The sequence below is a fragment of the Cynocephalus volans genome, chromosome 12 (assembly GCF_027409185.1).
Source record: "Cynocephalus volans isolate mCynVol1 chromosome 12, mCynVol1.pri, whole genome shotgun sequence".
Classification (NCBI taxonomy): Eukaryota; Metazoa; Chordata; class Mammalia; order Dermoptera; family Cynocephalidae; genus Cynocephalus; species Cynocephalus volans.
Window position 1 is genome coordinate 52,287,072 of NC_084471.1, and position 144,179 is coordinate 52,431,250.

The following is a 144,179-nucleotide window of genomic DNA, read 5'->3' on the forward strand; positions in this document are numbered from 1 at the left end:
AACTGAACTTTAAAACGGGCCAATTAAAAAAAAAAAAAAAAACAATAGGAGATTCACAGCAACCAATCAGAAGGGGCCCACTCTACCTGAGGCAGCAGATAAGGAAGTCCCATCTGTTTTAACCCTATAAAAAAAGTAACTTTGAAATGACCAATCTGCTTTTTGTTCCTTATTTTTGTTTCTTAAGCTCTTTTCTGCCTACAAAACCAACCTCCTTTGCTGAGCTCATCTGAGCTCCTTCTATTTTGTAGATGAGACAAAATAGCTGCCCAATTCATGAATCACTAATAAAATCCAATTAGATCTTTAAAACTTGTTTGTTGAAATTTTGTTCTTTGACATTACTAAAACAAGGACAAAACATTCTTCTATCTAGTCACAAGAAAATAAACACTCAGACTGATATTGACAAAATACTATAATTAACATATGCAAATTTCCCTGTGGTCCTAATAATGTCCATTATAACTGCCTATCCGACACGGGTTCAGATATAAGATTACACATTTAGTTGTCATGTCTTTTTGTTCTACTTTAATTTAGAATAGTCTCCCAGACTTTCTTTTAAGTCATTGATATTTTCAAGAGTTCAAACCGGTTTGCAGAATGTCCCTCAGTTTGGATTTATCTGATTGTTTCCTCATCATAAGCATTTTCAAATACATTGGTGGTAGGGCCGGCCTGTGGCTAACTCAGGAGAGTACGGTGCTGATAACACCAAGGCCACGGGTTTGGATCCTATATAGGGATGGCTGGTTCACTCACTGGCTGAGCGTGGTGCTGACAACACCAAGTCAAGGGTTAAGATCCCCGTACTGGTCATCTTTTATTTAAAAAAAAAAAAAATACATTGGAGGGCAGAGCACAAGAATAGTACATAGGTGTTGCTGAGTATTTTTATTTTTATTTTTTTTAAGATGATGGTAAGGGGATCTTAACCCTTGACTTGGTGTTGTCAGCACCAGGCTCTCCCAAGTGTACCACGGGCTGAGTATTTTTTCACTTAATCACATTAGATGTCACAGGAGGTCTCAGTTTCAAAATCTGCTGAACTGCCCTCCCTCCCCAAATCCCATCCAAAAGAAAGCATCCTTTTGCCTGGTGCTCCTTTGTAGCTGTTGTCTTTTCTATCTCCTTCCCTTCTCAGCCAAACTTCTGTTTTGCTAAATTGTAAATAGCTATTAGTGGTTTTCTTACCAATATAAGTGTCTCTTACAGAAAGTTAAGAAAATAGACATAAGCAAGGGGAGAAAATAAAAGAATTCACGTGATTCCGTTTACTATATCTGACTACAATCTCATGAGACATCTTCATCAAGAATCACCCAGCTAAGCCCAGTTAACCTGCAGAACCAAGAGAGTTAATGGCACAGTTTTATGTCACTACATTTTGTGGTGGCTTTTTACGTAACAATAGATAACTGGAAGAAGTGGGATTATACTATAACACTGTTGTATAATCTGTTTATTCACTTAATATGCATGTTTTCATATAAAAAAATTATTCATCTACATCATTTGTAATTTAGCCAAACATTTTGAAAGAGAAACATTCCTTTTACTTCATTTACATTTACAACGTGACCTAATGAGGTCTGATGTCAACCTTCACTGCTAAATGAAAAGTGCTCTAAACAAGGTCACCAATGATCTTTTTGCCAGTAAAAGTTTATTTTTCATTTCTCATTATCTCTGGAGTATTTAGCATCATTGAGCACTCTCTTCCTTGCTACTCTCCTGCCCCTAGGTGTCACGACTTTATTAGTGGGCTTCTCTTAGTCCTCACTGGCTTCTCCTGGCTAGTCCTCTGTGGGCTCTTGAAATCTGCTCTTCCCTTAAGTGTTAATTAATCTCTAACAGAGTTCTGCCCTAAGCCCTCTTTTCTTAACTCTGCACTATCCTCTGGCTTCAAACTACTGACTTTTGATCCCCAGTCTATAGTCTAGCCCATACCTCAATTTTGTATTCCATATTCATACATCTGGTTGCTTACTGAACAAATCCAATTTAAGAAATCTCAAATTTAAGGCATCTGAAATTTAACATGTTCTGACTCTAAACCTGAGCTCAACAGGTCTGCCCCCTCTCTCAGTCTCCATCAAAACAGCAACACAACAATGACTCTACCTCTCTACTCCTGTATATATATATTTTTTCATCTTGGCAAATGGCCATATCCAGTTACCTAAGCCAAAACTCTGGAATTTGATCTCAATAGAACTCAAGTTTTATGAGGGCAGAGGCATTTAACTGTTTTGTTTGGTGTTGTATCCCTCTAAGTATTTGTTGATTCAATGATTTCTTCTCTCATCCTCTGCATCTACTTTGTCATCATATTAGTTGGTGTTCTCCAGAGAGACAGAATCAATAGGGTATGTTATAAACATATGAGAGGGGATTTATTGGGGGAATTAGCTCACACAATTGTGAAGAGAAGTCCAACAACAGACTGTCTGCAAACTGGATGCACATGCGTGGCTCAGTCCAAGACCGAAGTGAAGGCCTGGAAACCAGGGAAGCCAACAGTGTCCTTGGTGTAAGTCCTGGAACCCAAAAGCTGAAGAGTCTTGTGCTCTGATGTCCATGGACAGGAGAGAAGAATGTATCCCAGCTCCAGGGGATAGAGAGAGAGTCACCTTTCTTTGTCTTTTGTTCTCTCCAGGCCCCAGTGGTTTGGATGTTCCCACCCACATTGAGGGCGGGTCATTCCCACCCAGTCCACTCAGGCTCTCATGCTAATCTCTGCTGGAAACACCCTCACGGACACACCCCAAAAGATAGCTTTATCAGGTTTCTCAGCATTCCTTAATCTAACCAAGTTGACACCTAGAATTAACCTTCCCAGTCACCAAATCTTAAATGTCTTCTCATTTCCATTGCTACCTTCTCAGTCCTTACTCATCATTGCTTTGCTGTACTAAGGTAGGTCCTCCAACTGAACTCCTTTTTTCACACTGCTAAGAGAATGATGTTCTAAAAAGGCAACTCTGATTGTCACTTGCCTTTCAGTTTCCTCCCCACCTCAATTTTAACTCCAAACTACTTGACTTGGCCATCAGGATCTGATTTACCTGTCTGGCATCATTTTGCCATTATCTCTACCTCAAATTCTATATCCCAGACATTTTCAACTATAGTTCCCCAAATACTCAGCGGCCATTTGGCATATTTTCTCCACTCCTACCAAGTAAAAGCAGAAGGGAAATAAACCAATGCCCATGTCATAGACTGCTATGCAGTCATTAAAATATTTAGAGAGAGTTTGCAATAGCTTGGAAATGTTTATGTTTTGCTTTAAGTGAGGAAAACAGATTGGCATATTGTATATGTTTGTATGCTCAGAAACAATGTAAAAATACATTTAAAAAATACTGAACCAAGATTATACCAACGTTCATAGTTGTCTTTGGTGAGAATTTGGATGGTTTTATTATTATTGTCTAGTTCACTATGCCTTGTTTTATTGAAAGCAATTTATTTTCATAGCAGGATCCAATTGAAATTCAGTTAAATACTTTAATAAATTCATTGAGAGTTCCGGTGAGACAGATGTGAGTCTAGTGAGTTAAGTTATGGCAGGTGCTTAAATATTTTTGTCATGCCCAAAAGATAGTTGGAAGGATTTTGAATACAGTTTTAGGACATGGAGCAGCTTATATAAAACAAAATGAAGTACTTAGAGTATTAACTGCTTGTGCAGATATAAGATGGTGTGGGTTTTTTTTTTTTTTTTCATTTTAATATTTGGGGAGTTTTCTTCTTTGAGTGGAAAACATTCCAAACATGCAATTATAACTTCATAATATTCTTTTTATATAAAGAAGTAGAATTGCTGAAAGATTAAGTAATTTACTCCAGATCATAGGCTTGAACTATTGAATCAGAAACCAAAAGTATAGTAAATAACAATGAATCATGCATTAAATACAAACACCGGTTTTTGGCTGTACTATGATACTATGAACCACAATGTGTAGTTTTTAAAACATGGCTTAGCTCAGGAGAGGCACAATTGCCTGGAGATTATGAGCACAATCTTGGAGATCAGGATTCCCGGGTTTGACTCAGTTCTGCAGTTCATCAGCTATTTAACTGTTCTAAACCCTATCCCTGTAAATGAGAATATTCTGTTAGGGTGGCTGAGGACTAAATCTAAAAATATCAATAAAGCAAAGTGGTTAAAAACTCAGACTTTAGAGCTGGATTGCCTGGGGTCACATCCCAGCTCTACCACTTTCTAGCTATGTGATCTTGGATATGAGGTGTGCCTCAGTTTCTACTTTTTGGACGTAATAATAATAATACTATATCATATCATTGCTATAAGGATTTAATGAGTTAATATGTGTAAAGGCTAAGAATAGTGCCAGGCACAATAATATGCACGGCATATTATATGTGTTCAAAAGTGATCTTAACACTTACTCATAATTATTATCAGTTCGTTTGGCAACACCACACTTGGGACATAGTAATAGAGGTATTAGTAAAATAGATTGAATTGGACCAATTTTAGCCCTTTTTTTCTGTGATGCTGCAACAATAGCAGAAGTATTTTTTTTCTGTCTGAGAAGCTCAAAATAATTAACACTTTATATTGATAAATGTAAATGTGATTGCAAAGTCTCCCTTTGTTCTCTATGAAAAGCAGTTCAGTGGACATTGTCTTAAATAATCTTTTATTCATCCATCCATAAATATTGTGTCTACTATGTGCCATGCACTGTGCTTGGATCTGGGAGATATAGTTTGGGGGAAAAAGAACATTCACTCATTAAAACAAAAATCAGGGAAATTTATCTGTTCAATCATACTTAACTGATTATAACATGGAATACATAAATATTTTAAATCGCTATTCAGACACCAAATAAAATTTGGTCGTTATTTTCTTAAAATATTCTTACTTAAAACCTATTATAAGGTAAAACTGTTACATCTTGCAAATTGATATTAGTGCTTGGTTGGCAATGTTTTATTCTCCCCTATTCCTTGATGTTGACCAGCTTATTTACTTACATTTAAAAATTGTGGTGGCTTACTCACCTGTCTGCACACCTCAGCTCAGGTGGAGACCCCTCTGTCCATAGCAACACACAGGTTAGAAGTGAAGATATTGCCTAAGAGGAAAAGGACACAGGAGCATGCTGTTCTCTCTGGGTCCTGCCAATCATCCAGGCCATGGGGTTTTCCTGGAGCACTAATTTTTGGAAGAATTTTAGAATGAAGAAAAGGACACTTTCAACTTCTATCAAGAATTCCTAAAAAAAAAAAAAAAAAAAAGAATTCCTGAAAGAACTTACTATGATAGAAAATATTTGTAATTCTTATATTTGATAAGAAAGCTGTTTGCATATTATATAAACTATTCCTACAACCCTATGATAAGAAGACAAAATGATTAAAAAATTACTCTAAAATGATAACCTCTCTCTGTTTAATGGATTGCAGTATTCACTAAAACAGTACCCTCCACCATCAGAATTTCATATGTGGACAACAGACAGGCAAGAAAGAACCCAGTGCAAACTTCTGGAGAAAGGATTGGTGATTACCTTGGTCTTCAGGATAAATGGCACACTGCCAGCACCACAGGGCCCACCCGGGATCCTGAGACAGGGAGCCAGGGACCGGACCCTCCTCCCACAGCCAGGTACACTGCCAGTGCCATGGGACCCACCCCGGGGTCCTGAGGTATGGAGTGGGGACTGGACCCTCCTCCCACAACCAGGCACACCACCAGCACCATGGGGCTCACCCAGGGTTTTGAGGCATCGAGTCAGGAGCCCCCAGCAAATAGGTAAGGAGCATGCCAAAAACATCACCTCCATGTGGGTGGCCCTCCACAGCCACCACAATAATCACGGCTGCCATGAAAGCAGCTAGATGCCACAACCACCATGCAGATAGTCCGCCAGCCACTGGCATGCATTGACACAAGGAGAGTCACCAGCAGAGACCAAAGAAAAGAGGACGATATCTCTCTCTACAAAGCCCATTCCAGAGAGACAGAAGTAGCATCTGTTCTATGATAATATTGGGGGACCTGAACACACCTCTCAGCATTGGACAGATCATCTAGGCAACAAATCAACAGAGTAACCATTACTCTTTCAGAAGGAGAGAAGAAATATAGGGTTATCAGGGACGGGAAGGGGGAGGATGAGGGGGATGGGGAGAGATTGGACAAGGGGCATATTTAAGAAGTATGATTTGTAACAGTATATATGCAAGTAATATTGATATGATCAACATATGTCAATGTTGAACCCCAGAAATATGTATAATCAGGGCCGGCCTGTGGCTCACTCGGGAGAGTGTGGTGCTGATAACACCAAGGCCACGGGTTCGGATCCCACATAGGGATGGCCGGTTGCTCACTGGGTGAGCGTGGTGCTGACAACACCAAGACAAGGGTTAAGATCCCCTTACCGGTCATCTTTTAAAAAAAAAAAAAAAAAAAAAGAAATATGTATAATCAATTATGATTCAATTAAAAAAATTGTGGTAATATATACACAAAAGTTATCATTTTAGTCATTTTTAAGTGTGCAGTTTATTGGCATTAAGTACATTCACATTGTTGCTATATATATATAGATATATATATATCTCCAAAACCATTTTTTATTTGATTTTCCTTCTTGGTTATGAGGCATCAGATCTTGGTAATCAGAATGAAATTCTGACAAACATTTTGTGCATAAGTAGCAGTGATACTGCAAAGTAGTTAAACATCAGTGATATGAAGCAAAACAAAGCTTTGAATGTATTTTAGGAGAAATCTGCAAAATACAAACAAGTTTTTAAAAAGAGTTTTTAAAAATATTAAATTTCAAGATAAAATAGTTCATGAGTCAGGGGAGAGAAAAATATTTGTGTTGAGTGTAAATAGTCTGTGCCCTCAAAAATGTGGGTGTGTTATTTGAATTTCACGTATAGGAGAGAAACTAATGGAAAGACTCAATGAAATACTGATATGATTCTAGGAAAGATTGGTTGTGGTTATCATAGCGGGAAGCTATTGATTGAGTACATTATGTCTTTTCAGATATGACTTTTGGTGGGGGGAGTTGTCTGGTATGAAGAAAAATGCTTTACTCTCAAGTCAAATGGGGTCAGAGTTTAAAAATGGAGCCTGGTTGACACTTGTTTAACAGTCTTCCCAGTTAAGCAGTGTAGTGTAGTGGGTAGTATTATTGTCAGTTTTTCTGTAAAATTGAGAGAGTAAGAGTATTGTCCTAAAAAGTTTGCACTGGGAATTAAAAAACATTTATGTAGTGGTTGAGAGGTGGTACAGAAAAGAAAGACATCTTGGGTTGAATCCTATGTCCCCCACTTACAGAACCTTGGACAAATTACCTCTCTCTGCCTCTGTGTAACAGAAATAGCAGTACCTACCTCATAGATTTATTGTGAGGATTAAATGAGTTAACATATTTAAATCACTTAGAATAGTGTTGGCATATAATAACCACTCAATAAAGATTGACTAATATAATAATGCACAACATATAGTAAATATTCAATAAGTGTTTGCTATTTTATTCAGATCTAAGAAGAGGAGACCATATCTATTTTATTCACTTCTACATATTGACACTTAGTAGATGCTCAATACATGAGTGGGTCATTTTCAATAAACACAATTGCATTCAATTCCTCAAACAATATCTATACCTACATATACATAGCAAGAGTATGTACATGATTCATATTATCTTTTAATTCTTTTTCCATGAACTTTTTGAAGTACCCTCATATGTAACCAGATTGTAACTTTTTTTTTTTTTTAAAGATGACCGGTAAGGGGATCTTAATGCTTGACTTGGTGTTGTCAGCACCACGCTCTCCCAAGTGAGCAAACCGGCCCAGATTGTAACTTATTTGCATTTTTATTATATTGTACCATATGTAGATACTTCACAGTACTCTCTACCACTTCAAATGATGTTTTTATCATCTTAATCTTGTGAAGCTTAGAAAACAGGAAGAACCTCGAATAATTTATGTTTCATAGCTCTTTCCAACTGTGGTCAATTTGAAGAGGAAAATAGAATGGTAAAATGTAAAACTTTTTGAACACGTGGCCTTGGTATTATTGGCACCACATTCTCCCAAGTGAGCCACGGGCCAGCCCAAAATGTAAAACTTTCTAATTTCAAGTTACTCTTTTATTACTGAATTTGTTTTACCACTTTTTTTTTTTTTTTTGGTGGCTGGCTGGTATGGAGATCCAAACCCTCAACCTGAATGTTATAACACCGTGCTCTAACCAACTGAGCTAACCAGCCAGCCCTTATTACTGAATTGTGATGTAAACATTGATATCTGGGAGATCTTAAACATGAAATCATAAATATATTATTGCCTCTTAGATATCTAACAGTAAGGGTTAGCTCAGGATAGGTTTTCATTGTGGCTTTTGCTTCTGGTGTTGTAAGCATAGAGTACTCAGTGACAGTTTTGAGGTAGTAGTGAATTTTGGTAACAAAATTTTGCCAGACAAATAAATCAATTGCAATGACTCTCCTTGACAGACATCTCAGGCCTCATCAATAGTGGAAATGATCTTGGAAGCAACTGAAAAACTAAAATCACTATCCCCTGCTGATAGAGAACATTCTCCAGCTAAACCACAAAATTATTACTGCAACTTATGCATTTTGCTTTCCTGTCTTCATTTACTACTCTGTTTGGCATATAAATACTGTAAATCCAACACACATTCATGTTTCTGAAGAATGATTTATTAGGGCCCTTGGGAGAGCATTGTTCTGCTGTTTTCTCTAAATAGCAAAATTTATATTCTGTTTTGATTTTATTATGCAAAGAAGGTAGCTAGCATGAACCTTACCACACAAATTTAACTGGGCAAGAAAATTCGCATTAACTTTTTTTCTTATATGGTTTTAGTTCTGAATGAGCCATCAGCTGGCCTGGTTTGATGGGTTGAGGGCAGGAAATTCTACCTCACACATCACAGAGGTTGTCTCCTCTGGGGTTTGTACAAGAATTGGGGGAGTGGATTCTGTGCTGCTGAGAACACAGGTAAAAGGCTTTAGCCTTCCATAGATCTGCCTGATGCAGGTCGTGGTCCAGGCCTCCATGTTTGTCTGAAGATGGTTAGCTCCTGCTGTTTACATACTGAATGAGGTGGAAGGGGATGTGTGAAAATACAGGGAAAGCAAACACACATCCGTATCTGAATACTGCATAAGTTATAACTTTCTGAGAAACAATGTAATAATTAAAAATTTTAATGGATAATCACCACATATGTTCAGTTATTTTTGTGTATAAGCAAATATCTTCTGATGGAATTTGGATGTGTAGTCCCCTCCAAAACTCATGTGGAAATTTGATCCCCAATGTGGCAGTGTTGGAAACTGATTGAGTCATGTGGGCGGATCCCTCATGAATGTATTAATGCTCTCCCTGGGGGAGGGGGCATTAATGAGTGAGTTCTCGCTCTATTAGTTTCTGCAAGAGCTGGTTGTTTAAAAAGACCCTGGCACCTTCTCTCTCTCTCTTGCTTCCTTTTGCCATGTGATCTGCTTGTACCCGCTGGCTGCCTGCTGCTTTTCCGCGATGAGTAGAAGCAGCCTGATGCCTGTGCCAGACACAGCTGTCCTAGAATCATAAGCCTAATAAACCTCTGTTCCTTATAAATTCCCAGTCTCAGGTATTCTGTTATAGCAACACAAAATGGACTAATACATCTACGAAAATGTATCCTTGAGAAGATGCATCATGCATCCATGATGCTATGAAACTATTCATTAAAAACAAAATTTTCAAGGTGTTATTTTAATGATTGAAAAGGTAGCATATTTAGTTCATAAATCAAGAGCAGGAATTGATTTCTAAGATACTTTGAGTATATTTTGAGCTACAAAAATATTGACATATAAGAGCAAACTATGTAGCTTCTATAAATAGAAGTGCATTTAAAAGTATAAAATGATGAGGGTGGGAGGGGGGAGCGGGAGGAGGGAGGGGGGTTTCGGTAATGGGCCACAATAATCAACCACATTGTATATCGACAAAATAAAATTAAGAAAAAAAAAAAAGAAAATGATGAAACAAGTATTAGCAATGAAATATAAATGCTAAGAAAAAGCTGTCTGTCATAGACATTGCCCTTGAAACTTGTTTGGAAGCTTGAATCTGTGCTGCAAAAGGGCATTAGGTAAATCTGTGCTTCAAAATCCATCCTGGCTTCCTATTTGCAATTTTTTTTTTTTTGTCTTTTTCGTGACCGGCACTCAGCCAGTGAGTGCACTCTCCTGAGTGCACCACGGGCTCGGCCCCCTATTTGCAATTTTAAATGATTGAGTTTAATCTTTAAAAAACGCTTACCATCCTAGGGGAGTCCTTCTGCTTCTCTGTCCTTCACAAGATCAATTGAAATTCTTTACCTGTGTAATATGGCTGAATTGCAGGTAATTAAGGAAAGTTAAATTCCTTTGGCTTTTTGAATAATTTTTTTTTTCTGATTTAAGTATGATGATGACTTTATTTTTAAAAACTTTATTTTTACTTAAAGACAGCAGAACATTAAGGAAAACAAAATAATTCAAAGTCATCCATGGTACTTTTTATTATTGCACATTATCCCCTCACATATTTACATCCATATTTTACATAATAATGTTCATATAGCTTTTAAAACATATTCCAGAAACTGTTTTTTACTTACCATTGACAATAATGACTGTCTATACCTCTTTGTGCTTCTGTTTTGTTTTTTTTCCCACCAGTGTACCTTTACTTTTCTTCTCCCATCTACTCAGATCCCCTTTGCTTTCTTGCCCCTTCTCTCCTATATCACCATGCCAGGTAACCCCTGTTAACAACCTGGTATGTATCCTTCATTACCTTTTCCAGGCTCATGTAGTACATACAACATGAACACACAGACACACAAACACATGCCACATCTTTCTCTGTATTTTGCTTTATTCACTTCTGATATCTCATAGGAATCCCTCTAACTCAACCTTTAAACATCAAACTCATTTTTTAATGACTGTGTAATGTTCTGTTATGCATAAATGTTGTTATGATGAATCATAATTTATTCAATTATTCTATTGATGGGCATTCACTCTGTTTTTTCTTCTACAATGTGACAATAAATAATCTTGTGTCTATATCCTTTTATTTCTCTGGTGTAAATATCAGGATTGCTGGGTCAAATATGCATATTTTGAATTTTAATAGATATTAGCGGATAGCATATTAAAATTTTGGTTTACCCAAAGGCTCTACAATTTACATTTCCATTAGCAATAAAGGACTCCTTTCTTGCTCTCTAATCTCTCTTCTGAGACTGTAGTGTCCTTGCAGTGGATTGAATTATGTCCCCCCAAAGTTTAATGTGTTGGAGGCTTGGTCCCCACTGTAACAATGTTAAGAGGGTGGGAAATCACATTATAGTAATTGAAAGGTGGGGCCTTGAAGAGGTGATTAGACTGTGAAGGCCTTGCTACAGTGAATGGACTTATCCACTTGATGGTTGATGGAGTTTGGATGTGTTGTCCCCATGTCCAAAACTCATGTGGAATTTTTATCCCCAATGTGGCAGTGTTGGAAAGTGATTGGGTCATGGGGGCGGATCCCTCATGAATGGATTAATGCTCTCCCTGGGGGAGGGGGAATAAATGAATGAGTTCTCACTGTATTAGTTCCCCTGAGAGCTGGTTGTTTAAAAGACTCTGGCACCTCCTCTCTCTCTCTACCTTCCTCTCTCGCCATGTGATCTGCTTGTACCCGCTGGCTGCCTGTCACTTTCCACCATGAGTAGAAGTGGCCTGAGGCCTGTGCCAGATGCAGCTGTCCCAGAATCATAAGCCAAATAAACCTCTGTTCTTTATAAATTACCCAGTCTCAGGTATTCTGTTATAGCAACACAAAATGGACTAAAACAATGGTGTCATGGCGGTCGTGAGTGTGGTTCTAGGGCTTTAACCGAAGAGCACATAAGAAGCTCTCTCTCTCTGCTCTGCCATTTTCTGCCATATGAGACCCCCCACATTGCTGTAAAGCCAGCACCAAAGAAGATCCTCACCAGATGTGTTCCCTGGAGTTTGGACTTCCCAGCCTCCCTCTGAAACTGTAAGCAATAAATTTTGTTTTCTTAGAAAGTACCCAGTTCCAAGTATTTTGTCATAAGCAACAGAATCAGACTAATCTTTGCAAAACTTTTACCCATGTTGGGTTCTTTGGTATTTTGATTTGCATTTTTTTTTGGCTACTAGTTACAGCATCTTTTTTTATGTTTCTGGCCATTTGGATTTGCTCTTCTGAACTGTTTAGTCATATCTTTCACCCATTTTTCTTTTGAATTGTTTCTTTTCAACTTTTATGAACCCTTTATATTTTATGAATATTAATGCTTTATCTTTCATGTGTCTTATATTTTCCCAAATCTGACTTTGTAATATATTTTGCCAGACAAGTTTTAAATATATATAAAATCTTCAATTTTATTATTTTAATTTAAATATATAAATTATTTTAATTTTAAAAATAGCATGTTTTCCTTCTTTTATTTTTTATTAGCACATTCATTATTGCAAATCATACTTATTCTTTATACCCTTTATCCAATCTCTCCCCATCCCATTCCCCCTACCCCCCATAATAACCATAGAATTTGTTTTCTCCTTCTGATAATCAGATTAACTGTTTCTTTGTTGATTTGTTGCCTATATGATCTGTCCAGTATGGAGAGAGGTGTGTTCACATCTCACACTATTGTGGTATAGCAGATGCTTCTTCTATTACTCTGGAGTGTGCCTTGTGGTGAGAGAGGACCTCTTCTCTCTCTCTTTTTTTTTCAGTCTCTGCTGCTGACTCTCCCTGTGTCAATGCAGTTGAGTATCTGGAATACCATCTGCACGGTGGCTGTGACTACTGCTATAGTGACTGCCGCTTCTGTGGCAGCTGTGGCAATTGCACTGGCTATGGTGGGCTACCCGCATGGAAATGGTGTTTTTGGTGTGCTCTTTACCTGGTTGTGGCTGGATTCAGCTTACCCCACTCCATACCTCAGGATCCAGGTGGGTCCCTAGGGTGGCGGTAGTAGCAGCAGCATGCCTCTGAATTTTCTGAATTGGCTGAGAAGATCTCCCCTACACTTCCAATCACTTAGAGTTCCTTGTCATATTTTTATTATTTTACTTTATAGCTTGAACAATTTAAATATATCTGGAAAGTACTTTTTGCATGATATAGGGATTGAACTTTTATTTTCTTTAGATGGATAGATAGTTGTGCCAGAATTTTACTAAATAACATTCTTTCCTATTGAAATATATTTTGGTCATATATTGTTATATACTGGAATCTACTTCTACATTCAGTTCTACTCTACTGATTAATAATTGTCATTTCTTTTTTCTCTTGAACTTTAAGATCATTTAATTTCAATTTCAAAACCTCACCCAATTGAAATTCAAACTGGAACCATATTAACATGTTAATTTAGGGGAACTGATATATTTGTGATGTCTTTCCATTTAAGAATATAGTATTTGTTACAATCTTGATTTATGTCCTTCAGCAATATTTTATAATCACTTTCTTGTTAGCTTTATACCTTAAAACATTTAGTTTTCATCTGTCATATTTACCCTCATATCAACTTCTAAGTGCTTATTGTGAATATAGAAGAAAACTATTGATTTTGGACATATTTATCTTGTACCCGGCCACCTTATCAAGTTACTGAATAATTCTAATAGATTTTTTGAGCTTTCAAGGCACACTTATGAGCAAAAATAATTTTATTTTCTGGTATTTATAATTAGCATTTTATTCTATTGATTTAATGCATTCATTAGAATTAGAGGAGTATTAGAGGACACTGATAGCCCATATTTCATAGAATTGTTGTGAGGGTTAAATGTAACATGCTTAGAGCAGTGTGTAGCACATATTAGGGCATCCAAGAAATGATAATTAATATTATTGTTATTGTTTCTCAACTATCAGAGCTTATCAGTTCTATCTTGAAATGTTTTTCACAGAAACATCAATCCAAAAAACAAGAATTAAGCTATCATTTGATGGTTTTTCTTATTCTTTTATCATTCCCCATTTTAATAGGTTTTGGGGATCCTAGGTGACAGCTTTCTTAAACTTCTATTTGTGATTCTCTCACCTACATAGGATGGCAGAAAAGGAGAGCAGGGGAAGTCTATGTATGGAGATGATTTCAGATTTTTTTTTTATGGTTATCTCCTTTGGAAAATAGAAATTAAGAGTCAAACTAGGCTGAAGGCTAGATGTTAAATACATTTTGGTTTAACTCATGTAGTGTTTATTTTGTGCAGGTCACAAAAATCTTTTGCTTCCTAGAATTTGTTACTTTTCTTTTCAAAGTGAGATAAAGCAGTTGAGTCAATTGTGACTAATTCCACTGCTCCTCTGAGTTTTAGCAGTAACTGAGCTAAGAAACAAGCCCTTCCTTATGCTATAATAGCCTTGAGGAAATGAACTGTGTGCAACTGACTCTCTTCTGACAGTGGTGGAGGAGGCAGCACTGTAAAATGTCTTAACTTTCCAGGGCTGTCATGGTTGGCATTCTGTATCCATCCTGTTTGGATGACATCCTGAGACCTGTCCTCTTTACCCTCCCTTGAACAAGAGCCTTGGCAGGGGGCCTAGGCAACCAAGTCATTAATTCTGCATCCGTCACTAGCCACATCCTGCCAAGGGGAGAATACCCTGACTATGAGAATATCCTGTACTGGTTCAGAGTGGAAGGATGGGGGATGGGGTAGTGAGTGCCACTTCCTTCTTTGGTGACATCTTCTATGAAAGCAATGGTAGAATGAAATCAGTGGTATAGTAGTGGCTAGTAACGTTCTTTGTTTCTGAAAAATTAAGAGCTAGCTGTTAGGTGTTTGCTAAATAGTAATTACCAGATGGATCAGTTTCTGCAAGGAGCCCAAGATGTATTTCAGGAAGCATTGCCTTTTAGTCTAATAAAATAGACTATAAGTCTACAGTTAAAATCCTGTATGATTCAAGTTATGCTTTATTGAAGTCAGAAAATTCAAAGGAATGAATAAGTGAAGTGGGAACTTTTTCCACAATAGCTCTGATAAAGAGTAAATGGATCAACTTCTGGGAACTATAAGTTTGTATCTTAAACGTGTGAACCACACAGATGGTTGTTATATCCTTATACCATATTACTTGAAATAATTAAAGGATAAATGCGCTAGCTGGAGAAGGTCCAAATTCATTTTTGAGAATTATACAGACAGAAACTCCACCCCTAATGCTGCATGTGCTAACAAACACAAAAACTCCAAAAACCCATTGGTTTGAATTAATCCCTAACTTGTTCAAATATTCAGTGTTCTTCATTTCATCCAGATGAGTTTTCGTCATTTAATTCTATCTCTGTCCATTCCTCCCATTTCTTAAAAAACAAAAACAAGCCACCCAAGTAGTAAATAAAACATTCAATTCAGAGCAGAAGTAAAATCTCATAAATAAATGACACCATTTGGCCTCAGAAGCACTCATTTTCTTCTAATGTGAATCACATAAGTCCAACTAAAAGTGGAGGGTGAGGTGAAGAGGAAACCCTCTGGACATATTTGAATATGAAAAGCAAAGAAAGAGAATAAAGTTTATTATTTACATCACTCCTAATCTAAGACAGTGGAAGGGTGAAGTCTGTGTCATCACTGAAAAATATAAAATATACAGGGTAGACAGGATGTATGCTAACACAAGTTTAAGGTAATTCTGTGTGATGACAATGGCTAACATCCCATGGCCACTATGTTGGTTCTTGAATTGTGGAACTAGTCCAGATTGTACCTCTTACTGACTCACAAAAATTTCACCTGATCCTAGGCTTCCCTCAAAAGAATACCTATACAGTAGTTTAATCTGGGGGCTTTCCTAGGTGCTCAGGATCTCTCTAAGGAAATGCTAGGGCCTGCTAATTCAGTTCAGAATGTTTTGGGTTATCCTGGCATGGATCCATGATGGTCTTTTTTACTGAAAAAGTAGTAAAACACTGTGTGGTAGGCTGATAATGGCTCCCAAAGATATAACATACCAATCCCCAAATTCATGAATGTTACCTTTATTTGAAAAAAGGTCTTTGCAGATGTAATTAAGGATCTTCAGATGATACTATCCCAGATTAGGTGGGCCCTAAATACCATCACAAATGTCTTCATAGGAGATATGAAGAGGGACACAGAGATTGGAGTGATGTGGCATAATGCCAAGGAATGGGCTCTCTCCTAGAGCTTCTAGGAGTGCATAGACTTGGCAACACTTGAATTTTGGACTTTTGGCCTCCAGAACTGTGAGAAAGTACAAGGGGTATTCAAAAAGTTCATGGAAAGATTTAAGATTTGTATTTTTTTTTTAAATAACTTACACATATTTACTTGATTGAGAGCTTTCTTATTGTACACAGAATGCTTTATCTGGTTGGTCTCAGCTTTGTTTACACTGACTTTAGGGAGTTGTATTTTGGTTTTCTGTGCTCAAAATTGCTGAATTCCTGCCGTTGCCATTGGTTTGAGAATCAAGGTGGGTGCTTTCGTACCTTATTTTTATTTTATTTTATTTTATTTTATTTTTTTTATTTTTTATTTTTATTATTTTTTTTTTTTAAAAGATGACCGGTAAGGGGATCTTAACCCTTGACTTGGTGTTGTCAGCACCACACTCACCCAGTGAGCAAACCGGCCATCCCTATATGGGATCCGAACCCGCGGCCTCGGCACTCCCAGCGCCACACTCTCCCGAGTGAGCCACGGGCTCAGCCCTCGTACCTTATTTTTAATTCCTTCCCTAGCGATTCTTTCCTGTGAATAATTATACCTACAGCGGAACCAGCATCCTAAAGTCACCAAGATAAATCCTCCTATTCCAAAATCACATGATCTTCTAATTCTACTAGTTAACAAGAAGTGTCCAAGGCCAGCCACAACAGATCCTAATGAACTATACAGTATTGAATCTCGTGCACAGGGAATATTTTCAACATCTAAAATTCCTAGGAGATTAAAGGGCTTCCCCTTCCCCAGCTTGCTGGGTGGCCATGGGACGAGTTGGTGCCCCTAACCCCGCCTCAACCCCCTGTATTATCTTTCAATACCATTTCCTGCAAACTTCTTGAAGTGTCCTTGTGGCAACTTGTTACAGCAGCCCTAGGAAACTAATACATACTGTTTAACTAGGACACTAACATTTTTAGTAGAAAGTAATAGAAATAGGTCAACATATTATGAGAATCCAGTTAATAAGAAATAAGAATTTATCTAACATTCTGGGTAAAGCACCAAATTTTTTTTTTACATTACTGGAAGGTATGTTGAGAAATACTGCAAAGGCATGTATTTGAAAGGTGACTTGAACACAACTTTGCCAATATTGGCTCTGAAACAGACTTTATAATTGCTGCAGATATACACAGATCTGGTACTCACTAGAGGATGGCATTTCCAAAACGATCTTATCGTCTCCTTAGATTAGTAGCCAATTGCCCAGCAAGATATAGTGTCTGGAGAATGAAATTACTACTGGCCTATAGCATAAGACAAATCAGAAAGAACTAATTACCTTGCTTCTTGCATCAGGATGGATCCTGTATTCTGAACTGCTGCAGATTCTCTGCCCTTGTCTTTGTAATAGTCGTCCTTTGTACTTGAACTCTTCTCCCCAACCCAAGACCCCCTAGGCTAGGCTTTGCTATTTTTTTCTCCATGCTTAATTCTCATGAAAATAATTTCATTCACACTCTTAGTTTCAGTTGCCCCTGTATGTCAATATCTCCAAGGCTCAACTGTTCAAAGATGGCACTTATTAAAATATTTCACTTAACATAAACTTTAACCTACCAAAAAGCTCTTTTGCTTATGTACCAAAAAGCATGATTCCCTGCCAGCTTCTCTATTTTATTATTTGTGTTCAATACACCTCTGGTTCTGTAATATAACCATTTTACGCTTTCCTTTAGCCCCTACTTCTAAGCCATTAACCAATTCTCCAGTTATATCTCTTTGCAAAATTTCTTGGGTTTCCCTCCTAACCACAGCTAAAATCCTGAATTACTTCATGTTTACTGACCAAAGGCAGCCTACAAGCTGGCTGGGTTAATTCTAGCTCTGCCATTACCCCTCTCTGGGCTACTTTTCACACAGCTGACAAATGTTGCTTTAGTCATATTACTCCCATTTAGAAAAGTAGAGGGCTCCCCAGTAATTTACCCACTCCATGCCATACCCACCTGACTGTATTTCACTTCTAGTATGGAAAGACACTTATTTTCTTCTGCAGGCCATAGAGTTCTCCATCACTGCTTGATTTGCTCAGGGAATCTAATTTATTAACATCAACTGTTAATAGACAACTAAATCTAATAGTTGGAAATATAAGTCAAATAGTCCATGTATTGTGAAGCAAAATATAATTTTTACTACTAGTCATTTGCTTTTGTATGGATAATGAAGCATCAGCTGTCTATGGTTGGATGAGTTGTTAGATTTGATAGTTAGATTGGTCTCCATCACTGTTTTGTTAAATACCTTGCCAACAGGGACTGGACTTACTATACCATCTACTTCTTCCTACTTCCCTCTGCCCCAATCCTGGTGCATTGCACATTAAAAAGTTTGACAGTAATAGTTTCCTATTCTGAAATTACTGCTCATAGGGGACATCAACTACCACAGTATAAACAGAAAAATGAATGGGTAATAATGGTAGATAACAAAAACATTCAAAGCTTTTGATCTCTGCTTACTTAAAAACTGCTATAACTTTTTGACTTGATATATTATTCACATAAAAATCCTGTAAGATCTACCTGTGCTGTTTAGTTTTTCAGGAAAAAACCCTGCATTTTGACCCAAATGCTGAATTTGGATAATTTATCTCACTTATGTCACTCTGTAAGGAAAATCAGGTTAAACTAGGTTCATAATAAAACATGACAGTAAAATTTTTCTCCATACCCCTTTAGAATTATTGACCACCTACAAATGATAAAACATCTTTATACACATAAAAACTGATAGCACTCTTTTCTAAAATCATTAATATGTCCCAAATGGAAAGCTCTGAGAAAGTTTGACTGTTATCAAAAGAGCTTTGTTCATCTGCTGTTTTCTCCGTGTAGGCACAACATCCCTGCTGTACCCCTAGCATTGTAAACAGTGCCTGGAATATGGTAGACATCCAATACTGGATAAATTTGATTCTTAAGACATAAAAATCAGGTAGCTATCCCTAATGCTGGACTAATCCTTTAATTCCTAAGGTCAGTAACCTAAAGGCCACTAACAGGAATGTTTTAAGGAAGCAAGTTCAAAGTAAGTGTAATGTGGAAAGCTTAAAAAACAAAACTGCAACATATAGAAAACCAACCTATTTAGCAATAAGTATTTTATTTCTACTTTTCAAATAACTTTGCTCAGTTAATAGGTTTCATAGCCATTTTTGGTAAGTATCATCATCACCATCGAATGTCCCAACACAGACTCATGCATTTTTTTTCTCTGAAGTCAGTTAAGGAAACATACGTTCAGTTCTATTCTCAACCTACACTTCTCATGTGCATTCATAAATACTAGATGTACTGATGCATTGTAACAAATTATAGAACAGATTTGTTTAAAAAAATTGAGTCCTATAAATCACAATGTTAAGGTTCACTGACAGTTTAAGAGAGACGAGCCTGCAAATTACTTCAGGATTTCTAAGATAATGTAGTAGGAGTATTAGTTATAAAATAATATACTGTAACACCTTTTTTTCATTTCCAAGATTGAAAAGAAAGGAGACAGACTAATTAATAGAGATTAAATTCAGTGAAGACACAGACTAAGATAAACTAAAATAAAAAATGCTGCAGTGATTAGTTTTAATTCTAAGTTTGATGTCCCACATCTAAAGATGAGATGATTAAAAAAAAACCCCTAACATTAACTTCATAAATGGAATTTTAAAATCTTTCTATTCATAATGTCGACATGTGGTAAACATTATATATTTACATTTAAGAAAAAAATTGAAACATGAAAGTCAAAACAAGGCTTTTACACTTTTCAGAAAAATATAAGTATAATATCACTCTGGTTTTCTCCTAAAATTCATGTTACCAAGTACTCTTGGGGACATGAAAAATTCATGCCTTTTCTTACTGAATTATATTAGGATTTTTCCATCTAAACACCAGAAAAGTCCATCTACAAATGATTTGCATTACTAGGCTGCAGTTACTATTTTGTATAGGAGAAAATGCTTTTTGTCAAACCATAGCTCTATTTCTATTAGTGTTAAAAAAAAAAAAAAAATACTGACCTAGAGGATAACACTGGCATTCACTTCACTTTCCTTACCTCCTATGAAGTAGGTGCTATTATCATTCTCATTTTATAGATGGGAAAAGCAAAGCACCTAGGAAGTGGCAGAGCTGGGATTACAAACCCAGGAAATCTGGTTCCAGAGTCCATATTATTATTCACTACTAAATTGTCCATTCTGTAACCCTAACAGTCATCTAACTTATGTGCTGTTTCCCATCAGATCAGTAGTTTTCAACTGGGGTGACTTTGCCCTTCAGGCTCCCCTGCTCCCTTCAATCCAACAGGAGGACATTTGGCAATGTATTAAGACATTTTTGGTTGTCACAACTTGCGGGTGGGGGTGATTACTGGAATCCGGTTGGCAGAGACCAGGGATGCTACTAAAAATCCTATACTGTACAGGACAGCCCCCACGATACATTATCCAGCACAAAAATGTCAACAGTATTGAGGCTGAGAAAACTTGTAATAGAGTATAAATTCTAGGAGGGCAAGGTTTTAGTTGATCTTGGTTGCTGCTGTATCCTCAGGCCTAGAACAATTCTTGATAACTTATGTAAGTTTATCTGCTGGATGAATATTTAGCTATTCTTAAGAGCCTAAAACTGCTTGGTAGGCAACAAACACTGATTAAAGGTAACTAAACTAATGGTGGTGCCTTCAATGGATGTAAAAGGACATAGTAAATTGAAGTGCTTTTAGTGTTCTGTAGTCCCACTTTTGGGGGGCTTAATTTTCTCCCAAATGACTATAAATAAAACCAGTTCTGCCAAAACAAGTCTCTTAGTTAAGTGGGGCTTCTGGAAGAAATTTTTTCCCTTAGGCCTCCCTCTCAGTACTTGGTGAGTTAAGGAATAAGACCTTTTTTCTTCTTAAAATGAAAGCTTTTAAATGTCCCATTCAAATAGCATACATTTAGGAGATTACCACACACACCTAAATTAGATGGTAACACCAATTAATTGCTTCAGTGACTGGCAAATACTTGGAGAAAGTTTGAGTGAAGAGTTTCTTTACAAATTTCAAGTAATTGAATTAAAACACACATAAGACAAAGATCTATTCTCTAAAAACATAGTAGTACTTTAGTCCACATCATTCAGATTTTTATAACCATAGTATTTAAAAAAAATACTATATAAAAAAATCCAGTTCCAGTCAAGATGGCGGGATAGACGGTCCCCAGCATCATTCTCTCCCAGAAATCAACCAATTTACAACTATATAAAAAAGCAACAACAGCCAAGCTGGGGCCACTAGAGCTCAGGGGAGGAGGAGGAGAGAACTACATACAGAGTGCATGAAGGCAGGAGAAGCCACAATGAAAGAAAAACCTGCTCTGACCATTTTGTGCTGTGGCTACTTTAAGGCTGGAACTGCTGAGGACATGAAGCAGGAGCCAGCAAATGCAGCAGCTGTGCCCCTTGGATGGAGTTGCTTGGAGGCGGTAGGGGAAAAGAGTGCCTTGGTGGCCCCCAGGCCAGCAAGACCACTAATGGGGTTCCCATGGACCCGCAAAGGAGCAAGGAGCCACAGCTAAAGGAATGGAGACACTCAGAGGCCGGTGTCATCACAAGGGACTGGTGCACAGCCTGTCTTACGGGAAGTGTTTGCAGCATGTGCAGTGGGAGAGATGGGCCCACCGGGGGAACACTGGGGCACAGCAAGGACAGCTGATCTGCACCCCATTCAGCGTAGGACCACTCAGAGGAGACTGGTCAGGAATATAGAATTGCATGGGGTGCAGTTTGATGAAAAGACTCAGGCCCAGATCAGAGTTACTATACAACCCAGGTGTGCACTGAGTCTGTGTAGAGCTGGAAGTACCTATCAAGTCAACCATTATAACTTGTGCTGCACAAAAAGCCTTCCCTAGGGAAGCAGCAGCAAAGCAGCAATTTAGCTAAACCACAGAGCTCAAGTACTGGTCCCAGCAGGAAGTTCCCCCACTTCAAAAGTAAGAAAGGACAAAAATATTAGTTCTGGTTCAGACATACCACCAGTGCCTCGGGTCTGCCCGGGGATGTGAGGCATGGAGTTGGGGACTGTAGCCCCCTCCCACAACCAGGCACACTACCAGTGCCTTAGAGGCCCGGACCACCCTCCCCTCAACCATGCACACCATGCTAGCACCTCGGGGCCTGCCTGGGGACCCGAGGACCAGACTCCCCCCCAACAACCAGGCACATCGCCAGCACCAAGGAGCATGCCAAGAACATCACCTCTATGTGGGTGGCCCACCACAGCCACCATAATAACCATCACTGCCACAAAAGCGGCTAGATGCTACAACCACCACACAGATGGTCTGCCAGCCACTGGAGTGCACTGACACAAGGAGAGTCACCAGCAGAGATAAAGAAAAGTGTATGTTTCTTTCCACAAAGCCCATTCCAGAGTGACAGAAGAAGCATCTACTCTATAATAATATTGGGGGGCGTGATCACACCTCTCAGCATTGGACAAATCATCTAAGAAACAAATCAACAGAGTAACCATTATTCTTTCAGGAGAGAAGAAATCTAGGTTAATTAGTGGGGGGAGGGGGATGAGGTGAGATTGGACAAGGGGCATAAAGAATAAGTATGATTTGTAACAATATATATGCTAGTAATATTGATTTGATCAACATATCTCAACTTTGAACCCCCGAAATATGTAAAATCAAATGTAACTCAATTAAAAAAAAAACCAAAAAACCTCCACCTCAAAGAGCTACTGAACATTAGCCAAAGGCATCTGTTCATAAGTAATATTGCTTGATTTACAAAATTCTTTCTTAAAGAAAATGCCAAACAGTGGTCATGAAGATATTCAAACAATACTAGAAAAAAAACCCTGATATCTTTCACCCATCATTCCTGCAATTAATGAATGACTCTGGCTTCCCCATATGTTAAATTATGAGACCAGTGTGTAAAATGCACCTATTACTTTAAAAAAGAAGATAAATCCATATTTATTAACTAGCACTATTAAAAACATTACACAAAACACATTCAAGTGGCAAGTAATTATAATGCAAGCCCTTGCATGGCAATCCAAATTTATTGAACTACTGATGCTAAAGTTATACAAAATTGCACCACTTTAATTAAGGCTTTTAGTTTACATTTGGCCACCTCAAAGTAGTTGTAACATCAGGTTGGTCAATTTAAATACTGTGGCTCCCTGTTGGATAGACATACGATCTTTACACCCAAACGTTAATGCATACAAAGCAACAAGGCATTGTTAAATAAAACAGCAATAGTTACTGCAAATTAGGCCTTGTGACCAATTACACATGATTAAAATTACTTCCCACATTCACATCCACAGTACTCTCCACCATTTAACATCTCAACCAAAACGTTACACATGTGAAACAATCACTAACAGGCAAAAATACTAAACCTGTATATTTGGTATTGCAAATACACTTATGCATGAGCAAGCAAGGGATTCACAGTGAGAATCTACAGCTGCAGAAGCCTGAAAATGATTTACAAAAATTGTTAAATCATTAAAAAATTGTTTGAAAATATACACTTCTTGTTGTAGACCCCCACTGTACACACAACTATAAACATTGTTCCCTATGTAAACAAAAAGGAAACATAAAAAGAGATTTGAAAAGTCTGGACATTTCCTTCCCAATAGATATTAAAGGCAATGTCTTTAATCTAAGACATTATACTGAAAGGACTATTGTATTTTAAAGACATGATCACTGTCTCCACAGGTTTTTTAAAAATTAAAAAAACTATATAGCTGTGTTAATCAAAGCGCTTATTTTGTACAATACAATGATAATGACCTTGAATTTCTTAAAAAAAAAAAATTACAAGCTACAAGTATCAAAGAAGCAAAGTTATCTGGAGTAGTCTATATAGGAGCTCTTTGGACTTTCTTTTATTATGCTAAAATAGTGGTGCTTTTAGGATTTACATTATTGTACTCTCCAATACAAAGTATGGGGCATGTTAAAGTATACAGTACACCATTTTCATACATGTACAACATTGGTGGATGAAGAATGTCTCTTAGCAGTAATACTGGATGTAGCCTCTGGTTTTACCAGGGGCATACTCTAGGACTATTATATAAGTAAAAATCTCTCTTGTGATACTGGAAAGTGATTAGAATGTGCAAACTGATATAGTAGCTTTCATCCGCCTCTTAAAGGGTACCACCACAGGAAAGTCCATTTAAGATGTTGGTAGGTTTAACAAAGTTGGAATGCTGGCACTGTTGAATTGGGCAACAGTTCTTCAGACCTGTTAAAAGAAAAAAGTTAACTGAAAATTTGGGTTGAAAACAGTACACTAAAGATCCAAAGGAAAGAGGACAACAGTCTTAAAGTGTTAGAAATAAATATAATACAGGCTCTTGTTCTAGTCATTACATTAATGACAAAGAACCACAATGCATAGTAAAGACATTTTTGTCTTTTCATTTCAAAAAGATGAAGTCTATTCTGCTGCTCTCTTGAAAGTCAGTCAAATAAAAATTTTAGATACTGCTCTCCCCTCCTCCAAAAACACCTTTATACAGACTTCTCTGTATTACCGTCAAAGATTAAAAAGAAAAAAAAAAAAAAATCACATTAAAATTTTAGTTCAAGTCAATCTTATTAGAATTAGGATTAAAGGACAGCAATACTAACAAAATGGGTGATCCTGTGTTTACGATCCTAGAATTACATCATAAGTATATTCCAGTACTAGAAAATCAAGACATTTCTTTCTTTTCCAATAAAAGTAGCTATAAAGCTGGTTCAGAGAAGTAGACAAACAAATTTCATGATGGCTCCTTACAGATGACAGTTATACTTGATTCTACTGATTTTAAGATGATGTCAGAAAAAGCTGATATTACACTAAAACCACATGTATTTAAGTTTCTAAACAAATTTGTGAGTGATGTAAAAGAAATAAAAACCACAACTCACTGTCTGTTAAATATTTATTTATTATGGATGATTTTCTGCATATATACCTGGGCTAAAAACAGTTTCCTTTTTTACTTTGTTTTTCTGGGGATCAAATTTGTTACAAGCTCGAGAGGGTTGTTAATATAGATGTGGCTGCTGAAATAATTTTCACAGATACCTAGAACCTTAGGTCCTCATTCTGAGACTGAATGAAGTTTGTAATCTAGTTTTCTAAGTCTTAGCAGACTGAATCTAGCAAATTGGAAACGAGACATAGGAGTGTGTGAACTCAGGCACATGTATGCTGTGAAGAATGGGCATGTGGTTAGGAATGACAGGATTATCAGAACGAATTAAACAGAGAACTGCAAATGGAGGGTAGGGATAAAAGATACATAAAGTACTGTTAGCATGGGACTATTTGACATAGAAGGAAGCAGTTCTCAAGGATAAAGGTATAGTAAAATGGTTTAATAATAACTGAACAGGAAACCATTATCACTGGCAAACAGCAGCAGCTAGTAGTTGAGTGTTTACTATGTGCTAGACACTGATCTAATTGCTTGATAAGAATTAACCTCATTTAATATGATCGTTTTCAAAATCTATATAAAAATATTGTATGCCCAGTCTTCCTTTGCTGTCTCATTTCTGGGTTGTATTTGTGGTTCTTTTCTGCCTGGGAACCCTTCATTCCTGACATGGCTAACTTCTACTTGTCTTTCAGATCTCAGCTTGGATGTCTCTTATCCTGACACTTTCCCTGAATCTTTAGTCCACATCTGACAGGTTCGGTGGTGCCCCAGTTATATTATTATGTAGCCATACTAGCATAGTGGCTAAGTATGGACTTAAGAGCCAGCCTGCCTATTCAAAATCTGGCTCTAACTGCAGGGTTTGAGCAAGTAACAATCTTTTTGTGCCTCAGTTCCCTCATCTGTAATACAGGAATAATAACAGTTCTTGCCTCATAGGGTTGTTGTGAGAATTGAATTAACAGACGGTACCTAAGAGTGCCTGGCACATGGTAAATGTGTCAAGGGTTATTATTATTACTACTACACTGGATTTATTCTATCACGGCATTTATCACATTTTGCAATTGTTTGTCTCTCTCTTCTACTACACCTTAATCAGCTTAAGGCAAGTAAGAGGCAAGAGGAGAAGGTTGGCCTTGTTCACCATCACACTGCCAGCACCAGTGTCCCATCAAGGCATAAGTATATATTGAATGAACTTATTTAGAATACCACTTACGTGGGATATCTTACTTCTGATGATAAGTAAATGAAATAATTATTTTAGCTAATAGGATATCATAATAATTCATGAGTATCTTAAAAAGGAAGTAACCATTTATTTTTTAGAACAAAAAAAATTCTATACTTGCTTTCATGAAAGAATACCCTTAATGAAGTTGAGCAATTAAAAGTTAGAGGAAAGATAAATTAACATACCTGGCTCAGAGCTACAATGCATTTAGTATATTAAAGCAGCTGACATGTTGACTTTTTGCGGGCCTTCCCAGGCACTGGAGTTTTTCTGTTAATTTGCCGCACTAGGTCATAAAAGATCTGAAACATATTAATTTTTTTTAATTTACAGAAGGAAAAAATCCACAATTGAAGAAAAAAAAATTTTTTTTATGGATATAAATGAATCCCCAGAAAGCAAATATTTTGTTCAGTTAAGGAATGAGAGTAAAACCAGTTGTTGTTATAAAACTGCCAAGTTTTTTGTTTGTTTATTTTTTTGGCGAGTTAAAATTGTTCTTCTTAAAATAAGTACTTAAAACGAAGGAGCTGCAGAGATCTTATCTGAGTTCAATAAGAACATTACCATTAAACAAAGAAAAAATCCTTTGCTGTTCTTCAAAGTTTTTTATGTCTGTGCTCTACAGCATGACTTTAAGACCCTTCAAGAACCATGCATGTGTTTTTGAATTTTAGTCTCTTTTACATGATATCTTCATATACCTGAATACTTAATCTATTTTCCCCATCCCTATCTTGTCTGTCCAGTCTTCTTTTTTCATGGTAAATTTCACTGTACCAGCCTTTAATTAAGAGACTGAAATATTGCTGCATGCTAGAGGTCACAGGTTCAGATCCTGATACTGGCCAGACACCAAAAAAAAAAAAAAAAAACAGAGAGAGAGACTGAAATAGTACTATTGCTTCTTTACATGCATATAAAGGGTCTTTAAAAAGTTCACGGAAAGATTTGTATTATTTTTTAATTCCATTTTTCCAAACTTTTTAAAGCACCCTCATATATAGATATATATGACTTTTTTGGCCTATAAGATCAACAACCCCACAGATATGTACAATCAGTTACATTTCTAAAAAAAAAAAAAAAAAAAAAAAAGTAGAGGGGTGGGAGGAAATCAATATATCATCCTGACTATATATTAACTTGAGGTTGTGTTAATATACACATTTTTTAACATTAATTTTGAAAGCTGCATTCCAAATGAAGAGCTATCTTAAATATATTTGACCATACCTCATTAACATTTATTTTTGATTTTGCAGAAGATTCTAAGAATGCACAGTTGTTCCATTGTCTTGCTAGATTTTGACCTTGTTCCTTTCCTACAACTCTTTCATCTTCCAAGTCACACTTATTACCAACCAGAATCATTGGAACCTAAAAATACATTTGTGAGGGTAAAAATAAATAAGTAAATATGCCATTCAAATCAAAAGAATTCTAAGATTCACCCCAAAGGATCCCTTTTCATATGATGTCAGAGAAAAATACTAAATTAATAACGTGTAAATATGAAACCTTAATAATGTTAATTAAATTGTAAGACTTAAACAATAAGTATTGACTTTCAGGTCAATTACACTGTCAATTATCTTCACTGACTTCTCTTTTCATGAAGATGTCAAATGCTAACTCCAAAGGGAAGAAAAGAGAAAAAGACAAAAAATTCTTATGCAGGTTAAATAAAATGAACATGACCCAAGTCAATGTAGATATAAATAAGAATCTTCCACGTGAAATCTTCAGAAAATCAGCTATGACCTACTTATTATAAAAGAAGGGGGAAAACCCTTAAAGTTACATCCCAATCCACTTTAATTATAGTAAGCAAAAAAATATAACCATTTAAAAAGGAAGTACAAAAGGGTGTTACTGTGAAAAGCCAATATATTTCAACACTTGAAAATATTTCTCTAAAGAGTGTGAATCAACTTCAAGTTTTCTGGTTTCCTGACATGCATTTATCAAATAAGCATTCTCAATTGCACAACACAAAAAGGAGAAATTTGGAAGGCCCCTAAAGAAGAATTTTTAGTTTCTCACATAGTCTTATATTAAAAAGTAAAGTTAAATCAATTTAATTTACTAAAAATCAAGACCACTTATGGCATCTTGCATCTGGAGATATGTGGTATCTGTAATTTTAAAAGAAAATTATAGGGAAAAATAAACAGAACCACTATTAACAGTTTAGAAACTGGCTTTCTAAAGCATTTTTGGAAGAAATCCAAACAAGGAAAATAAGAATTTTGGCTTTTAGGAACAAGTATAGAGTTTATTATTAGGCATTTAATAAATACTGATAGAAGAAAACTATAATGCAACTGATAAAAGAAAACTATAGTAGTCAGTAGAGACACTAGAAAACAGATTTATAGTACTAATTGAAAAATGCTCACTGAGGTTGCTGTAAATATGCAGGGTCTTCCAAAATTCCCTTGTTTCAGAAGTCCAGAACATAGCAACATTTACCATGGTGTCTTCTAGTTCTCACTATATTTGCTATAATTAAACTATATATTCAGCAATTCTTAAAGTGTGGTACTCTGATCAGCAGTATCAATACCACCTGGAGACTTGGGCCCTATTCCAGCCCTACTGTATCAGAAACTTTGGAGGTTGTGCCCAGCAATCTATGTCTTAACCAGTCCTTACAGGTGATTCTGATACAAGATCAATTCTGGGAATCACTGATATATACAGTATGATCAGGAATTAAAATAATCTTTTTCAAGTTACCTACAAGCTTAAACTCCATTATGGTATACTATGAAGGGGCACCAAAATCAATTTCAGAATGTAATGTATTTGTTGCCTTCCTTTTAAAATTATTATTATGCTCCTTCTCTGTCATAGTTGCTTGAGATATGTTCATATGTATGTCTGATTCTTGTTAAATAGGCTCTTATATGTACCAGAAATGTGGCCAGAACATCATTTGCTCTACTGGTAACATCTGCCTCCCACATCCCTCCCTCCTTCCCAAATGCATGATTTAAAAATAGGAAAAAGTATAACATTTAATTTTCACAAGATAAGGGGAAAGGAGGAAATTTCTCACTTACCACATGATATGTATTTGAAAACATATTAACGATATATTTTAAAGTATGTTTTGCCTTGCAAAGAAAAAGCTTCTGAAAAACAGTCTCCTCCCCCCAAAATACATAAATTTGAAATTGGGTTTGAATTTAAACTTTATTTGGGGGGGGGGAAGGAGAAGGGAGGGAGGTTTTGGTGATGGGGAGCAATAATCAGCCACAATGTATATCGACAAAATAAAATTAAAAAAAAAATAAATAAAAAATAAAATAAAATAAAATAAAATAAAATTAAAAAAAATAAATAAACTTTATTTGGTAATATTATAATAAAGGTTTTGAAACAAAATATATTTATTAGGAAGTCAGCTTACATCATCAGTATCTTTAACTCGAAGAATCTGTTCTCTCAGATCTTGTAAATCATTAAATGTGGACTGTGCTGTGATGGAATAAACTAATGCAAAGCCTTGTCCATTTTTCATGTACAAATCCCTCATTGCTGTAAATTGTTCCTACAGTAGAAAAAAAGAAACATTAAAAAACAAGAATGTTTTGACGATTAATCTGACAATTTTCAAAGTCTGTAATTATAGATCAATGAAGATTACAGTATTATATAACATTTCTTAAAATTATAGTCCATGGCAAGATACTATTTGTAAAACTCGTATTTCAAGAAATAGACTTTTTATTTAAAAATAACACACCAAAGTAGATTTATATACAATAAATATACTCAAGTGGAACAGAAATATCCTGTCCCCAAAAGCTACTTAAAAGCAGCTTTTTAATATATCATAATGTGTGCAGCACCCTAATTGTATCCCCAAGGTACTCACAGCTAGCTCAGAAAGCTCTAGTAACGTGGGGTACCTCAGCATGCTTACCTATATTTTGCAATCCTCACACACTACTTCTCCTTCACTAGAGTGTGAGCATTTGAAGATAAAAACACAGTGCCTGGCACATATCAGGTACTCAATTTAGGTGAATGACTACCAGGTACTCAATTTAGGTGAATGACTACCATACACCCAGAATAAATCTTCCCTTTCACTTTCAGATCTAACAAATCTAACTGGTCCATAAATACTTTGAAGGAGGAAAGATACCAATCAAAATGCTGCACACAGCCTCTGAGGAATGAATGTGCCTAAGTATTTTTTCACATTATTTGAAATATGGTAATATATCAAAATGTTTTTTAAAGTCAATATTGTACAAACTGTGCATATTCTTTGGCACTTCGTTTTACATACCGTTCCTGCAGTATCCAAGATTTCAAGCATACACTGTTGTGCATCTACTTCAACTTGCTGGGGGAAAAGTTAAAATACATCTTCATTTTTTTATGTATGTACGATTACCTTAATACACACAAAAGCTAATATATCGAAAACAGAGATACAGATTATATCAATTTTACAAGTTAATATTGAACAATACTTTAACAAAACAGGAGAAAAAATAGCTACGTAATCAAGGTTGACAGATCCCCAAATTGTTAACAGGTACAAAAACCATACGTTCTCGAATAAATACAAGGATACCTATAAGATCCAGTCTTAATACAAATCATTCAGCACTTGATTCTGGAGAAAAAATGATTTCAAAATAGCTCAAGTGCATAAATAAAACTAGCAACAGTTCCAACAATATCAGAAATGATTTTATCTCAACTTTTCTATAATACTTTAGATATACCTTCATTTCTCTAGATAATTATATTGCCTCACCATATTGGAACAAGATTTCTGGTAGCAAGGAAGCAGTGCCACAGCTATAAAATAAATTATATATCCCTGTTACCCTTTTTCACCCAATATTTCCTAGGAAAAAAGTTATTTAAAATTAGATGAGAAAAGAAAAGAGTGATACTGCCTCACATTTGGGGTGCAGGAAAGAGTTTCCAGTTTTTTGGTAGACTGTGGACATGGAGGCCAGGCTGGCTACTACATACAGGTGGGGAGACAACTCTCTCCCTATTAAGTTAAAAATGTCTGTGTATCATTTTATTGTCACATGCTGTGTCAGTGGACATAAGAATTTGCCTTTCTATCATGAGCAGTGGCACTTTCTCAAGGAGTTTTAATAAGTAGGAAGGTTAGGGAGACTTCTATACACCTAACTCTAGGTTAAAAAAGAAGGGACACTGAGAGTAATCAGTCTTTCTAGGGGAACAAGAGGTTACCACATTAAACGGGTGATCCAGCTTTAAAGTTTGCATGTCAAATTACAATTTTGGGGTCATATGAGTGTTTATGGTTCTCCTAAACAAGCAAACATGCAACATCAGGAAAAATCAGGTGTGAACTTCTCCCACTAATTTTATAAATTAACTCTGCCTCTTTATCCTACTTTATATACAGCATTCAATAATTATAAAGCTAAAAACATATATTTATAGCTATATTAAAATCAAAAGCAAAAGGCCTTCTAAAGTAACATATACCTTTCTGTAAGAATCTTCTATCGTAGGATCATATTTTTCAACAAAAATTCCTTGAACAAACTGTACAGTCTGGAAAAAAAATATTAACGTACCATTATACTTCTAAAGAAAAGAACAAATCCAAATCTCAAATTTTAAACTACTGATTTCACATAGGTAGTTACAGCAATGATGAAAAGAAAACAATCAATACTACATTTGAATTTACACATGTGGGGAGAAAATTACTTCAGAAAGTTTTTCTTAAAAACAAACAACCACTATGCTCCTTATCAGGTAATTCTAAGTTTAGAGATCATATATTTAAAATTTTTTAAATGTCTCATGTTTCAGTCTTAAGGATTTAAATTTGGATTTTAATTAGAAATTGGCTAATTGTGTATACACATACACATTCACACTCAACCCCACCCAACTTTAGATAAAAATGAAAAAGCAGCTCATACCACATTGTATACACTTCTCAGTTTACCTAAGCATGTTAAATTCTGTGCTAGGTGGCCACTCTAAGTGGCCAAGTAAGACGGTTTATCTCACTAGGGAGAAAGAGGTCAGTCTTCTTGTGGAGCTCTGCTAAACTCTGAACTATTCATCGAGTTGTTTTCCCTTAAGTTTCTCCCCTTCCCCAACCCTCAGCACCAAGTTGTGTCTTCATTCTTGCTATACCATTCCTGGTGCAGAAAACTTGGCCATTAAAATAATGTAAAACTAGAGAGTCAAAGATAATGTTTGAAAAATACTTTTTATAAATGTTGACATGTTCTACCATAAAATACATAGTATAAACCTACTCACAAGGAGAAAGACCAAAATTTCTTCCTATTTAGTTCTGAAATGCAGACAGACACATACTGAATGTATGAGCTCTCATGCTCTAAACTAAGATATGCATTCTGTCATACCTCATGTCAGTCTGGAACCAGTGTTCCAGAGAGAATATGATCCACCCAGATATAACTAAAAGTTGACTTAAATTACCAGAAAAATATTACATTGCTTCTAAAGTCATTATGGGATTTCGCCTTAACAAATAAAGACAAATAATCGAAACCTAAAACTTAAGAGAAAAAGAACATGTTGGAGTGAAAATATTACGTACAGTGAGAATGACTTACCAGAGCAGACTTTCCAACGCCTCCTGAGCCAAGAACGACTAGCTTATACTCACGCATGATGCAAAGTTGTCAAAACCTAGTACCTTATTAAAGGAAAACAAAAAATTCTTAAGTAATTTCGTATTCATGTGATTCTTATATAAATAAGACATCCAGGCAAGTAGATTTATTTAAAATGATTACTATACTATTGAGCACTCTATAAAGAGACTTGCTAAAGGATGCTCAGAGGCAGAAGGAAACTACAGAATTACAGGCATGACCTTTCAGCCCCATCCTACTAACTTCAATTAGAAAAAAATATTAAGGAAAAAAAGCAGAGCTAAAAAACATCACAAAGTGTATTTATTCTATTAGGTAAGAAGACAGTGACAGACATGTCTACTGCCTCTTCTCAGAAACCATCCCAAAACAAGAACAGCAAACACACACAAACATCCTATGAACTACCTGGAATCATGAACTACAAATAGCTGAGTGCCTAAGTACAGGGGTATACCCAATGAATAAAACAGATAAATATCCCTGCCCTCACTGTGCTAATGTTCTAAAAGATAATGGGATAGGGCAGAGGTCTGCAAACAAACATGGCCTATCGCCTGTTTTTTTACATAAAGTTTTACTGAAACACAGCCACACCCATTCATTTGTGCACAGTGGTTTTCTGCTGCAACAGTAAAGTAGTTACAACAGATGTCATCTGGTCCCCGAAGCCTAAAATATTTATTATCTGGGCTACCCGTGGGATAGATGCATGGTAAATGCAGAGGAAGGAGAAGAGCACATATCTATTCCTGAAGTTAGGGGGAGGTACAGACAAGGAGGTTGGAAATGTTCTGGAATCAGAGGCAGAGCAGAAGATATGAGTTCCCAGACTAAAAAAGTCCACTGAGTGCTCAGTATGATGAAATAGTAGAAATCAAAACAAAATAAAACCAAAAAGAAACAACCCATACTAAGGCTTGTTATGAAATTTCAGTATACTAATGATAGACAGAGATCCTAAAAGTTTCCAGGGTGGAGGATTAGATGAGAATAAAAAGTTCCCACATTCCTGGAAAAAACTAAATGGTCAATAGCCATGGTACAAAAATAGTTACCAGAACAGGTTGCAAACATTTTAATCAAGAAATGATAGTTCTTTAGTCACAGTAATAAGTAACCACCAAAACTGGTGTAAATGAATTTAATTAACCAATAACCATTTGTTTCAATGAGTATGCTTCTGCAAACTAACCAATCAGTGATGGCCCCTTACTTCTGCCAGTCAGCCAATCAAGAATGGACTTACATGTCAGAATGCCAACCAATCAACAAACTCTCTTACTTGACCTTCTACTTGTGGTTCTACAGTTTACATTTACTCACTCTTGCCTTTGAAAATTTGATTATCTTTGAACTTGGTAATCCCATAAACCCAATAAGACTTGTAGTCTGCTCTGCTCAGGGGAGGCAGCATCTGACCAGGAGAGCCTCTTCCTTAAGTAATAACTTCAGCCTTATGTTTTTTGTTATTGAATATTTTCTCTCATCCTTTCATAGTCAATTTAAGACCCTCATTGGGCACTCACTGTTCCAAGAAACCTTTAGATGAACAGGTATACCAAATAGCTCCTTGTATCCAACTTGTCTGTTCTTTGTTTTTGTTTTTTTAAGATGACCAGTAAGGGGATCTCAACCCTTGGCTTGGTGTTGTCGGCACCACGCTCAGCCAGTGAGCCAACTGGCTATCCCTATATAGGATCCAAACCCGTGGCCTTGGTGTTATCAGCACCACACTCTCCCGAGTGAGCCACAGGCTGGCCCTTTTCTGTTTGTTCTTTGAATTTGCTATTAGATGAGTCAGTCTCAACAATAATGGGAGCTACAATGTGGCTCCTTGATCTCACACTGATGTTATCCTAGGATTTGTAACCAAGTAGGTCTTTGTATAAGGCAATTAGGCCTTTTGGTTGACTTGGAGTTGTACTATTTGGTAAATATTTTTGCTGTTAGTTTAATTCTTCAGCTACTTGCTTAGCTTTGGTTCATCTACTTGTGAAAAGTTTTGTCTTCTGTGTTTTGTTTTGTCCTGGGCTGTCTTGTTTTCATTTATTCAACAAAGGAGTGCTCCATAAGGAATGAATGAAGGCACAGGCCCAATAATCCTCCAATCCAATTCAAGCTGGCCCTGAGCATTCAAGGTTGAAGATGAGTAAAACCAGTGACCAATTCAGACAAAGATGAGTAACCAATCAAACTTCACCTAAGCTGGCCAGTTATCTCAGTTGGTTAGAGTGCAGCCTTATATCACCAAGGTCACGGATTTGGATCCCCTTACCAGCCACCCAAAAAAACCCCACAAAAAACCAAAAAACTTCACCTAAGGTCACCTACAAAACCTTCATCATGGCAATCACTGTCTTATTGGTTTATAAAAATAATCATTTTGTTTAGTCCATATTATAAGGTTAATAACTGTAGGGCAGGCAGTTGATAACAGGGACCCTTCCTAACCTCTGCTTGGTCAGGGAACCTGAGAATCTGTAAGAATATACTAGTTTAAAAAAGATTTTTTAAGCACTCAAATTATTTTTATTTAGAAATACTTTATGTCCAGTGAAACAAGCAGATTTTAAGCATTACAGTTAAATAAGTTTTGATATATGCCAACATTCACACAACCCACAAACACCCCTCTCATGAAGATTTAAAACACTTCTATCACCCAAAAGTTCCAACATGCCTTTTTTCACTTAATTACCCCAACACCCTTTTTCTTGACTGTAATCTCTTTCTTATTTGTCATGGGTTTACACTGTCAAAACCATAATCTCCCTCAGAAGAGCTCCTATATCTTCTATAAACTCCCAATATAACCATAACTCTTGTACTTACATTGGGAAATGAAAAAATCTGTGACTTAATTGAATTTATGGCCAACTTTTGAAATGTCCTAATTAATATTTTAAGAGGAACTATAACTATAGAAGAAATTATGTAGACAAAATACCATCCAACAATCAACTTGTTTAACTGGTGTTCTGGGCCTCAAAATAAAAAGACTAAGAGTCTCTTCTCTTGTTAGTTTTCCTCTGCTCAAACCTTTAGAAACCTATCCTCCCTGAATCATTCTGTCTCATTTACACTATCCAGTCGAGTATATAACCCTGCTATTTCTTCTGCTCCTTCCGCTTACCCATGAAATGAACTACCTTTCTGGAGGGTTTCTTAGGAAAGGAACAATTATATCATACAATGGCCTCCCTGAATTGTGAGAAACAGAAGGCAGATCTATCGAAACTCAATTTTAATCCTGGTCTAGAATTTAGTTGAAGTTTATACTTGTATTTAAGCATTTTCCTAAATCTCAAGAAGAGTGACAGAAATTTGCTACAGAATTCTGGAATTTGTGAGATACATACTGTTCTGGAATACAAGATCTATATAACTTAATTACTAGGCCCTCAATATAAGAAAATGGTTAAAAGCAGAATGATAGGAAAGACCAGGAGATTTAAATAACCCAACATATTTTAAAAGTTGACCTTTGGAGAATAAGAACCTATTTAGGAAATATACTACTTCAGAAGTCTTTCTTAGGGGTAGATTGGTCAAGATTCAAAATTGTAAACAAAATAAAAATTGACTTCAGGAAACTTTCAAAAGTATTCTGACACAGACCCAATAGCTGAGAAAAAGGGTGACATACCCTTTCTTTTTATAAACGGGCTCAGATCTGAAATAGAAAACTATTTATAATAGAAATAGACCTAAGATAGAAAACTATATATAAGTGGAAAACTGGTAATTTAGAAAATGTACAATGGGTAAGATTTTCAGAGAGCCTTATAAAGTAAATAAACTATGGGGAAAAAAAGACAAAACCCAAAACTAAAGGGCTTTGTTTTCTAAGAAATGGAAGCCTGTGGATGAGGATACTTGCACAAACTGCAAACAAAATGACAGGAAAAACTAATGTTTCATGTTTACTAAGAAATGAAAGTACAACGATCCAAAGCCTTGCCAATAACACTACTCCAAAGGAAACAAGAGCACCCAACACTTCCTCCACTGGAGGGTGGGAATGGGACTGACTACATATAATCACAGGTTATCTTTTGGGGGTAACGGAAGTGTTCTAAAACTGGTTGTAATGATGGCTGCATAACTGTATAAATTCACTAAAACCCCAAAACATAATACAACTTACTGAATCAACATAAAAATGATCATTTAAAATACTGAATATAAACAGTGAACATTTATGGGAATTGCCTTTCTTTTTTTAAAAGAAGCAAGCCTTTACGGTGTTTCACAAAGGTGGCTGAGTTGATTGTGGGAACTGCATATCTTAATGAGATGGTTGGGATTCTTTTTCCCAGTTGCTTTATTTATCCACAAATAGATATTATTAACTGTTATTAGAATGAGTCAGGTTCACCCATATCATTGCGTCTACCAGTAATTTGTTCCTTTTATTTCTCATTATTGATTAAAAATATATCCATTGTATGGATATATGACATTTTCTTTATCCATTCACACCAGCAGTTGGACATCTGGATGGTTCCCAGTTTGGGAGTATTATAAATAATGCTTATCAATTAATGTTTTAATTTTAATACCAAGAATTTTTACTTAGGTCAAAGTAAACCTCATTTCAAATTTCAAAGAGAGAAATATAATAAGGACACGAAGACTTTCAAACCTAAAAATACAGTGGTAAAACACATCTAATTTACCAATAAGAAGCTTTCTAACATGAAACACTGGTTAAGAGGGCAATACAACTCAGTCATTATCTTTCATTAATCTTTTGCCAACATTCCGTTACAGGAACCAAACCACCAAAATGTGTAAGTTCAGATAAATACCAATGCAAGGTGGTATTTCTGTTTCCTTAAAAAAAAAAAAAAAAAAAAACCCCCACCCCAACAATATAATAGTCAAGAATTCAACCAATGTCCATTTTTCAAATCTGTGCTTTTGACTACACCAGCCTTGAAAAATTATTTAAAGATTCTAAGAGTAGGATAACAAATAGATTTTACTGCGAATGCCAAATGTGACTGACTGGTAATGGCCACTGTATTCTGTTTTTAGGACTGTGTGGCTGCTTCTAGTTTTAGCAGAAAAGACAACTCTGCTCAATAAGCAATGTTTCTCATTGGCTTAGGGGATGGGGAAGAGTGGTGGTACCTGCGTATTTATGAGCTGTGGGCATGAGCTTTTGTTCAAGCCCCTGGTTCAGGTTAAGAATAAGCACTTTGAAATCTGTGAATTCCCTTAAATTACATGCACAATTTTAAGATGGGGAGAGTTATATCAGATTATCAAAGGGATGTGTGATAACTACTATTTGAGACATCAAGACTAATTATTCACTTTCACAGAACCCCAAAGGAGAACAAATTTGACAGCACAGTGTAGTGGTTAGTGGGACCAAAGTTTCAGATTCTGGTTTTGTACAATCTGGGGCAAGTTATAAAACTTTTCAGACACTCACTCCTCTTACAGGTAAAAATGGAGATAGCAATAACTACATGATAAGGTTGTGAGATGGATTACAAAGAATGTAAACTCCACAGGGACAAAAATTTTGGTCTGTTTTATTCATCGCTATATCCCCAGGACCTGAAACAGTGCATGGAATACATAATGTGCTCAATAAATTAAGGAAAGAAATGTAATAACTTTTCTTAAGAGTCATTGGCATGGTACCTTGCACATATATCTTGCACATAAGCGCTGTTTCCCCAGATGAGAATCACAGCTCTACCCTTTTATCTACTAGCTCAATAAAACATAAGAATGCAAATGAGAGACCATCTAGCTTTTGATTGATTCAGAAGGTTTTCTTCTAGGTGGGAAAAGAGGTGCAATGCATAGGCTACAATGATTTTCTAAATATATGTGGGTTACCCTTCTTATCAATACAAAAAGTAAAAAGCTGAGAACATGTCAGTATTTTAGTATATATCCTGCCGAAGTAAGCACAACATGTCAGTATTTTGAATCATTGCAAAATGTGGTTCAGAGAGAAACACTGGGAAATAACCCTTTTGCAAGTCTTAAAAAACACAAGATTACACAAAAATCCTATAATACTGATGTTATCTCTGGCCCTTACTACTAATCACACAAATCATAATAAACTCTAATTATCTCAAATTATGCAGATTGTAATTCTGACAGCCTATGGGGAATGTCAATATTATACTTCAAGGATATGGAAAATCTTGAGATTGTAATATAAAATGAATTTAAATTCCCTGGAATTAAAAAATATATATATACATATATATGTAAAGGACAAGGTGGTGGGATAGGTGATTGTTTTTCTTCTCCTTTTGCTTATTTTTTTTCTGACAGTTCTATTTTTAGTGAACAGAAAACATTTACAATACACACAAATGAAAATTAAAACAAAAACTGAGAGTAAAAGAAGAGTTGCAAAGTTGTCTTATAATTACCTCCATGTTATTATGATTTAAGAATGTTGATAATCATTAGCACTTTTTAAAAGTGGCCATTAGGAAAAATGAAAATACCAAGTTTAGCCACTCAACTCACAATGAATAATTATAAAATACTGATGCTGGCAGAGAAAAGTGTTTTTCAGATAAATAATATACTGGAGGTGATAGCACATGTTTAAAGAAACAGGCAAGCAGAAAAGAAGTTCCTTTAATCCCACTTTTTAAACCTTAATTACTAGTATGCTTCTTCTCAAAAATGGCTGAGATATTCAACTACTGAATTTTCAACTGATTTACAGAAAAAGAAATACTTTAAAACAATGTAAATACTGACTTTCTAACATGTTTCTCTCTTACACAAAAGCAATATCTACCTTTATACTAATTTGCAAGTTTACCTAGAAAGAAAAGATGAACCAGTGGCAAAGGACTTAAGTTCTAAGTACTAACTGGCATGCTACAAGTAAACGATTGTATTTCTGAGAAGACTGCTGGCTTCTCTCTACTCAAACATCAGTACAAAATAAGGATCAAGACAAAAAGGATACAGAGTAAAATTAGGGTACCTGATATTAGAAATTATTAACAGAGTTCTGTGAGGAGGTATTATTGCCATGAACTACCATTTAAACAGAAGAGGTCAGAAGAATAAAAACTACTTTATAATCAACTGAAAAATCAACTCTGAAAGAAATTGTAGAACAACCTTCAAGAAGTTAAAGGCAATACCATCAGAAAAAGTTAAATGAAGCTGTGTCAGCAATGAAGGGTACTGGGCAAACATTGTGCCTAAAATTATGGTGCTACTGATCTACTATAAAACATTCTAGTTTGAATTTTCAATACAGGTGATGGGATTTTGTTGGTTTACATATGCTCTCTTTATGGTATTCCTCGTACACAACAGCATTTATTAAAACTGGATGCAAACTGGAAGTTATTTGTATAGTTAAGAATTGCTAATTAACGATAACATGCCTATATATGAATTAATCTGCAAATACAGTAAGTATATTTGCAATAAGCTTTAATCTATGAATTAACCAATTGTATTAACTAATGAAGTACTCCCAGATCCTCATTTTCCTTGGTTGGTTAAACAGAAAACAACGTAGCATATATGCAAAATGAATTTATAAGTGTTATCAATAATGCCCCTGTAAGACATTTATACTTCCTCATCAGCAAAAAAAGTACAAATTCCACAGCAAGCAGGCACTTACACAATTATAAATATGAAGCATGATTCACATCGCCTCTCCAACATCTAAGTTCACAGGTGAGAAAAATCAAATTTCTACAGAAAACTATCTAAACATGAAAAATTCCACTACTGTTAAAACTAATTTGAGTGACTTACCTAATATAAATCACTTAAAATGTGTGTGACTACAACCAACCTGATCAATAAAAGTAACTGATAGCTCTTATACTTTGCCATTATTTCTTTCAAAATACTTGGGTACTCTACTCATTCATTTGTTTAAAATCTGTTTACTTATTACTTCTGTAACTTTCTCCATTTACTTTACAAATTTGTGGCTTTGCTTGCATTAGTTCTTTTTATCAATTTAAGAGGTTAATTCTAGTCTCAAAGCAAACCACAGCAAAGACATGGGAAGACAAGAAAACAAAACCTGCTAGAGATCATTCCAAAGTCAGGTTTTAGCAGCTGTTTCATAACCGCTTGACATGAAAGTGAAGGAAAACAGACACAATCATATTCTACATTAAGTTCAGTAATGTATCTAAGATAGTATTTCATCAACCAGAAACTATTAACTGGCATTTTCACAAAAATACAAAACAATAATGGATGTTACAATGATTCTGAGATAGCAGAAAATGCTGGAGATTTATGAGTCAAAGAAAAGAAAAATTTAGTAAAGTTTTAGTCTTAATATACTCACTATACAAGAGTACATATCACAAAGCAAATAACTGATTTAATTATCCACCAATCTGAATTACCTATGACATTCTTCATTAATAAGACCTAAGTAAGATCCAACTGCAGATATTACTGATTCAAATTATGAACTCTAAGTTATTCTAAAAATCATTGAGGAAATTAAAAGATAAAAAATAATAAATCTTTGTATTTAAAAAAAACAACTATTGGTTACATATTTAACCTCAGTGTTGACATTTACTGAGGACATACTCTGTTCCAAGAACTGTGCTAGAACATAAAGAACAGAAAAGGAAATCTAACAAATAACAATTTCCATCAAAACGACTGTAATGTAGCATTCAAAATTCAACATCAATAAAAACGACTATATACTGAATGCCTATCCTAGGCACTGTTCTAGGCAATGGGAATAAAGCAGAGAACAAAAGACTCTATCCTCAGAAATTACAATCTAGAGGGAGGAGAACAAAGTTAATATAAAATATGTCAGATGTGATAAGCAGTATGAAAAAAAATTAAAGTTAAAGAAGATAAAGAGTGTGGGAATGGATACACTGTTTTATACAAGATGGTTAGGAAAGACAGAAGTGAAAGTACTATATAACTATATATAATTATACTATATATAATTAAGGTGAAAGTACTATATAACTCAGTAACCAGAATCCTGTCAATGGACTGATATCAATCCGATTTTCAACGGAAGGCTCTACCATTATGCTTTTTCCTGCTTAGCATTTTAAAATCATCTTTGGTGGGGTGACATGCCGATTAATTTGTGGCTGAAGGTAAATTTGGATTTGGGAGTCAGAGATTCGCAGGATCCACTGGAGAGCTCATGGCTTTGATGCCCCTTCTTCCTCTGCAAATAGCAGCATATATGGGATTTCTGGAGGAATCAAAATGTAGTTGGTCTTATGAGACAATGTTTTTCAATACATATGTATAAAATGGCCTTCAGTGATTTCCTTTACCAGCTCTTTACAGGAGGTTATGCATGGCTTTCCTCTCTCTGTGTAGCAAGAACACATAGATCAGGATATGGAGTTCCTGACTAGCATGTATATACTTAGGATGCAGTTCTAAGGAGGACAGTGTCAAGGAAATGTCTCTGAAGTATTCTTGCACTATCTTAGCCAACAGTGATCGTTCCCCTGACAGGTATACCAAACACTTTAGAACTTGAGTATATACAATCTTGTATTGTTTTCTAAGAGGAGAAAACAAGCTGTAAAAAGTAACATTATCTTGGGACTTAAGAAACTTGGCTCTATTTTTAAAAGTTGTATATCTTGAGGTAAATCACTTAATTCCCAGTTTCTAGGTTCCTGTCTGTAAAATGAGAGAATGAGGGAAGGGGTAAATACTGAACACTTGGATGCCTTACATCAGCCAGGTAAGCACGTAAGTGCCTGAAGCAGCAAGGTGTTATTAGGCAATAGTGTAGATCATGGTCAAGAAGAGAGTGAGTGCTTATACAGGTAAAGTCATTATAATTCTAAAAATTGTAAAAACCAACAGTCTATTTGAGAGATGAAGATTTGGACTCTGGGCCAGTAGTTCAACCTCTGAACTGGATGATCCCAAATGTCCCTTTCAATTCTAAAATGTATTGTTACAGTATTGTTACATGTACCAGGTTTCAAAGAGTTAAATATGCATGGAACTTTAAAAGTATCTTAATATTATATTCATTGCTTCTTGGCCTTTTGGCTAAGTTCAAGTGTAATATTATATTCCATCTCCTTAATTATTGTTAAAAAAAAATATATAGGGCTGAGCCCGTGGCTCACTCGGGAGAGTGTGGCGCTGGGAGCGCCGAGGCCGCGGGTTCGGATCCCATATAGGGATGGCCGGTTTGCTCACTGGGTGAGCGTGGTGCTGACAACACCAAGTCAAGGGTTAAGATCCCCTTACCGGTCATCTTTTTAAAAAAAAAAAAAAAAAAATATATATATATATAAAAAGATATAAATCTCTGCTTTGGTAATAAAATTTCATGATAAGCTAAATATTCTTTCCCTAACTTCAAAATGGTGGTTTGATATTACAGACATTTTAGAATCATTAGTTTTAAAATATAATACAAATAATTTTTAAAAGGGCTGAAAATAATATAAGACAATCTCCCTATTCATAGCCTGTTCACAACTGGAAAAATCCATTAACACTACTGGGCACTCAAATAAGGCAAGATGCAAAAGCCCTTCCACATTTTCTTCTTCCTTCTGGCGTGCTAGTCCAAGATGCTTCCAGCAGTGACAGCCTTTTCTCTAACTAATTTAAGATTAGGGCACAGGCATGAGGTCCTTTCTCAGAAAATACACTTCTCTTCAACTATCACCCCTAATGAAGCGACCGATTGTACAAGAGTTTATACATACTGGTTAATGGGATTAAGACGGGGAAGTAAAATATAAAGAAGTAAAAAGTGTCAACAAAGGAGAAGTCTATATACCAAATATACAAAAAATGTGAACTAGGAAACCAAATGCCACCATACTATACTATAAAATATTAAAGCAAATGATAGATCAAAGACTGCTTTAATTCTATCTAGGCTAAAATACAATACAGCAGACTTAAGGAATTAAGAAAACTTTAGATTGATATTAACCCAGTAACAAAATTTGTATCCAAGGTTACTTTGAAAAATTCTGAATTTAACATTATCTTGAAAAGCAAACAGACATCTGCTCTTAACCTCATAATTTAATTCATTCTTTAAATCTCATTAATAAATGTAAAAAGTGGGTTATGATAAAAATCAAATCCTTAAAAAGTGATAAGCAACATTTAAAAAGCATAATTCCGTTCTGTTAAAATATTATGTCAAAGGGTCTCTCTACCTGGCTGTAATCAAAATAACATTTTTCCAAAACCTTGGCAACAAGCAATGCTCCTATCTTCAAAATGTTAGCTATAAGACCCCTTACTCCCCCCACTCACCAGTTTAACATTCTGTGATCTTAAATTATAAAGAAACGGCTAAGTAAAAATACTTAACTACTGGTTCCTCAAATCAAGTGACATTACTTCTCCCACTGAACACTTTCTGGAAGAGAAGACTTCATTTCTCCTTTCCGCCTCCAACTCCCAAAGTAGTATTTTAACAGCTAAAGAGGATTACTGTGTTCTCTTCTCACTCCCAAATAAAATTAACTAATCAAAAGTGAGAAGGACCTGGTACTAATCTGTTGGAAAAATGATGGAATTCAAAACTTCTGAGATTTAAAAATTATTTTTGGAGGAAAAAAATAAGAAGCCCAAGCACTACCTCTCCCATATCTTCTTTTAAAAATAAAACTTCTGAGGGGGAACAGAAAGCTATTAAAATGAATACTGTTTGTCATATTTACTTTTATAATGAGGACAAATGGAAAATGTTTCCAATCTTACTAACTCATATTCTGCCAAGAAAGGTCTTCTCTGTGAACCAGATTTCTAAATCTAATCAGTGTAGAATTTGTACACTATTAAACTGTTTATAGCATTTTCTCTATTCTGACCATATCAAGTAGGGAAAAATTCTTTCCCTGACCTGTTCATGGATTAATATTGCCAGTAAATAAAGCTTATTCCAATTAATCACACCAACTCTTTCACTGAAATATTCAATAACATAATTTGACATGCAATTTAAGGTCATGTTTTCCCGTTTTATTACTGTAGTTCCCTTTCAGTTCAGTACCTGATCACTTCTGAGAGAATATATTTACTAGAGTACAATTTATCAGTAATCTGACAAATGCTGAAGAACCAGTTTCTTAATAGATTTCTCAGGTGAGTCAACAGATGAGCAAGGTAGCTAAGAGACAAAAAATGGAGTCCAACAGTGTTTCAAAAGCAGGCAAAAAGAAATAATGTGGGCTCAAGATCATGTTGTTAGTTTCTATCAGATCCTTCCAAATACGCTGGATTTGTGTCAAACTCTCCACTGCTTCCAAGAATTCTCTGGACATGACCTAAAAAATAACCTGTCAGTTTATTCCCTCTCATCAGATCTAGCTGTAAATTCTACAGGTGTGCATATGGACTTAAAGATCCGCTGTGTCTTATAAACATAGTTTAGAAAACTCAAGTATGAACATTAGCTTTATTATTTGCTATATATCTTAGAATCTGATATAAAAAAGGTCTTATATTTTAAATTGAGAAGATGATAAAATAGGAAAATATAATAAGTTAAGAGTATAGGCTTTGGATCTGATTATCTGGGTTGGAATCCCAGTTCTAATACATATTAACTGAGTGATCTTGGTTAAGTTATTTTAACCTCTCTGTACCCCATTTCCTAATCTAAAAATGGAAGTAACAACATCTACTTAGAGTTTTTAAGGTTAAAATGAAATAACTTACCCTGTGCAAAATGTCTACCCCAATGAGTAACACATAGTAAGTAGTCAGAAAGTGTTAACTTGGTATTTCTAAAAATCATATCTATTTAGCTGTTTACAGAGTGCTCAAAACTTGAATCACCTAAAGGACTTCAAAAGCATAATAGGAAACTGTATACCTGGGAGTTATCATTGATTCTCTTCACCCCCATTTCCAAGTGTGATCCATTCTACCTTAGTATCTCTGGAATCAACTGCATTCTCTCAACTTCACTACCTTATAAAGACCCTCATTATTTCTTACACAGAAGGGAAACATTATCTTGCTATACACTTGAATTCCAATGACCAGATTAAAGATGTTAGTTTTAATTGTGAGAGAGGGAGGAGTCCCAGAAATTTGAGTTAAAACAAATATGACAACTATAATTTAGTGGCCTTTATAGGCCAGAAGACACTTTGCTAGTTTTATACATTAAAATGTTTATAGTGTTTGCACTGTGTTAGCACACAATCAAGCAGGGTCTACTGAACAAAGTGCTTGCTGTGGGTATGCAGAAGAGAACAACTGTCGGCCTATAAAGATATGTCACGAAAGGCTTTATAGGTGGATATGTAAACTAGACCAGTAAATATATAAACCACTAAGTGGATATTTTAAGGGAATAGGGGAGTTCACTGGGAGAGGAGGCTATTCTGGGGGAAAGGATGAGCATGAATGAAGTCATCAAGTCATGAGTGCACGGGAAGGGACGAAGGAAGGGAAGTGGAAGTATGGGGGAAGAAAACTTCATTTTACTTAGTGATTATAAATCTCAATGTAGTTTTCAGGTTTTTACAGTTTTAGTTATAAGCTGTTATCAAATGAACTTTGATCGGGTTACTCCCAGTTTATGAGAAATAAAAATAAGAACAGAAAAACAATATTGCACAAAATCAAAAACCTTTTTAGCTTAATGAATTTCTCAGTATAACAGTGACTAGCTTGTACTGTATAATAAACCATAGCATATAAAAATCATTTGCCCATACACTGACCCACTGACCATAATCTTTGGATTCGCTCCTTTTCCTCTGTCTGAAACCTTTTGTTTAAAAAAAAAAAAAAAAGAGTAAGCATCTTGTATCCTACTTCTAATTACTCTAGGAAGAAATACAAACTCTGCTATGATCACGCCACTGCCAGCGTTGATTCCACATTCTTTTAGGGTGTACTCTAAAACAACTGTGTCAAGTAAAAAGCAACCAAAAGTACCACAAGCAAAGAAAGTGAAGAGTCCTCCTGTGAAAAGGACAACATTCTTTTTCAACTATAATCTAAATTTTCCCATTTTTTTGGTCTTTTCAAGTCTTTTCATCACCTGAATCTAATTTTTACATTTCTATACAGGAACATAATGTTAGATACATGTGCTTTAAAGGCACAAGTAACTTTTCTACAACAATGTGGTCCAGGATTTCACTGAAGAATTGAAGTACACATTGCATAAACTGGCAAGTCTCATAAACTGGTAAAAAGAACCATAAAGAGCTAAAATACCATCAAAAGTACTCTATTCACATTCTTACAAGAATTCAAGGATAACAGCCAAGCAAACCACCCCAGAAGAGCTTACTTTAGCCAACATAAGGCCACACAGCATCATGAGGTATTTAAACATTTAATCACCACAAAATGAGAGGAACTGGGTCTTTAATGCCCTTTTTGGTATAAAGTATCAATATTTTCAATAACTGATTCCGTTTCCAACAATATCACTAGGTATGAGTGTATGTCCCAGAAGAGTTTATGTTCCACTATGGCTTATCTGCTGATAAAATGTGCAGGAGTATTTAGCAGCCACTTTATTCTAAGTTATACACCTGGTATTAAAGAGAGACCTCAGCACTGGGGCTCTCTGATTTATATAAAATGAATACATACATAAGCTAATTCTAGCAAAGGAATGACTAGGCACAGACTATCCTAGACATTCCTCTGTAAACCTATAACCAAAGCCTAAACCACCCTAAAGGGAACTAAGAAAATTTTCAGGCTGCTTCAGACTTCACTATATCTAATAAAGTACATTTATATAAAGCATTAATTATCTGACAGATTATGCAATTTCTAATTAGAAATTTTGAGAAGCACCACCTTATGATAGGCCACCAAGATATGTCACACACAAATATATTCCTAAATAGATGAATGAATTGAACAAATGCACTTCTGTATTTTCATTTGAACGTTAAAGGAAGTCTATCCAAAATAAGTATACCAGAACTTAATAAATAAACCCAAGTGCTCCCAACATCCCCCTCCCACCAAAAAACCACCTAGTTACTCAGTATTTATTACACTTCCTTGAAACTGTATTAACGCAGTGATAAGCAAAGAAGATGGCTACATTATAAAGTAGAAGCAGGATGACCAATGATCTCAGTTTAAGCACTGAAAGTTTCGTGTCCCAAGAAACCCTCAGTCCTGGGCAAATTAGTAAGGTTGGCCATCTTAGGTGGAATATATCTCGATAGGAATGTGCTTCCTCTCAACGTTTCATAACATTAAAGATGAACAAAACATACATGCTCTCAAGAAGCTTACAATTACGTTGGAAAAGATGACACATAAAAATACAGAAAATACCATGAGAATCACAAAACACAATGGGGGAGGAGATTAGGAACAGATTTATAAAGAAGGTGGCGAATCAAGTTACAGTATTTCAAGAGCTTCGACTCATTTAGTAAGCAACAATACTGGACATTTTGAAGAGAAACATAACAAGGACGAAAAAAGTAAAGGGACTTTTCAAGTAACAAAAGTTCTAACAGTAGAAGCGTGGATAATACATCTAGGAAAGTTAAGCATTTTATTAAAATATGATTAATATGCAGCCTACTTTAAAAATGCACAAGTCAGTTTGAAATAAAAATCTATATTAAGATGGTAAAAACCAAAATTAGAGGTCAGAAACAATATACCACATGGAAGAAAGAAACTGCGAGAAACTGACATAAGGATAGTTAAAACAACTGGTAATTTCAGCTTTATTTAACAACACTGTATGGATATTAAGTGCCCATGGTGTGCAGCCAGTGGAGATATCACATGCACACATCTCAGGCTCCCTATCTTTTCATAACAGGATGTTGACTTTGATGCCACAGCATCTAACATCTAAAGTATATTGAGCTTACTTTTAGTTATACTATCACCACCACAGAAGAGGGCACTTAAGAGTATTTGCCTAAGATCTCACACGTATTGACAGATACGGCAGATGTCTGGAGCAGGCATATTTTTCTTTCAAAAAACCGCTTTGCATCTGTCCACGTGCATTACAAAAAATACTGTTAAGTCTTTAGTAACCCATGGCCTGGGATTTACGTGTAATGTCCATTGCTGCATAACCAACACTTAATACAGTGCCTGGAACATAGAAGACACTTGTAGGGGTTGGCAAACTACAGCCCCCAGGCCAAATCCCCTCTGCTGCCTGTTTTTTGTAAATAAGGTTTTGTTGTAACAGACACGCTCAAAGGGAAAGAGTATGGTTCTCAATTACCAATGTCTACTGTGGTTTAGGAGAAGGAGAAATAGGGCTGTAATTCTAAAAACATTTGAAAACGTCTGCTGTAGAATACTTTACATTTAAATACCTAGCACTATTGTCTGACAGTTTTACAAAGAAGAATTAATTAGCTGTAAAAATATATGCCAAAAAAACCAAACCAACACACCTGAAAGGAATTACTGAGAATGGTGCACCTAATTGCTGAAGACTATCAAAAACAATGTTTTGGTTCTGACATAGTTGATAGCACTCATTTTTACAACTCATTCTTTCAAATCTCTATGTATAGTACAGAATGTAAAGTATATTTTACATTTAAAATGGAAATCTAATTGGTAAATCTGCCCACTCTGACTCTAGAAGTGGTTAATATACACAGTGTTACCAACATTAAAGCATTCATACCACTGAAGATCTGAAGTTTCTCTTCAGATTATTTTAGAAAAACCCTTTGTTAGCCAGTAAAAAATATTCCTAATCTGAAACATTTTAAAGATGTTCCTTTATCTTAGGGACGTTAACTAACGTATCTGTCTGGTACTTTTAAAGTTTGCACAGTCCTTTCATATATTAGATCTCATTCAATCTTCAGAGCAACACTGCAAAGATAAGGTATTGTCTTTAGATAAGGATTTGAGGTTCAGGTTAGTTACCTAAGGTTGCAGAACCACAATATTGTAGAATTAGGTCTAGAATCCAGACTGTGATATCCAGCAGAACTTTCTGTGATGATTATATTCTATATCTGCACTGCCCAAGATAGTAGCCACTACCATACATGACTATCAAACACTTGAAATGTAGTTAGTGTAACAGAAACTAAATTTTTAAGTTCATTTAATTTCAATTAAAGTTTTTTACCCCACTGAATTTTGCCTATGAAACCACAGAACAGGCATCCAGAGCTTCAAAACTCATGAAAAGCTTGGATCTATCAAAAGTACATCAGGGTATCTTTACCTTGGAAAAGCAGTTTGCCTTTGATATCTCCTTCTTGTACTTTTTCTCTCACATGAGGGTACGACCCTTCTTTTTTCTCACATAAATACACCTCTGATGAGAAAGTTTTGCTAAATTTGCTAAGGACATGTATGAAAGTTTTCTGTTAGAAGTGACAGAAATCAAATTTATATAGAAAAAGGAGTCCTTAAAGATATCAAGCAACTCACAAAACTATCGTGAGAAACAGAGAAATCAAGTTGAGAGCTTTCATAGCCACAAATACCCCAAACCATATTGCAAAACTGTCCAGGTGAGGAAACTGCTGTCAGCAGTATTAACACTAGATGCTTCCGTTTTTATCAGTTGTTTCTGTGGCGGGAAACATTGTGCATTTTCTATCAACTAGGGAGAGAGAAATCCATCAGAAATCTATCATCCCTTCCTCTTCCACCCAAAGTTAAAGAACATAAAATTTTACAGGGCCTGGGTAAAGTACTTGTGCCCTAGCTGCAAGGGAGGCTGGGAAAGCTAGCACCTGCCATTTTCATTTTCTGTGAAAGCAAGGCTGTTCACCAAATCTCATTCAGGTCTATAATTTCAGTATACTGGAGAGTCTCTAAAGACAGAAGAACACACAGATCCATATATCCATATAATAAAAGACATTTTTAGTCAGATACTATGTTTCTATTAGTTACAGTCTGTCTGTTATAGGCCACATCCTGGCATGACAGGAAGTAAGGAGCCACACATGGGGTATTTGAAGAGGTGGTAAAATAGTCACTGCTAGGAATGGTGGGAGGAGAGGTCACAAGGTCAGATCAAATTCATATGGCAAGGCTCAGAAGCCTGGGAGAGCTAAGTGATTTTACAGTAGTGGTTGGCCACCAAACCATTCACACTTCCAACCAACACTAATATCAGTGACATCTCTCATTATAGTAGAGACCAAGTTTATGTGTACAAGTTTTAAAACACACTCCTGGAAAATTCTGATAATACCTTCCTTACCCCTTGAAACCCTAAAACTTATACTCCCAGCAAAGAAAGATCAGGGCCTATCTACCAGAGACACCTTATTCATTTTTGCCTGCAAACAGGTTTTCCCCAATTTAGTACAAAAAAGGAGGGTCTTTATTGTTCCTGAGACATCCAGAAATCACATGCTTCAGTAATTTAAATAAACTGTTCATAATGTCTTGACTTCTACAAGTCACAAAGCAAAACAAAAAAACACCTCCAAAGAGAAAGACAGCTATCAAAGATGGTTCTCCATGTCCAGAATTTAACACTATCCCCAAGGTGCTCAATAATGTTTGCTAAACAGGTTGGAGAATGAGATAACTACATCAAACACAGAGATATCCCCCTTAGTTGGGGAAAATATCTGCTTTCATATATATCAAGCAAATACTATACTAAACATAGTTTATGAGCTGTTGGGGCAGAGGTATAAGAAATCATACGGCACTTTAGTACTAGTATAAAAATTAGAATTCAAGTGAAGGGTAAGTAGTCCAGAACAAACACACCCATTTTCATGAATGGAAAAATGTCACAAATATTTCTCTTAAATATAAATACCTGGCTTTTACAATACATCTCCACCCAAAGATGAGTGAACATTTTTTAAAACATAATTTTACATTCTGTTTCAACATAAGGTTGAATTCAGAAATAAAGAGAATTAGTGTCTTCCAGGAGAGGAGAAACAAATGGCTACAAAAAATATCTTACTTCATTTTATTGTTAACCTCACAACTAGGATTAAGTGACAAACTTAATATGACTGCCCAGAAATGCATTTGAAACCATAATAAGAATGCCTTGATTTTAGATTTTGGGTCCATAATTTCCATGAGTATATTACACATCTTAAATGAAGCTTCAGGACCAAGATATTCCTAATGGAAAATTCCCTAGTAAACCTGCCAAAAGTTCAGAGGAGAAAAATTAACCAAGCAACACAAAAGTGGAAGCACAGGTACTTTCCATCATTTTCTCTAAGAATTTTAATATCTCCACGTTTATGCTACCTGCTTAGTGACCACACTAGCTTGTGCAGCTAAGTGTGTTATGAAGTTGCTTTGATTTAACAGTTCTTTCTCCTATACTCTACTCTCCTCAGTTTATTCAAAGATGTGTTTAGTATCCAGTAAAATAAAGAGCACTTAGGGAAAAAAACGCATGCCGCACTTCACTGGAAGCCATAAATAATGCTTACATTTGGCTTTCACATACGAATAATGCATTAATTACTACTTACATAATTACTAGTTCAGTAAGCACTCTAGCTTCTTCAGATATTTACTTTTTTCTGTATGACTACTAAGTGTTTACATCAAGGATTTTAAAATAAGGATTATGTTAGTCTTATTCTATGAAATTCCTATTTTAGTTGTCTATATTATTCTCTACAATTAAATGTATTGTATAATTTTTAGAAACTTTATCAATTGGGAAAAAAACTGCATGGTATCTTATAAGACTTTAAAGGTTTATTAAGAAGAAACTGTGGTTAAGATATGAGCTTTCAATATTTGAACATTTTTTAAAAACCCTATTTGCCAGGCACAGATGAATGTTCACTATTTCCAAAGATTTACCTGAACTCTATAACTGGAATTAGGTGGTTCTCCTACACCCCTAAAGACTCATCACACTCAGTAATGCATTCCAGCTTGAGTCAGGGCCAATAGAATTCCTTGGCAGAGACTGTTTCTAAGCTAATTGCTTGAAAGTTAACATTTTCAGACCCTGATGTCTTCCCCAAAGATACAAGTAATGAGTTAAACTTTCCAACCCATTTCAGATCCATTTCTTATAGAAACTTTGAAATCCTAAAATCTCTGAAAACTGAAAGTTTTATAACTAATTTGGTGGCAAAATCAGACCTGATATAAATTTTTTAAACAGCAAAATTTCATCTGAGCACTAACATGAGGCTGTTCATACTTTTTCTTTATCCCATTTAGTAACTATCTATGTTTCACATTAATATTAACAGTGTTTAATTACTATTACTAAAATCCAAAACAAATCGTTCTCTAAAATTCTAAGTTCCAAAATCCCTGGCACCAAGGATTATGGGTAAGGAATTGCGGCCCTATAATCCATTTACAAACATCTACTAGAGCAAAACATTCTCTTGAATTTACTTTGATTTCTGTGCTCCTTTAACATCACACAGATTCCACCTCATTTTTACTATCTTCCCTAATGGCTAGAGCCTGAAGAGTTTTCACTTCTTCCTCTGACTATAAACCCTCATCTATGCCACTCATTTGGGTATTTTGAACTGCTATATATATTTCATATTGATTAACGATTTTCATGTGTTTGCTAAAAACCTTTTGTGCACAACTATTCAATTTAATCCAACATGCAATCAGATGAACTAGTCGTTGAGACAGATGCCTTAAATAAAAGATTAGGAATTATAAAGTTGGACACAGATATAACACTTATAAAAATCAGTTAAGAAGTAGCTTATGATGGGAATTGGTAAGAACCATTGCACACTTTATGTATTTTTTCAATTAAAATAAATTATTTTGAGAATGTGTCAATTACTAGTCTAACCATTTGAGATAAGGGAGGAAAAGTAACATGGTATTCCTGTCCTCCTGAAACAGTATAGAGGAAAAGAGGTAAACAAATGAATAAATATAATTACAGATTAAAAGATCATTTTGTCTTCTGGGTAGAGACTGACATGGGGGAAAATGAAAATGAAAACAAGTTAGAAACCTCCTTTAGGAGTCTACACAGGGATGACTGTGGTTTAAACAAAGGTGGTATTACAGAAACACAGGATTTGAACGCAAAAAAACCTTAACAGCCATTTAGTCAAACTTTCTCTACATAAAGACACATCCTAAGGTAAGAGTTAACGTGTTCAAAGTTTCATGGCAAGTGTAGCAGACAGAACTAAAACCTAATCACCCAGGTCAATGTTATCACCACTAAATTACACTACTCAAGACAAAGTAGAATCAAAGTTCTAGCAACTACTTAAGTACATAATTTTTCATATTTATCTTCATGTCCAAAGCAATCAGCTAAAACTTATGAGGACAATGAGAAAATAAATGACTAATTTGAGTACTTGAAGGTTCAGAGAAAAGTGCATAAGGGTCTGTTGGGAAGCAGATACAGCAGAAGTACTGTCAAGTTGCCTAGTGATGAAACTTTAAGACCATATCTTTAACTAATAGATAATGCCAATCTTTCTTGTACATAGGACTCTCTGGTGGATAAGATTTCTCAATCACTAAAACATCACAAGTGCTTTTCAAAGTGGGTTTATCATTCCTGTTCAACCAGAACTGTGAAGTGAATAGTGGCAACAGTAGCCCTGCTCATTAGAAAGTGAGCCTCTCAATCACCATCCTCACTCTCCTCTCTGCTCTACTTCCTGCCCTTCCACTTCTTCGTTGCCTATTATCACCATCATCACTTTCATCTAAACAACAGAGAAATGCTATGAATGCTTTTCTGGCCTTGAAAGCTTGCAAACATTGTCTTTCTTCTCTTTGTTGAAGGATGATGAAGGAAAGTGACAGGGCTCTTGGGAGGGGAAAAAAAGTATAAAAAAGATAAACTAGAAGGAATTTCACCCAATTTTTGCAGCTAGCAGCTAATAAAACTGCATAAACAATAGCCAGAGGCAATCTTATGACTAATTTGGATATCCTGGATATGAAATATGATCTCAGTATGTTCCCTAATGCAGAACTGCTGTAACAGCCAACCAGTTAATATAGGGAGCACTAAAGCTTCCTATTAAATTCCCTCTGTCACTGTGGGATTAGCTCATGTAGGCAGGACTTCTATAGTGCTTAATCCCTGAAGCTACCCTTATGTTAGCATTTTCACACTTACTGCTTCTCTAAACCACTGCACGTCCCTTCCTCTTGTGTCAATCCTGTTCTTTCAAACAGTAGTTTTCAGACTCAATACTCTCTTCACAGAACATACACATTTTACTAACTCTAGAGAAATAAAATGGCACTAAATTTCCAAGAAACTGAGCACAGTATAAACTATCTTTACCAATCTTTCTTACTGCTCTCATAATATGAAACTGATTATTCAATCCAAACACAAGTTAGCTTAAAAACCCTCTAAAATTTGGAGCTGGCCCATGACATGAGGTTTATAAAAATAGTTGTTTAACAAGGACTGCTACAATTGTTTTTAAATAAACCTGAAAAAGAAACAACATTCTCCCAAAAGGTAAAAACATGATCATTTTGGAGGTGTTTTTGAAAACTACCTGCTTAAAGTAGATAACATACCAAATTCTCAGGTCAAAGAGACATTAAACTTGAAACAGGAAAAAGTCAATAACTTTACTACAGGAAAGCTATAAAGTATCTTAAAATTGAGAAAGGCAACTATTAAAAATCTGCTTATTTAAGGTTTATGTTAGAACTTGGGACACACAAGCATTCTGTCTATAGATGAACGATCAGGTAAATAAAACAATTATTAAAACCAAAAATAAGCTTAAAAATAATAATTACCTAACCTATTACCATGTCCAAAATTTGAATGGACTGTTCAGAGAAGACTGCAAAGAAATTAAACCTAAATGATTAAATATTAATAACAGATTGATTTCAAAATAAAGTACATGAAAACACTGTCTCACTTTTATCTATGGTTCTCATTCCTCTTTCCTCCCTTCAATAAAAACATAAACAAAATAAAGAAGACATTAAACACTGAGAGCAAAGCATGGAAAAATAAGTAACACAAAAAGAAAAAAAAAAAAATGCATTAGACAGTTGGGAACATTTTAATAGCCTTTCCAGATAAATGTAGATATTCTTCTTTGATGCCTCACCAAAACCCGGCAACTGGCTGCAACATGGAATGGAAGGAAAATCTTATCAATAAACTTTATGATCTCTATAACATTAAAATCCATTGGTCTAGCTAGCACTTTGGAAGGACTTCTTACCCATGCATGATTTTATAATATCATGCATTGGCCATTTGGAAAATACAGGCCCACAGTTATGCAGATGATCAAATAATGACACATTTCATTATACATTATTTTTAAAAAATGCTAATATCACCAATATCATCAGAAAAATCTTATAAATATTGGAAAGCTGTCAAAAGCACAGTGGCTGATACAAGCTGTCCAAAATTCTCATTTTTGCTTAAAAGTTAGAACTTTATCATTGACCATAAATACTGTCACTATTTTCCTTAAAGCAACAGGCTCACCATTTTCAAGAACACATCGGCCTAATACCCAAGTCTGAATAACCATAGTTTGTTAGGCATTCTTTCAAGTAAAAATGATGTTCTGTGAAAAAACTGGCTGGTCCAGCTTGAGACTCAATTACACAAATGCTTTTCCAAGACACAACCCATAAACTTCGGTATGCAGCCAAAGTGTTTTAAGCATACTTCCCACTTTGTCAAAATATACTGAAAAGATCTGTACAAGGGTAGAGATTAATTTAAAAATTCTGTACTTTTTCATCACGGACATTAAGGCAACCCCCAACCCCTTTTTTAAATTGTGAGTTCATGGCAGAGGAATACAATGTCTGTGATGCTCTAATCTGATTTATTCTGAGGTGCCAGAGTATTACCCACCACGCTGCTGAACCACAAGTACAAATGTTAATATAGTGAAAAAGGTAAAGAACATCTTAGTATTTTTATAAAAATAATTTTGCATTTGCAGACTCCCTGAAAGTGTCTAGGAGATCTCCAAGATTCCTTGGGCCATACTTTGAAAATCACTGAGCTAGACAATTCAATTATTAAGTTGTTCAAAATCACAATTATTATCTTAGTCCTTATTCACACCTTAATGGGAACCTTAAGCAATGCTAGAGGGAAATAAAAGCTACAGAACAAGAACTAATACTACATTAGTATACTCTTATGGTTTCTAAAACATTTATAAATAATACTCAATTTAACACTCAACAACTCCAAGAAATATATGTCATCATTCCCACTGAGGAAGAAAGGAGATAGGAAAGCTTCAGAAAGGGAAATACACATTTTGCTTTAAAAAAAGAGGAAAATCCTTGGTGGGATTATAGATGACATTAATTTTCTTCTTTACACTTTTCTACATTCTAAACACATTAATAAGAAAATTAAAAAGACAAACATATTTGACTTATCAATACAAATATGGTACAATATTTCAAGTTCAATAGTTTCAAGAGCAGTAGAATAATAAACACATTATATAACTCATCCTTATCCCTCTTTATCATCTGTACAGTACAGAATTCAAGATTCCAGAGGAAACCCCAAGTTTGCTATTGTTACTGAGAAGATTATTGGTAACTTATAAATCTTAGAAGCCACACCTAAAATGTAAGCATAATGTAGTTATTGGAGTTTACATTATCACAGCAACTTTAAAATGTAAAAACAGTTGGATGAAACATCCATACCATTTGACACCTAGAAACTATTAATTAAATGAAAATACTTTATATTTATAGTCCTTATTTTATTGATACTTAGTTCCATTAATTGAGAACTTAGAAAGTCCCCTAATTTAGTATAAAGGAACTTTGAAAAATATATTCTAATGTGAGAAGAATAAATTTATTTTACCTAACATTTTCCATTTCCTCTCCAGAAGCCTCTGCCAAAAACTGGTATTAAAAGGACAAAACATTGTTTTCTTTCATCTTTTTTCCCTTCCCACAAGGCAAAGAACAGGAAAACAGGTAGAAGTAATCAAAAGGGGCAACTGGTTAACTGTATATTTAAAAAATAATGTTACTTATGAAATGCTGAAAAAGTTTTAAGGAGAAAAATATACTAAAAGTACACATTTACTGAAATAAATTTCAGAGCCACTACTGAAAATTTCTCCAGAAGCTCTGTGATATAATAAAAGTAGTTATTTCATGAGTCAACAATTAAAGTGATACAACTGCTTTTAACAGATGCTCTCTTCCTTTAACATCTTTATTCAGCCTATTTGTACAACAGTTAAACACATTCAATCCCCACCACTGAAAAAGATCACCTAGCAAGTTATCTCATTAGATTCGAATCCAGTTTTGATTTAAAATGTAGCATAGCTATAAGAGTAAAAGCACAAAACAGCATAACTACAAGAGTAAATAAGGTTTAGGAACCAGTTTAATGTAAAATTCATACTCAGAATACTAGATAATTACTGTCTATGAATAGAGAGACTAAGATTCTTAATTTAAAAGCAAACATATTTCTAACATTCGGGCACCTCACATACAGACAATTTTAAGCTTAGTGATATTCCTGAATAATGTCCTGTTGTATAATAAAAATTAGATGGAAATTCCACAATTCATGTTGCAAATATTTTTACTTTAGAGAAGTAATTTAAATGTTATTTCAAAACCTGGTACATTTCCCCTAAATTTTAATTTCTTTCTTTTATAAGTTTTAAGGCTCGTTGGAAACAGTTTTTAAAATTTTGATCCTCTACTGATGCAAAAAAAGAAAAAAAAAAAAATTCTAAATTGCTATTGGAATAATTAGTTGCTGTGTACCCTGAATTTGACCAGAAATAGGAATAAAGACACCAATGTTAGGAAGTATGGAAAATAAATGATACCTTTCGTTGGTGGTGAATTGTAAAAAGTGATTTTTTTAAAGGCAGCACAAAAGTTCCTGTTAACTTTTCTTGTTTAAAGTAGAAACTCTATGACTAAAGGGACTGGTCTTGGAATCCAGTGCTCAACTGAGTTCACACAAAGTACAACAGATTATACAGCAAGTCAGTTTTTACTGCAAATGAATAAATTCATTCAATTCTTTATAATCACTGCTTCCATTGCATTCATGAGCTTTCTAAAGAACTAATAAATTAAAAGACTTAAGTCCTCAAATGGTAATTAGTACCTTTCAATACCACTGCAAAATATCTACTTGCAAAGCCTAACAGTAAAAACTTCATCCTAACCTCTTAGACCATGAAGTCCTCAAAAATAATAGGACCAAAAAAACCCCCAAACAAACAAACAAAAAAACAAACCAGGGATACATTTAGTCACAATTTTATAAGGTCTTAGAAAGTTTAAGAAAGATCAATCTTAATGAAATTTTTCTGTAGAGCAAATACTGTCATCATTGCTATAAAAGACTTCTGAATACTTAATTCATAAATACTAAACTATTCCTACTGCCAGTCAAATCTAGACACTACAGATCAATACTCACCTTCATCAATACAGGCATATGCAGGAACACATTATTTTATATCTTTAGGGAAATGACACATGCAAATCAATAAGATCTCCTGACAACCAAGAATAAAATTGCCAACTTTAACTACACTTTTGGGGGAAAAAATGACACCTTTGTAAAATCAGCAAAATTCTGTTATCAGACCCAATTTCACAGATCAATTTCTCTCCCTCAACAAATATTTAAGTGTCTACAACAAAAGGCAAAGAAAGCTGAACATGAACTTTCCATCCAAATCTTAGATTTTATGTTTAAAACAATATGTATAATTAGTTAACACCTTATCAATCTCTGCATAGAACTTCCACCAATCTTGAATTTCATAGGAAGATACACTTGAAAAGATCCTTATGTATACGGATCAAGCTTTTTTTGTTTTTTTTTTTAAAACAATTAATTCTTTATTACACCTTGCTAGCCATGGTAGCTTTCTACTATGGTGGCTCACTTTCCGCGTACGTCTCTACTATGGGGGCTCACTTTCCGCGTACGTAGCTAAAAGAAAATATTATAATTCTATTGCAAAGGATTGTTTTGAGGGTAAAATGAAAATCAGTTAAGTAAAAGATTCCAAAGCCAATGTGGAAATGTTTCTTTTTGAAGTATTACATTGTCCTCTTCAAATACCTTCTCTTTGAATGTTCATTACTATTAATCCCTAAATTCAAATGCTAAACACTACTATGTAACCAGTAAGGTGCTAGGAACTAAGAATACATTGCAAGAATGAAATGGATCAAGTCCCTATCCGCATGGTGTTTAAATTTAACTGGTGTTAAGTGTCTATGTGCAAGGCACCATGCAAATGTTTTGGGGCATACAAAAGAACAAACACATATCTTTTCCTTGGAATTTACAATTCAGTGGAATACATAACAAAAGTACATAATAGTAAAAGAAGGTAGGAAGTGATATGTCTCATAGAAAGGAAGAGATGACTTTCATGGGGTTGGGTGGAAGGCAAAAGATGACAGCAGTCATTTTCATGCCCCACACCACATTTTAAAATTAAGCCGGTTGTATTTTGACACATGGCACATTAAAACCAAACTAACTACATATGTTTCAATGATTTACTTTGGGGTGTCCTCAGATAAGGCAGCTTCACTATTTATTGTAAATGTCAAAACAAGAAAATTCAAGCTAAAGCACTCAATGTAATGCAGAGATTGAAAGCATCGATGGGCTCAAATAAGGCTATCATTCAGGGCTCAGTGTTCTTAAAGTTACTTAATCTCCTCAGAAATAGTTTCCTTTTTCTAAAACTTGGGGATGAAAATACTCTAGTGGTTCTTCCACACTATTTGACCCACCTTTCCCGGGTATAATAGGAATAATATTCTCTGTAAGATTTAATTCATATCATATAAAAATGTCGTATTTCTTCCTCCAGGTTGTCTACTATGTATAGACAAGTATCGTAGAAGTCAGGAGACCCATTAATTGGTTATCTTATCTATTCTAGGCCTCAGTTTCCTCTTCCATAAAATGACAAAATGGGACTGGATGATCTAAATAGTCTCTTCCGGCCTTTAAAAAGTCCCATGACTACATTTATGACTCGATAAATACTATTTCAAGAGTCAGCTTTAAAGAGCGATATCAGCTTAAAGTTAAATGAACATCTCCCTTTCCTATAAGTTATTACTTTTCGCTAAGGTCTTGCTGAGCAAGTCCAAACAGTATTGTAATTACAAGAAAAGAGGGCTGAAAAATATATTTACGAGTCAGAAGTTTTAAGTTATAAGCACTCGATCCATATATTAGATGCTGTCAGCAAAACAAAAATCCAATTAGACGGAATTATTTTTAAAATACTAATATCATAATCTTCATTTAGAGTCAACTTTCTACCCCGCAAAAATGTGATTTCCCGCTACTGTAATACAGAGCTGCTTCTATTCATACCCATCAGGAGTTACGGGGCCAAAATATTTTTTTCCAATTATTAAAGAGGGTGCGGGGCGGGGGGGACACAAGCGAATGGAAAGCAAACTATCTGCTCACACTCGCAAGGATGATCTTTTCTCCAAATGGCATGAGATTTTTAACAAGCAAAAGCCGGGGGCCCCGGTTCACTGGGGATAGTTTTCAATAAAATTCATGGCGCTGATAGTTTTAGGGCAAGACACATCGAGATGGCGAAAAAGAGAAGATGACAAACTTCCTGGATTTTCTCTCCCTCTGTAAGAAAAAGAGCTTTCCTCTTGCTGACGAAGGGAAAGGCCCCTTTAACAGTTTTTCTCTACACGGTGGTTGCTGCCAGACTAGGTGGGGCTCCCTCCGCTGCCTTCCTCCTGCCACTTCCCGCAACAAATGGAGCAAGCCAGCCCCGTTGCAGCAAACTTTTTCCCTGTCAGGCTCGAGCCCGCAGGGCGCCGGGGAGTGGTTTCCCCCGAACGCTCCTCGCCCTGGCTCGGGGCTGGGGGAAGCTAGGTCCTCGCACAGGACAACTTTCTGGTTTCCGTTCTAACTTCCACCCACACCAGGGAGGGAACCGAGGCGGCCAGCGAGGGGGCTCGGGGCGGGGTGCGATCTTCGGGGGAGCCGGCGAGGGAAAGCGGGCAGCGAGAGAGGCTGCGGCGGCCGCGAGCAGGAGCGAGAGGGCGGGTGGGGGGGGTCCTCAGGCTCTCACTTCCTCCGCCATATTTCAGACATTTGACCCCTTCCGCAGAGCGCGCTGTTCCCCCGTGGCGGCGGCGGCTCGTCCTCGCCGGCCTGGCGCCGGGCCCTCGCGCCACCTGCCGCGCGCCGAGGAGCCGCCGTCCCCGCCGCCGGGGCCCCTGACCGCCCCGCCCGGCCCCCGCCGCACCCCATCCACTCCCCTCCGCCGGTGCCCGGCGCCCGGCCCCCGCCCCGCGCGGCAGCAGCCGCCGCTCCCCTCAGCGGCCACGCACGCACTCTGCCCACCTCTCACGCTGTCACCGGGTCCCCGCAGCCGGCGTCGTCCCGCGCTCTCTCCGGGTCGCTGCTCCCGGCGCCACGGCGGTCCTGCCGCTGCCGCCGCCGCCGCTCCGGCTGGTTTACACGCCTGACTCTGGGCGAGGTTTGGCGGTGTCGCCTTGACGTCAGGCGTTCAGCCTCGCTCTCGCTTCCGCCCGCGGGCGGGGCGCGCGGGTGCGCGGCCCGGGAAGGGGCGGGGCGAGGAGAGCGGCCCGGGAGGGGCGGGGCCGCGGGGGCGGGGCCGCCGTGCGCCGGGGCGTCGCTGTGGGCCTCGCGCGGCCTTCCCTCCGTGGTGTTTCTCTCTGTCGGTCGCCGCCGCCCCTTCAGCCTTTCCTCCGCAGGCTGTCTGGTGCGCGGAACTGCGCGTCGGCTTTCCCGAGAGCGTGCCCTTCCCGACCACAGCGGGTTACGGTGGAGCGCAGGACTTAGAAACCCTCCGAAACCCAAAAGGTGCCTTTCAGTGGAAACTCAAATTGAGTCACCACCGCCTCTAAACCTCTGGTGTTCGCGTTGTCCTTTGTGCCCGGCAGGGTAGCTGAGAAGTCCGGGAGAGCGTTGGGTTTCTACACCTAGAGCTCCCATGAAGGAGCCTAGGCTAGGGCAGCCTTTTTATTCTTAAGTGGCCTTTCTCTTGATTTGACATGTATTTCATCCACTGCTGTCTTAACCCGGGTCAGTTCTTTCCAAACTATCCTGTCAAATGCAGGTAACAAATCGTTGATCCCCAAACAAGTTTGTCGCCTCTAAGTAAATCAACACTATTATTGAGTATAATAAATTGCGTATTTGAATGTATGACTCGGGCGCTTTAGTGACTGTACAGGATTACCAATAGGTAGGTTTATGATGTGACTTCAGGACACCAAAAAACACTTTATGTTACAAAAACGCCTTGTTCCAAAAAGGGTGGGAACTTAAGGAAATTTACCATCATTCGAAAAAAGATGATATACGACTAACCTTTGTACCAAGAACTTAAAAAGAGTTTTTTTGGAAGACGTTTTGATGAGTGAAGAGATTCTGAGAGAGAACAAATTGTAGGAAAAGTACAGGTTGAGTGTCATTGAAGACTAACTTTTGCTTAGTTCATAGTTTAACTGGGCCCTGTACAAATTGTTCTTGAAATAAATTTTTATAAACTTCGAAAAGTTTGGAAGATAAAAGTGTGATTAATTTTACTCCTTTTAAGAATATGTAGTAATTGAAAACTAAGGGAACCTAAGTTAAATGAATAAATAAGAATGAATTATAATTATCTTAACAGTTTTCTGTATGTAAGCGCTTTCTAGGTGTTTTACAATTTAATTGAATGTTACCTATTTTGATAATTTCCATTTCCTTAGAAAACCCTTTTTTAATGGAAGTTTCAAAAGCAAATTTCAGAGCAGTCTTTTGGAATTATTTTAAGTTGTTAATGAATGAATGAATTACAAATAAATTTTATTTTACTAATTTTTCAATTATTGCATGGAAATCTGAGAAGTCTGAAGCCCGATACCTGGGTGTATTGTGGGTTTTTTTTTTTTTCTTTTTCTTTCTTTCTTTTTAAAAAACACTCTTTGGCCTTTGGGCAATTTATTTTTTATTTTTTTTCCAGGAAAATCAAAAATCGGGGCTGGCTGGTTAGTTAAAGTTGGTTAGAGCGGTGTAACTCCAAGGTCAAGTGTTTGGATCTCCGCACCTGCCAGCCGCCAAAAAAAAAAAAAGGAAAAGAAAAAAAGTCGGTTTTAGAAGATTGAACCCAGAAGTTTTAGAGTTTGAATGTGTAAAATAGTTTATTTTAATTAAAAATACATACATTTTATCCTTTTGAACTAGAAATCATTGCACTCGTATTAAACTTATCACTATGCAAAGAATACCAGAATATGCATCTCTTCGTACTAAACTCACTTTTGAGTTTGAGCCCCTTGTTTCTATTTCTTTGACATCTTCACCAGGATATTCCACTGGCAATTTGAACTGGTCGTGTGTGCAAACTGAGCTCATTATCTTTGTCACCAAACCACTTTCTTCCTTTCCTTTGTTAATAGTATCACCGTCTTTTAAATGACCCAGTCTTCAAGCCTGACACTCCTGTCTCTGACTCTTCATGAATAATCCATCAATTGGCACATCTACTAGATGGCAATTTGACAAGGTCTTTCACTGTATTTCCTCTTTTCCATTTCAACTAAGACCACACTTGTTTAGGTTGGCACAACTTCTCAACTCTTGGATCTTTGCAACCCAGTGGCCTCTTGTGTGTTCCTGCATTGATCCATTCTACCATTGTTGCCAGATGAATTATCTTAAAGCATACCAAGCAAGTCATTCCTTTCCTCAAAGAGCCTTCAATTACTCCCTTGATCTACCAAAATAAAGTTAAAATCCTTGGTGTCTCACTTTCCCCTTTCACTTAAAACTGCCTTATACTCAGAGTGGACTTTTCATCTTGCCCAAATAAATAGCTTCTCCACATCTCTATGATGGATATGTGATTTTCTCTGCCTGGAATGCCCCTTCCCACCCCATCTCATTCTGTAAATACCTTGCCCATTATTCAAGGTCCATCTACTTTCTCAAAGAAAGAGCGTCTTTTCTGATACTTCCAACCTAATGTGGTCTCTTCTCTTTTGTATCTCCATGACACTTTATTGCTCCTTTCTTTGGTCACTTGTGTTTGACCTTCCTACTAGAACAATGGTTTGCAAACTTTTTCTGTCAAGGGACAGATTGTTAATATTTAAGGCTTTATGGGCCAGATATTTTCTGTGACATCTACTCAGCTCTTCAAGACTCAACTTTGCAATTGTTGCACAAAAGCAGCCGTAGACAAAACGTAAAGAACGGACATGGCTGTATTCTAATAAAACTTTATTTATTGACACTAAAACTTGAATTTCATGTGTCAAGAAATAAGTATATTTTTAACCATTTAAAAATGCAAAAACCATTCTTAGCTCATGGCTGCACAAAAACATGAGACTGGAGTTGGCCAATGGGCCATATTTTGCTGAGTCTCATACTCAGAGCCAGCTTCATGGGCATGTGACCCATTCAGTCACACAGGGCCCTATACTTAGAAGGGTCCCATGATTAAATTAATGCTCTAACGTCACTATCTTGACATTTTTCATGATTTTTGAACAAGAAGCCTACATTTTCATTTTGCACTGTGTGCCACTGATTACGTAGCTGATCCTGTTTGTACTAGAAGATAAAATCCAGATCAGGATGTATATTTCTTATCTTTATCTGTTAGCATCTGGCATGGTGCTTTTCACGTAACAGGCATTCAAGATGTATTTGTTGAATTTTCTACCCTAAGGTAGTATGGAATAGTGGAGAACATGAGAGTCAGAGTTCAGCTCTACCACTTATTAGATGAGTGGTCTTTCGCAAATTCTGTAAACATGTTAAGTATTATTTTTCTCATCTATAACACAGAGGTAATAACATCTGCCCTACAGAACTGATGTAAGATAATGTATAGGAAAAAAGCTATGTCTCAATCCCTGGTACAAGCAGCACCTCAAAGTTAGTTTTTTCCCTTTTAAAGAAAGGTGTGTGTGTGTGTATGTATGCATGTATGTATATGAATATATGTATATGTATATAGTATATGGTATATAAATATGGTTCTGTACCTTTGCAACATCCTGCATTGCTGGGGTTGGAAGCTGAGAAGGATAATAGCTCACCCATAATTATTGCTGTATTTAACCTGATACAGTATTTCTAATTTTTCATGTTATTTGCTTTCGTAAAAGTTTTACTTCAAATAACATATATAGTTCATTAGTTTCATTTCAAAAGTCCACAAAAGTAGAGGTATTATTGCAAGTATAAAATTAGATTTAAAAAACACCCAAATTTGTAATTTTTAAAATTAACAATTAAAGATAATCATCATAAACAAGAGTCATACTATTTCCAAGTAAGCATAGTTAGCAGTAGCATTAATGTTTACTAACCTTACATATTATTATATTATTTCATTCACAAATGAAATTTGTAAATATTGAAATTTGATCCTTTCAAGGCACTTTCTTACTGGTTTTTCCCTCTGGTGTGTGTGTGTGCATGTATGTATAAGAATATACATATATGTATATAGTATGTGGCATATAAATGCAGTTTTGTACTTTTGCAACATCCTGCCTTGCTGGGGTTGGAGGTTGAGAAGGATAAGAAGGCCCCTTGTTGAATGCAAAAAAGGAAAAATCATGGCTTAATTCCTCAGTAAGTTTCATTCTGTTTTCTTGGTCAAAGATTTTGTTCCAAATTCTATGCAGTTACTTTATAAATTCCACCACTAAATCACACAGGAAACCAGGTAAGAGCATATTAGACCATTGCTATTATGGGAAAACAACTCAGAACTCATATTTTTACTAGGGTAGTTCAACTTCCTCTAAGATTTCTGTTTTGGAGAAACCATGTTCTTATATATAAGAAAAATGAAGCTGCTCGGCATGTTTTCTTTTCTGTGTAATAACTGTATAACTGCTTATTTGTCTCAATTCTGTCTGTACTCTATTTCAGCAGTTGTGGGCTTGACCACTAAACCTGCCTAAACCACATTAAATAAGGCTAATAGTTATCTAATTTTGTCATTGCTAATGCTGTGATATAAGGAACAGATTATACTTAAAAATTCCCCTTCTCAAGCCCTACCTGAGAAAAACCATAAAAATGAAAGTGACATTCCCAGAGCCATCTGTAAATGAGTGTTAAAAGAAGAAAACCATTGGAAAAACCAACTTCACAAAATACCCCCATCATGAAATTTTGAAAAGAGATTTAAATTAAGAAAAATTTGAAAAACCACATGTAAGTACTTTCAGAGTCTGGGCTGTTCCCCAGATCAAATGGCTAATGTGCCAGAGATGGTCAAGAGTCAGGCATCCCTGGGACTTTATCATTAGGATAGTATTTAGCTTCTAGTCCCAGTTATTCCCAAATCCTGTGTATGAATCACATGCCTCAATAATAACTACCACATTCCAAGAGGTAGGTTTTAATGACCCATTGTACAGATGAGAAAGCTAAGGCTTAGAAAGACTAAGTGCCCAAGACCATTTATAAATATGTGAGCAGAGTTGAAATTTCTATCCTAGTCTGTCTGCCTCCTTTTGACATCGTGCTGCTCCATTTATTCCTTTATTGCTAGTTTATTTTAGCTGAAAAATCTCTCCTGTCTATTTTGTATTTATCTAAATCTTAGTCATTCTCCAAGACCCAGTGTTCTCTCCCTTCTCTGAAGTTCCCTAATATCTGTTGTTTGTGCCACTCATTTGGTACTTTTCATACATTGCCTTACTTACTTAAATTGTTTTTGTCTTCTTTCCATACTGAGATCCTTAAGAACTGAAACCATATCTTATACTTTTTTGTACCTGCCATAATGCCTGGCATCATGTATTAGAAATAAATTGTAGTTTGGGGGTCTTGCTAATCTTGATTACATTCTCCAAACTGATCACAATGGATTTGTGACCTCTGGCAGTTAGTTAACCTTTCCAAGTTTCTTTTTATTAATCTTTAAAATGCACATAACAATATCTATAATGTAGGGCTTTAAAAAGGTTTAAAATAGGGGTCGAGGTATAAAAATGGAAGTAATACAGAGTAGTGGTTAGGTGGACTGGCTCTGGTGTCAGACTGCAAGTGTTCAAATATAGGCTCCACTCATCCTGAGGAATTTACTTCTGGTGCCTCAGTTTCCTCATTTGTAAAATGAGTAGAATAATAGAACCTATGTTATGGGGTATTGTGAAGATTAAATGCATTCACAACACAAACAGAATAGTACCCACCACAAAGCAAGCACTCTATAACTTAGCTATCATCATCTAACAGATTTTCAATAAGTGTTAGATCCTGCTACATCCTCTGGCACTGTATTACTTTCTGCAAACATAGTAAAAATTAAAAAATGTTTATTAAACTTTCACTTTGCTTTGCTTATGATAATCCTCAGTTAAGGATTGGTTGTGTTCTAAAGTTTATGTCAGTAGTTTGTAACTTGAAAATATTTATGCAATGAAAACAATGCTATAAAGTTTATGAATGAATATAGTAAAATAGGACTTGATTATTGGGAAACTCAAAAATAGCCTATTTTAATTCATAGATACTAAAAACATAGTTCTAAAAGTACTATTTCAGTTAGTGCTAATAGGCATTTGTAACACTGGTCCCTTAGTTTTCACAGCACTTCATTCTCATGGTTTTCCTCCTTTCTCTCTGGCTGTTCCTTCACAATTTCTTTTTGGGCTATACCATTCTCCTCCTGACCTTTAAGGGTTAGAATCCCTCAGAGCTTGATGCTAGGCCCTTTCCTTGTATACATACTTTCTTCTGGACAATTTTATAGTCTTTTCTATGACTTTACATGCCACGTAAATGTCAGTGACTCATAGATCCATGTCTTCAGTTTAGACTTCTCTGCTGAACTGCAGATGCATAGAGCCAATTGTCTCCTGGAAAGCTTTCCTTGGTTGACCTCCCCCAAACCTGCTCTTCCTCCAGGAATCCTCAGATCAATAAATGGCACCAGCTCCCTAAAACAGAAATCTGACACTTCCTTCTACCTTACCCCACATATCAAAATTTTCACCAAGTTCCATTTATTTTACCCCCAAAGTCACTCAAATCTGATCACTTTTCTCCATTTCCATTGTCTGGTTGGTTTATGTACTTTCACTTTTGTCCCCCCCTCCACCCATTATCTAAATAGTAATCTTAATTTTTAAAAAACTTTTTATTATGGAAAATTTCAAGCAAACATAAATAGCAAAGTTTAATGAACCCCCCATGTCCACATTCCACATCACTCCATTTCAACATTTAACCTCATTTTGCTAATCTTGTTTCATCGTCCCCCCCCGCCTTTTTTCCCCCTGGCTGGAGTAGTTTAAAGGAAATCCAAGACATTATTTCATTTCACCTGCAAATAATTCATTATGTATCTCCCATAGATAAGAACATTTAAAAAATATAACGACAGTGCCATTATCACATCTAACAAAATTAAAAATGATTGCTTAAGACAATCTAATAGTCAATCCATATTTAAAATTTCCTGATTGTATCAAAGCTGGCTTTTTACTGTTGTTGTGTTCAGTTCATGATACAAACAAGTTCAAACATTACATTTAATTCTTATGCCTCTTAAACCTCTTTTAATCTGTAACAGTGCCTATTCCCTTTGTTGAGTAAATGGCTGTATTTTTTCTTTCGGAATGTGTCTTTCCTTATTTTTCTGCTTCTGTATAAATGGTACCACTTCAGGTCAATATGTTCATAAGCATTATATGGCAAAAATTCTATGGCTTTTATATTACACATCTTTATTTATAAATATAAGACTGAGGAAGTAAAGACCTCCCTCATATACACACATATTTGTATTATGTGAAGAAAATATAAAAGATGAATTGAAAACTATTCTCCATTTATCCCAATATCCAGATAAGTGCAGTTAGTTATGAGGCCTTTGCTATGTAGCAGAAACTCATCTCATTTGAGTTTAAGAAACAGATTGAAGGAGGCTAAGTTAGAAATATGTGGCTTCAGCATCAGCCTGAGGTAGAAGTACAGATCTCCCTTTCTGGGAGGATGGTGCTTTTCATCTGGCTGTGCTGCTGTAGTTATGAAGAATGTAATGAAGTAGGGAAGGATGGGTTAAACAGGGAAAAAAAAACCACCCAAGGACAAAGCTTACCTACCAGATTAAAAAAAAAAAAAAAGGGTCCTACCTGGATGTGTGTCAGAGGAGTAGACTATTTTGGATTAAGATAATTCTATTTGAGAAAACAGTGACTCAGGGGATTCTGATAAATGTTTAACAAAGTTCAACAGCAGTAAAATCAGCTTTCTAAGTGCATATATCTTTCAGTGCCCTGCTCTAGCTGATTCTGTCCATTTCTTTTTTCTTTTTAAAATTATATCCTTTTGCCTTTTAATGACTGACTTTAAAATCTCTAATGTGTTTATACATTTCCTTCCTACTTCTCAGCAGACCTCAGAACCACAACTCTTTTTTTCCTCTGGGATCTCTTTCCCCTTCTGTCTCTATCTAAATTCTTCAGAGGCTTGTCATGTCCTCAGTGTCTAAAAAAAGCATGTCAAGAGGCCATGTTAGCCAAGGGAGGGAAATTATGTTTAAAATTTATTTGGCCTGAAAAATTCTGTGTAGTTCACCAGTCTGCTTGCACATACCTACATTTACCCGAGCTGTGAGCCACCCCAGCCTTTTCCTGCAGTTCTCCACAGTACTGGCTTAAGTTGACACAAGAATCTCCCTAGATGTTGCACATTCATAATTGCTTCTTAAATGAAGATGACCACAAAAAACAAACAAAGACAAAGAGTTAACTGGCCAATAGCAAAGAGAAGAAAGGTATTTAAAATATGTTAGTTAATGGGTATATACCCAAAATAATTGAAAGCAGAGACTGGAACAAATATTTGTACTCCCATGTTCGTAGCAGCACACTATTCATAATAGCTAAAATATGGAAGCATCCCAAGTGCTCGTCAATAGATGAATGGATAAACATAATGTGGTATATGTACAATGTAATGTTATTCAGCCTTAAAACAGAAAGAGATTCTGACACATTCTACAACATGGATGAAGCTGGAAGATGTTATGCTAAATGAAATAAGCCAGCAAAGAAAGGACAAATATTATACGATTCCGCTTATACAAGATACTTAGCGTAGTCAAATTCATAGTGATATAAAGTAGAATGGTGGTGGCCAAGGGCCAGGGGTAATGGGGAGTTTGTGTTTAATGGGTATAGAGTAAGTTTGGGAGGATGAAAAAGTTCTCAAGATGAGTGGTGGTGATGGTTGCAGAACAGCATGAATGTACTTAATGCCATAGAACTGTATATTTAAAAATGATTAAATTGGCAAATTTTATGTTATATATATATTTTACCTCAATTAAAAAAAAGTCTTGGTTAAGAACTTAGGCTCTGAGTCAGAAAGCCTGGGTCCATAACTTATTAGATGTGAAAACCCATGCTATTTCTATATCTTAAGTTTGAGTTTCTTTACCTAAAAAGTGGGGATAAAAATATTATGTACTTTATAGGCTTGTGAAGATTAAATGAAACAATCCATTTGAAATTCTTTGCACACTGCCTTGCCAATAGTCAGCACTCAATAAATGTTAGCCTGCCCTTGCTAAGGGAAAGAAGCTGCTGCTTAGAGAAAGTGAATCGTAAGGGGCATAATAAGTCCCCTGTTGCCCAGAAATATTTCTTCTCCTGTCTTATATAACCTAAAATGGCCACTATTAAAGCCATTCTTCGTTTAGAAAACAAAAATGCCATTGTCTTCAGAAATCCTCACTTACAGGTACACATACTACCTGAGAATAGGAAGAAGGGACAGAGAGTTTCTTCTAGCTCTCTCATAGGAACAGTTTAGTTTGTCAGATAAGCTCATAGTTTCCTGGAAGGCCTAGAAAGACATCCCAGGGAAGACACATTTCACAAGCAAGTGTCACCAGTGCTCGGCGAGGGCTCAGTGAGGCCAGCAGATCTGGGCACAGTCCTGAAACCTGAGTAGGAATGAAGCAGACTGTGGATTCTGGACAGGAACAAGGTGAACCTCTGCCACGGCTGCCTTTGGTATTGACGGTTTGTTGATTGCAGTAAGAGACACCAACCTGAGCTATCTTACACAGAATGGGAATGTATTGGAAGGATACAGAGGTATCTCAGGGAACCACGGATTACTGAACAGCCAGGCCTCAGGAAGGAAGGAACCAAGGAAAATCCTGGGACTGCAGCAGCAGCTGATGGAGGCCCCAGCCTCTGGCCATCTGTAACCTGGCTTGACTCCCAATTCCAGTGTTTCTCAAGCCTCGAGTGAGAGTGAGAATACCATATGCTCAGCTTTTACTATTGTTCACTGCTGTCTTACTCTGCAATGGCTCTGGTGGGGGGGTGGGGGGGGAAGAAGGGGCAGGGAGAGGTCCACTGGGAAGTTCACACAACAGAAACAGGAACCCTCCCTGTGGGCAGATCAGGCAGTTTCAGAGAAGAGAGGCTGGGATGACACTACGTTAGCCACCTGCCACATACCCCTACAGAAACAGATCTTATTTGGGGAGTCATTCTGTAGGGAAAATTGCTTAGAGACAGCATAGCATAGTGGTTAGGAGTACACACTTTGGGGCTAGATTGCCTAAGCTCAGATCCCAGCTCTACCACTTCCTGGGCTACTTACTTAAGTACTTTGTGTATCTGTTTGCTGACCACTAGAGTGGTGGTAATAATAGAACCTACTACACGAGAGCATTAGCGTTAATGCTGGCAGAGAGCTTAAGACAGTGCTTGGTACACAGTATGCCCTTGATAAATAATTATTATTATCTGGCCCATGGGGCATTATAATGTTTACCGAAATCATCAAACAGGTCCACCTCACTTGAAAAATACCCAATGGGGCTCTTGTAACATGTAATTTTATGAAAGAGAAAGAAGAGCAATCAGATAAACATTTTGTTGTGAAATATCTATTTAGTTTAACTTGGGCATAAATATAGATGCAACAAATTTAAAAAAATCAATGCAAAACCATTAAGAAAAGAAGTAAAGCAAAGAGAACAAAAAGAAAAAAATATATTGATATAATACCAAAAGCATAATTCATAAAGGAAAAACTGGTAAATTTTGACTTCATCAAAATAAAAAACTTTTGCTCTTCAAAATGTGCAAATAGTGAAACAAGTCAGGCACAGAAAGAGAAATACCACATGTTCTCACTTATTGGTGCGAGCTAAAAATTAATATATAAATTCACACACACACACACACACACACACACACACACACAAACCGGGGGGGGGGGGGAAGAAGATATAACAACCACAATTACTTGAAGTTGATACGACAAGCTAACAGAAAGGACATTGTTGGGGGCGAGGGGGGGAGGGAGAAGGGAGGGAGGTTTTGGTAATGGGGAGCAATAATCAGCCACAATGTATATCGACAAAATAAAATTTAAAAAAAAATGTGCAAATATTTTTCTTCTTTTAAGAGCATAAAAAGACAAGCCACAGACTAGGAGAAAATATTTGCAGATCATGTATCTGATGAAACCTTGTATCCAGAAAAAAAGAATACTTGCAATTCAATAATAATACGACAATTTAATTAAAGAATAGGTACGAAATTTGAAAGACATTTCACCAAAGAAATTATATGAATAATATAACTAATAAACACATGGAAAGATGCTAACATCCTTGTTTTGGGATATGCAAATTAAAAATCACAAAGAAATACTGCTATAAACTCACTACAATGATTGTGATCCAAAGGATTGACTATAGAAGCAAGTAGGATGTGGAGAAAGTGGAATGCAAACACATTATTGGTGAAAATGTAAGATGGTGTAGGCACTTTGGTAGTAGTTTGGCAATATTTTAAGAAGGAAAACATAAATTTAGCATATGGCCCAACAATTCATTTCCTACTCATGGCCCAACTCATTTCATCTGAGAGAAATAAAACACATATGCTCACACAAAGACTTTTATAAAAATATTCATAGAAGCATTATTCATAACAGTTAAATTGACATAATCCAAATGCCCATTGGCTGGTTAAACAAAATGTGGTATTATACAAGGGAATACTATTTAGCAATAAAAAGAAACAAACTACTGATATATATACAACGCAGATGAACCTCTTAAGCAGTCTGCAAAATGAATGACGAACACAAAAGACTATGTCTTGCATGATCCTACTTATACGAAATTTCTAGAAAAGGCAAAGCTCTGGGGACAGAAAGCAGAACAGTAATTGTGTGGGGCTACGGATGGGAGTGGGGATTGACTGACGGATCCAAGAGAAATTTTGGGGGTGATAGAAATGTTTGAAAACTGGATTGTAGTGATGATTGCACAACTGCATAAATCTATTATGCATAAATCATTGTTAGGTAAATTTTATGGTGTGTAAATTATATCTCAATAAAGCTACTTCTGTCCTATATTTCAGTCATTTTGACTGAGTTACCAGCAAAAAGTATAGCTAAAAATAAATAAAGAAAAAATCTTTCTTAGTTTAACACTATTTGCTGAACTTTGTTTTTGTTTCATAACATTTTATGCCTGGTTCCTCCCCATCTTCCCTACTGATCCACCTGGAGTAGAAACTTTCTTTATTTTTTAATTTTTATTTATTTATTTTTTTAAAGATGACTGGTAAGGGGATCTTAACCCTTGATTTGGTGTTGTTAGCACCACGCTCACCCAGTGAGCTAACCGGCCATCCCTATATGGGATCCGAACCTGGGGCCTTGGTGTTATCAGCACCACACTCTCCCGAGTGAGCCACGGGCCGGCCCAAAACTTTCTTTATGAGGGTTGATAAGTCACATGTAGACAATGGAGTCTGCTGTGGATTGATTGAATTATGTCCCCCAAAGTTCATATATTAGAAGTTTAATTCCCACTGTAACTGTCGAGGATACGGAATCCTATTACAGTAATTGAAATGTAGGGCCTTGAAGAAATGATCAGATTGTAGGGCCATGCTGTAATGAATGGATTAATAATGTTGGTCAGGGGCTTGGTTCTGAGGGCTTTAAAAGGAGAGCACGCGAGAGTCTCTATCTCTGCTCTGCCATTTTCTGCCATGTGAGACTCTGCATTGCTGTAAAGCCACCACCAAAGATGACCCTCAACAGATGTGTTCCTTGGACTTTGGACTTCCCAGACTCTGAAACTGAAGCAATAAATTTCATTTTCTTACAAATTATCCAGTTCCAGATATTTTGCTATAAGAAACAGAAGCAGACTAATACAGAGTCCAAGAGTATCCCTCATTGAGACTTTAGGTAGAGAGTCTTTATGAACTGTACTTATGTAGCTCTAGCTATTCCCATTCCTTTTTGATGTTGGACAGATCCAGGTATTACTGGAGTGTGAGAAACCATTCTTAAACGAAAATTCTCTAGCGTTGATTTCCACAGCTGCCTAATGCCCAGGAATTTCTTTTATCCGTCTTAAAGGTGTCACGCTGCCCTAACCTTGCCAGGAAGAAAACAACTTTCAGGTTGAGTGCCACATCAAAAAGTCTTCTGTTAATTAAAAAAAAAAAAAAAAAAATTTGGTAGTTACTTCCTGTGTCAAACTATTCATCTGTTCCCCTTGACTGCAGCCATCTGGGGGGTTGTTGTTTCTTTCATGATATGCGAACGTAAAACACCTGGAGGGAATAATATTCATTCGTTTACATACTCATTTGTCCATCCATCATCTACACATTCAACAGTGATTTCTTGAGTACCGGCTATGTACCATACACCATGCTAAGTATTAAGGATGTAACAATTAGTAAGAAAGACATGATATCCACTATCACAGAACTCAAAGTCTTTTTCAGATAACAGAAAAAGGTCAGCAGTAAAGACACATTTTCTACTTTCCAGGTTTTCTTGTGCTGGCCTTGGCTGCACTAGTGGCTGCACTGGTGACATCTCAGATGACTTGGTGGCCATGTGGTAGCTCTAATAGTGGAAACAAGGAGCTCCCAGGTACAGGTAATGGTTTTGATTAATTGGCAGTGGTCACTTTGTCAAGCTCCAGAGGAACAGGCTTTGAAGGTGCTTCCTCTTTAATAAGTGCAGAAGTCTCAGCATTGGCCACATAAAGTCTGGTGGTGGTAGCAGCAGATCTGGCACTATTGGGGGCGCCTCCAGTATCTCTGCAAATTAAATCAAAGCCAAATGCAAATTTAGTCTTTTTATGAAAATGTACCTCCTGTACCTGTTTGGAAACATGTCCATTCTATAAAGTGGACCACTTACGTACCATAATTTTCCCAAGAAATGAGAGTTCATTTGTTTCTCAATTATTTCATATTTCTCTGACTACATAGTAAATCAAGACTGCTCTTCAACTCTTGCAGTATTTTCAGCTTGATGATATGTGGTAGCTAGGCAATAACATTAAATAATATTGTTTTTAGAAAGGGAAATTTAAAATAATGTGTCCAGTTAGAACTGTACGGAGAAAAGAAGACAGTAAGTAATTAGATAATTTATTACTAGGACCAAAGGATACAGCTTCAACCTGTACTTTTGAACAAAAAATTTAAAAAATATAAAATTGGAACAGTTCTTTAGGTAATATAAGTGAATTAAAACCTCATGAGAACATTGTATTTGCTGTATATCCTTTCTGGCCTAAACTGACTCTGCATCCGGTGGAGTCCAAAGATTTTTGAGTTATATAATTTACAGAATGCCACATCATCTGATCTCCTTACCTGCATCAGTCATAAAGGACTGCTATGCTAGTACCTTTGCTCCTGCATGTCTGGAGATTCCTATTGTTGAAAGCACTTCCTGTGAAGTCGGGGATGATAAATGGCAGACATGCCCATGCCCAGAGCACCACATTTATCCTTCACCACTGAGCCCATGTATGGTTCAGCATACTTAGCTCAGCAGTCCAGGCCCCACTACCAATCAGTTGGAATTAACATGAGAGGAAACCTGTTTGGCATCCTTGGATTAAAGAGTTAAAATAAGGGCATTAACTCTAAAGACTATAGGGAAATGAAAATATGTTACCTACCAAAAAAAAAAAAAAAAAAAAATATATATATATATATATATATCATATAAATGTCTGGTCCTGAAGAATCAGGAGAAAGTGTAAGTAAGAGGAGGACAAGAATGGTAGTGACCAGGTTTGCTGCCCAAGGGGCAGGGCCAGGGAGGCTGCACAAAAGAGTGGTAGATGAGAGAAAAACCTAAACTCATTCTTGCAATTCCCTGGGGTCATGATGCTCCAGCTGGTCTTTTTCTCAGTGCTATCCTGAGGAGTTTGGTAGAGAATGACTCAGAATATAGGCTACTAACAGTGAGTCACCTGCTGCTTCCTGCATTACCTGGACTTTTTTGGAAGTCTTCCACCAAATACTGGTTAGGGCAGCACAGCTCCGTCCACCATGTAACAACTGGCAACATCATGCTTGAAGCAAATCTGAGTAAACAGTCAATCCCTGTGCTGGTCATTTCCAGTGAAAACGGAAATAAAACTTTTAGTGACCTCAGAGGCTGTGAGGTTTGTGGCTTTACAATGAATGGCCTGAAGTTATATGAGTAGCCAGCCAAATCTGCGAACTTCCACTTACAGTTCTCTGATAAAGTAACTTAATGATGGGGATAATTTTATTGGCCCATTTAATAGAATGGCAAAGACCATAAGGCAACCTTGCAAATTGCCACTTTGTCTTTTACTAACTGTGTGACCTTGGGTAAGTCTTGTTATTTTTCTATTTCCTTATCTGTAAGGTAGGATGATCCCTTTTTTTTTAAAAAGATGACCGGTAAGGGGATCTTAACCCTTGGCTTGATGTTGTCAGCACCACACTCAACCAGTGAGCTAACCGGCCATCCCTATATAGGATCCGAACCCTTTTTTTTTTTTTTTTTTTAAATTTTATTTTATTTTATTTTATTTTATTTATTTTTTTTAAATTTTATTTTGTCGATATACATTGTAGCTGATTATTGCTCCCCATCACCAAAACTTCCCTCCCTTCTCCCTCCCCCCCTCCCCCCCAACAATGTCCTTTCTGTTTGCTTGTTGTATCAACTTCAAATAATTGTGGTTGTTATATCTTCTTCCCCCCCCCCCGGTTTGTGTGTGTGTGTGTGTGTGTGTGAATTTATATATTAATTTTTAGCTCCCACCAATAAGTGAGAACATGTGGTATTTCTCTTTCTGTGCCTGACTTGTTTCACTTAATATAATTCTCTCAAGGTCCATCCATGTTGTTGCAAATGGCAGTGTTTCATTCGTTTTTATAGCTGAGTAGTATTCCATTGTGTAGATGTACCACATTTTCCGTATCCACTCATCTGATGATGGGCATTTGGGCTGGTTCCAACTCTTGGCTATTGTAAAGAGTGCTGCGATGAACATTGGGGAACAGGTATACCTTCGACTTGATGATTTCCATTCCTCTGGGTATATTCCCAACAGTGGGATGGCTGGGTCGTATGGTAGATCTATTTGCAATTGTTTAAGGAACCTCCATACCATTTTCCATAGAGGCTGCACCATTTTGCAGTCCCACCAACAATGTATGAGAGTTCCTTTTTCTCCGCAGCCTCGCCAGCATTTATCGTTCATAGTCTTTTGGATTTTAGCCATCCTAACTGGGGTTAGATGGTATCTCAATGTGGTTTTGATTTGCATTTCCCGGATGCTGAGTGATGTTGAGCATTTTTTCATATGTCTGTTGGCCATTTGGATATCTTCCTTAGAGAAATGCCTACTTAGCTCTTTTGCCCATTTTTTAATTGGGTTGCTTGTTTTCTTCTTGTAAAGTTGTTTGAGTTCCTTATATATTCTGGATATTAATCCTTTGTCAGATGTATATTTTGCAAATATTTTCTCCCACTCTGTTGGTTGTCTTTTAACTCTGTTAATTGTTTCTTTTGCTGTGCAGAAGCTTTTTAGTTTGATATAATCCCATTTGTTTATTTTTCCTTTGGTTGCCCGTGCTTTTGGGGTCGTATTCATGAAGTCTGTGCCCAGTCCTATTTCCTGAAGTGTTTCTCCTATGTTTTCTTTAAGAAGTTTTATTGTCTCAGGGTGTATATTTAAATCCTTAATCCATTTTGAGTTGATTTTAGTATACGGTGAGAGGGATGGATCTAGTTTCATTCTCCTGCATATCGATATCCAGTTATCCCAGCACCACTTGCTGAAGAGGCAGTCCCTTCCCCAGTGAATAGGCTCGGTGCCTTTGTCAAAGATCAGATGGCAGTAAGTGTGTGGGTTGATTTCTGGATTCTCTATTCTATTCCATTGGTCAGTGTGTCTGTTTTTATGCCAGTACCATACTGTTTTGGTTATTATAGCTTTGTAGTATAGCTTAAAGTCAGGTAGTGTTATGCCTCCAGCTTTATTTTTTTTGCTGAGCATTGCTTTGGCTATTCGTGGTCTTTTATTGTTCCATATAAATGTCTGAATAGTTTTTTCCATTTCTGAGAAAAATGTCTTTGGAATTTTGATGGGGATTGCGTTGAATTTGTATATCACTTTGGGTAGTATGGACATTTTCACTATGTTGATTCTTCCAATCCAAGAGCATGGGATATCTTTCCATCTTCTTGTATCCTCTCTAATTTCTCTCAGCAGTGGTTTGTAGTTCTCATTATAGAGATTTTTCACCTCCTTGGTTAACTCAATTCCTAAGTATTTTATTTTTTTGGTGGCTATTGTAAATGGGCAGGCTTTCTTGATTTCTCCTTCTGCATGTTCACTATTGGAGAAAAGAAATGCTACTGATTTTTGTGTGTTGATTTTGTATCCTGCTACTGTGCTGAAATCATTTATCAATTCCAAGAGTTTTTTTGTAGAGGTTTTAGGCTGTTCGATATATAGGATCATGTCATCTGCAAACAGGGACAGTTTGACTTCATCTTTTCCAATCTGGATGCCCTTTATTTCCTTCTCTTCTCTGATTGCTCTGGCTAGTACTTCCAACACTATGTTGAATAGGAGTGGTGAGAGTGGGCATCCTTGTCTAGTTCCTGTTCTTAAAGGAAAAGCTTTCAGCTTTTCCCCATTCAGGATGATATTGGCAGTGGGTTTGGCATATATGGCTTTAATTATGTTGAGATACTTTCCCTCTATACCTAACTTATAGAGGGTCTTTGTCATGAATGAGTGCTGAACTTTATCAAATGCTTTTTCAGCATCTATAGAGATGATCATATGGTCCTTGTGTTTGAGTTTATTAATATGGTGTATCACATTTATTGATTTGCGTATGTTGAACCAACCTTGCATCCCTGGGATGAATCCCACTTGATCGTGATGAATAATTTTTCGTATGTGTTGCTGTATTCTGTTTGCTAGTATTTTAGTGAGGATTTTTGCATCTATATTCATCAAGGATATCGGCCTGTAGTTTTCTTTTTTGGTTATATCTTTACCTGGTTTTGGTATCAGGATGATGTTTGCTTCATAGAATGAGTTTGGGAGATTTGCGTCCATTTCAATCTTTTGGAATAGTTTGTAAAGAATCGGTGTCAATTCCTGTTTGAATGTTTGGTAAAATTCTGCTGTGAATCCATCTGGTCCTGGGCTTTTCTTTGTTGGGAGCCTTCTGATAACAGCTTCAATCTCCTTTATTGTTATTGGTCTGTTCAAATTTTCTACGTCTTCACGGTTCAGTTTTGGGAGCTTGTGTGTGTCCAGAAATTTATCCATTTCCTCCAGATTTTCAAATTTGTTGGCGTATAGTTGTTTATAGTAGTCTCGAATGATTCCTTGTATTTCAGATGAATCAGTTGTAATATCGCCTTTTTCATTTCTAATTTTTGTTATTTGAGTCGTCTCTCTTCTTTTTTTTGTTAGCCATGCTAATGGTTTGTCTATTTTATTTATCTTTTCAAAAAACCAACTTTTTGATTTGTTGATCTTTTGAATTGTTTTTTGGTTTTCAATTTCATTCAGTTCTGCTCTGATCTTAATGATTTCTTTCCGTCTGCTAACTTTAGGTTTGGATTGTTCTTGTTTTTCTAGTTCTTTAAGGTGAAGTGTTAGGTTGTTCACTTGCCATCTTTCCATTCTTCTGAAGTGAGCATTTAATGCAATAAATTTTCCCCTCAATACTGCTTTTGCAGTATCCCACAGGTTTTGGTATGATGTATCATTGTTTTCATTAGTTTCAATAAACTTTTTGATTTCCTGCTTGATTTCTTCTTGGACCCATATGTCATTAAGTAGAATGCTGTTTAATTTCCATGTGTTTGTATAGTTTCCAGAGTTTTGTTTGTTATTAATTTCTAGTTTTAATCCATTGTGGTCTGAGAAGATACATGGGATAATTGCAATTTTTTTGAATTTATTGAGACTTGCTTTGTGACCTAATATGTGATCTATCCTGGAGAATGATCCATGTGCTGCTGAGAAGAATGAATATTCTGAGGTTGTTGGGTGGAATGTTCTGTAGATATCTGCCAATTCCAATTGGTCTAGAGTCTTGTTTAGATCTTGTGTTTCTCTACTGATTCTTTGCCTAGATGATCTGTCTAATATTGACAGTGGAGTGTTCAGGTCCCCTGCTATCATGGTATTAGTGTCTATTTCCTTCTTTAGGTCTAATAGAGTTTGTTTTATAAATCTGGCTGCTCCAACATTGGGTGCGTACATATTTATGATTGTTATGTCTTCTTGATGGATCAGTCCTTTTATCATTAAGTAGTGTCCCTCATTGTCTCTTTTTATGGTTTTTAGTTTAAAGTCTATTTTGTTAGATATAAGAATAGCTATTCCAGCTCGTTTTTCTTTTCTGTTTGCATGGTAAATCTTTTTCCATCCTTTCACTCTTAGTCTGTGTGAATCTTTATGGGTGAGGTGGGTCTCTTGTAGGCAGCATATAGTTGGGTCCTGCTTTTTGATCCAGTCAGCCAGTCTGTGTCTTTTAATTGGGGAATTTAAGCCTTTAACATTAAGAGTTGTTATTGAAAGGTGTTGATTTATTCCTAGCATTTTATTGGTTGTTTGGTTGTCTTAGGTGTCTTTTGTTCCTTGCTTTCTGATTTACTGTTTGGTTTCTTTGTTTGTTGGTTCCTTGGGTTGTAGATAGTGTTTTTGTTAGCTTGTTTTCTCTTCATGAATGCCATTTTTATTGTACTAGCGGGTTTAGATTTTTCTTAGGTTTTTATGGCAGTGGTAGTTATTTTTCAGGAACCAAACCCAGTACTCCCTTGAGGATTTCTTGTAAGGGTGGTCGTGTGGTAGTGAACTCCCGCAGTTTTTGTTTGTCTGAGAAATATACTATTTGCCCCTCATTTCGGAAGGATAGCCTTGCAGGGTAGAGTTTTCTTGGCTGGCAATCTTTGTCTTTTAGTATTTTGAAAATATCATCCCATTCCTTTCTAGCTTTTAGGGTTTGTGATGAAAAGTCTGATGTTAACCTGATTGGGGCTCCCTTATAGGTGATTTGACGCTTCTCTCTTGCAGCTTTTAAGATTCTCTCTTTGTCTCTGAGTTTTGCCAATTTGACTATGACATGTCTTGGAGAAGGCCTTTTTGGGTTGAATACGTTTGGAGATCGTTGAGCTTCCTGGATCTGAAGATCTGTGATTTTTCCTATACCTGGGAAGTTTTCTGCCACTATTTTGTTGAATATGTTTTCAATGGAATCTCCATTTTCCTCCCCTTCTGGAATACCCATGACTCGGATATTTGAGCGCTTGAGGTTGTCTGATATCTCTCTCAGATTTTCTTCCATGTCCTTGATTCTTTTTTCTTTCTTTTTGTCTGCTTGTATTATTTCAAACAGCCCATCTTCAAGTTCAGAGGTTCTCTCTTCAACTTCGACAAGCCTGCTGGTTAAACTCTCCTGTTGTGTTTTTTATTTCGCTGAATAACTTCTTCAGTTCAGCAAGTTCTGCTACATTTTTTTTCAGGACATTGATTTCCTTGTATATTTCCTCTTTCAGATCCTGTATACTTTTCCTCATTTCATCATGATGTCTAGCTGAGTTTTCTTGTATCTCATTCAGTTTCCTTAGAATTATCACTCGAAATTCCTTGTCAGTTATTTCAAGGGCTTCTTGTTCTATAGGATCTAGAGTATGAGATTTATTAACTTTTGGTGGTGTACTTTCTTGATTTTTTTGTATTTCTGGTGTCTTTTTTTTGGTGTTTATTCATTGTGGCAGGGGGTTTCACAGTCCACCGGTTTGAGACTAATGACTAACTAGGATGTTGCTGTGGTTGCCAATTTGGTATGGCTCCCGCCGTGACTGCTCAGTTGGCCTCTAGTGTCTTGTGTGTGTGGTTGCCTCGGGTCTTGGGCTTCTCCAGGGATCCACCTTTCTGGTCAGCTTGGACTCTGCTGGGCTGGTGGATCACGTACCACAGGGTGTGTGATCTCTGTTGAGCTTTCACTTCCTGTACAGGACTTCTTCCCGTTCCGTGTGCTCTGGCCCAGGCTGTTAGATCGTGCAGTGGCGACCCCACCGGGTGTGTGGTTTCTATCGAGTCTCCGCCTCCCTGGCCGCACGTCTCCCCCCTCTGTGCACACTGTGCTGGGCTGGGGTGTGTCTTCTGCACCCCTCGTCTATCAGCTGGGCCTTCAAGACCCTGCTCAGCACCGCCTCGCCCAGGAAGTCTACCAGGTTTCTGCTAAGCACAGACGACCGGTCTCTCTGGGTGCCTTTGTAGCACTGTGTAGATCTTTCTCGGGTCTTGTTCACCTTTGTATCCCCCCGGTATAAACCGAGTCTAGTGCCCGCCTGCAGCCTGCTCTCCGGCAGGTTCAAGCGGACCTGGGAACTCTCCTACCAAACTATTCCCAACCAGAAATTCGTTAGGCTTTTTTCCAAACTGGTGGTCGCAGAGATGGTATCTGCCTCCCAGTAAAAGGAAGTTTACCGGGGCCAGAGTCCAGGGTGTGGTGGAGTGACAGTCGGCCCGCCCGTACTTCCTTGCCCTCCCAACACTGGTCGGGATGCCCCACGCCCCCAGCCCCGCCAGAGAACCGTGGAGGGAGTGGGAGAGGAGGCCGGCCCGCAGGCTCCGGAAAGCCCTGCGCCAGGCCAAGCAAATGGGCTCAGTGATGGCCGAGCAGGGCGGAGCTGCCCGCACCTGGGAAAATGGAGGCAGCACCGGGCGGTGAGTGGCCTGGTGGTGCAGGCGGGAGCCGTGTGGGCATCCACCCCCCGAACAGAGCTGTGCCAGGGATCACTCACAGTGCTGTGCCAGGTCGGGCGCTTGCTCTGTCTCTGGTTTGTCGCCTTCCGTGTTCTCGGCGCTGCCGCCTCAGGCTGTTCAGTCGCGGCGCGGCTCGGGCGCTCCCAGGAATCTTCTTTAATGCTGGCCTGAAACCTCGAATCCTGAATAGGGCAGCTGGCCGCCTTCAGTGCGGCCCCAGCCTCCGGGATCCTGGCTGCATCCACAGCAGCCCTGGCGCCGTGTTCCCTGTTTCAAGACTCGCTTTTGCAGCTAAGAATCAGTTCTTTTCCTGCTCCACACTTCAAAGCTGTTGCCTGTAAATGAGGCAGCCTCTCCTGCTGGGGGCAAAGTGGCGTTGAGCCCCCACGACCGGCCAGCAGCAGCAGTCCTCCCTTAAGAGATGGCCAGAGGAAGGTCCGCAAGTTTCCCGGCTGCCTGAGGCCCAGTGGCCACCTTTTCCACCTCAGCTACTCCGCGCCAGCCGCCGCAGCCGCCGCCATCTTGAAACTCCAGGATCCGAACCCTTGGCCTTGGTGTTATCAGCACCACGCTCTCCCGAATGAGCCACGGGCCGGCCCAATGATCCTTTTTTTAAAAAGAAAAATGACATCAAAATTTACTGAATGTATACTGAGTGCAAGACATTGAAGATTGGTCCTGGGGAGTAATCAAAGATGGAATAAGCATAGACAGTGCCCTCAAGGAACTTTTAACGTAACAAGGGAGAATAGAGACATGGCGATCAATAACAACTATATAAGGCAGACAAGGAGATGGGTCTTAAGAGAAATGCAAGAATTGAAGTCTTGGAGGACAGATCACTGACCACTTAAGGTGTGCAGTAAGGACTGGTACAGGTGTTTTCATTTTTGTTAATGGAGAAATAAAAGGCTGTTCCACTTATTTTACTTCCTTATTCATTATTCATAGAAGAAACAAAACAAAACAAAACCTAGTAAGCTGATACATAGTTTGAAATTAATATATCTGAGACTGGTGGTATGTTTTAAAATTATAAAGTACTCAGCCACAACACATTAACAGTGGGAAAGGTAAAACTTCTCTGATATAAGCGAGAGGCTTTGGAGCTAATTATGATGTAGAGCAAGGAATAAAACATAAGTCAGATGTCTTCTAATCAAACTCTGTTCATTAGAACAAAGATGCCAATGTGCAACTTTAACCCTTTGTTACTTTTGAAAACATTTACTCTTTTTTTGACTCCAAGCTAAAAGAAGCACTGGAAAATTTTATACCAACAAGCTAAAAATAAACAAATCTTCTACTGTCTTCCTCCTTTTAGCAGTTGAATTCTAACCCAATTAACAAACTGATTCAAATGAAAATAAAATTGTGATCAGTTTTGGTTGCTTTCTCCTCCTCCCTGCTGTTGAATTCCACTGTAATTAGCATTTTTATTTTTTAATATCTAACTTTAATCAAGAAAACAAAATTGAGGCTGTAGGCTGTATAATTTGCCAGAACTTGTATTTACTTCTTTACTAATACACCCTACATCCAATGAACTTCGTATTTCCACAATTTCGCACTTTTTTTCTAGAACATGAAGAATAACTCCAAGAGAAAAGACCAGTTAGCAAGGAATTCTACATCTACGTCTCTACTTATTCACCTCAAACATGGAGCAAACTACCATATTTGAAATACGTGTGTTTAGCCTCACCTTACCTTAAAAATACACTGAAAATAAAGTCAAATAGAAATGGAAAGAAATCATGTCACTGATATTTCATTCAAATTGCTTCTCTAAATTAAGAATTTTAAATGCACAACATAGTCTAATTATGGTTGCATCATAATTTCTATAGCATTAAAAGAGTTTAAACAATTTACCCTAAACACCATAGTAGCTTAAATTTCAGTGCTGATCCAAAAACTTAGGTACTCACATAGCAAGGCCCAGAACTGGTAATCTCTAACTAGTAGGGACACCCTTTGCCCTACTACATACATCATCATGTCACATTGCTTATCTGATTTTCCACATACACAGCTTGCACATTCCCTTCCCAATTTCTATTTAAGTCATGCATTCTATTTCCAATAAAACCACTTGCTTTCAATTCTCATTAGCAGGGCTAGATTGGTTTGTTCTTTCATCCTCAGGGCTACAGAATATATATCTGAATTTTAGTTTGTATGGTGAATAATGAACAGTGTTCTTGTCTCAGTAAGGTATTTCATTTCTTTTTATCTTTAACGTATTTGATGGACATCTTTAGTAGACATATTCTTCTTATTGACTTGGACATTTGTGCCCACATCATTTTGCCTCAGCTTGAAGCTTTTCCCCTCCCTCCCCTCCCCTTCCAAACCCTTCTCTCCCCTTCCTCCCTCCTTTCTTTCTCCCCTCCTTCCTCCCTTTCCTTCCCTTCCCATTCTTTTCCTTTCCTTTCCTATGTTTCTTTTCTTTTCTTTGTGGGATTGATAAAAATCAAATGACAAAAAATTACTAATCTAACAAGGGTCCCAGATGCTTAAATATTTTCCCCACAAATGTAACTAACCCTGATTCATATTGCTTTCAAGCTCCTGAGTCAAGTTCAGAATAAATTATTTGGTATCAAAGATTAAGGAAATAGAAATAGTCTATCTACTAAGTGTCAGAAGAACAAATCAGTGGGTGAAATGCCCTGTCTTTTTCTCTCTCTGTCTGTCTGTCTCTCTCTCTTTGTCTCTCTCTCTCTCTCTTTGTCTCTCTCTCTCTCTCTCTCACACACACACACACACACACACACACACACTTATTTATCATAGCTTGATAAATGATCAGCAATTTTTTTGTGGTGAATACCCTAGGGCATGCTATTTAAAACAGGTCTTATTTAAAGCTTCTTTGCTCGAAGTGGGTCATTCTATACTTTCCAACATTCAGATACAATATTCTCTACAAAACTTATGACTTTTAAGGTTGGGAATTAAGTCTGCCTCAGCAAATAATGTGTTGACCAGTTTCTTATTACAAATCTCTTGAAACATTTATAGGAGTGAAGAAAATATATCTTTATTGAGTTTCTCTTCCGTGCCAGCTGCCTTTCTTTGAGTCTAGGACCTGAAGATAAACTGCCTGGATTGAAATCTGGGCGCTGCATTCTCCACTTGCTTGACCTGGGCAAGTTACTTAATCCTGTTGTATCTTAATTTTATCATCTGCAAAATGGGAATAATGACAAGAACTCAGTTCATATGTACTTGTGAGGATTAATTAAATAATACGATAAAATTTTTAGCACACTGCCCGATCCAAATCACCATTCAATAAATGTCAGCTCTTATTGTCATAGCTATCTTCACTTGCCTTCAGCCCTTATTAGTTTACCAGTGAGGCAGGCATTATTGCATCTATTTAACCAATAAGTAAACTCAAAATCAGTGAAGTTTAGTAACTGACCCAAGTAAATGCCCCAAGTCACAGAGCTTTTCACCAGCAGAGTTGGTATTTGGATTTTATTTGTCTAGCTCTAAAGCCCATGCACTGTACTACATTGAGTTCTGTCTCTGCATATAGATTATAAATCGTTATAGGATATTTATGTATGATTGTTGACTTTTAGGATAAATCAGAACATTTAAATTTATCAGATATTCCAACTACCAATTAATTCCAGTAACAGAATATTTGTAGCCATTCTAAATTTTTATTTTATAAGAAAGAAAAAGATGATTAAAAAAATCAATTGATACAGACTTTTAGCCAAAGAAGGAGGAGAAAAAGGAGGAAAAGAAAGAGGAGGAGAAAAAGAATGAAAAATACTCACACACGCACTAATTCCAAGGTGTATTTCAAACTTGGAGCATATTAGTGTAATCAAAACATCGTGAATTTCAGAGATGAATGCTAAATTAGAGAGCTTTCTAGTTCAATTACTTACTTATGGATGAGGAAACTGACTCTCGAAGAGACTAAGGGAAATGCCCCAAATCACACAGCTAACTTTAATCAGAGCTGCGATTAGAACCTGGGTTCTTGGTTAATGATTCCCCTAATTTTTAAAAAAGTTGAGAGTGAATGATCATACTACTTTAGCAATAAATTATGAAATATGAGTATCTGTAAACAGTGTTTCCAATCAAATAACACTTCTAATAAAGATAGACATATATTTAATGATAGCCATAATTATTATTGTGCTGCATGATAACAGGGCATAAATGGTAAGTAGTTTATACTAACAAGTGTCATCATAACTATTTTGTACAACCAAGCCAAGAAAATAAAGTGAAAGCAGAGCAGGAACCTGCTCTGAGGACCTCTTTGAAGGATATTGAATCTGTTACCGAGGGGGCCCAGGTAGCTGTGTTTTTCTGGCAAAAGATAGGAGGGTGAGAAGTGGTTTTGGAGGGAGGATGGGCAAGAAGTTGTTACTGCTCACCTCCTCCCCAACTAGTGGAGGAATCAGCCCTTAATCTTTATCTCTTTCTCCATCAACTTTTTGCTTGGATCTGGAAGTTTCAGCTACAAGCATCCAATCCTTAGCAGAGAATGCCAGAGGCAACACCCAGAACAGAGTGATGAGTAGTTTTGCCTTTAGCCAAACTGACTCCTGTTTTTCATTATTAATGATTCTCAGTACTTTGTGGTCATTGTACTGATGTCTTCCAATCAAACTCTGATGACCTTAAAGAACACCTGGGTCATGGAACACCTCCTACCCCAGTCAAGTAGGGACACTTGGCTGCATAATTATTTCTGTGGTCTTTGGAGAAAACCCCTCATTTTTCAATTCCTTCTTCTCTTGCTCCCAAAAAGAGAAGGTGAGAGCTCCCCTTTTCTACAGTCTGTAAGGACTATCTCAAAGATGTGACTGAAGGAAAGACTATTGGCTCAAAGATATCTATTCCACAGTACACGGTTCCTAACAGATATTCATCTGGAGGTTTCCCTGAGGTAGGATATCTTTCATTTGAACTTGGTTCAGACTAGTTTAATCATATTGCTTTACTAATACTGAAGGAAAGGTACTTTTAACGGAGGGAGTGAGTGAGGGAGAAGTATAAAAAGATACATTTTAAGTAGTAGGAGTTATAGGAGCCCCCTTTATTGGGGTCCCTAGTGGGGAATTTTGGTCAGGCAGATAGTAGGGATGAGAAAGAAAATGTTCCAAGAGAAGGGGAGGTCCACATACATGCACAGAGAAGGAAGTAAGATTCTAAAGACAGAGGAGTGATGTCACCATGATGGCAGAATGGATTATCCTGGTGTCACACCCCTACAAAAGAGATCAATTTACAACTATTGAAACACAAAAACTGCCATCTTGTAATCAGTAGAACTTGGGGGAAGAGGCAGAGACACCTATAAAGTCTATGAAGGCCTGGAAAACTGCCATGAGTAGGAGGAAGGACATCCTGATCAGACCCAGCCCCAGCCATTCCCTGGGCCAGCATTACACAGCATATGGAGCAGCTGCATGGATACAGCAAAGCTGCAGCAGTGCCGTTTGTGTGAAGCTATTTCGAGTCTGCAGGGGAGTAGGGTGCCATGACAGCTGGAAAAAAAAGAGACCACTTCAGAGAGCACCATTCCATTTCCCAGGCCAGCAGGCCTGCTTGCAAGCTTATCTGGCATTTGCACAGCAGGAATAATTCACCCAGAAGACAGCAAACCTTTGAGGGGGACTTGTGTGGGCTCACCCCAAAGGAAACGTATGCAATGCTTGTGGGTAGGGAGGGAACTGACCCACCAGGGGTGCATCAGGGGGCAGTGTAGGTAGCTGATCTGCCTTCTGATCAGCACTAATGGCACACAGTGAAGACTGGTCAGTGCAGTAGTACTGCAGGGGGGGACAGTTTATGGAAAAGACTCAGTCCTGGGCCAAAATTTCCACACAGCCCAGTTGCATCTGTGGTGATACCGCATGATCAGGAAGTGACTAAAAGGTCAACAATTAAAATCTGATCTACACAAAAAGTTTCTTCCATTCTGAGAAACAACAGTATAGCAGCAATTTAGCTCAGGCACAGAGTTCAAGTTATGGTCCCAGAAGGAAGTTTCCCCCAACTTGGAAATTAACCACAGGATAGCAAATTAGTTCCAGAGCAGTCCTTAAGTGGCAGTAGTTGCTATTAATGCATCACAGAATGGGGGAAAAATCACAGAAAAAAGACAAAGTACTGATATTGAGCAATAAAGGTCTACCACCACCAAGAGCATCTATAAAACCTGGAAGAGTTAGCTATCTCCTTAAGCATGCAGACATCAATGTAAAGACACAAAGATTGAGAAAGAACAGAGAAATATGACACCACCAAAGGAAACCAACAAACAGCCAGCAGTGGACCCAGAAGAACGGTGAACTTATGAAATGTCTTACAGAGAACCCAGTACAATCCTCTTAAAGATGTTTAGGGAGTTGCAAGAAACTACAGACAGAAAAATTAAATGATATTTGGAAAACAATCCAGGAGAAGAACAAGAAACTTTACAAAGAGAATCAATTTTAAAAAGTCAAATAGAAATTCTAGAAATAAAGAACATGTTATCTGAACTGAAAAGTTCTCTAGAAAGCTTCAACAGCAGACTTGATCAAACAGAAAAAAGAATCAGTGAGCCTGAAGACAGAAAATATGAAATTATGTAATCAGAGGAGGGAAAAAAAAGAGAATAAGAAAAAACGAAAGAGAATTACAGCAATTATGGGACCACTGCATAATTAGTGTACCTGAAGGAGACAAAAAAAGGAAGAAACCTAGAAAGCATATTTAAGGAAATAAGGGCTGAAAATTTCCAAAGTATGGAGAAAGATGACAGCATCCAGGTACAGGAAACTCAGAGATTATCAGTCAAATTCATTCCAAAGAGGAACACCCAAAGGCACATCATAAGCAAATTATTGAAAACCAAAGACAAAGAATTAATACTGAAAGTAGCAAGAGAAAAGAAACACATAACATTCAATGGTCTACAGGCCAAAAGAGACTTGGATGATATATTCAAAGTGCTGAAAGAAAAAGACTGTCAACTGAGAATTCTGTATGCAACAAAACTAACTTTCAACTATGAAGGAGAAATAAAGTTTTTCCCAAGCAAATAAAAGCTAAGGGAATTCATCAATATTAGACCTGCCTTACAAGAAATGCTAACAGGAGCTCTTCAAACCAAAAGAGGATGATGCTAAAGTGTAACAAGAAAACATCCAAAGGTACAAAACTCCCTAGAAAAGTAAATGCATAGACATTCTAAGAATACTCCAACATTGTAAGGATGGTGAATAAATCACTTACATCCTTACTATGAAAACTAAAGGGCAAACCCAACAAGATAATAACAAATCCAACAACCACATAAAAGATAGGCAATATTAAAAGTTATAACCCAAAACAACAAAATGCCAAAATGTTGGTGGGGAATGATGTCAAAGCACAGAATTGGATTTTTGTTTTTTCCTTTTTCTTAGCAATCAAAGCTAAGTTGCTATTATTTTTAAATAATCTGTTATAACTATGACATGTTTTTTATAAGTCTCATGGTAACCATAACACAAAAACCTATAACAGACACACTAAAAATAAATAGCAAGAAATCAAAATATACTACTAGAGAAAACCACTTAATCACAAAGGAAGACAATAAGACCAGCAAAAAGAAAAAAGAATCTACAAAGCAACCAGAAAAAAGTAACAAAATGGCAATAATAAGTCTCTATATATCACTAATAACTCTAAATGTAAATGGATGAAATTCCCTAATTAAAAGACACAGAATGGGGCCAGCCATGGCTCACTCGGGAGAGTGTGGTGCTAATAACACCAAGGCCATGGGTTCGGATCCCATATAGGGATGGCCAGTTAGCTTACTGGGTGAGCATGGCGCTGACAACACCAAGTCAAGGGTTAAGATCCCCTTACCAGTCATCTTTTTAAAAAATAAAATTAAATAAAATAAAAAATTAAAATTAAATAAAATTAAAATAAAATAATAAAATAAATAAAATAAAATAAGAGACAGAGTGGCTGAATGGATTATAAAACAAGAACTAACAATATGCTGCCTATAAGAAACTCACTTCACCTATAAGCACACACATTGACTGAAAGTGAAGGGATGGAAAAAGATATTTCAGGCATGCAGAAATCATATAAAAGCAGTAGTAGTACTTGTATCAGATAAAATAGTTTTCAAGCCATGGAAAGTAAAAAGAAGGATGAAGTTGGTCATTAAGTAATGATAAAGGGATCAATTCAACAAGAGGATATAACAATTCTAAATATATGTGCACCCAACTCTGGAGCACCCAGATATATAGAGGAAATACTGCTATTTTCTCTTATGGGAGAAAGAGAGTCCAACACAATAATAGTTGGAGGCTTTAATATCCCTCTTTCAGCAAAGAGCAGTTGATCCAGACAGAAAATTAACCAAGACACATCAGAGTTAATCTCCACTCTGGACTGATTAGACCTAACAAACATTTATAGAATATTTCATTTAATGGCTGCAGAGCACACATTTTCCTCAGCAGCATATGGAATATCCTCTAGAACAGGCCATATGCTAGGTTGCAAAACACATCTCAACAAATTTTTAAAAATTCAACTCATACCAACTATTTTGTCTGACCACATGGAATAAAACTAGAAATCAATAACAGAAGGGACATTAGAAATTGTACAAATACATGGAAATTAAACAATATGCTCTCAAATAATGAATGGGTTAAAAAGAAATTAAAAATTCCCAGAAACAAATGAAAATAAAAACACAGTATACCAGAATCTATGGGATACAGCAAGAGCAGTTCTAAGAGGGAAGTTTATAGCAATAAATGCCTACATCAAAAAAGAAGAAATACTTCAAATTAACAACCTAACATTATACCTCAAGGAACTAGAAAACCAAGAACAAACCAAACTCAAAATAGTAGGAGAGAAATAACAAAGATCAGAGCAGAAATAACTGAATCAGAGATTAAACAAATATAAAAGATCAATAAAACAGAGTTAGCTTTTCAAAAAGATAAACAAAATCAATAAATCTTTAGTTAGACTAACAAATAAAAAAGAGATGACTCAAAAAAATAAAATCAGAAATGAAAAAAGAGACATTACAACTGATACCATAGAAGTACAAAGGATTATAAGAGACTATTATGAACAATTATATGCTAACAAACTGGGGAACCTAGAAGAAGTGGATAGATTCTGGACACATTACAACCTCTCAAGGTTGAATCATGAAGAATTAGAAAACCTAAACAGACCAATAATGAGTAGCAAGATTGAAGCAGTAATAAAAAGTCTCCCAACAAAGAAAACCCCAGGATGACTTCACTGCCAAACTCTATCCAACATTTAAAGAAGAACTAATACCAATTCTTCTCAAAGTTTTCCAAAAACTGAAGAGGAGGGAATACTTCCAAACTCATCCTATTAGGACAGCATTAACCTTATACCCAAACCAGAAAAAGACACAACAAAAAAAGAAAAGTACAGACTGATATCTCTAATAACATAGATGTGAAAATCCTCAATGACATACTAGAAAACTGAATCCAACAACACAGTAAAAAGATTATTTGCCAGGATCAAGTGGGATTCATCCCAGTGATGCAAGAATGGTTCAACATACACAAATCAATAAATGTAATACATTACATCAACAGAACGAAGGAAAAAGATATGATCAATAGATGCAGAAAAACATTTGATAAAATTCAAAACTCTTTCGTGATAAAAACACTCAACAAATTAGGTATGGAAAGAATGTGCCTCAACACAATGAAGGTCATATGCAACAAACCTGTAGCTAATATCATACTGAATGGACAAAAATTGAAGGCGTTTCCTCTAAGATCTGGAACAAGACAAGAATGTCCACTTTTCTCATTCTTATTCAGCATTGTATGGGAAGTTCTAGCTAGTGTAATAAGGCAAGAGAAAGAAATAAAGGGCATCCTAAAAAGAAAGGATGAAGTCAAACTGTCCCTATTTGTAGATGACATGATCATATACATGAAAACCCCAAAGACTCCACCAAAAAATTATTAGAACTAATAAATGAACTCAATAAAGTGGTAGGATGCAAAATCAACAGCATTCCTACACTAGTAACAGTATATCTGAAGAAAAAATAAAGAAAATAATCCCATTCACAGTAGCTACCAAAAAGAAATACCTCAGAGTAAATTTAACCTTTACTTTCAAAGAGGTGAAAGACCAATGAAAACTATTGAACACTGGTGAAAGAAATTGAAGAAGACACAAATAAATGAAAAGATATCCCCTGTTCATGTGTTAGAAAAATTAATATCATCAAAATGTCCATATTGCCCAAAGCAATCTACACATTGTGGGGAAAATAGGATAATTTAGTCAGGCTCCCTCTGCTCAGGTCTGGCTGGGGGCGAGCAGCACATTCTTAATTCTTTGTAAACAAGTTGTGTGGGTGGAGTTAGTGAGCATGTGTGCCAACGTATCTTTTTAGTTTTGTTGCTATTGTGTGTTCTTGAGTTTGTGAAACAGAGCTGGCCAGCAGAGCTCACGTCTAAAAATAGAGCATGTTTACTCTGCTGGCAGCTGCTCAGTTTTTCTTTGGACTTTATGGGTAGCAATTGAGTTTCTGACTTTCTTTTGGTACTGCCTAGCTCCTAGACCTGTGTGTGCTGGATAAAGACCATTCCTTCTTCAACCAGGGCTCCAGGGTTTTTTTTTGCTGGTTACCTAGCTCATAGACCTGCATGTGAAGGGTTTGTGAGCGGGCTCAACGGGTCTGTGAGCACCAGACCCTAGCTCTAGCTCTACAAACATTCAGTGCAATCCCTAGTAGAATACCAATGACATTCTTCACAGAAATAGAAAAAAGATCTTAAAATTTATATGGAAGCACAAAAGACCCCATACGACTAAAGCAATCATGAACAAAACAAACGAATTTGGAGGTATCACACCACTTGCCTTGGAAATATACTCTAAACTATAGTAAACAAATCAGCACTGTACTGGCATAGAAACAGGCAAATTGACCAATAGAACAGAATAGAGAGCCCAGAAGTAAACTCACACACTTATAGCCAACTGATTTTCAACAAAAGTGTTAAGAATGTACAGTGGGGAAACAACAGCCTTTTCAGTAAGTGGCGCTGGGAAAACTTGATATCCATGTGCGGAAGACTGAAGCTAGACCCCTATCTCTCACTGTACACAAAAATCAACTCAAAATGGATTAAAGACCTAAGTTTAAGACCCCAAACTGTGAAGCTACTAGAAAAAAACATAGAAGAAACACTACACGAAATGGGAGTGGGCAGTGCTTTTTTGAGTGACTACAAATGCACAGACTACTGAAGCAAAAATATACAAATGAGGATACATCAAACTAAAAAGCTTCTGCACAGCAAGGAACACAATCAGCAAAATGAAGAGACACCTACAGAATGGGAGAAGATACTTGCAAACTACATATCAGACAAGGGGTTAATATCCAGAATATATAAGGAACTCAAACAACTCAACAGCAAGAAAACAAGTAACCCAATTAACAAAATGGGCAAAAAACCTGAACAGGTATTTTTCAAAAGAAGACATAAAAATGGTCAATATGCACATGAAAAATGCTCAACATCACTAATCATCAAGGAAATATAAATTAAAACCACAATGAGATATCATCTTACTCCAATTAGAATGGTTATTATCAGAGACAGAAAATAACAAATGCTAAGAAGAATGCAGAGAAAGGGAACTTTCCTACATTGGTGATGGGAAAGTAAATTGGTATAGTCATTGTGGAAACAGTATGAAGGCTCCTCAGCGAACTAAAAATTGAACTACCTTATAACCCAGCAGTCCCACTACTGTGTATATACCAAAGGAAAGTCAATATATTGAATAGACACCACACTCCCATGTTCATTGCAACACTATTCACAATAGCCAAAAGATGGAATCAACCTAAATGTCCAACAGATGAATGGATCAAACAAACAAACAAACAAAACTGTGGTATAAATACACAATGGAATTTTCAGCTATTAAAAAAATGAAATTCTGTCATTTGCAACAACACGGATGAAACTGGAGACCATCGTATTAAGTGAAGTAAACCATTGAAAGACAAATACCACGTGATGTCACTTGTATATGCAATCTAAAAAAAAAAAATGTTTTTCATAGAAGTAGAGAGTAGAATAATGGATACCAGAGGCTGGGAGGGGAGGAGGTTGAGGGGGAAAGGATATGGTCGATTAACTGGTATAAAGCTATGCTATCTATTCTAAGTGAATCAATGTACAGTATATGCATGGATTGAAACAACACACTTTACCCCACAAATATGTACAAATAAATGTTAAAAAAAATTTTTTTTAAAGGATTCTAAAGACAAACTCATGTGCATCACAAAATCTTTTTTGGACCTCCCTGTTCCTTACTCTGTCTCTCTCCCTACTTTACCTAAAGAAAATCTTATATGTAAATCTGATCGAGTCCTGGACACACCTTACTCCTGCAGGAGCAAGACTGCACAAATTGCTCACTCAGCGATGATCTGTACAGATATCTTTGCAGAGACAGGCCCAGAACTACCTTTGGGCAGTGGGTGAATATTTTTCTTATAATGCGGATGAGGATATTTTCTGCCTGTGTCTGGGTTCATCTGAGCTGGAACTCTGTGACCTAGTGACGATTCCCCTGCCCCTTGCTACTTGGGACTAACTGGCACTTATGCTCATTGATAGGTGTACCTTCTTTATACAGTCAGTGTCACCCAGTCAGTGTGTTTGTATCTAAGTGGGGGGGTGAGAAAGGCCAAAGCTGGCATTCAATTAGCTCTGCACTCTGGGCCTCCTCTGAGGTGCATTACTTGGGCTTGGTGGCAAGTGTAGCTTTCCCACAGCTGTTGTTTCTCTCCCAGCTACTACCTTGTTGCTCCTGTCACGTAGGCTGCCATTTTTATTCTTCTTGTTTGTGCTCCCTTTTCCTGCCACCACCAGCAATGTTGTCAGCTGTAATGCTCCAGCTCACCCTTCCTGCTCCTGTTCAGCTGACCCTGGAGTTGGAAGAGAAATTTGCCCCAGGATGATGATGGATCATTCTGTCAGCCTTGGCTAGTCTAATTTTTAAGTGGGGGTTGGAGTACATTTTGGAGCTAGGAAGACTTGGGTTTGAATCCTAGCTTTTCCACTTAGTAACTCTTTGACCTTGGGCAAATTACTTATGATTTGGGACTTGGCTTCTTTACTCATAAATTGGAGACAATAATGTTTCCTTTCCAGGACTGTTAAGAGAAATAGAGGCATTTTATGAAAGATACATGGCATATGATAAGCACTTAGTTAACGGTGGCTGAGATTATTATTTAAATGGCCACAGTTCTTTTGGCCAACATGAGACAGGTAGCTCAGAGTTCCTTAGGAGGGTGTGAAAACTAGGACACTTCTGACCTTGTTATAGTTGATTGGTGATTTATGGTTGGTTTCTAAGGTAACCTCTGTTCCCAGGATATGTGGTTAAGTTCGAGATCTTATTTCTAGATGTTACAGATAATGGAATTTTATGGAAAAGTTTTTTTCACCATTAAAAAATTAACAAATCATTGGACCATTAAATATTTTCTAATGAACCCAACTTGAGCACAGAAATAGCTGGTCTGGTGGCCATAAAACTCAAAGGCAGTTTGTCTCAGGTGAAACTCAATCCTTGCCAATGGGCAAAGGCCTGTTTATTACTGAGAGATGGCTGTACTATTAGTATTGCATGGCCCTATTGCCTGAACCCAAAGACAATGGCACGAGGTCTCTGGCTGTGACTACACATAACCATGGAATTGTTCGTTTGAGGTCCATTTCTAAAATTGCTATATGCTCAAGGAAATATGATCAGTCCTAGCCTTCACCTTCAAGACATGACAGAAAAGGAATTGCTCAGAGCAACAGAATCTTGAGGACGGACTCCTCATACTGGCAAGCGTCCAGGATAACATCACACTATACTGATTCCAATATTGATATCCAAACCAATACCAATGCCAATACTAATAGCAATAGTATATTAATGCTAATATCAACACCAATTCTAATATTATTAAATACTGATACTAATAATCTACTGTTTCTGATATTAACTACCATTTATTGAATATTAAGTATATACCAGACACTATGCCAAGAACTTTGTAGGTAATATCACATTTAATCTTCAAAAGAATTTTTTACTGATGAAATAGGAAGTGCTTAATATATGTCAGGCACTCTTCTACATGCTTTACAGCTATTTACTTACTTACTTCTCATTACAACTGTAAGAGATAGGTACCATTATTCCCGTGAGTGAGGAAATTGAGGACCAGAGAGGCTAAGTAACTTGCCCAAGCTCACACAGTTAAACATGTGGCAGAGTAAAGATTTAAAAGAGGTTTCTCTGACTCTAAATCTGGCATTATGTGGTGCATTTGTGTGTTTAGAATTGCCAGGATACATTTATAAATTTTTTGTATAATTTCTACATCTGCGAATAAAATTTCTGATAATAAACTGTCTCAATAGAATGTGTCTTTTTTTTTATTAATGTTTTTTTAAAAGGTGACCGGTAAGGGGATCTTAACCCTTGACTTGGTGTTGTCAGCACCACGCTCTCCCAAGTGAGCCATGGGCTGGCCCTAGAATGTATCTTTTTGTTAAAAGGTAATTGTACCCTTGATTTTTGCTCCACTTAAAAGTATCTTTTAAAATCAGAAATACTTTCTCTTGATTTTCCTTAATTTCATTGAGTTGATTTGGGGATAGGTTTCAATAATGACTCCAAGACTGTGTTATAGTCCGCTGTTATCAATAATACTGAGGCTGTCCTTTCAAATCTCTTATGGCTTTGAAAACAATTCAAAACATATTCTTTGTGATAAGTATTTCATCATATTTTATTTGTGTACGTCTCTTTAATAGAAGGCAAAGATATCAGAACCATTTCTTTAAATTGTTTTTGTCAAGCACCACTTTTAGAAGTCTTTCACTAAACTGGATTTTGGGGAGAGCTTAGAGCTGAATGTTTATGGGGAAATTTTCAAAGGAATTTGACTTCTTTTATTTTTCATAGTTTCATATTTGATTTTAGTGTTCAGGGGATGTGCCAAATAAGGCCTTTGAGATTGAAGTCTTTTATCTGCAGATCGGCCAAAACATAATATGTACAGAGTAAATGCATAGCTATTTTCCTCAGTCTTAATCCTCTCCTTAGGAGATGCTCAAAGGATAGTTGTTAGTTTATTTTTCCTTTAATCCATGCATAGGCTTATAACTGCAATTCAGTATCATTTGTCATTTGCAGTGGAGATAACGTTTTACAACATAGGCCTTTCTGGATGACAATGAATGGAATCAGACATCCATACATTACAGCTTTCGTCAGGTTCCTGAACTCTGAAAGCTACTAAAATTGAGGACCAATCCTGCTAAGCATCTAATCATCTCACAAACCAGAATGCAGGAATCATGTAGACTCTTATGACTTAACGTAGGGTTACTAACCTGGGATCCATAGACTCTCAAGGCAACTGTAATTAGAATTGAGGGGTCCATGAACTTGATGGGAAAAAAACCCCCACATATTTATTTTCATAATTTCTACCTGCAATTTAGTATTTCCTTCCACTATGAATGTAGGCCACAAACCACAAATATATTTAACTTTACCTGTGATTCTGTTTCTAATCCAAATTAAAGTGTTTTCTTTTTACATTGCAGCTGTCACTGATGTCTTAAAATATCACTTATCCTCCTTTCTACTTTATGATCTTGATAATTGTTAGACCTACTGTGACATCTTGAAATTTACTGTCTTCATAAAGAAGCAGATATTGTGTAATATCAAATTTAAAAAATATTTGGATAACTGTATTTCAACATAATTAGCTTGCAATCTCATGTGTCTTATAGATATAAAAAAATATTTTTCTGAAACGGGTCCACCAGACTGCCAAAGAGGTACATGACACAAAATAGGTTAAGAGTTGGTACAAAGGTTTGTGGAATGAGGGAACTCTGGTCAAAGCAGCCTCCCAGCCAAGCTCTGTGTGATATCCAGAGAATCTTATGAAAGAGAGAGCCTCATTTACCTTTCCAGCTTTCAGCAAGGATGACTGTTTCTCAGTTTAACAGATCTGAGTCAGAAGTCTTGGACCATAAAGAAAACCAGCCAGCCCATAGCCAGGAATGTGAATAGGTCCTAGGGGCCAACGGCCAACAGTGCTTCTCTCCACAGTGTATCAGGCATGAGCCCAGATGGACTGTGGTGTTTGTATGGATCATGCCACATAACTACCCATACGATTTCTACACAAGGTTACCTATGTGAAAAGGTACTTCAGTACCCAATTTTAGGGGGATACATAATATGTACAATATGTGGACTCAACTTAAGTCTTTATTTGTAAAGATGTATACAAGAGAATTTAGCTTTTACTCTTCAGAATTTAATATGGATCTAACAGTATATTCAGAGGTTTACTGTGACTTGGGACTGCTATTATCTTGAGATAATTACTCCATTCTCTGATTACTCATTGGTGAAAGCTTTTTTTAAAAAAAGCATAACCTTAAAATAGAAATAATTTGGGAAAATTACATGTATCAGTTAGGATTAAGATATGTTGCATATAATTGGAAACCCTGAATCATAGTAGCTTAAACAATATAGATATTTATTTTCTCTTGTGTAAAGAAAAAGCCTGGCGGTAAGAAGTCCAGGAGTAGCACGATATCCCTGTAAAGTCACTGACCCTGGCATTGTCTATCTTTTTGATACTCGATCCTTAGCAAATAACATCTAGTCTCTAAGTTGCTTCATGATTCAGTATGACTGATTGAGCTCTTGCCCTCACATACGCATTCCAAGTAGCAGGAAGGATAAAAAATTCTTCTCCCAGCCGAGTTAGTTTCTTTTTAGCAGCCTTCTCACTAGGTCCCATTCAACACTTCAGCTTATATTTCCTTGACCAAAATTTAGTCACGTGACCCCCCCTAGGCTTAAGGGAGAATGGGAGATGTGATATCATAATTAGGTGTATTATCGCCTCCAATAAAACCAGGATCCTGTTTCTAAAGAAGAAAAGGGAATGGATATTGGGTAGCTACTTATGGTCACTGTGACAATATATACATGGGGAGTTTTAATTAAGCACACACATGCTCCAGAGAAGTTCTCAAGAAAGAGCACTGGGCTAGCAGACAGATGCCCTAGGTCCTACTCCTGCCCCTTGTCTTACCTACCTCACCTTGAGCAAATTATTTGGCTGCTTTAAAGTTTAGTTTCTTTTTCAATGTGGATGTGACAATCTTTCCCTTTCTTCTTTCCAATTGTTATGAACTGTAACTTAGGCAATGTACGCACTTTTAAAAGCATTGCATAAAGGCAAGGTATTTTCTTTCTTAAGGATGCATGGGAGCTGTAATCAGAGAAGGGTCTGTTCAGTAGATCGCCCAGTAAACCAGTCATACCTAAAACCCTGACCCAAGAAACAATCCCCATCTCTACACTGACTTATCAACTTCTGATAATGTATTTTCTGAGTTTAGATGGAAATTAAACTCTTATGTGACCAGACCATTATTTAATTATTGCCAGCTACATGTACTATAATTGTGATATGGGTAAAGGAAGAAATTTTAAATATATTATATCTGATGGCCAGTGTCTTAAATGGAAATGTTGGTCACCATTGAGAAGACCAAATCAACTCTAGCTAGCAAAGAAGAAAGAGATGCATTACATGGTTTAAAATGGCTTACAAAATCATTGGGGGGCCGAGCCTGTGGCGCACTCGGGAGAGTGCGGTGCCGCTGCGCTCCCAGCCGCGGGTTCGGATCCCATATAGGAATGGCCGGTGCACTCCCTGGCTGAGTACCGGTCATGAAACGGACAAAAAAAAAAAAAAAAATCATTGGGGACGGGAAGCTGAAGAAAGAGCCCCCAGGTTGACCTTCTATGTGTAACTCCCAAAGCCCCTATAGATATGTGCTGCTGCTCCTGCCATGGTCGAGAAGCCATCTGTTAAATCAGGAGTCTTGCTCAAGGTCTTGGCTCCAGAGTCACAATGCGCAGCCTCAATCAGATCCAGCCTAATCAACACCAGCAAAATGATGCTTCCTGCCCTTTCTCACCCCACTTAACTCCATTTCAAGTTCCACATGATTACATCTGATTGATGGAACCTCAATCAGCCCAGAACCCTAAATTTAAGGAAGTCTAAGAAATACACCTTTTGTCTTTACTTCTGCTAGAAGCGTGTTAAAATGGATGCTGTACGTGTCAATCCACAGTATCTGCCAGAATGAATTGTAAGTGTACCTATGAAATGGAAAGTGCTGTTGAGGTTCCAAAATACTGGCAATATGTTTTAAAAATGAAATAATTTCAACACTGGCATAACATAATCAGGGCAGAGGAAATTAATTGAACTCAAATATGGATTGACTGAAGAGTCAGAAAAAATAGGAAACATTTATGTACATATATCTGTACATGCAATCCTTCAGTTAATACATTTGCACCAGCATGCCAAGTTAGGCATGTGGATCTTTCATTAAGAATATTATTTGCTCATATTTATAAATTTCTGTTTACTTCCATTGATTAGGATCAGAATAACTACTCAATTTAATGTATTTATACACTGTGACATAACCACAATAATTAAAGTTCAACATGTGCATAGAGATGATCTAATGAAATTTTACTGACTAGGTGAGTTCCTAATATTCATCTTTCTGCTTGAACAGCTTAGCTAATACAATATAAGCTATTCAAAAATAAGAATGGGGGCTGGCTAGTTAGGTCAATTCTTGGGAGAGTGTCATGCTGGTACACCAAGGTCATGGGTAGACCCCCTTTACCAGCCAGGCATCCAAAAAAAAAAAAAAAAAAGAAGAAGAAGAAGAAGAAGAAGAATGAGTTAATGTCATAGAAAAATAACACGGTTTTTAATGATTTAAAAAATATTGTGGAAAGAAAACATGTTCATTAGGGTGAGAAGACAGTTTTTTGTTGTTGTTGTTGTTGACTGGTAAGGGGATTGCAACCGTTGGCACTGTGTTGCCTGCACCACGCTCAGCCAGTGAACGTACCGGCCATCCCTATGTAGGATCCGAACCAGCAGCCTCAGTGCTACCAGCGCCGCACTCTCCCAAGTGAGCCACGGGGCCTGCCCGAGAAGATAGTTTTGTTGTTGCAGGTCAGACCAATTTCTGAGAACAGACTCCCAACCTGATAATGCAGAACTTCCTCATGCGGTAAAACCAGGACCTCTCATTGATTGGTGTCTTGGGGAAGTAGACAAAGATGGTGAATGGATGGAAGAATTAGACTGACATTTCTAAAGACTGCTTAGGGGCCAAGCCCGTGGCGTACTCGGGAGAGGGCGGCGCTGGGAGTGCAGCGATGCTCCTGCAGCAGGTTCTGATCCTATATAGGAATGGCTGGTGGACTCACTGGCTGAGTGCAGGTCATGAAAAAAGACAAAAAAAAAAAAAAAAAAAAAAAAAAATACTGCTTAGGCAGGACTTGTGGAGAAGGAGCAGAGAAGGGAAGACTGGAGAGCAACGTAGCAGTGAGAATATCCCTATTTCTAATACTTGTTTTGTTTTTCCCTAGGAAAATGTTTCTCAAACTTTTTGGTCTCAAGATCCTTTAAACTCTTAATAATTGCAGCCCCCAAAGAGCTTTTGTTTATATGTAGATTTTATGTACATATCTATCAATCCTATTATATTCAAAATTAAGAGCTGGCCCTGTGGCTCACTCGGGAGAGTGTGGCACTAGGAGCGCCGAGGCCGTGGGTTCAGATCCTATATAGGGATGGCCGGTGAGCTCACCGGCTGAGCGTGGTGCGGGTGACACCAAGCCAAGGGTTGTGATCCCTTCACCGGTTAAAAACAATACAAAAAAATTAAAACAGAAATTTAAAACTATGTGTTTGAAATAATAACAAACCTATTTACATGTTAATGTAAAGGTTAGTTACAATCTGAACCCATATCAATGAACTTTTTGTACTCTGTTACACTAAAATCCAGTGGTATATCTTGTACTTTGAGTGAACCTTTTAAAATTTTGATTATGTAGCATAGAAATCCTTTTCCTAGGGATAGGGGAGGGTGGCCAGGGAAAGTCTGGTAGACCTGTACAAACTTACAGTTAGATCGAATGAATAAGTTCTGTACTCTAGGATGACAATAACTAATAATATTGTATTGTAAATATTTCAAGATAGTTAGAAAAGAGGATCTTGAATGTTATAACCACAAAGAAATTATAAATGTTTAGGTGACAGATATGCTAACTATTCTGATTAGATCAATTATACAATATGTGCGTATATTGAAACAACAAACAGTACCTTAGAAACATGTACAATGAAAAAAAGTAAATTAAAAATAAAAAATGAAATCCCTTCTCTTTCACTTGCCTACCTGTATCACCCTTGTTCTTTAGTATTCAGCTTCAGTACTCAGTGAACGCATCCTGATCCTTCAATCTATGTCCTCCAATATATTCCCACAGTTTCTTGCACTTATCTCTAGTATAATACTTATTACACTATATGCTTATCATTGATTTGCTTGCATGTGTTCCCCAGGATGCTTAATCTTTTAATGCAGAGTCTGTCGTGTAATGTTCATGTCGTTCCCCAGTGCCTATCATGGTGTTGGGCACATAGAGAAGTTTTTCTTTTTTTTGTAATAATAAAATTGTATTTGTTTAATAAAATGTTCATAATTTTTAGAGATACCTACTTAAGTATGCAAGAGTTAATTTATTTTTTTTACTTTATTTATTTTAAAAAATTCTTTTTTTATTTATCATTATACAGTGTAATTGATTTTTGTGGCCCTTTACCAATTCTTCTCTTTCCCCCCTCCCTCTTCCCCTCTTCCCCTTTCCTACACCAGACAATCTCAGTTCTGTTCTGTCCTCTTAAAAAGTTCAATGAATTATTGTGGTTGTTGTATCTTTTTTTTTGTATTTATTTATTTATTTATTTTGATTAATTCCCACATATAAGTGAGAACATGTGGTATTTCTCTTTCTGTGCCTGGCATATTTCACTTAACATAATTTTCTCTAAGTTCATCCATGTTGTTGTGAATGGCAGTATTTCATTCTTTTTTATAGCAGAATAGTATTCCATTGTGTAGATATATCACATTTTCCTTATCCATTTGTCTGATAATGGGCATTTAGGCTGGTTTTGACTCTTGTCTATTGTAAATAGTGCTGCAATAAACATGGGAGTACAGGTGTCCCTTCAACATAATGATTTCCATTCCTTTGGGTCTGTACCCAGCAGTGGGATGTCTGGGTTATATGGCACTTCTATCTATTTTGAGAAAATTTCATACCGTTTTCCATAATGGCTGCACCATTTTACAGTTCCACCAACAGTGTAGAAGGGTTGCCCTTTTTCCACATCCTTGCCAGCATTTGTTATTCTCACACTTTTTGATAATAGCCAGCCTACGTGCAGTGAGATGATATTTCAGTGTCGTTTTGATTTGCATTTCCCAGGTGCTGAGTGATGTTGAACATTTTTTCATGTGTCTGTTGGCCATTTGTATATCTTCCTTTGAGCAATGCCTATGCTGCTCATTTGCCCATTTTTTAATTGGGTTACATGTTTTTTACTATGTTGTTTTTGTTCCTTGTACATTCTTGATATTGATCCTTTGTCAGATGCATATTTTGCAGATATTTTCTCCCACTCTGTTGGTTGTCTTTTTGCTCTGTTGTTTCTTTTGCTGTGCAGAAACTTTTTAGTTTGATATAATCTCATTTGTTTTTTTCTTTTGTTGCCTGTGCTTTTAGGGTCGTATTCAAAGTCTATGCCCAGACCTACTTCCTGAAGTGTTTCCCCTATGTTTTCTTTTAGGAGTTTTATAGTTTCAGGACATATATTTAATTCTTTAATTAATTTAGAGTTGATCTTGGCATATGGCGAAAGGTACAGGTCTAGTTTCATTCTTCTACATATGGATGTCCAGTTTTCCCAGCACCATTTATTGAAGAGGCAGTCTTTTCCCCAGTGAATGTTCTTGGTGCCTTTGTCGAAGATCAGATGGCAGTAGTATATGGGCTGATTTCTTGGTTCTCTGTTCTGTTCCATTGGTCTGTGTATCTGTTTTTATGCTACTACCATGCTGTTTGTATAGCTTTGTGGTATAATTTGAAATCAGGTAGTGTTATGTTTCCAGCTTTATTTTTTTTTGCTCAGGATTGCTTTGGCTATTTGGGGTCTTTTATTTTTCCATATGATTGTTAGGATAGTTTTTTCCATTTCTCTGAAGAATGTTATTAGTATTTTAATGGGGATTGCATTGAATCTGTAGATCACTTTGGGTACTATGGACATTTTCACAATGTTAATTATTTCAATCCAAGAGAATGTAATATCTTTCTATCTTGTGTCCTCTTTAATTTCCATAGAGTTTTTTTTTTTTTTTTTTAATTACTGAACTATTTGAATTGGGTAAAATAATTTTAAAAAAAAGAATAAAAACTTTTGTCTTCACATTTTTTTTTAGAGGAAAGGTGTCTAGAATTCTACATCAGCATAATTAAAGACTTATGGTGGAAAATGCTACATTTTTATACAATATAATTTCATGGTTCGTTTTATACAATATAATTTCATGGTTTTGACTGGGTTTCAGTTGGTTTCATCTACCTGCCTCCTTTGTGGAAACAGCATCAAAATGAATAATAAAGGGCTCTTGAGTTGGAATGAGGTCAGTAGGAAAATCACTTATCTTTGCATAAATGTTTTGCTTTTCAATGGGTATGGGTCTAAGTACTCCTGTGCTGTAGTTTCCAGCTACTTGAGGCAGGTTGGATAGGTTGGGTCGGATAGGGTTCGGGTAGGGTAAGTCTTGCCAGTAAGATTTGAATCCTGGACAGAGGGGAGAATCTAGAAGGGTGAAGAGGGTTCCTTCACCTCGCATATCTGGGAAGGCCTGCTGATAGCTCTCTCCTGGAGATCAAGGCACTTATGTTTGCTATGAACCTGGCTGTAGGATTATTTTCATCCTAGATTTTCTCAGTTATGGCTGAACTGTAGATGTCAAGAAGCAGAGTCAGGGATTCCACTTAGGACTAATTGATGTCATCAGAGCCACATTTGGGAAGAAAGCTTCTTGAAAATTCACAATATTTGTAAAGTGAGTATATGTTCTGAAAAGTGTCATTAGAGAATCTCACAATCTTGTGTTTTCTCCTGTGAATTCTTAAAAACACACAGAAATTATTTCTTGAGTGTGAAGAGCTTTCAATATTTCACAACTCACTGCTTAAATTTACTTTAGCAAGTTAGATTTATCTATTGCAGACGTCTGCTCTAAATTAAAGGCCTCTCATGTGAAGCAAGGGGAGTTTGATTTCAACAATGTTTCTGAGTTATCACTGGAAGGGCCATGGTTGTGTTGACTATGGAAATTTTTAATATTTCAGAAGACTTCTTATCACAATCCTTTCTTTGGCCTATTTTTCTTCTTTTAATTATTATTTTAAAATCTTGTTCAGGTTAGTCCCTCCTTTCTTTATACTTACGGTCGCGAGATGACTAAAATATGTTTTGCTCACACCTTTATTTGGTTGAATACACTATCTTACTCAAAGCTAGTTCTTTTCCATAGTAAATACTTAATTTTATTCCAGCCTTTTTGAAAACAAGGACAATCAAATTTACTCTTTAATCCTATGCTTTTCTATGAAATAATATATGTTCATATCTTTTCAGGCCTGGGTGAAGTTATGCATACATTCTTTTGCTCCTCTTACTAGATAATCTCTAATGAGTCTTCATTCTATCAAATGTGTTTCCTATGGTATTTTTGTAGTTTCACTAAATGCAGAATAATACTTCATCTGTCAGTACCTTTTTAAAATCATGTCTCAACATAATTTCTGTAATTTTACCAAAATTTTTCTTTACCTTAATCCCTAAATATAGATTTTAACTCCCCACACATTCTGTTTTCTATGCTTATGTATCTCAATTTCTATAGTTTCTGTAAATTGTGTGGTTTATATAACTACTTGAAACAATGTGATCATAGCATGTCAAACCATGTTGGAAGAGGAAAATGCATAGAACTAGAGTCTCCCTGCATTTCATTGTGTTGTTAAGTTATCTTGTTGACTGTGTTGCTTTCCAAAGTGTTCACAAGCATTATTTCGTATTGCTAAGCAGAGAAACTGTCCTTTGAAAAGGAGTACAGATAATTTTCAGAAAGGACAAAGTCATTGCAAAGCATGGTTTAGGTAGAAGCAAAAGCAAATAAAAGCTGCAAATGAACCAATAAAAAAAGAAAAAGAAAAGCATTTGCAAAATAAATCCTATGATGCACTAAGGGGAAGAGCTGTATGACATTTCCTTTTGCTGTTATGAAGGTATACTATTTGGTTGACCAGCTGTCCAGCCGGCCCCTAAAGACTTCATATCCTGTTTTCTAATAATAGGACTACGAATTCATGCATCTCCGGTGTTAAGCAATGACATTTTGGATCATTTAACTAACTCCTTTACATAGGTTACCCTTCCTTATTAGCACCATAAAAATGAGACTGACGGTAGCATTTACTGTTACTGCAAAGAGTAGCCTAATAAGCTGGCGAGTCATAAACTCATTCTTTCCTGTTGCCCAGCATTTCTAGCAAAGCTGAAAGGTTGAAGAAAAATGAACCATACATTTTGTAAACAAGGAAATGTGGTGATAGGTTAAATCTGACAATATTAGAGCTAGGATAAAAAGTTGTCTGGAACCATAAAACTTTAAAAAAATTTTTTTGTTAGTTTGCATTCTGTAAAAAAAAAAAGCTTTTCTTTATCAAGGGATTTATGATCACTATGAAAAAGTTTTGCTGTTAGAAATCTGCCTCAGAGCAAATAACAGTAATTGGTTGTTCAAAAATTGTGTCTTTTGTCTTCTTACTTCTCATATATAATACTAGATGGACTAGGTGTGAAATTTGTGAAGGAAACTGGAATAAATTTTTAAAGTGATACCCAGGTAGATAAGTATTCAAGCTAAGCTTTTTAAAATTTTTATTTTACAATTTTATTTTTAATTCAAGTAGGGAGGTAATCTTATAACTGAAAGTTTGGAGAAAAGAGAAAAATAAAGAAAAATTAAATCCTCCGCCCTAAATACAATGGTTATAATTTTAATACTTTTCTCTGGCCTTCCTTCTTGTTTTTTATTTTTATTTTAATTAATTAATTAATTAATTAATTTAATTGATTGATTGATTGATTTCAAATATTCATGAGATACAATGCTGATTGTCCCCCTTCCTGTCCATGATGTGGGGGCTAGATTCATATTGGGGACATACACATTACCAGAAATCGCTTTTGTACCCTTTGTCCCCTTCCAGTTATCCCCCAACCTCCCTCCCCCTCTCCCCTCAATTTCAATTTGTAGCCCTAGGAATTGGAACCATAAAAATTTGCAGAAACTTTTTCTCTTAGAAAATTGCCCCATAATCTCTGTACCACCCAGTGACCAAAATCAAACAAACAAAAAGAAAATTATGTTGTCTAGCATTTACTGTAAACCATCCTTGTGTAGTATTTTAATAATTTCAGAGAGATGATCAGTTAGGTTATTAAATTAAATTTTTGTGTTGCTACTATTGTAACATTAGATGCGTGTGTGTGTGTGTGTGTGTGTGTGTGTGTGTTAGTGGTGGTAGGGGGTGGTGGGAAGAGTGTTAAAAGCATTACTTTGCCAAATGTTAACATAAATTTTATAATCCCATATTTCTTCCTTTTTTAATGAGATGAGAGGCTAAAAAAAAGAATAAAAGAAAGTGGCACTTTCTTGACCTCTGAGAGGCTTTGAAAATAAATATGAAGAAAAAACATGAGAACCTAAATGATTTTTCCCTAGAAGTAACGGTGTTATTTAGAGGAATGAAGTAAGATTCAAGGAAAGCATCTTACCCAGCAATTAGGGAGAAGTTGGAACAACAACAACAAAAGGGTGGGAAGGAAGGGATAGGAAAGAGAAGTGACAGGACTAGAAATATCCAAATATGAATATTAGCTAGTCATGATTTCAAGAAGAGTTGTTCACCTTTTGATTATCCAAGCATTGACTAGGACACACCTGCATATTTTACTTTCTCTTGTTTCAACTGAGAATGCCCTGAGTTATTTCAACTTGTTTCAACTGAGAATGCCCCCAGCACAAATGGAGTTATGTTTGGACCCTAAACAGTGTTAGAGTTCTCAGGCTTAACACCAGGGAAGCTATTTTCCTTCTGGTAAAGTGCTATATCAAGCATCTGAATTGTAAATGGTAAATGGTGATATTTTTCTCAGAAATACTTTCCTCCATTCTGCCTTCAGTGTTTCTTTTTGTTTTCATGATGCTGCTTCCTGTTTTTTTTTATGTCCACGACACATTGCTGCTCTGAGCCCTGAGTCCAGCCCTGTACATGCTAGCAGCCCTAGGCTCATATCCTTACTCACAACTCTCCCCAATCCCCCCATCAAACCTGCTCTAAATCAACTGTGGTATCTCACTAGATCTTCAGGACTAATATATACTAAGCTCTCAGAGTGTGGTCCCCAGACAAAGAGCATCAATGTCATCTGGGAACATGTTAGAAATGCACATTTTGGGGCCCTGCTCTAGAAGAATGAGAAACTCTGGGTATGGGGTCCAAACATCTGTCTTTTACTAGATTAAGACCCTCTGGATGATTCTGATGCATGATTTTAAAAAAAAGTGAATATTTATGTTTTAATAGCGGGTAATATAATATCTTTACTTGAAGAAATGCATTTTTTTGGTAGTGGAATTTACGGTTATCATTGACAAAGGGAAATTTTTCTAGTGTCCCTCAGATTATACCACTAAGTAACCCCACCTGCGTATAAAATTGATGCTGCTTTGGGTCCAAATGCTAAAATAAATAACTTGAGGCTGCAACAAAGCTAATGGTAGGCAAGTAAGAATGGATACAGTTATATAGAACTAGGATGGGAAAAGTTTGGTTTCAGTTGGTTGAGGGAGGGAAAAGATTGAAAGGAAATTTGTCACTTTATTGCAAACACGGGCAAGCTTTGCTTGTTTTCACTCTATCTTTTTGCATTTGACCTTGAATGATTACAAGAATGGCTACAGAGCCTCTAAAAATTAAAAGTTATCTTCCTACAAAGAAATTTTTATGCAGTAGCTTTAATGTTAAGTTTAAATTGATCTAGATTACAGACTGCATCCTTTAACTTTCTTGCTGGTTTTATGTAAATGAATTAATTTTGTCCTTCAATTTCTCTTTCAATTGTAGATATCCTCAGTCTGTGGGTATAGTGTGGAGAATGTTAATAAAAACTACTGGAAAATGTTTTTTAACAATACTTTATTCTTTCTAAGATATGATCAGGAATATCAGTGTGAATTTCACAGTGACATAAGTAAAGCATGTTTTCTCTTTGGTGTTTTTATACAGATACCTCTTATTAACTAAAATTAGATTACCTAGGCAACCCTAAGGAATTATGCAAATTATATACTATTCAAGCTATCATTGTGGTCAAGAGTTTAGGCACTATTTTCGGCCCTGGTTATATATTGCGGTGGTATGCAGATGAAAAATGTGTACATGCTCAATCTTTTCAAAGAGAACAAAATGCATAAACAACGCCAATAGCTGATCGTTTTGTGGGACCCATCCTCTCCCTCCCTTTTTTGTGGGAATGTGTGGCTGGCGCACAGTAGTAGGCTTATGAATTGAATAATTAAATATTTTATTAAAATAAAAGCAAATTAAACAGAGTGGATTTAGTTCATCTTATGTTAATAATATGAGTGACATTTGGCTCTTGGAAGATATGTTGGAGGGAGCAGGAAAAAGGGATCACATAAGTGATTAAGTATATGAGGAACCGTGAAGATTTCACATAGTCTTGCAAAGTCCAATTTGATAGGTCCTTGAGTGCATTTTTGCATGCTTTTGAGAGGGTCCCCAGAACTAAAGAGCAGTCTGAGGAGCAGGGAAGGATAAGAAGACCAAGTTTCCCAGAAGCTGGAGAGGTGACTCTGTGATTGTCTCTAATGTCACATACAAAAGCTCTAACACAGGCTTCAGATAAGGATCCAGGGTTACTGACCCTTGGGTGACTTACAGCAACTGAACTAGTCCAGGTTTATGTCCCATCTATCTCATGGCATAATAATTCTTTTTTTAAAAAAATCTAGCATTTGCCTTCTAATTCTCTCAAAGCATCAGGCAAATAATTGCCGATCTTCCTGACGTCTCATAGAGAGGATACCAAAAAAAAAAAAAAAATGTATTTTATAAATAATTAGTGGGTAGATGGGTGTGGTAGGAAGAAATTTAATGATTTCTTGGACTTTGACTCCTCAGTTTTAATTTCCCTATAGTGCTATCTATGTGATAACAGTGTGTGATAGGAAAACAGAGTTTGACTTTCAAGTCAGAGAAATCTGGGTCTGCATCCCAGACTAACCACTTAATGAACACTGTGGCACTGGACACGTTACTTAACATTTCCGACCCTCAGTTTCTTCATCTATAAAACAGGCATAATAATGCTAGCTTATTATAACCATTACAAATGTTATGTGTGGGCTGGCCAGTTAGCTCAGTTGGTTATAGTGTGGTGTTGGTAACACCAAGGTTAAGGGTTTGGATCCCTGTACTGGTCAACTGCCGAAAACAAATAAATAATAAATAAAAATGCTGTCTGTAAAATGTCTGGCACCCTACAATTCCTTAATAGTTGATAAAAGTTGTGGTAGTTCCTTTATCATTAATTTTATCTATCATGTCATATGAGGAGAAAATGTCCACAAATTCTGGTCCGGGGCATTGGGCATTCTACTACTTTCAGCAGAATTTCTCAGTTGTGCATAAATCATACTCCTAAACTGATGTTTTTAATTCCTCTGTCAAGACATCACAATGAAAAACTTTTAATTTTATCCAGAATGTATTTGTTAACCTGTGGCCAAGCTCTTAGATCTTAAGCAGGATTCCTTTGAAAGTCTTGAAAGAAAGAATTCATTTATCATTTACATTCTATCATTTAAATTTTATGTATTTTAGAATTAAGCAACATCTGGAATTAACCTCTATTTATATAGTTAATTTTCTAAAAAAGCCAACAGATGACTCCTTTGGGCATTCTTCTGATGTGACTCTGTCCAAGCCTGCACGGTGATAACTCTGAGACAGGCTGCTCACCCCTCACCATCTCCTCTGGTGTAACAGACCTGGCTGGCTTCTGGGGGTTCCCTGGGGTTGGGCCACTTCCTGGCCCCCTCTTGCTCTATTCTGGGCCCTCAGCTTTGCTTGGCCCACTCCAGCTGCTTCCCATTCATTTCCTGGCTTCACAGCTTACAGAGGGCTTGGGAATTCTTCTCAAGTCAGGCAGTGGTCAGCATTCTTCACAGTTGGCAGTTTTCCTGCCAAATGGAAATCTTCCTCTTGCAGTGTCCCCATCCCCACCTGTTTGCAGCTGCATTGCTTCTGGGCGTGTCTATGGCAGTGGAGCTTGGAGCATGAGTGACATCATCTGAGCTGAATTCCTGCACCAGGCTCTAAAGAAAGCCACCAACTCCACACTTTATTCAGGGCAATGGAAACTTCCTCTTCCTCTGCCCTGCCTCCCACCCCCAACCAGAGGGGAAGCATCATCTGAGCAGACTTCTATCTGCCCTGCTCCCATTTCCCCAGATGACAGTACAACAGAAGTTCAGCAGAAATTGGAACCAGCTCACCAGGGTTGGAATCACGGAAAACACCCGAGATCCAGACAGGAAGTAGAGGTCACAAATAGTTTCAGATAGTTGACAAAAAACAGGATTGGCTGAACATTCACCCTTGTGGAAAAGTGGAGCTGGCCACTGCCTGATGTGACTTTTGTGCCTCAGAGGGTGTCCTCTATTGGCTCTGCACAGTGCCTGAAACTAGTTCCTACTCTAACTTCCTCTTTTCAGTAAAAGCAGGGTGTGGTGCAGCATTTTCCAGAGTGTTCTTTGCAAAAGGAATCCCCTGAGATGCTCCTTGAGGAAAGGTTTCCATGGTTGAATAACATTGTGCAATGCTGCACATTGTAGCTCATTTGAGAAGATCCACAGAGCACATTCATATATCAGAATGTTCACTCTTGGAAATTGCACTTTACCCAGAGGCTACAAAAGGTACTGGACTACAGAATTATTCTTTCAAGTAACACTTAATCATAATCCATAAAATGAATGTTTAATGGGCATACTGTTCTTTAAACACACCAAGCACACACCTACTTCAGGGCTTTGTCCTTGCTAGTTCCTCTGCCTGGAATGTTCTTTCTATAGATATTCACATAATTTGCTCCCTCAGTTGATTCTGCTCAAGAGATGTCTTCTCCGACTATCCTACCCTCCCCTTTTACTCCAATCCAGTCACCTTCTATTTCTCTGTTTACTCTGCTTTATTATTTTCATAGCAGTTGTCTTAGTCTGTTTTCTGTCACTTAGAATACCTGAAAATAGGTAATTTATAAAAAAGTGAAATTTATTTCTAACAGTTCTGGAGGCTGGGAAGTGCGAGATCAAGGGGGCATATCTGGTGAGGCCTCCTTGCTGGTGGGGACTCTCTGCAGAATCCCATCACATGGCAAGAGCATGCTAATGTGCTCTCTTCCTCTCCTTATAAAGTCACCAGTCTATGTCCGTGATAACCCGTTTATCCATGAATGGATCAGGCCTCATGATCTAATCACCTCTTAAAGGCCCTACCTTTCAAATACCATAGTCAGGTTTCTTATCTTATTAATACTGTTACAGTGGGGTTTCAATAAGAGCTTTGGAGGGGACAAACATTCAAACCATACCAGCAGTTAGAACTCTCTGGCATTGGGGCCGGCACGTGGCTCACTCGGGAGAGTGTGGTGCTGATAACACCAAGGCCAAGGGTTCAGATCCCATATAGGGATGGCCTGTTAGCTCACTGGGTGAGCGTGGTGCTGACAACACAAAGTCAAGGGTTAAGATCCCCTCACTGGTCATCTTAAAAAAAAACAAACTCCTCTCTGGCATTAAAAATCATTTATTTATTATGTAATGATTAATTTATTTTTGATACATCTGTTGTAATTAAAATGAAAGCTCTCCGAGGACAGAGACATTGTTTTGCTCTCTGATGTATCCTCAGCTCTAGAATGGCACCTGGTGCGAAGTTGGCACCCCACAAATAGTTGTTGAATGAACCAATGGATTATGGAAAAAAGCAAAGGATCTCAAGGTAGGAGACCTGGCATTAAGCCCCAACTCTGCCTCTTTCTTTCTCATTGTGATCATGGGTAAATGCCTTCATCACTTGGACCCTTGATTTCTTTATGTAAAACAAAGAAAAAACAGTACCCATCCTACCTATATATTTCAGTTAGCTCAGCTGGTTAGAACACAGCCTTATAACACCAAGGCCACGGATTCAGATCCCAGTACCGGCCAACTGCCAACATAAAAGAAAAACGGGCAAAGGTATTTTAGGCTGGTTGGTTAGCTCAGTTGGTTAGAGCATGGTGCTGATAACACCAGGGTCAAGGGTTCAGATCCCTGTACTGGCCAGCCACCCAAACAAACAAACAAAAGATAGCACATAGAAACACAAGGAGTATCAAATAAGAGCTGGGCTGTGATGGTGCTTGTAAACTGTCAGGGGCTAAACAAATACAGGTTGTTTATATATTATTAAATATATATTTATTTTGTAAATAATAAATATATTATTAAAGATAAAATGCAAAACAGAAAAGGGAGGTAGCCCTCCTGGTGGTGTAGATCAGACTAGCTGGGAGATAGGTCATTTTGACAGAGGGGAGGGACAGAGTAGGAAAACCCAGAAGAGGTAGTATGACCTGGTGAGAAAAGACCCCTTAGATATTGTGCTCAATCATAGGAAATGGGAGAAATACTTAAGAGGGGGAAGAAAGTCTTGCTAATAGAGGCCGTTGGGGGTAATCTAGTAGTTATTACTTCTTTTGCTCTATGTCTCTGACACTTTGGTTTTTAAACAAAGTTTGTTTAATTTGTATGACCGTCCTGTGGGATATGTGTTGTCTAGGTTTTATTTGTAAGGACACTGAGGCAAGGGACTTTCAATACTGTACCCAGGGCCACATTGGGAGTGAGAGTCCAGATCTAAATGCTGATCTGAGGCTGTCTGATACTACGGTCTTGTCTCCCACAGAGCCTAATTGAGTCTGCTCCTCGCCTTGCTTGGAGGTAGCACTGTAAGAGTAGGACAGGGTTAACCAGGCAACATCTGTTAGCCTCTTCCTTAGCTTTTTACAGATAAAGAGTTTGAACCATAAACTTACAGTGGTGCCACAAACCTGGCTTATGCATAGGACCATCCACTGGGTTGTTCTTTAGGGGAGGGAGCAGGGGAAGGAAAGAGGAAGGCAGGAAGTTGCTTATGACCGGTAAGGGGATCTTAACCCTTGACTTGGTGTTGTCAGCACCACGCTCAGCCAGTGAGCTAACCAGCCATCCCTATATAGGATCCGAACCCGCGGCCTTGGTGTTATCAGCACCACACTCTCCCAAGTGAGTCACGGGCTGGCCCTGATATAGCAGTCGTTTTGACTTTGTTATTCAAGGAAATGTGCATGTGTTCAGAAAATGAAAGTTGTTGAGGCGGGGTTGCGTGGGGACTGCTGTTTACTTGTATTATTTTCTGCTGCTAGGGCTTATTACTTCTCATATCTCGTTTCTGTTTATTTTTAAATCATGCGTCAATGTTTTTGTTTGCATTAATTAATTATTTGTGTATCTCCATTTGAATCAATCTAAAAATTATAAATAACTATAAATGACTTTAGTAACAAATCTGAAAATTGAAGCAACTGAATGAGATCTAAGAGTCTTCTCTGTGTTGCCAGTGTTTACCTAATGAGGATTTAAATCAACTTTGAAAACCTTAATTTATTGGGTATTAAATTCAGTAAAGGCCTCCCACCACCTCGGCAGTTAGTCCTGATGTGTGAGACTTGCCCCCACTGAAGACTCTGGGAACTTTGCCTATAAACAGGCACTGTGGTTGAAAATCAAAATTTGACAGTTTTAGAATATGGGATAGTTGAAATCTCTGGGATAAGATGAACATGACTAATATCACTTCTACTTTAGAGCTCATTTCTTTGTAGACATTGTCAGGGAGTGAGTCTGAAGGAAGACTTCGACTACATGTGGAAAGTGGTGAATTTAAGCAATTAGCCAGGTAATTCAGCCACCAAAACCTTTTACTGATATTTAGAGGTTAGAATGGGGGTGGGGAAATGTTTTTCTCTCATTTTAAAAAAAGAAAATAATGCTCTCAATCTTTTCAGGAGCTGGCTGGTTAGCTCAGTTGGTTAGAGCATAGTTCTGATAGCGCCAAGGTCAAGTGTTTGGATTCACACTCATATGACAATAAACAATTGCAGAATACATAGTCTTTTTGAGTGTACATTTAGTGGTGAACAGAATAGGTTATATTTTGTGTCATCAAATATGTCTCAGTAAATTTTAGAAAGATTGAGGTCTTCAGAGTATGTACTGTGACCACAATGGGATAAAATTAGAAATCAGTAATAGAAATATCTAGAAAATCCCTGAATATTTGGAAATTAAATCTTGTACTTCTAAATAATACCTGTACTAAGAACCCCAAATTAAAATTTGACATATTTTGAAATGAATTGTAAAAAACACAATTAAAAAAAAAAGCATTCAGGTTCTTTTCCTCAGGTCAAGTGAATGAACATGGTGTGTGTGTGTGCATCCGTGTGTGTGTGTGTGTGTGTGTGTGTGTGTGCGCATACATATGTGTGTGTGAGAGAGAGAGAGAAGGCAGAGAAAAGGGAAGGGGGAGGGGAAGACAGGCAGTGTCTTCAAATTAAAAAGTTGGGATAACTGAATAGATGGGTGGGGGTTTTGCTCACTATAAAAAATGGTGGTTAAAGGTTTTAAGTCTGACAGATAGATTCAAAGCCTGGCTTTGATTTTACCTTGAATGTAATGACCGCCTATTGTGATTCTATTTATCTTTCAAAAGGTCCTTCTTGGATCTTTTGGAGCTTTCTGTAATTATATCAACTATAATGAATCTTTCCCTCTTTGAATTCCTACAGTAGTTTATTGCCTTGGAAATATTTGTGTATATGTTTTACCTTGCTATGCTTTGAGGGCAGACTCTCTGCCTTACCTGCCTTCCTATCCACATAACTTTTGGTACAATGTAGATACACAATAAATATTTGTTGATTGAGTGAAAATGCAGGGATGAGAAAACACTTTTGAGCAACACTCATGAAAGCTTTTGTTACCACAGTTATAGCAGAGGCCACTTGTCTGAGTTCTAAAACATTAGTTAGAAATGAAGAAAATGGGTGGCTTAGATGCCATAGGATTTGAGTGCAGAGTGCAGTGGCCTTCATATCAGATATAACTCTTTGTCTTAGGAGCTTTATTTATTTAGTCAGTCAGGTGAAAGTTTCAATAAGTGTGAAGACAGGAAGTCCCTACTTTACACTAGATGCTAGGGACCCAATAATGAATCAAATATGGTTACAGTCCAGTACAGTGAGGCACGTTTATTGATAGCATTATGAAGAGACCAGTCTAAATAAAGCAGAGCTTTGATCTTGGAGAGTAGTGAAGAGATAAAGTAGAGTCAGCTATGTTCTGACTAATGTCTTGGGAGTTATTACACTTCAGGTTTGAAGTCACTGACATTTTCTACAGAGGTACATTTTCCGGCTAATGTGCTAGAAGGAATATAATAGGAGAAGGGCAGCTCTTTTAGGAAAGAAGTGACCCAAGCAGGTTAGAGAATGAGGCAATTTCAGGATTCTTCCTCCATTACCACTACAACTATCCTGGCTTAGCAGGTCCAAGTTGCAGATGTTTCCACCTGGTCTTTCTGATTTCCAGCTTCTTGTCCACTCAAATCTAGTTGACCCATTGCTGCCATGGCACATTCATAAAACAACACCTAGGTTCTAACTTGACTCAGAGACTTTCAGTGAATTCCTTTTCAGTGATTCAATAAGTATTGGTTGAGGATCTATCTATCTATCTATCTATCTATCTATCTATCTATCTATCTATCTATCTATCTATCTATCTATCATCTATCTGTCTGTCTGTCTGTCTATATCATCTTCTAATCTATGTCAGTTGGTGGTAAATTTTAGGATCAAAATAAAGTAGAGAAGGTAACAGAGAATAACAGAGGTGGTACTTTATTTTTATTTTTATTTTTTGGATAAGGTTTTGAAAGTTGACCTCCCTAATAAGATGAAATTTGAGTAGAGACTTGATTGGAGAGAGAGATTTAGAGGCTGAAGGAATAGCAAGGGCAAAGGCCTTGAAGAGGGAGTGTGCTTCTTGTGTTCAAGGAATGAGAAGTGGCCAGTGCAGCTGGAATACAGTGAGGGAGAGTAGTAAGGTAAGCTCAAGGCAGGTGAGTGGGTGGTGCCCACCTCCTTGTGTGGAGTCGTGCCTTGCAGTCCATCCTAAAGATTTTGCATCTTGTTCTGAATGAGATGAAAAGAGAGTATCATGATCTGATTCAGGTTTTACAAGGATTTCTGGCTGCCATCTGAAGAAAGACTCTAGAGGGGCAAGGGTGAAAACAGGGAGATCAGTTGAGGAAGTGTATTAGTCCATTTTTGTTGCTTATTACAGAATACCTGAAACTGGGTAATTTATAAAGAAATGTAATTTATTTCTTACAGTTTCAGAGTTTGGGAAGTCCAAAGTCCAGGGAATATATCTGGTGAGGGTCTTCTTGGTGCAGAGTCCTGTGGAGACACAGGTATCAAATGGCAAGAATGGGCTGAGCAAAAGTGAGCTAAGCTTTTCTCTTGCTCTCCTTATCAAGCCATCAGAGCATGTCCGTTACTCTGTGAATGGATTAATCCATCCACCAGGGCACAGTCCTCACAACCTAATCACCTCTTAAAAGTTCTACCTTTCAATTGCCATAATTAGACTTCCCACCCTCTTACCACTGTTACAGTGGATAGCAAGTTTCCGGTAAACTTGAAATAAACTTTTAGGGGGACACATTTAATCCATAACAGGAAGGAACAGAGATGGTGAAGATGAGATAATGGTGGTTTGGACAAGAGTGGTAGTGATGAAGGTGTAGAGAATGGTTGGACCCCTCAATATACCTTGCAGCTAGTACTCACAGAACTTGCTAAATGAAAAGACGGTTCAGTAGTCTGTTTCTGTTGCTTATAACAAAATACTTGATATGGGTGATTTATAATGAAAACAAAATTTATTTTGCTTACTGTTTCAGAGGCTGGGAAGTCCAAAGTCCAGGGAACACAGCTGGTGAAGGTCTTGGTGATGGTGACAATGATGGCAGGGTATCATCACATTGCAAAAATGTTGGGGCAGAGAGAGAGTTTATCATGCACTGTCTTTTTAAAGCCCTTAGAACCATGCCCATGACCACCATTTTTAATCCATTCACTACAGCATGGTCCTACCATCTAATCACCTCTTTGAGGTCCCACCTTTCAATTACCATAATAGTATTTCCCACCCTCAGCAGTTAGAGTGAGGATTAAGCTTCAATGAGGTTGAAGGGGCATCCAGTCTACAGCAGATGGAGTAAAAAAATGACTTCAGTCATTTTGACCTGAGCAGCTGGAGTAATAAAATTGCTAGCAGGGATGAAAAAGTTGTGATACCTTTCCTCCCTATCATAAGGGTAATGGCCAACACTCCTATGACAAAAGACAGGTTAACAAGAGAAAAGAATAACAGATTTATTTAATCCAAGTTTTAAGTGACAAGAGAGACTTCAGAAATGAAGACCCAAAGACTCAGTGAAAACTGTCTGTTTTTATGCTTAGGTTCAATGAAGAATGGACAGCTATATAGAGATGTGATTGGACAGAAAGAGTATGATCTAATGGTAGTAGTCTGAGGTGGAAAAGACAGCAAGTCCTGTCTGTTCAGATTCTTCTTCATCTCTCTCTGTAGCACTCCTTCCTCCCAGGTATAGGGTGGAAACTTCTGGAATGAGGGTCTTATGATCTACTAACAGACAAGGTAGGTCAGAGAATTTCTTTATGGCCAACTCCTACACAGAAATGTAAGTGAAGGTTAGAGTAATATTTCTACATTTCATGACTGTCTTTAGGAGAAAGGGGTTCTAGTTTCTACGACCCACCCTGGGGAAGAGGAATTCTGTTTTTTTTATGATTAACTTCAGGGGACAAAGAAGGGCAGGAGACAGGAGGGCAGGAGAAGGTCAGAGACTTTGCTCCTATGTCCTTTCAATCTACTTTAGTTCAAAATATTCAGCATCCCAAAGTGCCATACTTTGAGATATTGTTTTTTGAGCCCCAACACTATTGACAGAAAAAGGGAAGATAGCCAGAATAAGTGGTTTGGAGTAAGGGGAATCATACTTTTGAATTCATTATCTTTCAGATGCCTATTAGATATTTGAGTAGAGGTGTAGAGTGTATAAGCAATTGGATATATGATTCTGGAATTCAGGAAGTATCTGTGCTGGAAAGACAAATTTAGGAGTTGTCAGAATATAAGTAGTATTTAAAGCCACAGGCCTGAATGAGATCACGAGGGGAACAAGAATAGGCAGAGAAGGACAAACCTTGTTGTGCTCCAATGGTTTGTGGCAGGCGATAAAAAAGAATCAACCAAGGAGGCTGAGGAGGGTTGATAGGTGAAGACGAAGGGATCACTGGAAGCTGAGTGAAGAAAGAATTTCCAGGAGGAGAGACGATCGACGGTGTTGAGTAATTGACATGTGGGTTTGACCACTGGGTGGTGGGGATGTTGATAAGCACAGTTTTCCATGGTGTGGTGGCAGAGGAGTGAAAGCCTGATTGGAGAGTGTTCAAGAAAGAGAAGTAAGGAAATATAGGCAATGAGTTAAGATAGTCCTTTTGTTTAGAGGAACTTTGCTGTCATGAGAAACTGAAATAGGGAGGTATATTCAGGGGATGGTGTGGTAAAGGGAGGGTTTTTAAAAATTATTATACTTGAGACATAATCGATTATACATATTTGTGGGGTACAGAGTTGAATATCAATATCTGTGTGCAATGTGTGATGATCAAATCAGGATAATTAGCATATTCATTATTACAAAACATAATCATTCTTTGTGTCCATTAACCAACTTCTCACTAACCCCAATCCCCTTCCCCCTTTCCCACCTCTAATAACCACAGTTCTGTTCTCTCCTTCTGAAAGTTCAATGTGTTATTGTGATTGTTTTTTCTCTTTTTTTCTCTCTTCTTTTCTTATTTATTTATTTTTTAGTTCCCACATATGAGTGAGGACATGCAGCATTTCTCTATTTGTGCCTGGCTTATTTCACTTAACATAATTTTCTCCAAGCTCATCCATGCTGCTGCAAATCGCAGAATTTCATTCTTCTTTATGCCTCAGTAGTATTCCATTGTGTATATATAATACATTTTCCTTATCCAGTTGTCAGTCAATGGACATTTACATTGGTTCCACATCTTGGCTATTGTGAATAAAGCCATGATAAACATGGGAGTGCGGATAGCCCTTCCACATGTTGATTTCCATTCCTTTGGGTGTACACCCAGCAGTGGGATTGCTGGATCATATGGTAGTTCTGTCTGTAGTTTTTTGAGAAATCTAAGGGAGGTTTGTTTTTTTAATAAGCTAGAGGATATTATGGCATTTTTGGGGATAACAGGACTGATGATTGATGACCCAGGAGAGAGGCAATATTTATAGAAGCAGTGTCCTTGGTGTCCTTGAGTAGGTGAGAAAGTCTGGGACCCAGTGTACCGTGGAGGGGCTCACCCTTGATAAGAGCATGGAGAGCTCATTCTTCATAACAAAAGTATGGGCAGAGTGTATAGAGACACCTGAGGGATGTTCATTGATGTAGTCTTGGGAATGTTTAGAAGTACTTTTCTGATTGCTTCTATTTTCTCAGTAAAACAATAAGACTTTCAGAAGCCGAGAACGAGAATGGCAAAGATGTTGGAAGTTTGAAGACAAAAATAAAATAAAAATAGTCATTAAGAAGAGGAGAATGTGATGATGAAGGAAATCTTCAAGGACTGTCATTTATGCCATCTATTATTTGACATTCCAAACTTCTCGAAATTACTCTGATGGCTCTCTCAACTCATCTGTTCTCTACTCCTAGGCAGGCCCCAGGCAAATTTTTGTTTTAGCATCATGATTTGGGTGCACTATAGTAGAATGGTAAGGGGTGGGAACACTGGTGTCAGACTCTTGGAATATCAATCTTGGTTTTACCACTTTGTTTTTCTTCTGGCCTTGGCACATTACTTAACCTTTCTGTCTCACTGTCCTCATCTGCAAATAGAGAAAATAACAGTCCTTACTTCTCATGCTTGCCATTAAATAAAATAATGCCCATGGAGCATCTGGTACCTGGTAAACACTCTGTAAATATTAGTCAGGGTTACTTTTTACCACTACTGTCCTCTCCATCCTCCATAAACATTTATGTTTCTTGATGGAAAGGACTATTTTACTTATCTTCTGATCTACATGATACCTTGTATAGAGTAGGTGTCTAATAACTGTCTAATGAAATGAAATCCACGCTTAAACAATACTTAGCACATTACAATTAGCCCTCAGCCTTCTTGAAAATCTGCCTATTATAATCAGCATGTTCTTTGCAGGTATCAGGTTGAGTGTGTGAATGCTCCACTGTCCTAAAAATAAATTCATGGTATATTTCTCAAAAGCATATCTTACACATCCAAATGTCACCTTATTTTTTGAACATGAACTAGTTAGATTGGATCCTACTGTTCTGTGATCTTCCCCTGGAGCCTGATTTTTATGAAGCTGGTATGAAGCAGGTTGGGGCCCTGGGTACATGAAGAGATTCACAGTTGTGGAAATCAGACAACTGAAATTCTGCACAGCCTTGGTGAGAAAACAATCATTCCTGTTTCCTTGGTGTCATATTTTGTCACCTGCTTTTCTATGCAGTGGTCAAACAGAGGTGGAGAGAGAATTATTAGGCAGGTCATCTCTATTATTATCTTGAAAAAAAAAAAAGAAAGTCTTCTTAATTGGGTATTTGCTAAGGAGAGCTGCTTTAAAAACACTACAGTTACTCAATGTCCGCCTGGTACAAACAACTCTGGTACTGACTGTAGAAATCATGAAGACTGTGTTTCTAGAATAGCATCTCATTGCAGGGAGACCACAAGAATTGACTCTTTTTAAAAAGCACTGTGATGATAAAATGTGATTAAGATGAGTTGGAAGAAATTACCACACAGGGGTCAAGTAAGGATGGGGGGTTGATCATGGAAATACAGGCCCAGATGAATTAATTCTAAGGGTGTCTGTGTGTAATAATTATGCATAAATATTTAAATAACAATCACCCTTCCCAAATAATGTGAAAATTATACCCCTTTTCAATTGCATGGAACTGTTTACCCATTATCAGCTGAACCAAGGAACGTGTAATAATGTGAAACCTGAGATCTCCATTGAAATGTTTCCATAAAAAGTGACAGTCAGCTTCTCCTTTATTTATATTTACTTGTCACTTTCAAAGGAATCAAATTTCCTCATATTATATAAATAAAATATCCCAAAGGCACTAGCTCCTGCTGTTTCAGTAGACTACCTTATATTTAGAAAATTTCTGTGGCTTCCAGATAAATATATTTCCTTTAGAAAAGCAATTCTCACAACCTAACCCAAGTGGATAGAATAGTGGCTGTTTCTAATGAAACTAAGGAATTTGTGATGTCATCTTGTGTGTGGCAATCCCTCAATTAAGAGCGGAGGACCAGAAAATGCAAAACCCTATGATTAAAAGAAGTGTATTAAAAGCTCATTATACATGGTCACAATTTGCAGCAAAATGCAATCTTTACAAAGGGAAAGGGACTGCTCTTTTATGTAACTTGTCTTTGGAAGTCAGCGGTGACAAACCACACAGATCAACAGCCCCCCCTTTGAGCAAATGTGGAAAACCACTTGTCAGTGCCTCCCCTCTGAGCACTCCTCCCTGTGGCTTCACTTTGTGTTTAAGCTATTTTATTTCTAGTAAAAGTTAGGTTTACCAAGCTCTAAAATACATGAAATCTCCTGCTAACACTGGAAGCCGCTCCAATATAAAAATTGGTGAATCAAGTTAATAAAGCGGAGGAATGTTGCTTTATTAACAGTTGGCACCCGAATTCTTCTCAGAAAGGGAAACGTATTTACTTTGAAAAATACCCTGATAAGAGCTTGGAGAGTAGAAGTGAGCCCCGGAGGGCTAGGGTGTGGGCGGAATGTTTTTGAGACAAAGGGAGCAATTTGGCAGTAACTTGCAAGCTCCTCGGCAGAGCCCGGGGCTGGAGCCAATCAGAGCGCGCAGGGAGGCTTGCATCTTCTCAACGTGACTCTTCCTCTCCACCCTCCCGCACAAATCTTCACTGAAATGACTGAACTGGCTAAATATTTAGTGCAAGAATTTTTTTTAGTGGTTTTTTTTGGGGGGGGGGCCGGGGGGCGGGGGTAAGGGCTGGGCTTGTGTCTAGATCAACTGAGTGGAGCAGAGTTTAAACATGCGTGGACCTGAGTGGAGGCGGAGAGCAACAGCCTCTGAAAATAAGCTTTTCGGGATTTTTTAGAATTGCTCTTGGCGCTCACAGATCTAGATGGGTTTACTGAAATCTTTTGTGGCACCTTGGTTAAACCAGCTACTTTATGGACAGGATCACTGTTGTCATGGATAGGAAGCTTCTCTGGATAGTCTTAAACTGCTCCATTGACAGGTACTTGGAAACAGGACCCTACAAACACAAGGCACCATAGTTGTTTTCGCAGTCTTTGAAGTGGCCAGACTTCGATGTAAAGTTAATGTAAGTGGCTGATTGATGGAAAATAATGATTTTTTAGTAGAATAACAAAGAACTTTAAGATCCTAACCTTACATTTTGTAAACATCAAACAATCTCAGTTTTTCAAAATTTTTGAGAATGAGGGATACATTCAGAACCAAAATGATATCTAATACTCCCCCAAACGGTTCATTAGCCAATGTTGCTAAGGCGCAAATGAAGGTGGATCACCATATTGGACCCTTTGCACACTGTCATCATATCTGTTCTAGGATCAAATCTAGAGGACCACAGTGGAAGGCAATGGACAAAAAGAGAAATATATTTGACCATGGTTCACAATGTGTCTTAGGGCTTTTTGGATAGAAAAATAATTTGATATAACCTAAAGAAATTATTCTACGTGCATTAGATATTTCCTCCAACTAAAATTCTCTGACCGAAAGTTTCAGATTCCATTCCCCCCACCAAGAGAAGCATTCCCTGATTGCCCCTTATAAAGTTTTCCCATGCACGTAACCCTGTGGATTTTCTTCTTAATATCTGAAGTGATCCTGTTCATTTATTTTTTACTTGTGATCTGTCTGCTAATCATTGTGATATGAGGATAAAGAAAATAGGAACCTGATGTGCCTTGTTCATTGCTGTTTCTCAAGCTGTAGGATAACACCTGGCACATAATCACAGCTCAATAAACATTTGTTGAATCACTTAATGAATTTCAGCATCTAATCTGTAGAGATTATCAAAATCCTCACAGGCCACTACAAATATAGGGTGATTACTTTTATAAGGGAAACACATACTGAGGATTGTGTGACTGGTATTTTGATCTAATTCCTTTTTATTATCAACCTAATCTTGGATCAAGTAAATGATGATCACATTTTACCCATCAGGATACTTTGCTAGAAAAAATTCACAATTATAGCCTCTCTGCAGTCAAAGTGAATCTAGAGATTCAATTAAATGATATAACTATAATAGAGTTCAGTTTTGATATGGAGGAATATTTTGATGCTGGATTTTAGTTTTAGGTTAATAACATTATTAAATTAAATTCTTGGGACATTAGAAAGATGGATTCACTATTCACTTCTTTTCTTTAAGAAAGAAATTCAGTGGTGGAAGCTACATAGTAAATACCCATTACAATATTTAACAAGATTTAATATTACTTTTGGTTTAAAATTTATTTGAAAACATAATTATGAACAGAAAATATATAAATGTATGCAAAATGAGGAAAATAACAAAAATGTTCTTTAGCACTCTATTATGGATAATTAAAAGAAGATATTTCAGAATTAATACAAATGTATTGTTTTGGGAGAGTGGAAGTTTTTTTCTACTTCATACCTTATTGCTTTGATTTTTTTTTTTTGGATGATGTTTTTTGTCTGTGATATGTTTTCACATGAGCCTTGTTTTTATATATGTTAGACATAAAAATTGTTAATTTTGTTCTATGTATATTATTTTCTCCTTCCTCACATGAGAAAAATAACAGAAGCACAACTGAATTCAACTGAGTGCATAAAAGAAAGTTTCAGAAATGTTTAGATATTTCCTTTCTGTAATTGGTGTGTACATATTTATTACCTGCAGAGTAAAGAAGTGTTTTCAAGTATATATCTATACACAAATGGTTTTGTTTTTTTCTCCAAAAAAGAACAGTAAGTGTATTAGTTATCTATTTCTGTATGACAAATTACTGCAGAATTTAGTGGCTGAAAACAATAATGAACATTTGTTATTAACACAATAATATAAACATAATTACAGTATTATGAATAAATAAATGGTATTTATTACTTCTGTGAGGAATTAGGGAGCAGTTTGACTGGATGGTTCTGGCTGGAGGTCTCTCACAAGGTTGCAGTCAAGATGTTGACCAGGACTGCAGTGATGTGAAGGCTTGACTGGGGCTGGAGGATCTGCTTTGAAGATGGCTCACTCATGTGGCTGGCACATTGGTGCTGGTTGTTGATAGGAGGCCTGGGTTCCTCACCATGTGAACTTTTCCATAGGGCTGCTTGATGTCTTTACATCATGGTGGTTGGCTTCCCCCAAAGAAAGTGACCAAGTAAGCAATGTGGAGATAGCAATTTTTAAAAGAAATTATCTAACCTCGGAAGTCACACATCATCACTTCTAGCATGTCACACGAAGCAATCACTTGTGTGATCGCTACTGGTCACATGAAACAATCCTGATGCAATATGGAAAGGGACTACATTAGGGTATAAATACCAGCAGATAAGAATCACTGGGGATCATCTTGGAACCTGACTACCACAGTGAGAAATATCAGGATTATCTTAAAATCTGCTCTGTGTATGAATTTTGAATTGATTACCAACGTTCATTAAACAGTGCTTTGCAAATTATGGGGTGGTCGTGGTGGAAAAGTGGAAATAGCGTTTTGCAAAAAGGCCTAAGTATGTGGATAACATTTTCTCCCAAATGTTGTGAACAATGTATATCATCACATTGGATAAAGCAAATAAGTAAATATTGTCACGTCTGTTTCATAAGATTATAAACATCTACTTTTGGTAGGGAATGAGATCAGATTATTGAAAAGGAAAGTTGAAGAAAGGAGAAAGACCAGAGAAAGGAAAAAAGAGTAGGAAAAGAAGAGAAAGGAAAGGGAATAAAATGGTTGAGAGAAGACAGGTCTCGGGAGGATAACAGCAAGAAGACACAAGTGAAAGATATGCACAACAGTAACAAGCAAAAGAAGTGTAGGAAAAAGAGATGAGCTGAACAAAAGAGAGAAGGAAGAAAAGACAAAAACATGATGGAAAGTGGAGAGAAAAGCAGAGAAAAAAAAGAAAAAGAAAAAGAAAGAAAAACAGATTAACTTTCTCCTTTCCTTCTTCTATCAGTTTTTTTTTTTTTTTTTTTCCAGACTGGTAAGGGGATTGCAAGCCTTGGCACAGTGTGGTCTGCACCACGCTCAGCCAGTGAGCGCACCGGCCATCCCTATATAGGATCTGAACTCGCGGCCTCGGCTCTACTAGCGCTGCACCCTCCCGAGTGAGCCACCAGGCCGGCCCCTCTATCGGTTTTTAAATCCTTTCCCACCTCAGAACAGGGCCAGGAACTTGTGGCGTCTTTTATCGTTTTCTCACTGTGTTTTTCTAGCTTCCCTGGGAACTCCCTTTAATGCCTGGTTCTCAGAACCCTGGTTTTCAGCTTGTTTCTCTGACTGGGTTGGATGAGGGTTTCTGGAGAGGAGTGAAGAGTGGCCATTTTTTAAATTATCCAACTTGCTCTTCTTAAGAACACACTGTCTTGTTAAATACTATACTTCTAAAAGTACTGAAGAATGTAATTTCACACAAAGGAAAAAAAACAACAACAACAACAAAAAACCAGACACAAACAAATTATTTTCTGAGAAAATTTTGGTTCTGTAAAAACTTATTACCATATTTGGATTTGGTTCCTTTTGTATTGCTGCAAATTAGTGCATCTTGGGTTTTTGATTCAGGGTTGACCTCAGTTCACGTTCCTGCTTCAAGTCATGTTTCTGTGGTTGAAACACAATTCTGATTTAAGAAAGTACTCAGGTACTAGGCTTTTAGCCAATACTTCCTTATTATTATTATTATTATTATTTGACATGAGAACATTACATAATCTGTGCTTCAATAATGTTTAACTTACAGATTTAAGGGAAATTTAGATAAGCAATTTTCATATATTGAAATATATTATTTCATATATTTAAATGAGCAAAATGATTTTTTAATACATTTTTGGTGTTCTATTTTAAAGAAACCATCAGAAATTTATATACACAGATGTTCACTGCAGTTATATGTATTATGGCAAATATTCTAAACAGACTCAAAAATAAGGAAATAATTAGATAAATCACTGGTAGAGCCATACTACAGGATATTACATAACCATTCAAAATCATGTTTTCAAAAAATCCTCATGTTTAATGACATAAGAATATGCTTTCTGTATAGTTGTTTTAGTCCGTTTTGTGTTGCTATGGCAGAAATGCCTGAGACTGGGTAATTTATAAAGGAAAGAGGTTTATTTGGCTTACCATTCTGGGACAGCTGCATATGGCATGGACCTCAGGCTGCTTCTATTCATGGCAGAAAAACAGCAGGCAGCTGTCAGGTACAAGCAGATCACATGGCGAGAGGAAGCAAGAGAGAGAGAGAAGGTGCAAGGGTCTTTTTAAGCAAAAGCTCTCGTGGGAACTAATTGAGTGAGAACTCACTCATTAATCTCCCTTCCCCCAGGGAGAGCATTAATCCATTCATGAGGGATCCGCCACATGACTCAATCAGTTTCCAACACTGCCACATTGGGGATCAAATTTCCACATGAGTTTTGGAGGGGTCAACACATCCAAACTCCATCAATAGTGTTAAATGAAAAAAATCAGGTTACAAAAGACAAGTATGGCTGATTCCAATTTAAGTGTGTGTATGTAGATATAATATATGACATTACAAATTAATGAGAATAGGAAAACTATTCAAGACCTTGTCATGGATCAGCTGGTTATCCATACAGAGAAGGAAATCCTTGCACCATACACTAAAGTTTTAATTCCAGGGGGATTAAAAACCTCAATAAAGCAAAGCTTTTAATATTTTAGGATATTTTAGGAGAAAATAAAGGAGATATGTTTTTGATCTTGGGGTAGGGGAAGATTTGGTAAATAAAACACTAAAAAGCATATACCATAAAAGCAAAGATTGATAAAATAAAAAGCCTATTTATTAAAAAAATACTATTATCAAAGTTGAAAGAAAAATAACAGAATGGGAGAAAATATTTATACCATACATAACTAATAAAAGATTTGTTTTCTAAATATATAAAGTAGTCCTACAAATATAAAAGAAAAAGACAATTCTGTAGCAAAATGGGCAAAGACACAAACAAGCCATTTACAGATGTAGCTAGTGGCTACTATATTGGGCAGTACAGCCCTAGAGGAATCAACGTGCATGAGAAATTTCATCATAGCACTACATTTGGAATCACCTAAATGTCTGTCTGCAGAAGATTGAACAAAAAAAGTGTAGCTGCTGTCAAAATAAATAAACGAGTTACCTGCAGCAATAATTATAAACATAAAAGCATTTTTTAGTCCAAAAAAGCAAGCTGCAAAATAATAATACAGTATGATACAATTTATATTCAAGTTGAAAAATACTATAGAGTACTACACATTATTTATGAGTTCTTCATATGCGTTAATAGTATAAACACATTCATGGTAATGATATACCTTAAATTCAGGATAGTAGTTATCCTTGAGTAAGGAGCAAGGGTAATAGAATCTGGGAGAGGTATGTGAGGGACTTTGTCTGTATCAATAAATTTTCATATGCCCTCCAATGACATAAATATAGCAAAATGCTGAGATTTGGGAAAGATCAATGGTGAGTATACAAGTGTTTAATTTATACTATATTAACTGTATTTATTAAATATATGAAATAAATATAAATGTAACATAAATTAAATATACGTTATACTTTTTTGTATGTTTGCCATATTTCCTAAGAAATCATAGAATGGAATTTCCTAAAGAAATCATAGAATGGAATTTTCTAATCAATGAGGTTGGTTCAACGTTGGGAAATATATTATTGTAACTCATCACATAGTAAATTGAATTAGTAAACTAAAGAAAAAACATTTAAGAATATGATGAGCAAGAAATGGGTATGATTTATATAAAGAAAAACCACAAAAACTAATTAAGGACGTAATATAAGACCTGAATAATAGAGAAACTACCATGTTCCAAGGTAGGGCAACTCATAGTGTAAAATTATCAATCCTCTTCAAGATGATGTGAAAACTTAATGCAATTCCAATTGGAACTTCAATGTTTTAAGTTTTTTAAATTAATGAGGGAAAGGGGAAGCAGGACAGGTGGCTATCCACTAAGAAAAGAATAAAGTTGGTCTATCTTATGCAATTTACAAAAATAAAATTCAGCACATTAAAGATTCAAATGTGAAAAATAAAATTATAAAACAATTGGAAGAACATGTGGAAGAATACATTTAAAATCCTGGAATGAGAATGGACTTACTGAGCATTATGTTGGGACCTACAAACCATCATATAAGGAAAAGATTGACAGATTTAACTGTCATTTGTGCAAAAATGAAAAACTTCAGTATGGTGAAAGACACATTAAAATAAAATTTAAAAGGAGACCATGAAAGAAAGTAATCATTGTAGTTTAATAATTCTTATCCATCCTGTTCAATGAGCTCCTGTAAATCACTAACATTTAGCAGGCACTTTTTTATGTGTCTGAATGCTTTTGAATTTTAAGCCATTAAAATTCCACAACAACCCTACCAGGTAGGAACTGTTATCATTGTCATAGCGAGGAAACTGCAGCACAGAGAGGTTTAGCAACTTTTCCAAACTCATGTATTACCAAGTGGCAGAGACGGGATTTGAATCTGGATTGGCTGTCTCCAGCATTTGTTCTCCTAACTACTTTTCTCTTTACAAAGCAGTTTTTAAAAATAGAGTAACCCAGTTGAAAAATAGGCAAAAGGAGAAAACTAGAAAATTTATAAAAGAAGAAATACAGTGGCTTATAAACGTGGGAAAAGATGCTAAACTTCACTAGTCAAAAGAAATGCAAATTAAAATAACACGAAATGTCACCTTTGCCCTCATATTGGTTAAAAAAAATTGAAAAGATTCTAATAAACACATAAAATTTAAAATAAAAATTACAAAATTATAAGAAAAAGCAAGGATTTGTGGATACCGACACTTCTATACTTTGCTGGTAGGAAATAAATCGCTATGCCATTTTAGGAGGGCAATTTGGCAGTATTAATCAAAATTACAAATTCATAGACCTTTAAATTAACAATCTACTTTTCAGAATTTAGTTAACTATACCCCAGCAAAATACATGCAGATACGATGCAACTATACAATAAAATGTGACTTAAACATTATAAATAATGGGGTACATCTATATACTTTGATATGGGAAAATGTCCCAAGCAGAGCAGTGGGTATAGTGTGATTACATTTGGGTTAAAAATACAGACATCTGTTGTCAAGAGCAAGTCCTTCTGTATACCCTCCAGTGCCTGGTGCTTTTCTTGGGGTTTTTGTTTTGTAGAATGTCTCTGACCATGAGTCTTACCTCCAGCCTTTGTCCCTCCACACGAGGGATTATTATTGAGATTCTCTGTCTCCTGTACTTATGTCCCCTTTGAACATAAGGGTCGTTTCTTCAACTCAGATTAGTTTGCTTCATGTCTAGAAGGATGTCTGATGTTGCTAGTATGCTTATCACCTTGCCCTAGTTTCTGTTGCTGATATAGGTTTGCTGATCTATGTGTATTTTTATCTCCACGGTCATTTCAATGAGCTTATGCAGCTGGGAATGCATATTCAAGTCACCAGATTATCTGTAATAATTTTAATATATTATTAAAAATAATTTTCTTTCCATCGTCTCTAGTTTGGGATATTTTGGGAGTTCTAGTACCAACTAACTAAACATTTGGAAGAGTGTATATTTGGGAATTTTGCCAGAACCAATTAAAAAAGCAAAGTTTTGGTAGAACTGGTAAAGTACAGTGAAAATTAATGAAAACTTGTTTAAGGAACATAGTTTATTTTGCATAGTTAGAATGGACTTTATCGGTACACTTGAGACCGTGCAATGATTTTAATTGAATACCTGTGATACATACCATCAGCCCTCTGTATCTGTGGGTTTCATAACAATGGACAAACAACTGCGATTCAAAAACATTTGGGAAAAAAGCTGCATCTGTACTGAACAGATTTTTTTTTTTGTCATTATTCCCTAAACAATACAGTGTAACAACTATTTAAATAGCATTTGCATTGTATTAGGTATTACAAAGAATCTAGAGATGATTTAAAGTATACCGGAGGATGTGTATAGGTTGTAGGCAAACGCTATGCCATTTTATATCAGGGACTTTAGCATCCGTGGATTTTGGTATCTAAGGGAGATCCTGGAACCAATCCCTCATGGGTACTGAGGAACAACTGTATATATGAGTATATCTCAAACGTGCATATGCACATACATGAGGCATCTGTGATGAATTCTTGACTTGGAGTCAGTGGACTTGATTTCAAATCTTGGCTCTAATACCTAATATGTCTATGACTTTGGATAAGTTGCTTAAATGCATTCAGACTCAATGTTTTGATCCTCCTTACTGAGGATCAAATAAGATAATGTGTGTGAAATTTCCTGGTGTGTGGTAGGCACTCAACATGTTTTTCTTTCTTATTATTTTCCTTAAGAAGTGATTGCTCTTTATAGAGAAGGCTGTAAGGTCTGGGTGGGAACATGGGTGAACATGGAAAACGTTTTGGTTCATCTCTTAAAAGGTGAAGCATGTCTTTCTCTATACCCTTTCCATGGAAGCATCTATTAAGCTTCATACCTCTAAACATCACCTGGGTTTCTGGAAATGGATCTGGGTGGAAATAGGCCAACTCACAGCCAATCACAAGGATTTGCCTTTTACTGCACAGAGCAAATATTTACAAAAATAACTTTTTTTTCTCCCATGGAGCTTAGCGTACTGTAGAAAATTTGGAAAATCCAGAACGTGAAGAGAATCTGTAATCACACTAGTTAGACGTAATCCTTTTGCTGTATTTTCTTCCAAACTTTTCTGTGCAACATGTACCTAAATTGGAATCAGCCATACATATCTTTGGTAACTTGATTTTATTCACTTAACACTATATAGAAAGCATATTCTTATGTCATTAAACATGAGAATTTTTTGAAAAATGATTTTGAATGGTTATGTAATATCCTGTAATATGGTTCTACCAATAATTTATCTAATTATTTCCTTATTTTTGAGTCTGTTTAGAATATTTGCCATAATACATATCACTGCAGTGCCCATCTATGTATATAAATTTCTGATGATTTCTTTAAAACAGATTTCTAGAAATGGAATTATTGCATCAAAAAGCATAAAGACCTTTAAGCCTCTTAATTTATAATGAAAAATTATCCTACAGAAAGGTGGTACCAATTTTATACTCCTGTTAGCAGTGTATGAGAGTCAACATTTTTTAGCACCCCTGAAGCAAAGCATTTCTGTGAAGACTTCCTTCACAAGTGATTTCCACGTCATCTGTGCTGATTAATATCATGACACCTTTGCTAATGATCACTCATTAACAATCATTGTCATTGTACATTAGGATTTTCACTTCCTGTTTATCTTCATTGTAATTTACATTTCCTTTTAAAGTGTTCTCTAAAAAATGAGAAGCAGTAAATGTGCTAGTAAAAATAAAATTGAGATTTAATTTCTTAGATAAAACCAAGACGGGCTGACAAACTCAGACTTGTGGAAAGACTGGATGGATGGTTGCCTGGGAAATATTTCATGAGTCATTTTAAAGCCTCCAGAGCCAGGAAGAAGGGGCTGATTAGCTGAGATGGGCCATCATATTCTTATTTCAGATATTTCTAGAAACAGCACTGTTTCGTGCATGTGTTAAATGGTTCAAAATTTAAAAAATGGTAATGTCACCTGGAGATGAACTGCTTTAGGCAAATCTGGCCCCCTGACTTAGTCATGAACCTCTGTTAACTAGGATGAAGTCGTCCCTTATGCATTTATGTTTAGTTGTGTATGCACCTGTTTCTCTCACTGGCTAGTAGAGCTCTTTGAGATATAGAATGAGTGTTTTCATCTTTGTTTTATATAGCTCAGGCTTGAGAGCAATACCTGATGAATAATTGAGAGCAGATGAGTAATTATCTGATGGCTGGCTGGCAAAGGATTTTTTGAATATAATAGCAATGGAAGAAGTCCCAAAGGAGATTATTGAAATATTTGAACTTAAAAAATAAAAAATGTCTCACACTACTCCCTTCTTCCATATATGTTCAAGCCCATAAACAAACTTAAATGACAAAAAAGAAAAGGGGGAAAATATTTTCAATAAACTTGCTAGCAAGAGATTGAATACCTTTAATGTATAAAGGACCCATAAAAATCAATAAAAAAAATATTGAGATCCCAATAGTTAAATGGGCGAAGAACATGAATACATAATTCACCAAAGAGAAAATAGAAGTGACTAATAAATATGAAAAATGCCAACTTCATTTTAAATCTAAGAAAAGCAGAACAAAACAATCAAATACAATTTTTTGATCACTACATAAAAAAAATTCTTTTTCTCTTTTTTAAAAATGGTGATAAACCTGGCAAAGGCAAAGTGAATAGGAATGTATTTTGGTACAGCCTTTCTGGAAAGTAATTTGGGAATATGTATCAAAAGCTTTAAAGATATTTATACTCTTTCACATAAGAGTGCCACTTTTAGAAATTTATCCTAAGGAAACAATCCGAAATGTGAGTGAAAGTGTTCTACACAATGCTATTTATATTAACAAAACACTAGAAAAATTTAAAAATCCAATAGTAAGGGATGATTAAATAAATTTTGGCATAGTTAGCTAATAGGCAATTTACACATCCTTTAAAATTATGTTAATAACATTTAAAAAATATGTATCATGACAAAATACTTATGATATAATTGAAGTGAAAAAGTGTTTATAAAATAGACATTTATACAAACAAGTATATATGCATAGAAAAGTTACCAGAAAGAAATATACCAATATGTTAGGAAGAACTATTTCTGGCTAGTGAAATTAGAAGTAATTTCTTCATAGCACTATGTATGTTTTGAGCTTTTTACAATGATAATATATTACAAATACAACTTGAAGTTAACAGTATGTATACGAGTATATCTTTAAAAACTTGACTTAATGAAAAGCAAGGAATAGGAAATAGGTAGAAGGAGGTTCTTTTTAAGATGAGAGACATTACAAAACTATATGCTGTGGGAAAGTGTTGGTGGCGAGAGAGAAGTTAAAGGCATAGGAAGAGGCTCTCTTTGAGGGCTGAGGTCCTGGGGCACAGAGTTGGGTGAGGTCTAAACGGGACACCTCTTCCACCGACTCCTGAAGGAGGAAACAGCAGACAAGCCTGGGCACAAGGAAGTGGAGAGATTCTTGCCTGTGACTGCTATTTTCCCTAAAGGAGTAACAGGTGAGATTCTCTGATGGGAATCTGTAGTAACGTTTGAGAAAAGTGTGAAGCTTTGAAATAGCCACCGAGTAGAAAGAAAGGAAATTTTGTGCTATTTTCCCTTTAAAACATTTTCTTTGTTCTTATTCCTCTAATCAAGGTTGGCACCAATGATCCAAGACAGAAATCTGGAAATCAGCCTCCCCGTTCCTATTGATCACTAAAGTTCCTATAATTCAATCCCCTAAGCATCTCTCAAATTAATCTTCTCTCCATCTCTTCTCCATCTTCTTGCCTGTATTATTGAAATAGTTTCCTAATGGTCTTTCTAGGCTCATTTGTTTCCTCCTACCCCCAGTCCATCTGTTGCACTGTTGCCAGGCCCATCTTCCAAAAATACAGTGAGGGATTTTGTTATGATCCTATTTAAAATACTCCAACTGCCTTTAAGATAAAATCCAAATTCCTCTTCAGGATATATAAGGCACTTCTTGATTTGGTTCTTGGACATTTTCAACTTTATTTTTTCTCATTGTTTTTCCATTCATCCATTCATTCCATTCCATTCCATCCATTCATTCCATCCATCCATCCATCCATCCATCCATCCATCTTTCTCTCCTTCCTTCCTTCTATTCACAAATGCCTACAACATGCTGGCAACTGTGTAGGCTAGGTGCTAAGGAAATAGTACAAAGAAGTCTAGATACGGTGTCTGTCCAACAACAACTTAAAAGTCTGGTGAGAGAAATAGACATAAATACATGTTACAATTACCAAAATATGTACAGGGTGCAGTGAATACATAAAGGAATGAATGTCAGATCTCTGAGGTGGGGGTTGGGCAGAGAGATGGAGTCAGGAAAGTTTCATAAAGGATAAACATGACCCTTGAACTAAATCTTGAAAGGTAAATAGGTTTTTTCTTCCTTTATTTTTTTGGCAGAGAAGAGGGAGAAAAGTGTTTTAGGTAGGGGCGTTAACATGAGCAAAGGCACGGAGGTGTGACACAGCTAGTAATGTCTGTGAAGCTGTGTGTTATTTGGTATACCTAGAGCACAAAGTGCAAGACTCTGTGTGTATACATGTGTGTACGTGTGTGTGTGTGTGTGTGTGTGTTTATGGTGGGGCGGTGCAGGAAAACGTGGTAGTGTAGAGAAGGAAGCAGGGGCCAGATGGTGGAGATCCAGGTTCTATCCTAAAGGCAATGGAAAATAATTGACAGGTTTTAGACAGGGAAATAACATAATTAGATTTAGGACTTAAAAAGATTGGGTTGGTTATAAAGTGGGGGATGGACTGGAGGGGTGTAAGACACTGGAGGCAGTGAGGCTACTTTGAGGTTGTTGTTTAGAGGAGAGATGATGAAGGCCTCGGGGCTTGAACTAGGGAAAGAGTGTGGGGTGTTTTAGAAATGCTAAGGACGTATTTTCTACAGCAGTGCTTTTCAAAGTATGGTGTGTAGACTGCTGCTAGTCTGTGAACTGTTTGTTACCAGTCTGTTACGAGATAATTAAAAAAATTGAGGGTAAGAATTTAGAAACTTGTAGCAAGTTGAAGGAGTAATTTTATATCTGTTAAATATAATTATGAAAAAAATTAGACTTCTATTTCAGAGTCTTTGCTTTTTTATTCATTTTTCTAGTCATTCATTTTTATTGTATTTTATAAAAAGTATTAAACAATATGGATAGGAAATACAAGCTGGACCTCACTGCAGTTGATTGAGAAGCACTCATTTACAGGACTTGGCGATTATTAAGTGAATATGGGAGTATATGGAAGAGAGCAGTCTAACATGACTCTTGGGTTTCTGACAACTGGGTATGGTAGTTTCAGAAAGTTATAGAAGCAACATTTTTATTTTTGAAAGGTGATAAATTCTCCTATTTTTGAGGTTACAGTTATATTAAAAAGCTGCATTTGGGGAACATGTCATAATCTTCTATACCTCTAGGTTTTTGTATGCATTGGGTATTTCTGTACTAGAAACATTTCTTAGCCCCTTCTTCACTTGGCTAATAATATAAAGACAAATGTTGTGAAAACATTTATGTATCAGCATTGTGCTAAATGCTTTGCATTAATCATTTCACTTAATCATCACAATAACCCTGTGAAAGAGGGGTCTCATTTTGTAGATGAGAAACTGAGGTTTAGAGAGGGTAAGTAACTTGTGAGGTTAACTGGTGGAGCTGGGATCTGAACCCAAGAAAAATGACTCAAGAACCCACGTGCGTAGTCACTGCAACAGAGTGCTTCATCAAGACTCAGGTCAACTGAAGCCTTTCCTGTTGTCCTCACTTATGGGCGCATCCCCTGCATTCCCACAAAACACATGCTTGCATATCCATCATGGTCTTTGCCATTCATTTGCTGCTTCCCTTTCTTTCTTGGACTGTGAGCTCCTTGAGGTCAGGAAGGACTCCATACACCTCTGAATCCTCAATCCAGCACGCAGTGCCCAGTCTTCCATAGGAGCTTGGTCAATGTTTGTGGAATAAATAAATGAAGGCATGAAAAAACATGGCATACTATTGATGGGAAATTAGATGGGGCCAGAAAATAGACTGTATGCACTGAACCTGCAGAGGTAGATTGGGGTCAGATTGTGAAGATTGTTGTGTTTTAGTTTAGGAATTTGCAAGTATCAGTCACAAGATCCTTTAAAAATACTTCCACACCCGCAGATATTATAGTTTTCAATGCTATAGCTCTGTAATGTGGATGACTAACCAGTGGTGTGCTGGTACATGTTTAACAAACACCCCCTCCCCTCCAAAGCCCTGATTTGCAGAGTTTTTTGATTTCCATGGTGTGCATGTTCTTGTCATGGCCAATTTTCTAACCTACCATCATCGTGAGGTTATTGAATGTGGAAGAAGAAAGAGATGCACAGTATCATGCCATTATAAAATATTTCTATCCCAAAGTTGCAGTAAATGACCTCCAGAGCACAGATAATAGTAAAACATAGTAAAATAATTAGGAAATGATGAGTTTTTGAATGTTTATTACCTTTGCTTTTAATGTAAAGCTCTAATAGTAAGTTTATGTAATTAAATTTTTTAGGAGCTCCAGTGGTGCAATCAGTCTGAGCAGTACTTATATAATTAAGTTTTTAATTATGGCCATGTTTAGCAGCTGTCTTACAAAATTTTAAAAATTTTAGCCATTGCCTCTCATGAGCCAGCACACCACTGTCACTAATCCCTTTACCTACAGGTTCATTCAAGTCCAGCTCCTGGGACCAATCTTATTTCTAAGCAGGTACCTATACGAAGCTCTGGGTCAGTGGCTTCTCAAGATAGCCTTAACTCTCTTATTACCTGATCTACTCCTTGCAGTTCGGTTCCTCTCATTTCTCTCTTGTTTTGTAATAACCAGCATTTTCTACAGATAGCACCATCCTTGCAGAGATTGCTTTTTTTTTTTTTTTATCCTGAATACTGCTTTCTTTCTGAGTGGGAATAATAGTTTCCTTCTGACTTTTTTTTTTTTTTTTTTTTTTGAGTCAGAGTTGGTCAAGCTCTACAAGTTCTGCACTACACACAGGGCACCATTTATATATGGTCAGTTTACTTACTGCATTGCTTTGTATTGCTTACCTGCCCCACTACTGCTTGAACATGTGCCCTGGTGTTTGAACTTGCCTTGACTGTAGTGCATGGCTCTTCTATCCTGCTTAGTTTTAGATCTACCTTTGTGCTAAAGATTCTGTGTTGCTTATCATGGGCTAAGGTCAGGTGTAACTGACACCTGGCCTTAGTTCGTGATATGATTGCAGGACTGCCTGGCTTCCTGGCTTTAGTCTAGCCATCCACAACTCTTGTCTAAATGCTGATTAATAGTAACACGAGAAAATGAGCTGATGTAAGGAGATATTACTATTTTAGTGTTATCAATATCTGTCAGTAGTTGTAAAGTCCATGGTTGCCTTACTTCTAAATAATTCCTGGAGATTTAAGACTGCTGAGACTCTTAAAGAATGCCTAGGATAAAATAATGGAGGAAAAGAATTAAACAAATGGTGGTTTTTTCCTAGCTGTAAGTTCAAAGAGGGTTCAGAGGAGATTGAGTGAACACATGAGTCTTTTATAGATCAAGTTTCTCCTTGCTGTAGTCCCACAGGAAGGACCTATGGGCTAAACCTACACTAAGCGCTATACATTTTTAAAATAAAAGACACGATACTTACGCGTAGTCTGATATTTACTATTGAACCTAACAAAATCAAGGCTCTTCCTTAAGAAAGGAGATTTGGTATTTCTCTTAAAGTTCAATAGATATTAACACTGGTAACCTAATATTGATACAAAATTTTATTTTATGTCAAAGGAACTAATAGATTTCAACCCTGAATATCCTTGAATGATCTAGGAATCAAGTAGAGGAAAAACCACAGGGAAAAAGTATTTTTAAAAATTCTGTTGGTTCCCTCAATGGGAATGAAGCGCTTTGGTTGCTAGTTCAGGGCTCATGCTGAACTAGCTTTGGTTGGAGGTGAAGAATTGTCCCTGTGCCTCGGGCTTCATCGATACTCAACCCCTGCTGTGAGGTGGCTGGGGCAAGTGCCAGCCTAGGAGAAGCTTTCTGTGCTTATCACTAAACGGAATGAATCTTTTTGAGCTCGAAGATTATCTGATTTTTCTACGCTCCAGGAGAGCAGTTGTGTTCAATGACATAGTAAAAATCTGCCCTGGAACAAGAAGGTTTTCCAAAGAACATTCTGATTCTCAGATGCTTTCCGTAAAAAGAGAATTACTTTCAGTCTTTTCCAGGACATGGTAGGGTTAAAACAGATATGCCAAGAAATAAGTAAACAACTGAGTGAAGTTAGAGGGCTCTCTGTTTCCCAAGGGAGACAATGCCAAGCAGGACTGACTTCATGGACGATGTGACCCGTACAGCTGCACGGAGTTCTGCACTTAGAGGGGCTGTACACTTGGTTTAATGCTTTGTTGCTATAAAATTCTTAATTTTTGAACAAGGGGGGGTCCTGCATTTTAATTTTCCACCGAGCCCCGCAAATGATGTAGTAGGTCCTGGTGGCAAGAGAGTTGGAAAAAGGCTTCTAAAGAGGATTTTCTCCAGGACAACACTGAAAACATGTCTTGAAGAGAGTTATAATTTTTATTTAGCTAGGCAAGAGTAAAGTGAGAACACAGCCACCACGAGTGGTGGTTTATGAATGTCCAAGTGTATAATGATAGGTAACATTTGTATAGCACTTACAAATGTTTACAAATGTAACAAATGTAACATTAGTATGGAACTTACATGTGCCAGCCTCTGCATGTGCTAACTCATTTAATCATCATTATATCCCCATTTTACAGGTGAGAATATGAGGCACAGAAAGGACAAGAAAATCACCAGAAGTCACATAGGTAAGTAAGTGGCAGGGCCTAGATTCAAACTAGTTCTAGCCCAACTAGATTCAGTATGGCTTCACAATATTTTCTTATGTAATCTTTCTCCCTTCTACTAAATAGAGCAATGACACTAGTTGGCTAAAAGATGTTTTGCAGTATCTCTGATTATTCTAGTTATTACTTTTGAATTTAGAGAAAGCTAATGAGCTAGGCCCTTTTAAAGCCCTAAGTCAATGTGCCCTTGACAGCTAATAGTGAATTGCACCACAGAACAAACACATTCTTTCCTTTGGAACATCACTGACTATTTATAATGGGGAAAAGTACTGACTATTTATAATGGGGAAAAGTGCTAAATATATCACACGTTAGTGTCTCATAACCACATTAAATTTTGACTCAAAAGATTTTTAACTATACTACTAAGCTTACATGCTAGAGGCAACATGTTCATCCTTGGAAATTTATAGTATACTTTATTCTTTTCAGGGAATTGCAGATTTGACTCATACTTGCTGGATACGTTATATGATCCTGTAAGGCCATTTTTAATTAAAGGGACTTCCCTTGACTTTGTTTTTTAAAATCTTTGTACATACCAGAGCATATTGATTGAAAAGATGGGCTCTAGCATCCCATGGCTGATTTTCTGGCCCTTATATTTGCATCTGTAATAAAGATAATAAAAGCTGACACCTCACAAGACCAGGAAGTACCTAATACATCCTAGAACATAGTTAACCTCAGAATGTATGAATAATTTTTTGATTTATGAAATCTGGTATAGAATAGTGCAGTAGGTAGATCTGGGGGAGATAACTTCCCTGAACCTCAGTTTCTTTGACAGAAAATAAAGTTAATAACACTTATCTCACAGGGAATTATATGGATGAAGTAAGATGATGTATAAGAAGTACTTAGCACGGGTCCTGGCATGTAATAAGTTCTTACTAAATGGTAACTGCTATTATTCTATTTGACCTTTCTCTCTCTAATGTAGGTCTAGGTAATTTCACAGTCAGTATAAACCCATTTTATTTTTAATACTATTTTTTATCTTTTTCTTCTTTGTAGGTCATACTCTACTGGGAGAATGAGATAAATATTGATTTTAACTGTATGGTGATACTTTTCTGTGTTAATTATGCACTTAAAAAATAAACTTTGGAAAGACAAGTTGGTCTTTTTCCAACGGTTCTTGTATAAAGGGCTAATAAAAATAAAGCATAGAAGAAATGACATTTGTTTATTATTAATACCTTGTAGCAGTGATTACATAAGCTCAGTCTGGCCATCGATCGGCCTCAGAGCCCTGGCTTCAGCTGGAGCAGACAACAGCGGAGAGAAGGCAAAGAGCACGACTTCTCCTGGGTCCTCTGGATCTCGCTCCCCCGGTGAGGCCCTCCTTCCCTGCACCTGCATCCTGCACACTGCCACCTTTCCCTTTACCCAGCAGTATGCTCAGGTCTTTGAACAAGAAATGAAACAAAGTACTTTTGCCTCAAACTTGTGGCTCCTTTGAAGAGCTGTTTCACCTTTCTCTTTTCTTTGAC

At 36.9% G+C, this 144,179-nt stretch overlaps 1 protein-coding gene across 1 annotated transcript; it reads right to left on the bottom strand.

Moving 5' to 3' along the window:
• Nucleotides 1–23,368: 23,368 nt before the first annotated feature.
• RAP1B (RAP1B, member of RAS oncogene family) lies at nucleotides 23,369–62,682 on the bottom strand. Its single transcript, XM_063075068.1, has 8 exons — nucleotides 62,518–62,682; nucleotides 33,159–33,241; nucleotides 32,044–32,112; nucleotides 30,851–30,907; nucleotides 29,963–30,103; nucleotides 27,781–27,924; nucleotides 26,730–26,846; nucleotides 23,369–24,616 (listed from the first exon to the last, which is right to left on the bottom strand). The coding sequence occupies exons 2-7, from the start codon at nucleotides 33,213–33,215 to the stop codon at nucleotides 26,760–26,762; spliced, it is 555 nt and encodes a 184-aa protein (XP_062931138.1). The 5' UTR covers nucleotides 33,216–33,241; nucleotides 62,518–62,682; the 3' UTR covers nucleotides 23,369–24,616; nucleotides 26,730–26,759.
• Nucleotides 62,683–144,179: the final 81,497 nt, after the last annotated feature.

What these genes read in the sequence shown, in the direction of transcription:
- RAP1B (XM_063075068.1), bottom strand. Translation starts at nt 33,215, where the DNA reads ATGCGTGAGTATAAGCTAGTCGTTCTTGGCTCAGGAGGCGTTGGAAAG. An exon ending in TCTTGGATACTGCAGGAACG is followed by an intron (nt 30,104 to 30,850) that starts GTATGTAAAACG and finishes TTTCTACTGTAG; the next exon opens with GAACAATTTACAGCAATGAG. An exon ending in CAAAAATAAATGTTAATGAG is followed by an intron (nt 26,847 to 27,780) that starts GTATGGTCAAAT and finishes AATATGTTTCAG; the next exon opens with ATCTTTTATGACCTAGTGCG.